At 45.6% G+C, this 132,979-nt stretch overlaps 1 protein-coding gene across 3 annotated transcripts; it reads left to right on the top strand.

Moving 5' to 3' along the window:
- The first annotated feature begins 10,941 nt into the window (after positions 1-10,941).
- Positions 10,942-121,301, top strand: LOC119178295 (uncharacterized). Of its 3 annotated transcripts, XM_075887038.1 has the most exons (6): positions 10,942-11,106; positions 11,386-11,537; positions 38,103-38,170; positions 42,578-42,661; positions 117,276-117,382; positions 119,560-121,301. In XM_075887038.1, the coding sequence occupies exons 1-5, from the start codon at positions 10,990-10,992 to the stop codon at positions 117,353-117,355; spliced, it is 501 nt and encodes a 166-aa protein (XP_075743153.1). In that variant the 5' UTR covers positions 10,942-10,989; the 3' UTR covers positions 117,356-117,382; positions 119,560-121,301. The 3 variants fall into 3 exon arrangements, with proteins under 3 accessions (XP_075743153.1, XP_075743158.1, XP_037285386.2); XM_075887043.1 differs by lacking the exons at positions 117,276-117,382; positions 119,560-121,301 and adding an exon at positions 62,991-64,427; XM_037429489.2 differs by lacking the exons at positions 117,276-117,382; positions 119,560-121,301 and adding an exon at positions 44,840-45,053.
- The last annotated feature ends 11,678 nt before the right edge of the window (positions 121,302-132,979 follow it).

Genomic DNA, 132,979 nt, shown 5'->3' on the forward strand with positions numbered 1-132,979 from the left:
TGCACCTGGCCAGGTAGAGGAAATACGTATAAATACCCGCAAGAACATCCTGTCGGCGGAGGTTACTTCAATGGTTATACTGGACACGCTAAATGCCATTGTCTAGTTGGGAAACATTCCAGTGAGCGCGTTTTCCGCGTACGACAAGGCAACTACCATAGGCGTCGTTTGTGATGTGAATGAAGAGATTAGAGACTTAAGCCTCGACAAATTTCTTTCTTCTAAAGCTCCTGTAATTGGTTTTGACCGCTTTGGACGGTCGCGTTGTGTGAAAGTAGTGTTCGAGTCCGAGTCGTTGTCTACTCACGTCCAGGTTGGATATGTGCGTGATCCGGTACGCCCTTATGTACCGAGGCGTCTACAGTGTCATAAATGTTTGAAATTTGGGCATGTCAGTGCAGTTTGTAAGGGTGTGGTAACTTGCAAACGATGTGGTGGACCTCATGACGATGGCAACTGCAACTCTGCCACAAATTGTCCTAACTGCACGGGCGCCCACGACGCAACCTCAAAGGACAGTCCTAAAATGAGGAACCAAATAACTATAATGAAGAAGGTGGTTAGGAACCACTCCACGCACAGAGAAGCTGCAAGGGCTGTCCGGCGCAGTATACGTCATTCACGACATCGACGCAAACGAGGGAGCAGTGCTAACTGAGTTGAAGAACTGACGTCAAACGTCCAGGCTTCACCTTCTCGTCGCTTGCGTTTACCGGCCAAAAATGAAGATGTCTGTGCTTCCGTACCTTTACAGCCGACGAATGGACGAGCCAACCAGTCACCGGCCCGTAATACTTCGCAGTGGCCTTTTTTACCATCAAGACCCACTCAGCAGCATTATGCCGCGCATAATTCTGCTGAACGCCGCGAGCAGGACGACAAGATGGATAATAATCACATCACGAGTTTGCTTAGAAATTTGATGAGTTCAATGCGCAAGATCCTTAGTGGTCTAAACACTCTGGCGGCTAAAGCTGCTGTCCAGTTACTTGAGGCGCTGGAGCCACTTCTTGTTGTTCTTCAGTAAGCGAACATAACCTCGATGTTCGAAGATCGCATGCGGCAGACGCTTGTTATGCAGTGGAATGCTCGTGGTTTACGGGCCGTCTCTCTGATTTCAGACAACGGGTGTTGAAATACCAGTTCCCAGTTATTGTCATCTGCGAACCAAACATGGATTCTACATTCCATTTATCTGGGTACGTCCACCTTTGGTCTCGCTGTGAACACCATGCAAGCAAGGCGCTAGTTTGTGTACGCCACGATATGACGTACGTACGACATGACATTATGTCGCATACAACGAAGGATTACGTTTGCTTGACTGTAAAGTATAAGAGGCGCACGTTGTCAGTTATTGGAGGATAGATCCATCCAAGTGCTAAGATGGACTGCTCCCACCTTGGGTCTGCGCTTCAAGCTGCTCAGAGCCTCCACATTGTCATTGGAGATTTCAGCGCTCATAATTTCCTCTAGGGTAGCACTGTAATGAACGGCCGTGGCAGAGATATGTGTGACTTCGTGTGTAATTTTGGACTAAGGGTGCTGAACGACGGATCGCCCACTTTCATTCGGGGTACTTCTTACAGCAGCTGCCTCGACATTACATTTGTATCCAGGAGTCTCCTGTCTTCTGCAGCATGGTCCACGGATGTAGAGACTCACGGTAGTGATCACTTGCCAGCTTATGTTCGGTTTAGGTGGTACCGCCGTTTAGCCACGCGCTGCATTCATCAGACAGACTGGCGTCTCTTCAAGTCATCTGTGAAAACCAGCTGCCAGCGCACTACTACACCATCCGAAGTAGAACACATCTTTTCTTCGTCCCTGCGTGACACAACAAGACAAGTTACCATTGCGTTGCAACGATCAGCTATCGACCTCTAATACGAGGTCCTTCGTGGTATGCGTCGCCGCGCAGGACGGCGATACAGAAGAAGAAGAAGATCACCGTCAGATCTCTCAACCTGTCGTCAAGCTCAACCACACGTTCTTCGGCATCTAGACAAGCTGGACAGGCAATGATGGCGGTCGTTCTGCTGTTTTTTGGACCCAAGACAGCCTCTCTCTAAAATCTGGCGGATACTAGGGAGTCTACAATCTTCTACACAACAAATTTGGTCATTCTGTGCGGTGGCTCTACATCAGGGTCGGAGAGAATTAGAGGTAGCCAAGGACTTATGTAGCCTGGTCGTTTCCACCGCTCACACTGTGACCCAAACTCTTACCAACACTGTGCCCCCGTGTTTCGACGAACGCCTTGAAGTGCTCTTTACAACGCAGGAGCTGGACGCTGCAATTTCACTTTCCCGAAGCTCATCGACACCCGGGCCGGACGGAATCGCGTACGCTACACTTCGCCATCTTGATACAGAAGCATGACAGATCCTGTTATCTTACTACAACACCTCCTAGGAGTCAGGAAATGGTCCAGATAAGTGGAAGTGCAGCCGCATAATCGCACTGCCTAAACCGGGGAAGTGCCCTAATGAGCTTTTATTTCACCGGCCGATCGCCTTAAGCAGCTGCGTTGGCAAAGCCACGGAAAGGATGATATTGTCGAGATTAGAGTGGCTCTTAGAGAGCAACAATCGCTTTCCTGCGTTCAAGAATGGCTTTAGGAGAGGCCGATCAGCCATTGATGGGGTCATCAACTTGGTCTCCGATGTTGAAGAGGAAAGATGTCGAGGCAGATCAATGGCTGCTGTTTTTCTTGACAACAAAGGCACCTAGGACAATGTCTTACATTATGTCATCCTTGATGCGCTTGAGGATCTAGAAATCGGTGGACGACCGTATGTATGGATCGTGAGCTACTTTAGCGACCGTACCGTGTATATGTCCACAAGCGATAGAGATACAGACCATTATAACATTCACCGTGGTGTTCCCCAAGGGAGTGTTCTCAGTCCGACACTTTTTAACATCACCTTGATTGGACTTGCTACTGAACTTCCTGACACGGGGAAGGTGAGCAGATATGCGGACGACATCTGCATCTTGGCTTTTGGAGCTACGCGCCCCCAACTGCGTGCTCGACTGTAACATGCAGTGACCTTCACAGCAAGGTACCTACGCCATCAGGGTCTCGCACTGTCAACTGAAAAATGCGCAGTGCTTGCATTTACGCTAAAACAAATGACAAGATACCCACTAACTCAGAATGACACAGAAATTCGTGCTGTTGCGCAACACAAATTACTGGGTGTTATCCTCGACCGGAACCTATCGTGGTCAAAACACGTCACAGCCTTGAAGTCAAAGCTCAAGAGTTTTGTCCATGTTTTTCGGGCCATGGCCGGTGCAAGATGGGTCCCTTCGGGGGCAGCTCTCCTGCAACTGTACCAATCTTTATTCGTAGGGTACGTACGATACAGCATGCCCGTGCTTTCAAGCATGAAGCCCAGTTGTGCGAGCACGCTAGAAAGCATCCAAGCTCGAGGGTTGCACACATGTTTGGGCTTACCTCAATGCACGTCAACCAAGGGAACTCTCGCCAACGCTCGGCTTGTCCAATCAAAGTATATGTGCTCTGCGAGACTCTTCGAGTCCACCTTCACCTGTTGGCTCGATACAGGCAACATCCCCTATCAGCGCCCTCTGCCAGCCACCGAGACTGCAGTTATTCAAGAGCTATATCGTGGCTCGAGAACATCATACCGCCAATATTCTCTTCCCCACGTGTTCCTGAGACACATCCGTGGCTCCTGCCTAGATCACTTGTCATACTTCAGATTCCTGGGATTATGAAGAAGTCCCTTGTATCATCGATCGGCCTAAAGCAACTTACACTGCTGCACAATTATACTATGTACGAAGGGGCGGCGCGCGTATATACTGATGGATCTACAACGTCGCTTACCTCCGCCGCAGCCTTTGTCATCCCGCAGATGAAGATAGCTCGACGTTTCAAGATAGATCACAATACCACATGAACAGCTGCGGAACTTGTTGCTATTCGGGAGGCAATACTTTTCATGTCGACAGAAGCCGCTCGTAAATGGGCGATACTGTGCGATGCCAAAGCTGCTCTTCAAGCCATCGGTGGCTTCATGAGACAAGGTCCATATCATACTTTATCGATTGAAATTGCAGAGCTTCTTGGCATTGCTACAAAAAATGAATATTGTCACGGGGTCGTGACGTGGCCGAAGACAGGAGACTTCGTGTTGGGATTTAACTGCTTATTTGGGCGAACCTGTGCCCGCTAAACGGAAAATCTAATTACAGCCGCAGTCTCGCACAGATAGCAGTCTCGGACTGTTAGCGGCGAACGGAGCGTTGGCCTTCGATCAACAACTGACAAGCGGCGAAGCGCGTCGGCATTTATAATCTTGCCGTCGAATGTTCTAGCGTTATCGCTGGCGGTGGCGTAGGTTCCAGAACAATCTGTACCGTTCGCGCAGTGGGTGTGATCTTATCGAAATGATCTACTGCAGTCCGGAACCTTCTCGAAAACTGCAGGCGCGGTTTGCGCTGAGAATCGTGTGGTGTTTTGGGACGATAACAAAAACTTGGGTAATGGAACGTGGCAATATCGTACAGCATTTCAATGGATAACTGCTCATTGTGGCATAATGGGCAATGAAGAGGCGGACGCTGAAGCTAAGAGAGCTTTAAATAGTGCCCCGGAAGTGTGCATCGCATTTTCTCGACAAGATACTAACATCTTACTTCGACGCGTAATGCGCAACTCCATCTTAGAGCACTGGCAGAAACCAGAACACCAGCACAAGCGGCTGCACAAGTGGGACCCGGAAATGAAGTTCCGTATGCCTCACAAGTTAAAGCGAAGCATCTCATGCATTATCTACCGCATTCGCCTTGGTGTGGCTTACAGCAGACGTTACGCCCACTGGATTGGCTGTAATGACACAGGTCCCAATCGTGGTCACTGTCGATTGCCAGAAACGCTCGAACATATATTTTGCGACTGTCCAGCATATGCAAGCGAACGTCAGCAACTGATATCTTCGATTGGCCGATATATAAGTTGACCAATAACCGATGAAGTTGTGTCAGGTCTTTGGCCTGACGCCAGCCCCACACATGTGGTTATACGAGCCGTCATCGCTTTCTTAGAAGCCACTGGACTGGATGGACGTCTGTAGAGTTACCAAGTCTAATAAGAACATATCATCTCTACCTTACCATCGTCATTCATCACTGTTTTATTCCCCAGTCACCCTTCCCCAGTGTAGAGTAGCAGGCCAGAGCAAAGTATAGCTCAGGCTGGCCTCTCTACCTTTCTGTAAATAAATTATCTCTCTCCCTGTCTCTCTCTCTCACAGTGGGTCGCAAATGTGGACGTGTTGTATATTCTTTATTGAAAGGCTTTGTTTCTGTGCGCTCTCATTCATGCATCTTCCCGTCTGACTGACACGCATCTTGCCGCAGGATAGCAGAAATTTCTTAGCACCAGTGCGACATTTTGCACACCATTTGGTGTGCTTTTTGCCACAGCCATTTTTGTTGCTCCCATTAGATAATATAGGTGGTCGTAGGTAAGACAGCTTCCCTGGCTCAGAAAAGACAATCACATGCTATATATGCTTGCAACCTTCTTTAGTTTATGTGCAGCACGGGGCATCTAAGTCATGAGATGATGCTCCATCTTTTTCTAGTTCTACCCAACCATGATGTTCACTTTTGAACTTCTGGAAGAACGACTTGGCGACAACAATAATGAGCATGTGAGGGGAGCCACTTGATTACAACCAATTCAATTGGTTTTGAAAAGATTTCTGTATACTGTTCGAGCATCACTTTTCAAGTGTAAATTGGAGGCGATGTTGAGCTGCACTCCTGTTTACAGTTGTTAAATGGGATGACTTGTATGGCAGCAATGTTTTTGTAGACCTAGGTAACGCAAACAGGTGTGCTGGCTCTGTAAGGTAATGCGTAAGGTTATAAATTTCCACAAGCCACAGCCCGTCAACTCTTGCATAAACACCAATTCTTCCCAGAGACAGCAAAATTCCCCTAAAACATTGTTAACAATGTGAAAAGTAGTGGAGGTTGGTTCCTCTACAATAAAGAAAAATGTCAACATAGCTCAAAACATTGAAATTTCCTACTATTAAAATGGTGGTGCAAGGCGCAGTCAATAGAAATAAAAACAAACCGCTCAGCATATGAGTGAAACAAATAGCCTAAACAGATGCTTTGTCATTGGACACGAGAATCTACATTATAACTGATAGACTTCTCTAAAAGCTCAAGAAGCTACAATCATGTCTACAGCATTCCCGAAGGCAACACCACCACTCTCGTCTAGGCAACTTCTTGCACAGGCAAACAGTTCATTGTATAGAGAATAAAATAGGTGCTCAACATTAACAGAAATGGGCGATATACGAGGAATGATCAGTCCGAAATGGGTTTTTCATGACAACAGCTGAGCCGCTTCATTATAAACTGACTAATCACAATCTACCGCACACCTTTTTCACTCACACTCGTCCTGAAAGGAACGACCTGCTTATGCGTCTTGGCCATGAAGCACAGAGAAAGGGCGTTGTTCTTGATAGCTGCAATAGATCGTGCAAGTTCTGCAGGTTCCATGTTCTTGCAGAGCGACCACCTTGCTTTTCGCTGTTGTTTCATGGGCTTTTATTTTGAGGTTCTTGTTGAATGCCCTTCGTGCCATGAAATTATATGAATCTGCATCTTTGCCACAAAGCCACTGCTTTGAAGCTCTAACAAATTTATTCGCTTGTACAATGACACGACAGCGTTTATAGGAACTTTGCGACATAAAGTGAAAGGTTTTATCTGGTTCTTGCTAATCTTTCCACACCTTCGTATAAGCAATGAGGCCTTACTTCCACATCAGCTTTTCTTGGAACTCATCGGTACAATGCCAGTAATTCACGAGCTGGCAAAGAGTTTTGGGCTAAGTTTTGGACCTTTGATGAGTACGCAGTTTATTGTTTCTGGAATGGCATCATTTCCTTGTACCACGACACCTTTTCAGGCGTTACCAGGGGGCCCTTGGGGATTAAGCAAAATGCTTAAAATTGTTCGCATTCCAGAAAATCTATGCCATGTACTCAAAAAAGGTCCAAAATTCAGCTAAAAATCTTCTATGATAGGTAAGAAATTACTTATCATAAACCAGTAGGTTGTTGAACAAGCCAATGTAGACATTAGGGACTACTTCATAAAATGGAGCATAAAAGTTCGATAACCGGAGAAAAACGTCGCATGCCGGATTGATTGAGACCTTGAAGAAAGCTTGGAAGGCATAGCACTTGAGACAATGAGACACGTTGATTATCTGGTTTCTTAATGAACAATTGCTTGTGTTCATAGTGAATGCCCTGAAATTTTTTAAAGAGAACGGAGCGGCTCTGAAATTCACTTTTGAGGTCCCAAAAGCAGACTGCAATAAGTTTTCCTCATTACGGACGTACTGGCAGTATTCGACTACGTCGATCCTTGATTCACATCCTTGATTTTCCTTTACTCAAACTTTGTGAAGTCATTCCAGCATCAAATGAGGGAGGATTTGGATGGCCAGCTCAGTAGGCTTAGGGTATCGAACTTTCCAGGTGGTACTTGCCTAAAGGTTATTACCGATGAACTCAAACAAGGAGGAAAGGACAGTAGTGACATGGTGGGCATTGATAAGGATTTGCCCTTCAAGTGCATTCCATATCTTCATGCTTTCTCCCACTGTACATATATTATAAAAAAGGTAGGAAACAGATTAGGTGTTAATAGAGTTTTTTTGTCCAGGAATAAGTTGGGCAGAGCCTGCGCATTGGTGCATAAAAAATTGCACGCAAAAAATTTGTGTAAAAGGTAAAATTATTCATCGGAAACTGGTGACTCATACTAGCCATGTGCTACGGGTGCACACAGTGTGTGCACACTTTAAGCAACAAGCGTGAGCAATAACATATCGAAAAAAATACAGTAGTGAATGCGGACAGGGTACGCTATATATTATCCCCTTGCCATATAGTAAGTGCTATATGAGCAATAACATTTCGAAAAAAATACAGTAGTGAATGCGGACAGGGTGCGCTATATATAATCCCCTTGCCATATGGTAAGTGCTATATCAGACAAATCTGGAGTTATTTAAATAACCGCTTAGTGAGCAGAGAACGTCGTTGAAGGCGCACCCTTTGTAAAATCTGTGCTTACATTGCATAGTTCGTAAGTGTCACCCTTCACTTCGCGAAACAAAGGTGTTGTCACTGCACACTGATGGCAAAAAGAAGGAAGTTGTTGAGGTTCTTATTTTCCCGAGTAAAGCAACACGTGTGCTGCGAGGGCTTCGGTCACACTTCAATAAACATAGGTACATTACCTGCCAACCTATATTTTTAAGTCGCTTTTTGCTATTTATATTTATATTTTTTTCAATAACGTTTCAGTTACTAGTCCACGCTTGTTCGTGTGCCTTCTGTGTTGTCGTTTCTTTTTTCGCGCAGTTTTTGTTAGCATCAATTATCAAATCGCCCAGCGTTCACTCCCCTTAAAGGGGCTCGCAACACTTTTTGAGCATGGTCAGAAAACGCACGCGATCGGCAGTAGAGCCTCCCGAGAACACACGAGCCAAATAATATAGCGCAGCATGTGGCCGGGAATTCACAAGAATTTATGAAATTAAGCTGAAAATTGCTTTCTCTTCTCTCAATAATTCATAGATTATGCTCAAAAATCACACGTAGCAAGCCCATCTATCAGCCGTTGGCTGATTTGAACATGGCGTGCTCGCTCTTTACAGGGATCACCGCGGGAGGCCGCTACTTGTCCACGCGTGCACACGTAATCACACTGAAAAAGCCGCGCATTCAAAGAAAAAAGAAAGAAGGGCTCAAGGTCACGAGGCACGCGTGACGTTTTTCTGTGGCCCTGCCAAGCCTCCCTGCCTAGCTTCCAGTGCTTTTGTCATGACAAGAGAAGAAAGAATTCAATTGTAGCATGTGACAAACCTTTGTAACTCCACTCATACTGAACGAATTCTTAAAAATTTTGCAGCGTTGAATTCGTGAGGCAACAAACTTTTCCAGAAAATTCATTCCAAGCTCACTTGAAACAGTGTTTCAGGACCCCTTTAAGTTCATATTTCTCATGTCCTGATAGTGACATGCTGTCTATAGCATCTAGGCCAACAAAAAGTCAGCCAGAGAAGAATTGATGGACATGAGGATAATGGAACTAGAGAACGCGAGAGAGCAACGGTGGGGTTATATAACAGGTCTTTTCATGTGGCAGAATACCGCCGTCAGTTACTGTGGCAGCTACTTGAAATTCTAATGTTTAGTTTGTCTGAACACAGCCCACGCTAGGTGCTAGACAATACCTCCACCACCACCTGAGCTTTATAATAGTCACTTGCACATCCTGCATGATGTCAGCGAAGTCCTTTGTGATACTTCTACATATTGATATATATGTTGGGCTTTAGCGTTCTAAAGCCACCATATGATTATGAGAGACGTTGTAGTGAAGGGTAACGGAAATTTCGACCACCTAGAGTTTTTTTACCACGCACTCTAATCTGAGCACACGGACCTAGAGCACTTAGGCCTCCATCGACCCTCCATCGAAAATGCAGCCGCCACAGCCAGAATTTGATCCCGCGACCTGCGTGTCAGCACCCGAGTACTTTAACAACTAGACCACCACAGTGGGGCCTATTTTAATTTTCGTTCACCCGGTTGTTACACTACAAGAAATCCTGGGCTGGTTTTATTTGCAATGAGACGTGGGAGACGCCTTCTACGCGCTGAGCGCGTCCTGAAGAAGTCAACTAAAGTTTTTTTCATTCCATTCCATAATTGTATTAGAAGAAATTCATGTGCTGGTTTGGACCATGAACTCTATAGTAACAAGACGAATATTCTAATGGCAGAGTGTGCACATAAGCAGCGAGAACATTTTCAAATCTATACTTGGCCAGAAACCAATGCTCGCAAAAATTGTAGGGCCAGTAATACCGCAAAAATTATTCTTAGATTCTTGCGTGAATTATGTTTTGTCGTTGTAAAAAAAGAGTTGCCAGGGTTCCCACAAGAAAGGGTGGAGCCGTTTGTATTGACAGGGTATATTGTTAGCAACGATTTTAAAATTAGTTTAACATTATGTTTTTAATATGTCGTCTTTTTGAGAGCATCGTAGATTGTTTGTAGTAGAAACCCTTAGTGCGCAAAATACCTAAACACCTAATGCTTTAACAAAGTATGATTGAAATATTCATGATTACACAGAACATTCGAGAAATCATATGTGCGTTTTTATTGCGCTATAAATGCAGTTACCCTAAAAAATGAAGGCCAATCCACTTTGAGTGTTGTTCCCGCTAGTACAACAGGGGACGTAATTTTGTATCGACTTGAACTCCATGCCATTGGTTTTTAATAATTTTGCTCTATACTTTTCATATTAGATAGGTGTGCAACGCTTTAGCGAATGTTGTTTGAGAAAAGCGTGTGCAACGCTTTTTACTAACGTTTTCTGACTCGTACAATTGTGGTTGGGCCCCCTGAGGCGCTCGAGAATGAAAACTGGGGGCAATGTCCACACAGCTGCAATATAGGCTGTACTGAATGAATGCGTCTACATCACCAATTTTATTGCAATCGATGTACTGCAGTGAACAAAAGGAAAATCAGACGCAGCAGCGTTTTTTACCCTTGTAGAATTACTAACGCTCAAATAATTATCTGTCATATCAAGAAACATTAGGCAATCAGACTGCTTGTCAGAACAGGGCCATGTATATGACAGAGCTGGGGTAACACAAAGCCAAACAAAATCTTGTGGCCAATGAGCATTGTCAAACTGACGGGAGTTGCATCCAAGCGGGGTTCATTTACCGGATATGACGATGAAGTAAAAAAAACAGTAGTGGATGTCTCCTGCATTTCCACGAGCAGAAAAATGCAGGGCTGGTTTTGTAGAAGACAATATAAAAGTTGGTAGCCACTGAAAGTACTTCGCAGTTAGCCCACGTTGCGGCAAGCCCTCAGCATGCGTGTTACACCGTCCGTAGGGACTATAACTCTTGCGCTGTGCGCCTTCTTTGTCGCGCCTACGGTAGGAAAGGCCACTCACAAGCTTCCCCGCAATGTGACAGATGCATTCGAGGTGGGTCAACCAGATAACGGTACTCGAGAAGTGTTCCGTGAAAGTATAAATAATTAAAAGTTTTGATACAAATCAGACAGAAGTGTAAAACAACTATGGTTTTGTTTTGTGCGGCGAAGCCTACAGCTTGTGGCACGAAGACCAGCATAGAGAGTGCATGTTGTTGTAGTAAGAAATTTTGGTGCAGTACTCAGCATACAGTGATCGGTGAAGTGTTTTTACCATTGCTCGTCAGATATAGCAAGTACAGCACAAATCAGTTTTCCCCCCTCATTTCAGTTGTTTGGAAGTTTCCCTTACGTCGTGCTGGAGTACACGTCCGGCGATGACCCGATATTTCAGTGCCTCACTAACAAACGAGTTCAGCTGGACATGAAGAAGCAGACGGCTACCTATGTGTGGATGTTCAAGGGGCATGGTGGCACTAAGAAGTAAGCATTCTCGTTCCTAAGTGTTGCTGCCACAGAAAACAGGTGACGCTCAATATGTGTGGTTATTGAGTTGCATATTTAGCTGTGGCAGCATTTCTGCCGGTTCTGTAACGCTCCTCTGGCTTTTCTAGGAGTCAAAACGGAGTATTTGCGTAGGCAGGGGGTGGTACACTGAACCGGCGCACACTTTTATCCTGAAATTTTTTTCTTACACGGAAGTCGGCTAACAAAACTACCCTCTAAAATACTGTCCTACTGAATCCTGTGCTCAGATTAAGGGACTCCTAAACCCCCCCCCCCCCCGGAACAAATTTTTGCCTATGCCACTACAACGGAAGTGCTAATCTCAGTAATTGACAAGTAATAACTATTACACGAAGCGAATGCAGAGATTGTTTAAAGTACTCCTGACGCCAAATTGGGAAACTCGATGTGTTGTGTTGTTTGAAAGTCTTTTATGTGGGGACACTTCTCAGCGATCATTAGTGGCGAGAGTTGCCCCTGATTTCTTTTCATTTGGTTTGAAAGCAAGGGTGCATGCTTGTCCTTGTATTATTCTCTGTGGTTTGACGTGGATAGGGGGTCTGCTCGGGACGTTGCAAATGTCAAGCAAGTATTGTTGGCGTCAGGGCACATTTGCGGGGCGCGCACTATACTCCGCCTGGCAGCCGGAGAGAACTACTGTTTGTCACACACCTATCGCAGGGTTATCGGGCTGGTGTTCAGGTGGTTTTGGCTGCTTTGGCCAGAAATGCTTTGCTTTTTTTGAGAGGAAGGTGCTTAAAGCATCCACATCAATTCATTGGATGCATGGATTGAATAGCTGTACCCTTTATATTGGGCGGCGGCTAACGCCACCTAGCCGTAATACTCAGTGAACAAAAACTACATTTATTATTATTATAAACAGTAAAGATAAAGAGTGTTAGTTTGCAGTGAAGGATTTAATTTTCACTCGTGCCTTAATTTTATTCACTAATAAGTAACCTCTTTCTAGTTATTTCTACACGCTTAAAGTCCATTTTGCCCACTGTGGCCCTAAACCCCAGTGCTTTGAAAACCTCTGCGCCATCCTCCTGAACTATAGGGTGAAACCCTTTACAGAAAATTATCAAGCGCTTGGCGGTTTCCTGCTCTTCTCCACACGCGCTTCATACTGTGGCCGCCCCTTCGTATTTGGCCCGATAAGTCTTGGTTCACATTACTCCTGTCCTGGCCTCAAACAGTAGAGAACTAACCCAAGAATTATCATGGATCCATTCCTTGGCAATTTCCTGCTTAAAAGTTTGATAGATCTCTAGTGCTGACTTCTCAATCATGCCTATTCTCCACGTGTCGGTCTTCATTTCCTTCACCTTCTTAACTGATAGTTGTTTTCGGTTTGTCCTCCTGCTGTTTTCCAAGTATTCACCTGTGAATTTTCTCGTTCACTTCCTTCATTTTGTACCGACATTCCTCATGTACAAATAGCTGAAAAACTTCCTAACCCAACGCTTCTCCCCCATTTCTCACAATCGCTTCTCAAGTTTTATCCTGCTACCAGTTTTCCTGCCCTCGAATTAATTCGATCTCTTATCACCTTGTACTCCCTCATTTGGTGTATTCCCGTGAGCTCCTAAAGCAAGCTTGCCTACTCCACGTTGAATAATTTCTAACCTTGCATGAACCTGTGATCTCATGCACAAGACTGCATTGCCAAACGTCAGACCAGGAACCATGACCCCTTTCCAAAGCCCTCTCATAACATCATACTTTTTGTAATTCCACATTGTCCTATTTTTTATCACCGCTGTATTCCTGTTACTTTTAGTCGTTGCATATATCTCGTGTTCCCTTAGGTACTCGGTCCTATTGCTTATCCATGCACCCTGATATTTGTGTTTATTCGTTATTTCTAGTGTGACCTCCTTTATTCTAAGCTCACTACCTTCATTATAATTGAAATTATGACTACTAAATTTTTCTTACTCAATCTCAAATGTAAGCAATCTCGCTCATTACCGCAAATGTCTCTCAGTCACTGCAAATCTTCGTTGTTGTCCGCAATTCCCCCTATATCATCCACGTACATCAAGGCTGGTAGTGTCTGCTTAATGAGTTTTCCTTGCTTGACAAAACAGACGTTGAATCCAAGTCCGATTCTCTCTGAATTGGCCTATAATCCGTGTATGTACGTCATGAATAACAACGGTGACAGAGGACACCCCTGCCTAAGCCCCCGTTTTACCTCTGTGAGCTTGGATACATGTTTTTCCCACTTTATAACTACGTTGTTACCGTTATAGATATCCTTTAAAAGATTAGCAACTCCATCTTCCACACCTAGTGTGTCCAGAATTCCCCACAAGTTCTCCTAAACCATGCTATCGTACGCTCCCTTGATATCCAAAAATGCTAGCTACAGGGGCTTGTGTCCCTTTTCTGCTTTTTTGATGCACTGCGTCAGTGACAACAGATTGTCTCCCAACCTTCGGTGTTTCCCAAACCCATTCTTCAGTTCCCCTAGCACCCATTCATCCTCTATGCTTGCAGTCTTTTCTTTTTATTCTGCATCACCAGCCAGTAAACCACCGATGTCACTTACATAGGACGGTAGTTATGTGAGCTCTGCTATAGATCACGCTCATATATAGATCACGCTCTATAGATCACGCTCATCCTGTTAAGTTTCCATTCACCAGAGACTTTACCATCGATGATTGTTTTGCTCACTGCCTCTCTCGAAGCCTGCCTATACTTGCGACCCAATTCCTTTATATGCATAATTAGGATGCCGTCAGGGCCTGTACATCTACTACTAGGAACCCTCTTCTCGCAACAAGGGCGTTTGTGCAAGCAGGCGTTTGCTGTGTAGCGACACCACGTACTCGAGCTATCGGGCGGCCTCGACCTCTCCCGCACCTAGCCATGCGTGGCTGAACCGTATCCGGGGAAAGGGGATCCTCGGGGTTGAGTCGACGCTTGGTGATTAAACCTTTAAGGCCCCTCAGCAGAGGCAACACACTTCTCCGGCCGCGGCTTCACGTAGACGGCACCGCTAAGCTTACCCACCCAGGGGAAATCGGCAGTCGCCTTTTCTTATCTCTTGTCCCTACAGCTTCTTTATCTCTCACTTTTAGTCTGTCCTGTCTACTTCTTTCTTCTGTTTATTTCCAATTTTCCTGGCGGCGAGGATTTACCCCGTGCAAGCAGCCTACTTTGGTCTAGGTGCATTGGGTTATGGCAGTGTTGTACGGCAAGTCTGCAAGCTTTCAGCATCCGCAAACTTACAGCGTCTTCTTGTTGGGCTGCGTGGTCGGGGGTCGCCGATGCTGCTGAATAAAAATAAGACCGGCATGCATAAAGCATTCCCCCTACTTACCGATCATAGCAGCTCAAAGCGGGTACGCACCAATGACATAAATTTTTTCAAACAGCCATTATAAACATTTTCTCACCTCCACGTCATTCACTGTGAGAAAACTGCAAAGCAAGCCTGGACCTTATCTCCTTATGCAGTTGCCAGGTGTCTTACAAAAACTCTAGGGGCTGGATACAAGGTAACCAAAATGGCTAGTGGAGACCTCCTCCTCGTTATTCGTGACAAAAAACAACTTGAAAAGCTGGACGGCTTCTCTAATATCGATGGCGTACGGATCACCGTAACACCACACAGCTAATTGAACATAACTCGCGGAGTGGTCTCTGACTCAGACTTACTTGACCTTACCGACACTGAACTTTTGGAAGGGTGGAAGAGCCAAAATGTGACTAATGTACAGAGTATTATCATGAGAAGAGATAACAAGGATACACCAACGAAGCACTTATTGCTCACGTTTGCTTCCAGTAAACTGCCAGAATCCATTCAAACAGGGCACACGAAGACCTCTCTCAAGCCATACATACGAAATCCACGTCGTTGCTTCTAATGCCAGAGGTATGGCCATGACTCTAAAGGTTGTGGTCGCCAGACTTGTGCACAATGTGGAGTCCTGGGCCGCATGTTTCAGAACTGCAAACAGCCACCACACTGTGTAAACTGTGTAGGAAACCATGCCGAATATTCACGCTCCTGCGCATAGTGGAAGAAACAAAAAGAGATAATTGCATTGAAGGTGAAGAAGAACATTTTTTTAAGGAAGTGCGGCAAAGAGTCTCACCATTCTATGGACTTACATATGCTGATGAGGCACGTGAGGAGGCACCGCCGCACCAGCTCTTGTCACTCCTTCGGCCCGCGCATAGCGAGCAGGTGGTTGTGGCACCTGCGCCTAAGGCGGCTGTAGTTCAGACTACTCCGCCTACTCGCGAGCAGAGACCAGAGACACCAGGGTACTCAGGTCTCAAGGCCTTGACTCACCAGGCGAGGCCCAGAATTTGAACTACCAGCTTGCACGTGTCAGCATCCTGTGCCTCCGGGGGGGGGCAATGAATACGTCGGCAGCCTTGGTTCCGAAAGAGCGGCGTGGCTCCTTGGAGCGCGCCAAGAAAACTAAAAAAGCAGATACCTGGGCCTAGTGACGGCCCTGTTACTTGAATTGAAACTCCCTGCCTGAACAGCCACTCACTTTTCGCACACATAGCACTACTTTACATTCACCATGAACACTCAAATTATACAATGGAACGTCAGGGGCATTCTCAGAAACCTTGACGACATCCAAGAACTTTTACACGAACACTCACCAAAAGTGCTGTGTGCACAAGAAACACACCTGAATTCAAAACACACCAACTGTCTCTGTAAATACGTTATTTCCCGAAAGTACCGTGATGATGCCATGACATAATCCGGAGGTGTAGCCATTATAGCAATTCAAGGGATTGCATGCACGTACTTTAAACTCCGATCATTTCTTAAGGCAGTGGTTGCTCGAGCTGTTCTTTTAAACATACTGATCACAATTTGTACTCTTTACGTACCTCTCAGCTATCACCTGCTAAAAAATGACTTCCAGTACTAAAAAAATGACTTCCAGTTCTTAATAGATGAAGTTCCGGAGCCTTATGTTCTTCTTGGAGACTTAAATGCGCATAGCAGGCTGTGGGGCCACTCTCGTTGTGACGCATGAGGTGGACTATTGAAAAGTTCCTTCTCTTGTCGAGTTCGTGTCTTCTGAATCGAAAAGAACCAACTTATTATGATCTCACTAACAATACCTACTCCTCTATAGACCTAATTATAGTATCTCCGTCTCTTGTGCCTCTACATCAGTGAAAAGTCATCAGTTCTCTCTACAAAATTGACAACTTTCCCGTAGTTTTGAGCACAACTACAGCACCTGAGTGTCAACTAAGGGTTACCAAATGGCTCATAAACATAGCCGACTGGGAACAGTTTTATACTATCCCTCGTTTAGGTTGCGGTGGCATATGATCTTTGAGCATGAATGCTGCTGTCAACTTCTTCACAGCGTTTTTGATTGATGCTGTAACAAAATGCACCCCACAAACGAATGGATACCCTGGAAAACGACGTGGGCCGTGGTGGAACGCTGAATGCCGAAACACGTGCAAACAGCAAAACAGAGCACGGAGGCTGCTTCAGAACTAACCGACAACCAAAAACCTTGACAACTTTAAGAAAATAAAGTCTTAAGGCAGAGAAGGCGTTGGCAGGCCAAAAGAGAAAGCTGGCAGGGGTTTTTGGGCGGGATCTGTTCATATACACAGGAGTCTAAAGTCTGCAACATGGTTGGTAGGGTAGTAGGAAGACAAGTACACACACTCCCAGTCGTAAACACGCAGGGTGGTACCTTGGAAGATCAGGCGAACTTCCTCGGTGCACACTTCGAATGGGTGTCCAGCTCGTCACACTATACTGACACTTTCCAAAAAATACGGAACAAGAATATAAAAGCAAAAACTGAAACTCAAATGTACGAGATTCGAGGCATATAACCAGGCTTTCAGCTTAGCTGAGCTCCAAACATCACTTAACTCCTGCAGTAAATCCGTCCCAGGTTCTGACCGTGCGGTTTATGAAATAAAAAAAAACCTACCAAAAGAAACACAAAAACTTTGCTTTGTACAATGCTATCTGGTTCTCTGGCGCTATTCCTACTTCCTGAAAGAGGCTATCGCTATTCCCATTTTGAAACAGGGCAAGGACTCTTCTTCAGTTTCGACTGATAGGCCCATTGCACTTACAAGCTGCCTGCGCAAATTTTTCAGAAGACTTATAAACTGCCGACTTGGACATTTCCTTGAAACAAGCAATTTGCTTGACCGATTCTAGGAGGGGTTTCGAGAGTGTAGATCCACCACCGACCACCTTGTTCATATCGAGGCACAGATCAGAAAAGCTTTCGTTCATAAGCAATACTTTCTTTCTGTGTTCCTCGATATCGTAAAGGCACATGATACACCATGGCGCCTTGGAATATTAAAAGACCTGTCCAGCCTTGGCGTGATTGGCAGAATTTTTACTATAACCAAAAGTTACTTGTCAAACTGGACATTCCCTGTTCAAGTGGGCAGCATTCTTTCCCAAACATTTGTCCAAGAAACAAGCGTGCCGCCAGATGGTGTATTTTTTGCACATTTTTATTATCAAAATTAATTTTTTGCGCTTGTCCAACGCTCCCAATGTGTTTTAATTTACATATGCCGATGACGTCCAGCTTCGCTTTAGATCTTGCAAATCTGGCCATGTGTGAGTGCCAGGTTAAGCTTGGTTTAAGCACATTCTCCAATTGGGCCGAAGAAAATGAGTTCCGACTGAATGCACATACAAGCACGTGTATCTTCAACACGATATATTCAAGTGCATGGGCAAGGTCTTTCTGTTCATATCGAACACAAAATTGCAGGCGTGATCTTTGACATCAAGCTAACCTTCATACTACATATCAAGTATTTAAATAACAACCGCATAATACCGATGAACGTTCTAAAAGTGTTGTCACGTACTACGCGGGGAAGTCACAAGAAGTGTCTAATGAATTTATATAAAATCCTCATACGTAACCACCTAGATGATGAGGCAATAGCATATCAATCTGCGACACAGAATGCCCTTACATTGCTTGATCCTGTTCCTCATCTAGGCATCCGCCTCTCTGCGGGTGCTTTTCGCACTAGCCCTGTGGAAAGCCTGTACTTGGAATCGAACGAATGGTCTGTCTAACTAAATATATGTTGCATGTCATTTAAATATTATCTTAATGCAAACACAGACAAGGATCACCCATCACATTCGACAATTAATGATACGTCAAGTTCTGGTGTGTTTGAAAAACGACCTTATATGAGACAGCCCTACTCACTCCGTGTGAAGGGCCTAGCGAAGGAAACTGGTGTGGCACTTGAACACTGTTTGATGGCTCCTGCAGCAGGCCTGCCACCGTGGCTGTGGCAGGCGATAGATTGCGACGTGTCTTTCTTGGAGGTTACAAAGCACGCGCCCATTGCACATATTCAGACATTCTTGCTGGAACTTCAACATAAATACGCATGTACTCAGTTCTTTACAGATACGTCAAAGTCCAACACTTCCGTATCGTACGCAGCCGTCGGCCCATCCTTTTCAGAAGCCGGCGTACTGCACTCCATAGAAGCATTTTCACTGGCGAAGCTTATGATATACTTACGGCCATCAAACACATTAAAAAATAAAACTACAGAAGGCCATATTATACACAGGTTCCCTAAGCGTAGTGGAGCTCTGAAAACTCTTAAAAAGCACAAAATTCCATCCTTGTCTCACTGTACTCATCCCTATGGACAGTGCACTCATCCAAACAGCATGTTGTAGTCTGCTGGGTGACGGGGCACCGCAAAAAACAAGGTAACGTTTTGGTGGACCAGCTAGCTGGATCTGACAATGAAGCCGCTACGAATATACATCGATATCAATTCCGGCACTGAACTTCAAGCTTTTCTAAAATGAAAGCGGAGGGATATTGGCAGAACACACACACACACACACACACACACACACACACACACACACACACACACACAGACACACACACACACGCACACGCACACACACACACACACACACACACAGAGAGAGAGAGAGAGAGAGAGAGAGAGAGGTAATAAACTGTATGTTATCAAGTCGCAACTTTGTCACTGGCTGCCAGTATCAAAATCACGCCTCACAGAAGTAATAATTACATCGTTAAGAACAGGACACACACTACACATTCATTTCTTTTGTCTGGTGGTGATCCACCTTTGTGTGGTAAATGTGGAGATGCACTCACCGTACTTCACATTCTAATCTAGTCTAAAGAATTAAACACCTTCAAAAGACAACACTTTCTATTACCTTACCGACAACAGATACCACTTCACCCTGCAATGTTGGTCGGTAGAGAACCATTTTTCACACATAAATCGTTGTTAGCTTTTTTGAGAGATGTCGGTACCTTTCACGTCATATAGCCGGGCATTACGTTGCACGACCTCTCCAGAAAGGTTCCCGCTGCGATGGCTACACTGAACAAACCACTTGCCTCGCGGCGCTTGGACGCAAGGGTGTGAACGGTGGAGGCACTTGTGCTAATGCCATACATGCCCACTATGGTTTTCATTATCACAAGCTTTCGACATCCATTGTAACCACACATATTTCACGACATAGTCATAATTTTATTACCTCTATGTTTTACCCGCCTTAGCGTGAGACACTTTAAGGCCCTTATAAAACTGCTTATCACAGTGATTGTCCACATCTCTAGTACCATGAATTGGCACTCATTAGCATGAAATGGCTCTTTCGCCACAAAACACCAAACATCATCAATACCAGGAACACTCTTTTCAGCCCTTTCTTACTCTCGTAGGGAAAATGGAGTCACTGGGCAACTTGATCCATAGTTGACTAATAGGCTGCATTAGGCACTTTTTGGTGAAAATTTTCTTTCGTCCTTGTTCCTAAATCTTCAATTGCTTCATCCCCTTCTAGCCCAACACCTTGAGCTGTAGTTACAAACCTCTGCTTTAGGCTTGTCTCATTACTCAGGAATTGTAGATGGTTCCAGTACTTTGAAGCTGCCTTTTCATTCTTTTATGTACTTCTGCCAGTCATTGAGCTCCCTTTCTTCTAATCTTCTCATGGATCAAAAGGGATGCTTCCCTTTACAGCTTAGAAGGACAACCTCTTTCCTTTTAATACATTCTGTCGGTTGACCGCTCTGCTTAGCATGGCTGTGTTCTCTAGAGGCTTCCTGACGTTTTGATATGACTCTCTTAACTTCCTCATCCCACTAACTCTTGGGTTTGTGTCTCCTTTTACGGGGTGGCTTGTCATGTGTCTTAGCAAGCGCTACCTCAAACAGTCGAATAATATTTGTATACGTCCACAATTTTATTATCCTCAGTGATTACTATATCAATTTGTTTAGTAGCTATTTCTATTGACCTTTGTGAATAAAAAATACCCTGTAGTTGCTCATTTTGTCTTCTTCCCACATTCATTGCTCTTCCAAAACTTAGCTTGATAAATTTGTGATCACTACCCAGATTTCTGGAGCCATATTTATCTATGTGCATTCTCCTGAGCCTATCAGACATTTTATGTGACACGAGTACATAATCTACGGTCGACTGCAGCCTTCATATCTCCTATATTATCTGCGCTTCACACTTCTGAGTACTGTTGCAAATGATTAAATCATACCTTTCACACATACCTATGATCATTTTGCCTGTTGGTTCAGTATAGCCATCTATATCTTCTGTGTGCTCAATAACATCTCTTGGTATAATTATCTCGCACTCTCCTCCTAATTCTTCAATGTAATTAATATACACTCCACCATTGCTTGATTTTCCTCTCTGGCCTTTGCTCCCGTCCACAAGTGCACCAAACGAAGGAGTGTCATCTTCCCTGCTACTTTCTCGTTTAACCATAAATGTTATCTGCATCTCTGATTGACTCTTTTCCATCCCATACTTTATATATATATATATATATATATATATATATATATATATATATATATATATATATATATATATATATATATATATATATATATATATATATATATATATATACCCCAATTCCAGCCTCCTTTTTGCTGCCTTCTGCTCGATTGCAGTATTCCCATACGTATTCCAGATTGCAAGGTGGTTGCTCTGTGTCCCGAAGATGTGTCTTCAAAACCCCGTATACCATCATCTCCTCCTGCCATAGCCGCTCTTCTATCTCTTACCACTTTAACCTATTACTGCCACCCTGCATGGTAATATACTCTATGCCTTATTTAGCTCAGCCCTTGCACTTAGGTCGATTTCTTCTCCCACGAACCCCTTGTGGCTTGAATAGCGGTGCCTATTCAGAATCGTCTTTGGATACACTGTGGACCTCAACCCTCTGAGTGTCCTAAAAAGCTATGGCTTGAAAAACCATCCTATTACAAAGCCTCCTACCCGTCACACCACTGTAATTAATACCATATTGTGCAAAGGGGCGAGCGTCGGGCTCGTACACGTAATGGTTCACCTCCATCTGAGCTGCCGACTCATACCGCTGATGGCACAGTTAGCATTCACTACCCTCCTTTCAATGCACGAGACTGGCCCCAGACTTCTGAGACTGTGCGTATCGTGACATGCACACTCCAAGAGGCCTCTCGTAATTTACGCATCCCACCCTCCAACTGTGTTTGAGGGTTCTCACCCTTGCCCTTCAGCACATCATTGAGACCGGCATGAATAATGACGAGATTTTCGCCCTTCATGCTGTCCTTCACTACCTACTAAGATTTGGCCAGTGCATCCACCATACACTTTCCTGACTGGGCCTCCACTCCCACCAACCTGTCTTCTTGTCGGGAAGACGCCATTCGTAACCCTGACCACGTTGGAGTCTCCCACCACTAGGACGCTTCTACGTTCCAATCGCTGGCTTGCTGTTTGTGATGGCGCCCTGTTTGCTCCATCTGTTTCTCCCTATACCATGAGTGCAGTGTTCCTGCCCTGCTCGAAGACTGCCGTGCCACAGAAAAGTATGTTCTCGGAGCCTCCATGCTGTTGCCAGACACTGCGGCCCCCCAATACCTCTTCCCGCATTTTCTTTCCCGCCTGTCGCCTTCTCTGCTACCCGCGCCTTCCACCTTACACCTCTCGTGGCCAGGGCAAAGCGCCATTATCTCCTCTACCCACTGCTCAATCTCGGCCTCCCCCCCCCCTTCCCGTTTTTTTCTAAGGTTGCGCTTCCTTCGCTCTAATAGGCTGGAGGTAGCTTCATCCCGCTCATGCGACGCTCCGAGCTGTTTTTAGAGCTCTATCCTCTGCTCCCGCTCCGCCCTAATCTCCCCTTTAAGCCCATCAATGCTAGCCTCCATGCGCTGTGCGGCCGCCTCAGTGCCTTGCACAGACAGCACGCGAAGCTCGCCTTCTCCGCGTCGGCCGAACTCCTGAATGCTGTCTAGTCCAGGTAGCACCATCGCTTGCATTTTTTCGCACTACATTTGCTCACTTTTGGCCATGGTTTTCCCAGCCTTCTTAGCCATCGCCCGCCCGACCATCAGACCGAGCGCCAGACAACCATAATCCCGCTATCCAGCTGTCTCCGCTAACTCTTCAACCACAACAACTGTTTGTCGCATCCGCCTACACCATACACACACCTATTCAACTTCGCTAGTAGCTTCTCACCAGGTCCACTTCGTGTTCCGGTCTTAGTTTACCAATTAAACGGGCACGCCGAACTTGTTAAAAACTGCCGCCAACCCCATTCACCACATGTACAACGTCCCTACAACGTTGCCCGTTGCCCACACTCACAGTACCCGCAACGCAAGTTAATTAAAGGTGCCCCGAAACACTTTTCCAAGTAACCATGAAATGAATTCACTAAAAGAGCTTATTGCCTTACAAAATTAATACCGCAAAAATGTTAAGAATCCATCCAGTGCCAGTGGAGTTACAAAGGTTTGTTGCATGCAGCAACTGCATTCTCTGTTCTCTCGTCCTGACGAAAGCGCTGGAAGCTAAGCAGGGAGGGATGGCAGAGCCACAGAAAAACGTCACGCGCGTTTCGCGACCTTGAGCACTTTTTTCTTTTGTTTTTCGTCGAATGCGCGGCTGTTTTAGTGTGATCGCACGTGCACGCGTGAACAAGTAACAGCCTCCCGCGGCGATCTCTGTAACTAGTTAGCTCGCCATGTTCAAATGAGCCAATGACTTGATAGATGAGTCGTTCACGTGTGATTTTTGGGCATATAACGTGATCTGTCGAGAAAAAAAGCAGTTTTTGTCTGACTTTGATAAATTATTGTGAATTCCAGGCTGCGTGCAGTGCTATAATATTTAGCTCACGTGTTGTCGGGAGCTTCTACTACCGATGGAATGGAAAAGAGTTTATTTCAGTCCTGCCGGAAGTGTTTTCTGACCATGCTCAAAGAGTGTTGAAGACCACTTTAAGATTGATTAGAAAAAAAAACAAAAATAATAGTGTTTATAAGTTGCCTCAACCTCTCTAACAACCAAGACGAGTGAAAACAAAACAAACATTGTGCACTGGTACTGTACCAGTAGACTGTAACAAATAGCTTCTTCACCACCCGCGGGTCCCCCAATTTTAAAACTGTGCGTTCAGCGTCACCGAAGCTTGAGCGCACAAATAGTCTCATGCACTGCCCCAATGTTTGGCGCTAGTTTCCTATAGTATCTTGGCGGGCGTTTTGAGATGACGCAAAATCATTCGGAAGGAACGACACTAGCAAACATTATATGACACATTACAGAATTTATGACTGTGTTTCCGCATTACCATACACAAAGCTACAAATAACAGTAAAAAAATGGAATCTAAAGATTCGTTCACAGGTGTCTTTTAAAGAAATTTGGTACTCATCTTTTATTGATGTGTGGGCTTTAACGTCCCAAAACCACCATATGATTGTGAGAGATGCCGTAGTGGAAGGCTCCGGCAATTTTGACCACCTGGGTTTTTTGACCAGGACGAAAATCTGAGCACACGGGCTCACAGCATTTTCGCCTCATCGGCAATGCAGGTGCTGCAGTCTGGGTTCAATCCAGTGACTTAGTGTTTATCGGAAGGTTAATTCACTAGACTTTTGAGAATAGTAAACTTTAGGTTCAAAACGCATTCAAAGTATTGATTTTGGTCGAATAGTTTGCAATTGAAATTGAAGTATAAGTATCACATAATATTAAAACATAATATTATTATTTATGTCAGAGTGAAAGCTCATTGTATGACAACATCTAAAGTTACAACATTATCAACAACAAGTTCCTACTTAGCGAGAAATAAAGGTAAGTTCACAATAACAGATGTGCCACAGTAGGACATTCTCAAAATGATTCCGTTGACATCAGACGAACCACCTACAGTTATTCACTAGTAAGCGATCTAGCTGCACTAAATAAAGAACCTTCCGTGTATCAAGAGATGCAACAGAATGCTGCTTGTTTGTTTGTGTTTGTTTCACAGAAAAAAAGCACCACCTGACGTTACTATTGGGAATGACAGGAGTGATTCAAAAACTCTATTTTTGCGTAGTTACACTGTACAGGTGGTGCCATCTAATGGGGCGCAGTTAAACCAAAAAACTTCTGCATTCTTGGAGCCCATAGCGAGAAATTGATCAATGGCGTTGTTGCTGCTGTGGGTCCCGCTGCTCTCTTTATGCTGCTAGAAGCGCAGTAAAGCCCGACAACGTTATGCGCGTCCACAGTGACGTGAGTTGGCCCGGCCAGTTTGCTTCTTAGGGCGAGTAATTTGAAGTGCGTTAAGCCAATGCACACCAATAATACGTAATATTATTTCAAAATAGACCCTTCCTTCGCACAAAAGTAACACTACGAGATTTTTGGACCTCTATTTCAGCCACCAACGTTGACTTGAAAGTTGCCTTTAGTTTCCCTTCAACTAATATGCACAGTTTTGTTTACTTGAATTAAGGTTGGTGCAGATGTCATTTTTTTTTAAAAGAAAGCGGAAACAACTTTAAGTAGTAGCAGGATTGAAGTTTTGGTTTAATGGAAGTGAAAATCTGTGAAATATTTTGACGGTTGAAAATTGGTACTTTTTAAAAGTTACCATACTAAGGGCATATAAGCCTGTATACAAAGCTTTTGGACCTAAAGAATGCTGAATGGATGTGAGGGTAATGTGTTCATGCAGGCACGAGGGGAGGCTTCGTGACACACAGTGCGGATTGTTGCTGAATTATTGTGTTGATGGCTTAGCAATTTCTTACTGCAGTGGAACCCCTTTTACAGAGATATAGAAGCGAATTATACACATTTGAATATGTGCTTTAGCAGCTTAGCAACACTATCCTCCACTGAAAGCACCGCTACAGAGGATGACATGCGGGCAAATATACACCTAATCGTTCATTTTGAATACTTCAGAACGTTGAATATTTGAAATTCAAATTGAAGCCCGTTCTAATAATCAAAGCATCGGAATATTTCCACATGTATATAATTCACTCATTGAATATTTGTAGTTACTCTGTTTGAAGGCATAGTTGAAAAATGGAGTGTTATCAAAAAAACTGAGAAAAATGTCGCCTGTAGAGACAACACAAGAATTTTGAATAACAATGCGCGTGCAGATAGTACTAGGCAACAAGTGCACAGCACCTCCTTCAGCATACGATGACGTCGGCGACTCACTGCTAGCTCCCCCCCCCAATAGGAATTATTTTATTCACACATCAACGTTGTCAGTGAATATAAGGCGTTTCTGAAAGTTTGCATCTTTCCATTGCTAAGAGTAGACAATTGGTTGGCTCACTTTTTATTTCTTTATTTTAACTTTCACATCTATGTAACAAAAAACTTCGCAAACACTTGTTTGGTCCCATAGCCTAACTGGCTAGTAGAGGGACCAATTGTGTGACATACCTACATACTTGCGCAAGCGGTTACACAGCGACAAAGGACATCAAACTGGACACAATGTTTAAAATAGACAAAAAAGCAAAAAAACACACGATTGAACTATACAAAGAAACATAGCGCAGAGCATAGCTACTTATAGCCCAGAATAATAATATTATTTTGTTTGGTGAATACTGTGAGCCTAAACAAACTCATAGAGGGATCAACAATGAATAGATAGATTGATTTTGAAATGGCATAAGAATAACATAGTTATCACGCTTCAGCAGCGTTATGCAGCTCATTCCTACACACTGATAAAAGAGTGAAACATCACAGAACAACATGTTTACATAACTCAGTGTGAAATACAAAAAAGCTCACAGTGTCATGGTGAATTTAGAAATGTAGTCACTCTCAGGGTTCACACGAACGAGAACTGCTAGATTTTAGCAGCAAACGCCTACGAGGATTAGACATTCATGCAAGCATCTGGAAGCCCCTTTCATTTTCCTATGAGAGATGGGAAAAAAGAACATTTGTAGGTGTCGTGGCGTGTTATATATAGTCTGATACACTTCGCATGATTTAGTCTGGAAGAGCACTGATAAGGTGGTTTGAGCTAGATGTTTTTACCAACAGCAAGCTTGTTGTTATGTAAGAAGTACACAAGCTTGAAACTGGCAACGCGCCAATGAATTTGAAGTTTTTTTATATAAGCGTGATAGCGCAGCAGCATCACACTGTCGTTCCTGAAGTATCTAGAATAGATGAAAGGAAGCTCCTCGCTTTGGAATCGTCACTAACTTGTTCGTAATGTGGCCCATGTGTTTACAACTGCGGCTGGTTGATATTTCGGGTCTGTATTTGTTCACTTGTTCTTGGCTTCTGTCCTTATGAGTGGGAATGATCTTTGCACGCAGCCATTCTGGTTGAACGCTAGCAGTTTTTAAAGATTCTCTGAAAATTTCATAAATAAAAGGAGTCGCTTGCACTGCGCAGCGTCTAACAAACTTGTTTTACATACTCTCAGATCTTGTTGGCTTTTTGACATCCATTTTCAAGGGAACGTGTAGGAATCCCTGCCTTGAAAGTTCTACTGGCGCCATTGTTGATTCGTAGACTCGCACTTCAACGTGTCCTGGAGGCCCTGTAGTACGAGTGAAAACAGACTGAAAATAATTTCTGAACGCGTTTGTGATAGCGGCAGCATCATAATCACTTATGCTATCGATTATTACCTGCCAGACGCCGTATTCAGTCCTGGAAAGACATGGCCAGAATTAGCTTGGTTCATCTGTCATGAAAGTCATAAGTGTGGTGCCGAAGAAGTTGTTACGCGCAGAGCTAATTTGTTGCTTAACTCTATGCTCGACGGTTACTGTACGTACTTCTTCAGAACAGCTTTTGCTTTTGCGCAAACGCTTTAATTTTCCTTTTTGGGAATAATGCTCCGTATTATTCAGTAGCAATTCTTCTTGCTTTACCCAGCTCTTTGGTGCTGCATAATTATAGCCAAATGCATAATCTCTTTCTAAACGTGAAACACTATGTATTTAATACACACCTACATAAAATGAGTGAATGATTACCTGCCAAGAGTTTTTTATTTATTTTTTATTTGTGGAATACTGCAGGCCAAAAAGGCCGAAGCAGGAGGGGTACAAACACAAACACAAGATCAGTACTTGAGTGACACAGCTTCACTAAAATACATCTGTGTAAGAGGAGAGCAGTAGAAGAGAAACATCAAAACAAAGAAAGCACGCGATCAGTACATGAGTAACACAGCTTGACTAAAATACATCTGTGTAAGAGAAGAACGAGTAGAAGAGAAACATCAAAACAAAAAAAAAATCAAGCGATATTGGGAGGGGGGGTCAAGATTCACAGAATTAAGCATTGGGTTCATCAAGATCGAAGGTTTGAAGGAAATCAGAAGGCAAGCTATTCCATTCTGTTACAGTTCTTGGAAAAAAGAAAAAACTTAAATAAATCTGTTCGCGCAAAATACGGAGTTAAAGATCAGACATGAGAATGACGAGTTTGCATGGTCGAAACTGGGGTAACGTATTGTGATGGGTCTAGCCCAAGTTTATTGTTAATTAGTGAGTCCAAGAATTTTAGACGGAGTAGCTGGCGCCGCAATTGTAGCGTCTGGAGTTCGTTATCTCGCATTAGTTCAGTAACTGATGTACCACGACCATACTTCGAGTAAATAAAATACACTGCTCGTATTTGAATCTTTTCGAGGGAATGTATGTTAGACTTAGTATGCGGATCCCATACAATACAAGCGTATTTGAGCTTTGGACGTAATAAAGTGTTATAAGCTAATAGTTTCACTTGTGACGGGGCGTCTCTGAGTTTGGGCCTTAAAAGACACAGTTTACGGAAAGCCGATGACGAAACATCGGCAATTTGTGCATTCCAGGACAACTTATTCGTTATCGTTATGCCTAGGTATTTGTATTGACTGACTTCTTTTAAGGGTTGGCTTTTGGAGGAATAGGAAAACTGAAGGGAATTTTTCTTGTTAGAAATGCGAAGGCAAACAGATTTATTGAAATTGAGCACCATGCCCCATTTGTTACACCACGAAAGAATATTGTTAAGGGCAGTGTCGAGAGCGACCTGGTCATCTGGTGAGTGTACATCTGTGAAAATAATGCAGTCGTCTGCATAAAGTCTTATTTTAACCGGATCAGTAATAGCATTAACAATATCATTGCAATAAATTATAAACAGCAGCGGACCTAGAACACTACCCTGCGGTACGCCGGAATCTACTGGGAGATGAGGTGATGTCTGTCCACAGACGTCGACATACTGTTTCCGGCCGTTCAGGTAAGCAGACACCCAGGATTCTAAGTAGTTTAGAAGCCATATAGTCTGCAATTTCTCGATGAGCTTGTTATGGGGAACACGTTCGAAGGCTTTACTGAAATCTAAAAACAGTACATCGACCTGACCAGCTTTGTCTAAAATAGAAGCAATGTGATGAATAACTGAGACCAACTGGGTGACTGTGGAAAACCGTTTTCTGAATCCATGCTGAAAGGGAGATAAAATGTGGTTATCATCTAAGAAGCTGTTTATACGACTGGCAATCATATGTTCTGGCATTCTGCAACATGCGGAAGTCATAGAAATTGGACGGTAGTTTGATATGCACTCTGGGTCCCCCTTTTTCACAAAGGGCAGAACACGTGCCGATTTCCAATCTATGGGTAAAGTTGCTGAACTTATTGAGGCTCAGAAGATCACAACAATGTACTTGGCTAATATTTCGGCATTTTGCCGGAGAAATGCATTGGGTATGTTGTCTGGCCCAGGGGTTGATTTAACTTTTAATCACAGCAGTAAATTTAGGACGCCATCGAATGAAATGAGGTTAGAATCTGAATCAGAAGCGTCAATGCTGATTGAGACAGGCAGGGTAGAAGTTGAAAAAACGCTATGAAAATAGTCGTTGAAATTTTTCGCGATCGTTTGGGGATTGTCAATTATAGTGCCGTTAAACTTGATTCGGTTTTAGGAGCTTTTACGGTCCTTAATAAAATACCAGAATTTTTTAGCGTCCTCTTTGATGAAGTTTTGTAACTTGACAGTAAAATAAAAATTCTTGGCACTTTTAATAGCTTCGGAAAGGGAGTTACGAATTCCCCTGAGAATGTTAGCGGGAGCACCTTTTTTCCGATAGCGCTTGGCTTTACGCTTCATTTGTATTATTGGCCTTGTGATCTATGGTGTGAATTTTGGGGTTTTTTTGTTTTGTTTGGTACAAACCGTTCAATGCAGTGGAAGCATAGTTTCGTAAACTTATCCCAGAGAACAGCAGCGTCGTCGCCATTAAAATTCACCAATTCAAATTCAAGATAATCTTGAATGCTCGTATCGTTAGCACGGGAAAAATTTTTGACCTGTTTAGAGTTAGGTGGGCTATTGGAGCGATTACAATGGAAGGGAAAAGAAACTGTGACCAGGTCGTGATCAGATCAGCTGGGTTCAACACAAACACAGCAATCAAGAATAGTGCGATGCATGAACACAAGATCTAGCAACGTGGACGAAGCATTACGAACACGTGTCGGTTGCTGAACAATTTGGGCGAGATTGTGGGAAAGCAATATATCGAACAGTACATTTGCATTATTCTAATCTGATGTCGACTGCATTTGGTTCCAGTAATTATTAGGCAGATTGAAGTCGCCGATGACAATTAGCTTTTGATTACTGTAATTTTCCATATGGGTTTTCAAGTTAAACAAATAATCCGGCAGCGAATTCGGCGGCCTGCACACTGCATACAACACAAAAGACTTATTGAAGAGTGAAGGCCTCAGGCATATGCTTTCTGTACTTTCAACGTCAGGTAAACGGGTGACAGTAATTCCTGTTTTAACAAGTACTGCAACTCCACCACCTCTTGAGGCCCTATCTCTGCGGTACATTTCATAAGCTGGAGGCACTAAGTCTTGGTCACACATTTCGCTGTGGAGCCACGTTTCCGTTATTACCACTACATGAGGGTTGTATGCTATGAGTACAGCCTCAAGTTGCTCGGTTTTATTTCCGATACTTCGAGCATTCATATTAATCAGTCTAACTCGCTTCTGCGCAGCTAGTCAACACTTGGTACCCGTACTTTCGTTATGGGGTGCACTGCCGATAGACTGAGGCGATGCCGTGGCACTCCGACAGCTTCCAATTAATTGACGTTTGTTCGTTACGTCATTCCAAATAAACAGATAATCACCTACACGCAACTTATCATGCACCAAAAATGCCTTCTTGCCTTGTTCTTTGTTGGCTTTTGCACTTTCCCACAGTAATTTACGTTTTGCCAACGTCTGCTTTGAGTAGTCGTTCTGAACAAAGATGTTAGTTTCCTTTAGGTTGCTCGCCTTTTTCAGCACAGCTAGCTTTTTGGTGAAGTCTTGAAGATACAAAATAATCGGCCTATTCGAGCCTGATCTTCCAAGCCTATGAATCCGGGCAACAGAAGTGCATTTAACGCCGAGCTTGCTGTGAAACGTTTCAGAGATGACTTTCTTTTTAAGATCAGATTCAGTTTTTTCCGGCTGTTCTAGGATACCAAAAACAATCAAGTTTGAATGTCTGCCTCGATCTTCAAGATCCGTTAGCTTTCGGGCCTGGAAATTCATTGAGTTTGTGTAGACCTTAAAAGGATGTCCAGGTCATCTAATTTTGAATTTTTAGTTTTCATTTTAGCCACTTTGGTCTCGATTTCTGAAAGATGCCGTGTAAGCTTTGCTAACATGTTTTCCGTTTTAGTTGTAAGGTCTGCTACCTCAATACGGAGAGCTTTTTGTCCCTCTAAAAGCTTAGCCAGAATGTCTTGGTTGGTAGGTCCGGGGTTTTGTTCGACATCGTATGCAATCGATGCAATTCACGTATGCAATCGTATGCAATTTCGTATGCAATTTCACGACACTGCCGTGGGCATGGCATAACAACCAAACAGCGGCAATCGCTTCGAAATGAGCTGTACGCCCTACTAACCTGCACAAGGCAGAGGAAACGTTTAGCCATGTTTCCACGGATTTCGCCGTGCCCACTGAGAGAGGGGGGTTCCCGGTGTCTTTAAGTAGTCGATGATCGGATGACGTCACAGACCAAGCACTGCCAGGCGGCAGCAGCTTCGGGATGACGTCACATGGTTCCACGTGCGGCGGCTGTGACTTGCAGAAAGGAAAGTGGTGCGAATGTGGCGAGTACCCACTGGTGGCCATTGTAGATCCAGGAGATACGTTGGGGACGCAGAGCAGCAAGCCCTGCACAAGGCAGAGGAAACGTTTAGCCATGTTTCCACGGATTTCGCCGCGCCCACTGAGGTAGGGGGGTTCCAGGTGTCTTTAAGTAGCCGATGATCGGATGACGTCAGAGACCAAGCACTGCCAGGCGGCAGCAGCTTTGGGATGACGTCACATGGTTCCACGTGAGGCGGCTGTGACTTGCAGAAAGGAAAGTGGTGCGAATGCGGCGAGTACCCAGTGGTGGCCGTTGTAGATCCAGGAGATACGTTGGGGACGCAGAGAAGCAAGCCCTGCACAAGGCAGAGGAAACGTTTAGCCATGTTTCCACGGATTTCGCCGTGCCCACTCCAACAGACGAAGTAAAACAGACGGAATAAAACAGATGGAATAAAATTTGCCAACAGACTGAATAAAATTTAAGGTTAGTAGTAGTAGCAGTACTAGACTTTTATTTTAGCCACAAATGGAAGGCCGACCAGTTCTAACATCTCTGTTAAGAGTCGACGCTGTTCTTCTTTCCCGTCCGCGCCGATCTAGTTGAACCGTGTGGTGATAACACTTTTGACATGAATCTGTTTGGACGGGTCAAATAAGGGTAGTTTTGAAAACTGCAAGCTGAAAACTATTCTTGGCTTGAGAGTCTTGCTATTTTGTGAATATTATGTATAAGAAAGTACATCACTTTATTTGCGAGTAATGCATAGTTTATGGAGCCGCGCAAAAATATTGCACCTGCTGCGCTTTGTCAAAATGAAGATTACACGCACAATTCCCTTTGGGAGCTGCCTTAGGAACAAGTACGTGTGTATTTATATTGCAACCAGCTATATGGTAGCGGCCTTCATAGAAACGTTGTTTTTGGCCGTCACCGGCCGATTTTTTTTTGGCCGTCACCGGCGTGATTTTTTTTATCAATCCGGCATTTCTTAGTGGCTGAAACGGCCTCTTGAAACGCGCATGCTTGTACCACCGAAATGGAAGTTTGGAATCACTTTTGTGACGTACGATTTATGCTGTTGTATACAACATTCCATGTTGGCTCTGCACGTTCTGACTTGGCGTGCTTTTTTCCTCCATCACAGAATATTTCAGCGAAGCATTTACAGTGTTCTAGTTTTGCACTTCTTTTGTACCATCGGTACATCCTTTTGTCTAGATTAAATTGTTCTTAGGCAATAATGGATGTTTAGTCCGATTCTGAAGTCACTCGACTTCAAAGTGTCGTGACCTAGACTATCAGCCCAGCACCACCATAAATATTTATTTTTCTGAAGTATTTTTCAGCACTCAAACTTGACAGAGGGTTCCATGGAGGTTGTCTTACCGTCGAGTGACCATAGGCAAGCCGTCGCGGTTACACCTTGCTGCTTGATCAGGTTTTTAGATCCTTCAGTAGGAAGTATTTGCAATTGACCCAAAAGAATAAGTTATTAGAAATTGAGAACTCACGTCATAGCTCTTATCAATTTTGGTTATTTTTACGGCACCTCAATACCTGATTAAATGTGAAATTATGATTCCAAGATGACATATTATACGTCTTTAAGATAGTCTATTGAGCAAACCTTGCCATTGGGCGTGTTGCCTAACATCAAAGGGGTTCAGAAAGCAAAAACTTGTGGCAGAAATTTGGCAGCACACGCAGAAAATTTATCGGAGGAGTTTTTACTTTCTTCTATTGCTGCTTTGACTGTTTGTTTCTTGTTCACACCATAAAAGTTTCCTAAATACATTGTTAAAACACCTAATACATACTTTAATAAAGAGCTGTGACAGTCGGAACTGTTATTTGAAACTAGGTAGCAGTTCTCGGAGCTTCGCAAAAGCACGGTCGCAGGCTGGAGACCACGCAGATGGATTGCGGTCTCCCTTAAGTAGTTCTGTCAGAGGTGCTATGATCGAGGCGAAATCCGGGACAAAGCGGCGGAAGTATGAGCAAAGCCCAATTAAACTACGCAGCTCCTTGAGAGACTCGGGCCTTGGGAACTCGCTAACAGCACGTAGCTTAGCGGGGTCAGGGAAAACGCCATCCTTCGACACGACGTGGCCGAGAATGGTCAGCTTGCGTGCTCCAAAGTGACACTACTTCAAGTTTAGTGGGAGGCCAGCTGCAAAAAGACAGCGTAGAACCTGTTCCAAGCGACGAAGGTGCGTGGGAAAATCGGGCGAGAATACCACCACATCACCTAAGTAGCACAAACACGTGTTCCATTTGAGGCCTTGGAAGATAGTGTCCATCATGCGCTCAAATGTTGCCGGCGCATTGCATAGGCCGAATGGCATCATGTTAAATTCGTATAAGCCGTCTGGTGTAATAAAGGCAGTTTTTGATTTATCTTCCGGATTCATGGGCACTTGCCAATAACCAGAGCGTAGATCAAGGGAGGAAAAGAACTCTGCGCCTTGAAAAAGAGTCGAGGGCGTCATTGATCCGAGGCAAAGGATACACATCCTTTCGTGTTATTTTGTTTAGGCGACGATAATCTGCGCAAAAGCATATTGTGCCATCCTTCTTTTTAACTAAAACAACCGGCGACGCCCAAGGACTGTTTGATAGTTGAACACCGCCGCGCTTTAGCATGTCACCTACTTGGTCATCGATGGCACGGCGTTCAGTCGGTGAAACACGGTACGGTCGCTGCCGTAGTGGTGGATGATTACCTGTGTGAATCTGGTGGCATACAGTAGATGTTCGACCTAAGGTAGCGCTGTGGCTGTCAAAAAATGGCCGAAACTTGTCAAGGATGCTCAAAAGCTCACACTTCTGTTGTGGGTTTAGGTCTTCGTCGATTATACGGTTGAGAAAGTCGGCAGTGGAAGGGCCATTCCCGGAACTACAGGAGATGGCGCTGGCTTCCGATTATTCATCAGGAACGTCAAGTGTAGCGATGGTTTCGAATGATTCGATTGAGCCGATACATTTGACCTGAAGCAGCGTAATCGTGAATGGGAAAGGATTCACCAATGGCACGTTGGTCGCACCACTTTGAAGAGTAACAAGAGCGGTGGGGAGCGGTAATAGGTGGCGACGAACGAAAGCAGCGGAAGGCGTGAAGAATGCGGTAGCATCCATGACGGTGGAACACGACACAGGTGCGAAGACAGTAGTGCGCGGAGGGATCCGAGTGTCGCCACTAATGACCAACTTCGCGTAGGGAGGGCGATCATCCGCAGGTAAAGCGTCACCAAGAGGACAAAAGACAACTTCGGCATGGGCAGAATCAACGATGGCTTGGCGATGAGAGAGAAAATCTCAGCCTAAAAAGATGTCGTGAGAACAGCGCGGGAGTACTACGTGTAAGGCACTCCTTGAATTACAAATCTGGCAGTGGACTCTGCCACAGGCTGCACAGGCTGTGAAGTGGCAGTATGAAAAAACGAGCCCACGTAAGGCGTTGTCACTTTTCGAATTGCACGGCAAACTTTTCTGGAAATGACAGAAATGGCAGCACCAGTATCAATAAGGGCAAGTACAGGTACACCTTCAAGAACAGCATTAATCACATTCGGCGGCGAACGAAGAGGGCTTGTGCTCGGCGACGAGGACGCAGTTCTTGCCTCGGGAATTGTGTCATTTAGTTTTCGGCTTCGATTTTCGGGGGGCGTCTGCGCATCGGGGAGGGCGAGCGACGACGTGAAGAAGGAGATCGGCGATCAGAAGGTGGTCGTTGGCTTGGCCGAGGAGGGTGCAATTCCGGGTCTGGAGTGTAGGGAAACGTGCGGTCGTACTCATATGAACGCGGGTTTTCACGTGAATGGAGCGGGCGGCGGCGACAAAGACGTGCGACATGTCCGGGTAGAGCACACGAAAAGCAGATCGGTCGGATGTCAGCAGTGCGCCATGGATTAGGCACTCGGTAGACTGGAGGTCGTGGCAGCGGGGTGGTATAAACAGGAGCAGGCAGTGGAGGCGGTGCTTGGAACGTGTGTGGTCGTGGTCGTGCTGCTGCTTCGGCAAACGTCAATGGCGCACTGTCTGGTGGCACCAGCTGTGGACGAAGGGCCTCAGACACTTGGTCTTGTATAATAGTCCGCAGTGTAGGGCTAAGTGGTGCACTGCGCTCCGGTAGGCCGGAAATGAGCGACAGTTGGCGGGCAACTTATTCGCGTACAAAATCTTTTATCTGCGAGAGGAGGACGGAATCTTGTGAGAGAGTCAAGCCAGACATCGATTCCTGATTGAAGCAGCACAGCGGGTGACGAGACGTTGCCAGCGAAGCTCATCATAGCTTTGGCAGAGCTCGGTAACTTGAGCGACAGTAGCCGGGCTTTTTGAAATGAGCATCTGGAATGCATTCTCGTCGATACCCTTGAAAATGTGCTTGATGCGGTCCACCTCTGTCATGTTCGCATCGACACGTTTGCACAAGTCAATGATGTCTTCTATGTAAGTGGTGAAATTCCCACCAGGCAGTTAAGATCTTGACTGAAGGCGCTGCTCCGCACGAAGTTTGCAAACAGCAGGACGACCGCATACTTCACTGAACTTTGTTTTGAATTCTGTCCAAGTTGAAACGTCAGTTTCATGGTTCCGAAGCCACAAGTGGACAATGCCACTGAGCTAAATGCCGGCGTCGGCCAGTCTCGTGGCTTCGTCCCAATTGTTCAGGACACTCACGAGTTCATAGATAGCCAGCCAGTCATCGACGTCGTGATCGTCCGTGCCGCTGAATATGGGAGGGTCCCGCTGTCGGACCGCACCGGAGCACACGATGGCCTGGAGAGCCATAGGCGGAGGGCTTGTGGCAGATGCAGTGGTCATAGCGGCAGGTCGAGTCCGGCTTGGTAACTTCAGCATTGCGGGGAGACCCAGTAAACTCCACCAAATATAATAAAGAACTGTGACAGTCAGAACTGTTATTTGAAACTAGGTAGAAGCGTAGGCCTAGCCAGCGAAAGCAGCGATAACGTCCGGCGCGAGAGTCTCGTGCTTAGCACTGACGATGTGTTTTCCGAGCGATGCATGACCCACTACATTCATCATTACAATACCTTATTGTTCTGAGTACGTCATATATGGAGTGCTTTGCTGCATCTCTGATTGAATGACGTGATTATATATTATACCACATCAAGCACTGAAGGTAGGCATTTGTCGATTTGGTCATGTCTTGTTATTGAGTCGTGAGCTTGAGGGAACTTCCGGGAGAGACTTTGCGGATATAGAGCTTGCCAAGCAGCGTTGAAGTCAACCTTTGGGCCAAGGCAGTTCGCTCACTAGGTGCATAAAACTTTGGGGATGTAACCGGTGCCAGTGTGACTAAATAATGTCTTGGGTTAACCGGTGCCAGTGTGATGAAATATAGTCGTGTGCTATTTCTCATGCTCAAAAATTCTTCTTGGGTGTCGGTGAACTGTCTGCCAAATAGAAATCCCCTCTCACCTCTCGTAACAGGCATTCTGGGCCAAAGTTTTGTATGCGTTATGACTACTAATCTAATGCGCGTTTGTTTTCCTTATTTATTGGTTTTCCTCTGCAGTACTTCCAATTAGTTATTTCACTTTCCATGCTCTGTCACTCAAGCCTCCGATGGCATAGTGTGGCTTAATCACATGTGCTGTTTTATTTATATGAATTAAGAAGCAGTATTTTTTCTGTCATCATTATAATATTGTGGCACGAAATTGGAACATACGTGTCAAATAATGGCGCTTTTGATACACCCCTTGTACAGTGCTGTATTTTGTGTAGTCATGCTACAAGTGTCTCGAACATATCCCTGAGGTGCTCAATATGATGAATCGGGCTGCTCTATAGTACAGTGCTTTCTCCCCTCTACCGGATCACCACTAGTGATGCTGTGGTAAAGAAAGCTCTAAGCACTGAATCATGCATGTCAAAAGGTTAAAAAAGTTGTGCTATTTAGCTTGAATTTTGATTACAGTGCTTTACAAAGATATCACTTTAACCAGAACCACACAATTTAATAGCTGCGCTAGAACTGCAGGATCGCCCATTTAGCTCGCACTGGTCACTTTTCAGGAAGGATATCGCTCTGCACCTGAGAGCTGGTGATGCGCCGGACAAGGTCATTTTCACATTAGACGATGGTAAGTGGGGTCGCTTCTTGCTTTCGCTATTTGAGCACGTGACGGGGTCAGCGCAGTCGAAAGGACAATGTCCTTTTCGAATGTGAGACTCCTATGCGAGGAGAAAATCAGCCAATAAACAATTGTATTGGGCCTTGTGGTATGAATCCATCTTGGTAGGAATCGCAGCCACTATTACACAGAAGACACAACAAAAGCGCTTGTGTTGTACGTTCTGTGTAATAGTGGCTATGCTTCCTACCAAGCTGAAAATCAGCCGTCAAGTACTTTCTTTTTCTCACTGCTGCGGAATGTTGAAGCCTGACCAACGCGATGCTTTTGGTTTCAACTTTAACATAATTATAAACGCGAAGCGAAAGCAGTAGCGGAAGCGAAAAATCGAAATAAAAAAGACATTCACTTAGATGCGTTATGGAACGCGTAAAGAAAGCAATCGGCGGTCTTTAAAGTAACAGGCAGAGATGATATATTATGATATAAAGTGGGCCTTGAATAACCGTTGCGCAAAGGGCATCAAAAATTAGCTGCCCTTTAACGAAAAGATCTAACTGCAGATAGAGGCAATTTATATCACTCGCAAAGGTTTTCACTGCGAAAGTTATTTTGAGATCACAACTATTTTTCGGTGTCGTAAATGACGCTGCTCCCACTGTCACTTGAGTTCGTAACTGCTGTCGAGGTAATAAGGAAAAAAAATATCAAAACAATAACACATTTATGGATAGATTGGATTAGAGTACGAGCCTTCAGCATGGCAGTCGTATAATAACCCAGAGAGTCAGGCCGCTCCTTCAGAGTACTTTGCAAAAACAAAAACAAAAATTCTTCACGTCTGGGAAGAAATTGCATTACCATATGAAATATAGCGTTTTATAACTGTAAGAAAAACGAACAGACGTATTGAGTGCGTCAATTGCATATTGAGTGCAACATTTACACCAAAGCACTGCGAACGACCTATTGCAAAGGGTCGTTAAATTCATTGCAAAGTCTCGGTCAAAGCTAAGAAATCTTTTGAACTCACGAGAAAAGCTTAGCAATAGTTATTCAACGTCTTAGGACACATAAAAAATATTAGCCGCGTATCGGCGAGCTTCGCGGCTAATGCCGTCAAAAGACGATGGTCTTCCGCTGGCCAACAGGCCATTTATATTTTTCCTTGACTCAAACAGTGCCTGTAAATTGAATCGGCCGAATGTGGCTGGTATTGATAAAATGAAGGAGGCGCTGCGTAATATACGTAGACCATCTGGCAATGTCATCGGGAAACATGAGCTTGTGCTAAACCTAGGGATATTGCCAGGTGGCAGCACCATATCATAAGCATAGCGCTTTTCCATGCAGAGCGTTGCAGTTCAGCGTAGCGTAATAAACAGCATGGCCTTCAGAATTACATATTTATGTTTTTTATAGTAAAGAAACACACTACTTATTACATGCGTATTGATCAAGCGATTCAGATATGTGTAATACTTGCTTTTTTATCGTCGATGTTCACAAGCATGAAGGCAGCAAGCAGTTCAAAAGGGCAGGGCGTTCACGAAGTGCTTGAAGTTTGGCTCGTAGCTGAATGGTGTGACAGACAGACAGACAGACAGACAGACAGACAGACAGACAGACAGACAGACCAAGGTTTCTGCATTCAAGTATCCCAATCAAAACTATCGTCTTAAAAAGTGCACAGTTTCAATTTGTAATTGCTGGTGAAGGGAATGCCGCTTGTAAAGTCTTTGCCAATTTTTCCTTGGTAACACAACAAATACAGAACATTGTGTCTTAACTGGTTGTAGTTGGTATCAGGTTTTTTTGCAGTCACATGGCAAAGTGGATGCTTTCCTCAACAGAAAAAAATGCCAGATCCCACGTACAGAGTGAATCGATGATATGCGAAGCACGAATGAGGAATGTTGATATGCCACTTTAAAATCATCACAACGTTACGAAGTTGAGGTAAATTATGCCGTACACGACATCCGTGTCATGATTATCATGTTTGGATGTGTCGTTTACCTTCGTCATCTATTCATATCACGAGATGGCAAATTTAGTGTATGTGAAGCTAGCAAAAGGGCCACGAGCACGCTATGAACGTAGTATTCCGTCATGTTCTTGCATGACACGCGTGTCATGATTATCATGTTTGCACTGCTCATATACTCTCGTCATCTTTTGATGTCACGTAACACCAAATTTTGTATATGTGGAGCTAGCAAAACGGCCGCGAGTTCATTCATTATGAAGGGCCCAATATAACCTAACGTGACGTGGAAGTGTGGCAGCTTGGGCTAGTTGGTATGGCATGATGATAGTTATAGCGCGAGAACAAAACGATGACACAGAGACACAGAGTCTTTCGTGTCCTTCTTGTCTCTGTGTCGTCGTTTTGTTCTCGCGCTATAACTATCATCGTGACGTGGACGCGCGCGCACGCGGGGTACAACGATGCTATACGTTAGCAAAACGCGAGAACTCTATAGTCTCACGCCAGGCGCGACCGGCGCGACCAGCATCGATCGGCGCGGCCCGATGGCAACCGGTGAGAAATGCGACTTGCTGCATTTTTTCGCCGATGCATTTCCCAGACAGCACTACGTCTGCCTCTTTTCGGGACGGAGGGAGACTGGACGCGCTGAAACACGCATGCGTCAAAGCAACGCAGCGCGGCGCGCGCCCACGAGTATACGGCAGGACCGGCACCTTGCGTGGCCACCCCAGCGTGACGCGACGAAACGAGCGCCAGCGTGAATGCGCGCCGTGTCCCATCGAAGTGTATTGGCGCCTAGACTGTGGCATGTAGCCATGTTGTTCGTTACATAACATGCATCTTATGTTTATAATGTTTGCACCAGACTCACACCTTCGTCATCCTTCACGTCCTGCAATACCGAGTTTGGCACATGTGAAGCTAGCGAAATGGGTGCCAGCGCATTATTAGCGTGGCATGTAGTCATGTTGTTGCATGACACGCATCTCGTGATTATAAAGTTTGCACCAGTTACATACCTTCGTCATCCATTCACGTACCGTAATACCAAATTTTGTATATGTGACGCTAGCGAAATGGCCGCGAGCGCATCATGAGCATGACAGGTAGTCATGTTGTTACATGACACGTATATCATAATTTTCATGTTAGGGTCTGTCGCTTCTGTTTGCCATGCAATCATGTCATACTATACCAGTTTCGCTACATGTCATGTAAACGACACCATTACAAGAGCAGCAAGTCCAATAAATGTAAATCATGACACTAATGACATACATGTCATGATTTTTATGTTACGACTAGTCAAATATGCTCGTCAGTCATGTAATACCATACCAAGTTTGGTAGTGATACCATTATCCAAACGGCTAGGAGAGCTAAAAGTCATAGGTGGCAAGATAGATAGATAGATAGATAGATAGATAGATAGATAGATAGATAGATAGATAGATAGATACGCTCAAAGTCGCCGAAGTTCACTAAGAAATGCTTCACATTTGAAATGCGGATTTATAACGTAGTGAGTACCTCATAAGTGTGCTTACAGTAATTACCAAAGGTTCGCAATAACACAGTAGAGGCAGGGCATCGTGGTAGGACTAATAAATAATGACAGAGCGTCAAGTAATATATATGATCTAACTAGGGAATGGTTAAAAGCTTTCAAACCACCACAAAGGGCTCAGCCATAATTCTTAGTCAAGAGTTGTCGCAATAACAAACTGCGCCTAATGCCTTACAGATGTGTTGTGGCTGTCTAGCTTATCCGCAGAATCAGAAGATTGGTCGCACATAAGGTGCCTCCCTACTTCAGAAAGATCATACGATTTATGATGTTTTTGGTTCCATGCGCGGGTACTTGTGTTTGGCCCAAGGGGTGAACTAGGGACTCTGAAATTCTACTCTTTCAGCTCTCGCTGGTATTTTGTTGATCGTTTTACACAGAATCGTCATTGTGTTTTCTGTTTACAGAAGCCTCTATTCACCAAGTTGTCGAAATTTGTGAATTTCTGATGCAATGTGTATTTCAGGGCGCTCTAGGAGAAAAAAGTACCGCAAGAAAAAGGACTTCTGTTATGAATGCGTAGCGACGTAATGAAGGAAGTCGTGCAATATGCTGATTCTGGAATTGGCTCAGTTTGCAGTCCCTCACATAATTTAGAAAATGTCTTTTGGCTTTGTTGCCTAACCACACAAATACCGTATGTGATGGTTCGTGAGCAAAGGAACAAAAAATGCGATAATCAACGGCCAACTTCACCTTACGTTTGCGTTAGCAAACTTCAAGATCTGCTCGTTTCTACCATGTACTTTGCCTTACACCGAGAGTTCTGTAAATAACTCAATAATGCGTTACAACATTTCATAGTTACCCAGCTCGTCCTTCGTAAAGCACGTCATGTAACACTCTTTGTTTGCAGACGCTGACAACTTCTACCCGGCCCACTTTGTGTACACGGACTACAGGTCATGCGTGATCGTGAATATTGATTACCAAGGAATGCGTAAGTTTCAAAAGATCTTAAAACTGTAAAACATAAGTTGTTTTATGTGAGAGAGAAAATTAGCGATATTGTTTGATTATTTTCACCTCTGTCGTAAAATCCATAGCTATTATTCGAACTAACAGATAAGAAAGCCGAGGAAAATATAGGGCACTTCAGAGTTTCAAATATAATATCGCCGTGTATATAATGTATACGCAAAGCGGCAGCCTCAATGCAGTTATGTATGCAAACTTACTTGCGCCTTCGTATTTTGGTATGCTCTTCAAAATACGGATATGTGCTGTGAGTTCCTATTTTAGTTGTCAGGTGCTTTTTGCCCTTATTACCGTATTCCTGCGCACTGAATGCGTACAATATTATGCGGCGCGAACATTTATGTCGTCGGTGTTCCTTGAGCTGGCAAGTTCTGAATTATGCTGCGGCATATATCTCATCGCCCAGCCTTAGAAATGTTTTTAAATCTTTATTCCACAACAGAAACAGAGAAAAGAATGCTCGTTTCACAATAGGAGCGTAAGAAACATCGCCCAAATATTAGCGGATGGCGAGGAATATCAGTGTTGCCTGAACGAATCGAAGAAAATCCTTAAATTTTCTGTGGCGACGGGTGCTGCATTGTCTCAATCTGCATTGTCTCTATCGCTGGCTTCCATTGGCAATTTACATACACCGAAATTCTTAAGTGACGTGACTGTGGAATGACCACCTGGCAGTGCAATAGGAAGTGCACTGGACATGTTATCCGGATGCTGTGGATTTGTACCCTGCGTGTGAGTGGTTTCTTCGCGACATATTTACTACGCCTAACTAAGCGATCAGAAATCAAGCCCCATGAAACGCCAACTAAACAGGCCGCTTCATCGATTTCCGTTGTTCGGTTAATGCAATGACACAAGTTATTGGCAGGCACGGATACTGCGCATTGCGAAATAATCTCGACTGCAGGGAGGGTATATATGGAATTCTGACTATAGCACTAATAGGTCTGGTACGCAGATGAATTTCTGGGTGCATCAATTTGCTGTAATCATTTCGTGATGATCATTTCCTTCTGTTTTCTCCTTTTCACTAACCAATATATTGAAACAAAATGCTCTTGATGTGACCTCAAAGGTTTAGGCTCTTTCGTAGCATCATGCCGAACTAACAATGTAATAAAGGCTGAATTACTAGAGACATTGAGAATCCCTTATTCAGACTGCGTAAAACGTGTGTAGTTTCACATAGCTCTTCTATTAGTTTTTCAATACGGTTGTCTAAACGCAATTATTGTGATTGATAGGTTCGCCTCTTCGCTAGGCGTGTGACGCGAGGAAGATGGAAACAACGCGGAACCGAAAAGGAAGCTGTATTCAACGAGAGGCACACATTACAAGTACAGTAACTGGACGTCATGACAACCGGTTCGCCGGTATAACAAAAGAATTCGGCTTTTACTTTCTTACGGCTTGCGCTTCGTATAACAAAAGAAGCAGGCAGCCTCACAAGTCTGTGCCATGGCCCATTGCTTTAAGGTGGAACCCATCGCATGCTCCTGGTGCAGCGGTCACTTGGGTACACAGGTCAGCGTCCCACAGCAGAAGGCATTGGCAAGCCTATAGCGGTAGCTGCACACAATCAGCGAAGTCGGCACGCTGCGCGTGGTCAGCAGCTTCGGGATCTCGAGGACGCTCGCCATGTCTGTGATGTCCACAGTATTCTTCGTGTATGGCAGAACTCGTGCCTGGTCACGCCCTGTTCCAAGGGCATCAACGACTCGAAGACAGGAGCCCGGCTTTTTGAGCCTCGCGTGTAGTTGCGGGTACGCCCCAGGCTCTTCCACTTCGTCTTGTCGGCGTTCCAATGGCTCCGTTCTCCGCGACCACCTTCTCTTTTTTTCTGACGCGGGAGCTTTTAATGTTCTTTTATTTTCATCATCCTCTAGGGGATGCAGCGGTGTCGTCTGCAACAGTCGTGTTTTTTTCAAGTTCCTGCATCAAATAGATATAACAGAAAAAGTCAATACTTTTTTTTCTCTGTTTCACAACGTTATCTCGTTCGAACATAATGTGGTGAGACCAATTATTTTCTACAATATGTTTCACCATTAAACCCTCAAACTCGTTAAGAAAATATAGTATTGTGAACAAAGTTATCAAATAAAGCTGTTACCGTATTCTCTTTTCATGTTCACAGAGTGTCAACTATGGGTTGCCGCAAAATACAAGTACGATATCTCTCAGCATTGCCTGGAGCAACTAGAAGATATATGCGACGTTGCTGTGGAGGCGTATTCGCCAGAATTATGCAAAGATGACAAGGATAGTTTGTAACTTGTTTTCAAGTGATTAAATGAAACTAGAAAACAGTGTCCTTAAAAGCACCTCAGAATAAAACATGCAACCTTGTTTTCGAGTGACTAAATGAAACTGGAAAAAAGTGTACATAAGAGAACCTCAGAATAAAACATGCAATGCCTACTTCCACACTATTTACAGTTTCGCCAGGCTTCCACATTTCAAAAACAGGGGAAAAGGGTATCCGACATGGCTATGAATGATGGCGACCAAAGTTAGCACTTCATTGAAGCAAGGGTGAATTTTTAGAAATAGTTCACGCTTGTTTCCTTTGCACGGAAGCTAACAGTTGTAAAAAAATGGCAGCATATCCACGGAGTGAATGACGGAGAGTGGGGCGAAGCATTCGTTCGTCCAATCGTTCTTGCTTCCGTCCGTTCATGCGTCCGTCTGTGTGACCGTCCATGCGTCCATCCGCCCGTCCATGCATGCGTCTGTTCGTGCGTCCGTCCCTGCGTTCTTCCATGCATCCTCCCTTGCATCCGTTCATGCGTCCATCCATGCATCTGTCTGTGTGTCCGTTCGTCCATCTATTCAACACTCGAAGTACCACAATCTCGCATCTTTTCATCCTATATTGAATGGATGGATGGATGGAAATGCCAGTACCCTTTAGATCGGGCCTTGGCTAGCGCCACGAAGCCATAATACTTCATGAACCAAAACCTAGATTTATTTTTTCCCCTTAAAAAGTGAGGTTGAGGATTCGTACTTTCCAGTGAAGGATTTAATTTTCACTCGTGCCTTGACTTAAGCCACCAATCAGGTAACCTCCTTCTAGTTAATTCTACCCGTTTAAAGTCTATTTTGCCCTCCCTGTCCCTAAACCCCAATGCTTTGAAAAACTCTGCGCCATCATCCTGAACTATAGAGTGAAGCCCTTTACAGAACAATATCAAGTGTTCGGCAGTTTCGTATTCCTCTCCACACGCACTGCATACTATGTCTACCCATTTGTACTTGGCCCGATATGTCTTGGTTCGCAATACTCCTGTCCTGGCCTCAAACAGTAGAGAACTACACCGAGTATTATCATAAATCCTTTCCTTGGCAATTTCCTGCTTAAAAGTTCAATAGATCTCTTGTGCGGAATTCTTAATCATGCCGATTCTCCACATATCGGTATCAGCTTCCTTCACCTTCTTCTTAACCGATAATTCTTTTTGGTTTGGCCCCTTGCTGTTTTTGAAGTAATTACCAGTCAGTTTTCTGGTTCGCTTCCTCCATTTTATATCGACATTCTTCTTGTACGAGAAGCTGAATACCTTCCTAGCCCAACGCTCCTCCCCCATTTTTCTCAATCGCTTCTCAAATTTTATCTTGCTGCTAGCTCCCCTGCCCTCAAATGATGTCCATCCCATACCACCTTGTATTCTCTGATTTGGTGTATTCCCGTGAGCTCCTAAGGCAAGCCTACCTATTCCACGTTGCTTAACTTCTAATCTTGCTTGTACTTCTGATCTCATGCACAAGACCGCATTGCCGAACGTCAGACAAGGAACCATGACCCCTTTCCATATTCTTCTCACAACATCCTACCTATTGTATTTCCACAGTGCCCTGTTTTTCATTACCGCTGCATTCCTGTTACCTTTAGTCAACACGTATATTTCGTGTTCCCTTAGGTACTCGGCCCCATTGCTTAACCATACGCCCAGATATTTTATTTATCTGTTATCTCTAGCGTGACCTCCTGTATTCTAAGCTAACTACCTTCATTGTCATTAAAAATCATGACTGCTGATTTGTCCTTACTGACTCTGAAATCTAACCTATCTCCCTCGTTACCGCAGATGTCCACCAATCTCTGGCAATCTTCCTTGTTGACGGCCATCAGCACTATATCATCTGCGTACATCAATGCTGGTAGTGCCTGTTCAATTAGTTTTCCTTGTTTGACGAAAGAGAGGTTGAAGCCCAGTCCACTTCCTTCTAATTTGGCCTCTAATCCTTGTAGGTATATCATGGATAATAAGGGTGACAGAGGACACCCCTGCCTAAGCCGCCGTTTTACCTCTGCAGGCTTGGATACCTGTTTTTCTCACTTAATAATTACCATGTTATTTTTAGAGATATCATATAAAATATTAGTGACTTCATCTTTCACGCCTAGTGCGTCCAGTATTCCGCACAATTCCTCTTGAACCACGCTATCGTACGCTCCCTTGATATTCAAAAGTGCTAGCCACAGGGGCCTGGGTTCTTTTTCTGCTATTTCGATGCACTGCGTCAGTGAAAACAGATTGTCTTCCAAACTCCTGTGTTTCCGAAACCCATTCTGAAGTTCCCCCCGAACCCCCTCATCCTCTATCCATGCCTGCAGTCTTTCCTTTATAATCTGCATTGCCAGCCTGTAGACCACTGATGTCACTGTTATAGGACGGTAGTTGTTTATGTCAGCTTTGTCCCCCTTTCCTTTATAGATCATGCTCATCCTGCTAAGCTTCAATCCATCGGGAACTTCTCCATCGATTATTATTTTGCTCACTGCCTCTCACAAAGCCTGCTTAGACTGCGGACCTAAGGTCTTTATCAGCATAATTGGGATGCCATCTGGGCTTGTTGATGTACTACTTGGAACCCCTTTCTCGGCCCTTTCCCACTCTTGTTGTGAAAATGGAGCCATTGCTTCACTTGATTCATCCTTGTCTATTGTGGTGCATAAAGCACTTCTTTGTTGAAATTTTTCTGCCACCCTTGTTCTTATATATTCAATAGCTTCGTCCCCTTCTAGCCTAGCACCTTGAGCTGTTGTTATAAACCTCTGCTCTAGGCTCGTCTCAGTTCTTAGGGAGTTTAAATGGTTCCAAAATTTCGCAGCTGCCTTTATATCTTTTTTATGTACTTCTCCCAGCCACTGAGCTTCCTTTCTTCTAATCTAATCTTTTTATTGATCAGAAGGAATGCATCCCTTCTACACCTTAGAAAGATTTCCAATTTTTTTTCCAACATCCTCTGTCAGTTCACCCCGCCGGCCAGCATGTCTGTGTTCCCTAGAGGCTTCCTGAAGTTTTGCTATGGCTCTCTTAACTTCCTCATCCCACCAACTTTTGGATTTGTGTCTTCTTTTCCGGGGTGGCTTGTCACGTGCCTTAGCAAGCTCTATCTCAAACAGTATTATTAGATTCGTGTATGTTCACACTGTTTTATTATCCTCAGTGATTACTTTCTCAATTTGTTTAGTGACTATTTAAATTTGCCTTTCCGTATAAATTTTTTCCTGTAGTTGCTCATCTTGTCTCCTTCCAACTTTCACTGCTTTTTCAAAACTTAGCTTGATACGTTTGTGATCACTACCCAGACTTCTCGAGCCACCTTCATCTACGTGCATTCCCCTGAGCTTACCATACACCCTTCGTGACATCAGTGCGTAATCTATCGTCGACTGCAGCCTTCCTACCTCCCATGTTATTTGCCATTCACACTTTTCGGTACTGTTGTAAATGATCAAATCAAGCCTTTCACACATATCCATGATCATTTTGTCTATCGGGTCGGTATACCCATCTAGATCTTCAATGTGCGCATTCATATATCTTAGTATAGTTATCTCGCGCTCTTCTCCAAACTCCTGATTGTCATTTGATATACACTCTACCATTGCCTGGTTTTCCTCTCTGGCCTTTGCTGCCGTCCACAAGGTCCTTTTTAGCCGTAAATGTTTCTTGCACTCCTGCTTGACCCTCTGCCAGTCTGTACTTTTATGAATGAATGCCCCAATACCACTGCCCTTTCTGCTGCCTTCTGTTCTATTACAATATTCCCACACGAAGCCCGCATTGTAAGGAGGTTGTTCCATATCCCTGAGATGTGTTTCTACAAAACCGTATACCATCGCCCTCTTCTCCCTTAGCTGTTTTTCTATCTCTTCCCACTTCAGCCTGTTCCTACTACCCTGCATGGTAATATGCCCTATGTATGAATTTGCTCGGCGCTTGTGGCTATGTCTATTTCTGCCCCGGACTCTACCTATCTTAGATACTGGTGCCACTTTGGAATCATATCTGCCCATACCACCTGTCAAAGAGTCTCCCTGGTTGTTTTCCTCGTTACTAGCTATCGTGCACCCCAAAGGGCCCGTTTGCCCCCCAAAAAAGCTAATGCGCGTCCTTCAAGTCGCCGACCCACGTCATGGCCTAGCCGCCCATCGAAGTGAATTCTGCCTCGTTGAAAACCACCCCACCTATGCACCTCTCTGTTTATTTCTACCACCTCAAAGCCTTTCTCTCGACTCATCCGCCATATCTCTTGGTTTGCGTTGACAACCGCTCTTTGAAGGTTGCTATCACGCATCGGTACCTCCGGTATCGTGCATATCGCTACTTGTACCTGAGGAGAAGTGGCGCGCATGTCATCGACGCCTTTCGCCAGTGTTGTTGCTAGTCCTGCTGTATCTTCATTTAGGACATCGTTTAAACCGCCTGAAATTATCACGAGGTTTCGTCTATCAGCTGTAGTTTTGAGTTTTGCGCTCACTTGCCTCATGACTGCTTCCAGCTTGCGTCCTGAGAACGCGCCTACAGCAGCCCTCTTTTCACCTCTTACCCTCTCTTTGATGGCTTCTGATCATCGATTTCAATTCGAGTCCCCAGCGATTATCACATGCTGTGGCTTTTCAGCTGGAGTGTCCTGCACCTGGGGGTTACTTGCACCCTATATTACTTGCACCCTATATTCCCCATATAGAAGCACCACCATCCAGCGGGCATTCCAAGGACTAAACGAGAGGTGGCACACGCACGCTTTCTCATGGCTTGCGCGTCGGGTCTACTTCCCACCTTTAACCACCTCGAGTTCATGGTATATACTAGTTTACTGTATTCATGGCACTGCAGCCAACCGCTCGCTAAACCTATCTAAAACCAAGGAGGTTACGCCCAGCGAATATAACGTAGTAACCTTTTCCTGTCAGATAGTGCTCAGTGTACATGCCAATGGCTGCTAATGGGAAATGAGAGACAGGAGTATTCGGCTTTTACTTTTTTATGACTGGCGCTTCGTATCTACTTCCCACCTTTAACCACCTCGAGTGCATTAATGGTATATACTAGTTACTTGTATTCATGGCACTGCAGGTCAACGCTCGCTAAACCTTTCTAGAACTAAAAAGGTTACATCCAGCGAGTATAACGTAGCAACCCTTTCTTGTCAGATTGTGCTCAATGTACATGCCAATGGCTGCTAATGAGGATTGCAGCGTGCGCGTTAACTAAAAGCCGAATGCTCCTGTCTCTCATTCCTCAATAGCAGCCATTGGCATGTACATTGAGCACTATTTTTTTATTGTTCAACAACGCAGAGAAGAAATCTCTCACCGGCACCAGCTTGGAAGTCAAAATGTTATACTTGTTACATACTACAACGACTACGAGGGATGAACGGGTGCCGTTGTAAGGAGCTTCACCCCTAAAATTTTTTATTGTTTATTCATGCACAGGAGAAATCTCACCAGGCACTACCTTGGAGGTAAACAATGGCTGCTACAGGGAATGAGAGACAGCAGAAGTCGGATTTTAACACTTTTACTTCTACTGACGTTTCCTACTGGACCATGCCAAAGGCTGCTAATGGGGAATGAGAGCCAGGAGCATTCGGCTTTTAGTTACCGCGCATGCCGCGAACTTTTTGTTGTTCAACAAAGCACAGGAGAAATATCTCACCGGCACCACCTTGCAGGTCAAAATGTAACACTTGTTACACACTATGACCACGACTACGAGGAACGAATGGGTGCCGCTTTACGGAGCTTCCCCCCCCCCCCCCCCCCTAAAAAAATGAGAATCAAAATCCTCGGCATGGGTGTGTGGCAGTGGCGCTTGTAATTCAACTTTCATGTGCTCGTGGGTTGACATTGCCTTTAGCTGCACTTCTGAAAGAGATCTCGAAGGCTGTAGTAGATTTTAGTCCAAACTCGGAATATGGTTTGGCTGAGGCTCTTGGTGGCGAAGCGATGCCGGGTTCGTTACTTCGCGGGGATGATCACCGCCGTCTTCATGACTTTTCCTCGGACGAAGACGCCTTCACCGCTGAACGTTTTACAAGTAGAACTTCATTTTTACAAATGGAACAAAACTATTTGCAATGCAGAGATGTCAGCAAAAGTATGGCGCGCAGTGGGACCTAAGGCGGTCGTGCTGCTGTCTAGCCGGCAAACTCTCCTAGCAGCAAAAAGACCTCACGCCTTTTCCCGGGTGCTCCTATTATCCCCCCGGTGTCCTTGCCCGTGGCCCTCGTCGACGCCGGCGAGGCAGTTTCATGGAAGTATCAGGATAGGCAGAGAAAGCTGCATGCAAGGCGCCGTCTCTTGGGAATGTGCCGGGCAAGTGAAGAAGGGGTTGCCACGCTGAGCCAGTACCATTTATCAGGAAGACGTGTTACCAAGGAGGATGGGGGCGGGGGATGTCACGCCGAGCGCGACCTTCCACCTTCCACCCAAGATTCGGTTATTGATGTGAGAATGTATCTACATAGACAAAAAAGTGTTCTTGCCGAAAACTGCACCATCTAAAGGCAAAAAAATGTCCGCGCGCTCAAACGGCCGTGAGGCAGCACACACATTCAGTTTGAGATCACGTGATGGCGGTCGGTCCGCTGGGCAAAAGATAACATTGCAACACACCACCTGCACGAAAGGGCCAGGGAACCCTCCCTGTTTAAAGACCGTAGGACCCCGGTGGTGTCTTGGCTGGTGCCTCACCCCACTAACGTGTCAGCTTTACGTCTTGGAACATGCTGCATGTAAGGTGTGAGCGGGTAGTGATTGGCGATGACGGTTAACCAAGCTCTAAAACCACATGCCTGAAATTCCTTCAAGGCCCGGATTATTCCAGATGTTTCCCGTTCAGTGGTAGCCGATGGCATCTGCGTTAGTGTAGACTGATCTTTACCGATGGCAATCGCCTCGGAGCCATCATCTTGGATTCGGGCCAAGCACGCACTTACAGCTACACTGGATGCGTCGGTGGAGAGCACGTACGGTGTTTGAAGGCTTGGAGTGGCCAGGGATGTCACCACGTAGTGACTCCCGCATTTCGCCCGGCATTACACATCCTTTCTTCACCGGCTTTTTGCTGGGCACGTGCATGGACACGTGTACCCTCTGCTCTCCTTGCGAGGGCCGCGCAACTGTTTCCATGCATCAGCAAATATTAAGCAGTCCATGTGTACCCATCTGTTCGTAAGTGCACACAATAACGGTGTTGTGGTGTCAATATTTTGGGTAGGGGTAACTGAGCTCTGGAATATGAGAGGGACTATAGCGAGGTCCATCTCCACCTTTTCACCGAAGGCCGATACTAACTCTACCGTACCGAGTGGCTTAACGAGGTGCTCTGGTGTGCTGCTTTCTTGCACAACCATCTGAGCCTGTGTCCACAATCGCGTCCAACCATTTCTCTTCGCCGTTCAGTTGTACCACCTGGAGCACTGAAAGAGGCCCATCACTGCTAATTGAAACGCGTGTCATTACCATCTTTGTCCATAGCTGCTAATTGAAACGCGTTCCATTACCATCTTTGTACAAATTTCACATTCGGGGTAGTTTGTGTTGTCAGCATTGAATGGACAGCTGTTTCCATGATACAGCCAGCTACCGCAGCTGGGGTACCTTTGCGAGCGTGACTGGTTCTTGCCTCCCCAGGAAGGCTTACGCCTTTTCTACCTTCGCGCCTGTGTCTCAGCGCGTTGGGGAAACTTTTGTTTGCCCAACCTCTCGAACCTTTGACAGATCGGTTCTTCTCTGTTCACGTCTCCCACTTTTTTGCAGGCCCGCTACCTTCCCCGGTAGCCTCCTCGAACGTCTGAAGTAAACGAGCTAGCTCAGTGGCTGTCAGCCAGGCTTCTTCTTCTCGCAGTTTAACATATTTCAGCGCTTCGTCGGTTAGAACGGCTTTTATTTGGTCCATGACTGAAAGTGGACTGAAAGTGGAGGCGCCACGGGCCTCTAGGTAGAAGTTCAAATACCTCTCTACGCGAGTTACGAAATCCCTCCATGTCTCTCAGCGGCGTTTAGTGACCATGAGGAATCACCTATGGTATTCGGCTGCTGGCAGTTTCAACTCCTCAAGTATGACGTTTTTGAGGGTGCCGTAATCCCGATGATGCTCGGGTGTGAGTCGCGTCAAAAAGGTATGGCACGCGTTGGGCGATCAGTGGAAAATGATCCGATCTCAGAATTCCCTCGGCACGCTGTGAGCCTCCAATGAGCTCTCCTCCGACTCGAACCAGTAGGGCACTTCCACGTCGAGAGAAAGATTTGGGAATACCCCTGACAACATTTGTGCACAGTGCCCGAGGAGCTTCATTTCATCGCCCCGGTAGGTCGAGTAGCCCCCGACGTCTTGCGTCCACGGTGGGCTATCGCTTTGAAGTCGGGCGATCTGCAATTTAATCTCAAGCAATCGCGTTCTTCGGCGAGCTCTAGCCTGTACTGCATTTCCTTCTCGGAAATTGAGGAGGTGGGTGTGTCATGGCTTTCGTCACCACCACCGTTCCCGCTCATTCCCCCGCATGCTTTCATGGCGCTTTTGGGGTTTGAATGCCCGTATCTAGTGAAGGTATAAGCAGGCCAGCCCAAACAACAAAGGGCTCATCAAGAATTTTGCAGGAAGGGCTAACCCTGGCACTCTGTTGTCGGTAGTATCCGCCGCAGTGTAAGACTTGGATCACCGATGCTCTCGGCCCTGGTGTCCTGGCCGGATAGCTGGCAGGCGTCGCGTCGGTGATCAGTGCTTGGATGTCCGCCCGGAAAGCCTCTCGTCGTGGTCCTGGCGGGGACAGCTGCTCCCGGCGCGATAAAATGCGCTGCAGGTGAGGCTTGTTGATCGCCGCCGCTGCTGCTCCAGTGCTTGCCGCTACTTCGTTGGGATGTCTTTGGATCGCCTTGTCCCAAAGGCTTGTCCAGTGTTCGTTCAGGGAGCCGTGATCCTGTGCGACTGCACCTGTAAATTTTCGTCTGAACGCGGAATACGGTTAGGACCACCGTTTTGATGGCGAAGATGATCGCGAGGATGATCACCACCATCTTCGTGACTTTTCCACAGAAGAAGACGCCTTCATCGCTGGACGTTTTACAAATAGAACTTTATTTACAAAACCATTTTAATGCACAGATGTCAGGCATGACCCGCAGTGGGGCCGAAGGCGGTCGTGCCAGTGTCTAGCCGGCAAGCTCTCCTAGCAGCAAAGAGACCTCGCGCTTTTGCCCGGGCGCTCCTTTTATTCTCAAAGCCTCGTTGCCCGCAGCCCTCATCGACACCGGACAGGCAGTTTCATGGAAAGAGCAGGATAGGCAGAAGAAGCTGCATGAAAGGTGCCGTTTCTCGGGAAGGGAATGCGCCGGGCAAGCGAAGAAGGGGTTGCCACGCTGAGCCGATTCTGTTTTTCGGGAAGACGTGTTGGCAAAAAAGAAGAGGGCGGGAGATGCGAAGCCGAGTTCGGCCTTAACGACGTGTACTAGGAAACTTATGATTTGGACCTGCTTTGCCAGATGCCACAGCGTACCCGACCACCCAAAAGGAAACAGTTCGCACTTTCAACTACCTGATTCAATGATATTTCCATTCATTATCCTGACTGTACCCTTAAGCTGCAAACTTGTGCTCAGATGTGATACGTATTCAATCATATCTATCTATCTTAAACACAGCAAAACAGCATTTTATCCCAGATTGATAAATATGTGGGGATAACGTCCCAAAACCACCATATGATTATAAGAGATGCCGTAGTGGAGGGCTCCAGAAATTTCGACCACCTGGTGTTTTTTAACGTGCACCCAAATCTGAGCACACGGGCCTACAACATTTCCGCCTCCATCGGAAATGCAGCCGCCGCAGCCGGGATTTGATTCCGCGACCTGCGGGTCAGCAGCCGAGTACTTTAGCCACTAGACCACCGCGGCGGGCAGCAATGGATCCCTGCAGAAGCAAAGCGGTATTGTATGTATAGCGCGCACCTACGCATTCTTAGAGGCGCTTATGTCTCTAAAAAAACATTTCCATAGAATGATAGAAAGCACTAAATCAACTTCCTTCACATGACGTACATGCATTGTTGTAACCCCACGTGGTCACCAACTTCAGGGAGACGGTGCTCAGTACACTCATCGAGCAGAGCTTTTCATTTCTATGTTCCTTGACATTAGCAACATGAATAACATGATGTCCGACGCTATCTAAAAAATGACGAATAAAAAAAATCGGGAGGCTTTTAAGATTCACCTTTAAGAGTTGAACGTGATAGCAATATTGTGTTCTTGTGCGCACCTAAAAGTTAGTGTTTAAAATCTTACGAAATCGGTATGCACACACTACGTTTCGTTAAGGGTGCAGTCACGTGTGGACCTTTTGTAGTCAGTGGCGCCGCACTTTAAGCGATGAAGACTTCATAATAATCTCAACTTCTGACGCCCACTGACAATGTACGCTTGTATCATGCATTATTACAGCAATATTTCAAGTTGTATTGTGAAGGGTGTATACAGGACGCGTGTGTTTGTAAAGAATGAAAGTTACTTTCATTGCATTTCCAAGCAGAGAGTTATTTTCACTGTATTCACAAGCAGAGGCATTGCTGTACTATCAATAAAGAAAAAAATAACAGAGAGGCGTGGCTGTGTGGCAGAACAGCCGCTAGTCATGCAATCGACCCGGGTTCGAACCCCACTCAGACCCAAAATCTTTCATTGCTTGTTTTATTTGTTTCTTTCTCGATTTTCGATCACGCTAGGATGATGATTTTTCGCTCTCAACCAAGGACGTCGACACTGAAATTTCTGTGAAACAAGCTTGTTAACACTATCGCGTTCATATAAGTGGTATTTATCGTCATCCATTAGCCTTTCTTCTCCCTTTTCCCCTCCCCCAGTGTAGAGAAGCAGGCTAAAGCAGGCAATCGCCCAGGCTGACCTTTCTGCCTTTCTGTAAATAAACTGCTTATTTGCAATATTTCGTGTTGGTGGACTGAAGGTGATTTGCTTGGCAACCCACATGATCGATATCAGGCACCGCGATTCGGAAAAGTTCCGACTTCGAATATATATATATATATATATTTATGGGTTTAGGGCGGCAGCTGGCTGCGAACCTTTTAGATCAGAGACCGAGGTAGAAAGAGGCATGGCTTTACTCGTCCGAACTTCGGCCACGGCGGCCTTTCAGTGGCCATTGAGCGCGAACTGAGAGCACTCCATCGTTCATCGTTTTCTTCTACGTTTGGTGCGCCCGCAGCTGCCGTTCCCATAACATGTGTCAACAGCCTTCTAAAACCCACCATGCATGGTGGCCACACCAACTTCAGCGACATGGTGGTCTGTACTGACTGAGTACAGCTCTCTCTTTCTATATTCCTTTGCATCAGCTACTCATACGGCGTTCTCTGCTGCACTATCAACATAATGACAGCCTATACTTTTACATCCACAAAAATATCTTGGGTCCACCTTCTAGCGCGCTTTGAGTACTACAGTAGCTGGAAGAATGCAAACGGTACACGTTACATTGAAACCCAAACGAAGTAGCGTAGCCTCTGTCAGATTGCCGAAAGCTTTGATATATGGGCCATTTAAAATCATACACGCAGAGCTGACGTGTTTGAAGCGGGAAAAATTTCTCCGGGTTAATCCATGAAAAATGGGGTGTCAGTCTGTCCGTGCTTCCGTCCATGCATTCCTTCTTTTATTTATTATCTATTTATTAGTGCAACCTACATCGCCCTAGTTGGCATTATTGTAGGGGGGTGAGTGGAAAAAAAGCAGCATTACAGTCGAACAAGGCGCACGTTTGCACCGTCCAAAATGGCCTACATCTGCGCAGCAGCTCCTGCGCATTCACAAAAAGCACGCATCTTGTAGTGACGAACAAAAAGCATCGAATTGTAGATCAAAACACACGCATCCAAATTATTCTATTCGCGAATGGTGAAAGGAAAAAAAAAAGAATTTGCAAATGCACCAGTGCGACAGCTGACCTCGCGGATTTTTTTAGTGATCATTTCTATATGATACGTGGGGTGGGCTCATCATATATAAAGTCTTGTTATTGCTGATTTAATCGCAGAATATAGAATGGAAAAACCTTATTGTAAAAATTTCCTGCGCTACTCAGGAGGCTTCCATCCTAAGTGATTCCTAATGCATGTAACACTGGAGTTGAAATTGTATTTATTACTCACAGAATGCGCTGCGCGGTTTTGTATGCGTTCAAGTTTACAGATTAGAGTTTGACCATTAGGATTCACATTGTACAGGCATATTCAAGGATAGGTTAATTCAAAAATAGTTCTTGGTCACATGACGATACATACGATGCCCATGCCCATTGAGTGACGATATACTTGATATCCGTGAAGGCGACTCTCAAATCCAGTGCGTCGGAACACGGCTGACAGCGATGAAGCACCGGGCACTTTTCGGTGTAGCATGCTCCGTTGATTCACGAGGGCGTGATTTGCGCATCGCCCGAGACGACTAGCGCCTGAAAAAGCTGAAGAGCTGTAAGTACCCTGTCCTCATGACAGCACCGGAGCCCCTTGGCTTGCGTCTGTTCATGCGTCCATTAGACCATCCGCGCGACCGTCCATGCGTCCTTCCGTGTGTCTGTCCGTCCATGCGCCCGACCGTGTGTCCGTTCATCCATACGTTCGTACATGCGTTCTTCCGTGCGTTCATCCGGCTGTCCCAGCGTTCGTCCGTGCGTCCGCCTGTTTGTCTGTGCATCCGTTAATGTGTCCGGGCATCCACCCGTCCGTGCATCTGTCTTTCCGTCCATCCATCCGTCCGTCTGCTTGTCTGTGTGTGCGTCCGTGCGTGCGTCTGTCCGTCTTACTAGTGAACACTGAAAGTACCACCATCTCGCATCTTTTCATCAAATATTCATCATAAAGAAGTACCGCCAGTAAGCGGACATTCCAAGGACTAAACAAGAAACAGCTACATACTACAACGACAACTACCACTACACCTACTACTATTACTACCACTAGTACTGCTACATACATTTGGATTATGTGAATATCTGAGCGCTTCGAATATTCGAACGAATATTAGAGTATTCGAATTCGCTTCGACCCGAATTTAAAATTTCCGATATTTTGAAGTATTTGGGGTGAACGAATTTCAAATCTGCGTTCAAGTTCTATCAGGAGTTTTGGTTTTGTTTGGCAAGCCGCTGTGCCATTGACATCAGGCCTACATCTCGACTACATCTGGAGCCAAGACAAGCTAAGCCACATTCAGAGCGTTGTAGCCATCTTACACGCGCACGTTCGTCAAGGCTCCTGTTTCATTGTTTGGTTACCGTGTGGCACGCGTGCAGTGAGCAGCTGTTGATCGCACTCCACGCTTGAAATTCATTGTGCATCAGTTACTTCGGTCAAGAGACATGGCCAATGCATCCACGCGTTCCAACTCGATATGAAACCTTTTTGTAAAGGCCCCACCTGACCAAGAAGCCCAGTGTCTGAAGTGCCACTCCATTCTGAAGACGCCAACGGAGACTACAACGACTCTGGCGACGCATTTAAACAGGCACCCGGATGTTTTCGTGTTTCCTCTATACAAAAAAAGAGCCCAAAATGATTTATTCCCATCCTACCCCATCAACTGACTCTCTGTATAAAAGTCTGAACGTACCACCATTCTCAGAGTTATATCAGATTTCTTTGGCAGCAATGATTTTCCGCGAATTCAAACGTGATCGCACCATGTTCTCAAGCAAATATCTAAATAGACAAGTGGCATATGACCTTCGCACTATTTCATCGACGGGATCAAGACCAAGAACTAATTATGGTACTAACACCATAGATTATAAGATTATTTCATTGCTGTATGCATACCCATCCCTAATCGAATTGGCTAATCCGAACTCAAGTATGTCTCGTTTAAAAAAAAAAACAGGTAAAGCTACTTTTCCTGCCTCCTTGAAATTACAATTATTTTGCTTTGAACACAAAAATATGTAATTTTGTATATTTATGTAACTTTATAAAACTGTTAAACCTGAACAATGTAAACTTTGCATAATTTTTGTCCTAATGTGTTTTTTACTCTTCGTTTCTTGTTTATATAAGTTGTGCAATGAGCACTGTACTTATTTTCTCTGATTTTGCTTCTGGCTGTCCGACGTGTAAGTCCGGGGTGAAGGCCTCGTCAGGAGACATACGAGTCCCCTTTTGCCTTGCCTCGTGGACATATTTCATGTCATGTAATTATGTCTGAAATAAACTGAAACTGAAACACACGAAAAGGAACGTTGTGCGCAGCAAAGCGCGAAGTATACTGCTAAGCCTCACGTGCAGCAGCCCTCAGTTGCTGACCAGTTCAAACCAAAGCTGTAACTTACGGCGCCAAAAGCACAGCAAATGACAAATGCCATTGCCGGATTCAGAGTGGGCGGGATACATTGCTACAGTGTTGTTGAGGAGCCGGGCTTTTTGGCCGTTATGAACGCTGCTATGCCCGAGTACGTTGTGCCGTCACGGGCAACGTTTTCCCGAGCAATAATCAGGAGCTCTATGCTTCGAAGATGCAAAACTTGATGAACAGCCTTCAGGCGGTCATTGACGGTGAAGTCGAGGCCATTTCAATAACAACGGACAGTTGGACATCGCGTGCTAATGAAAGCTACTTGTCGGTAACATGCCACTTCATGGACAGCTCATTTCAACTTCATGTGCACGCACTGGCATGTACAGAAATGGCAGACGCTCACACAGCCGAAAACTTGGTGCTGTTTCTAAAAAGTGTGATGGAGGAGTGGGCACTTCGCGATCCAGGTACTGTACCAGTGTACGCAGTTACAGATAATGGATGAAATATCACTTCAGCAATTACACAGTCACCTTGGATAGGCATAAAATGTTTTGGGCACACGCTGCAGTTGTGCGTGACTGATGTCAAGCGGGATCTGTGCACGGAGGCCAACTGTGCACGAAGGCCAGGGCCATAGTTGGCCGCTATAAAAAAAGCTCAAAGGGTCGGGCGCGCCTTGTTTAAGTACAAAGGCAAATGCAGCTGAATGCCCTGGAAGGGGTGCAAGATGTTCCGACGCGTTGGAATAGCGAGCATCACATGATGACTAGGCTGCTCAAGCTTCGCAAACTAATCACCGTGGAGCTTTCAGAGTGCGATGTGGTTGATATCCTCACTGCACCTGAATGGAAGCTATTGATTGCCACTGTGAAAGTACGATCCACTTGCTCAAGCCACAATAGACAATCTGGGGACAAATATCCCACGTTGTGCCACGTAATTGCATTGCTGTAGTGCACTGGCATTGTACTTGCTTGACACAGCTTGGTGGGCTTGGTGGCTGTGCCACAATGATGACCACTAATCCTTTCGTCGTCGCCGCACAGGTGATCGTTCCCGTAATCACCCAGATCATCTTGTCATCTCTTGGAAATGCATGTCTGACCCGCATTACGAGTCCGCTACTGCGCACTGGACGCGACACAGCATTCTGCTCCTCGGCATTTGGCCTCCCGGTGGCGCTGTCTTAGGCATCCATCCTTCGGTCCTGCTTGGGAGGTGCCATCTTCATCAACACTCATCGTTCAGTCACCTGTAAAAGAACGCCACCCACGCTCAACATTTTGTGGGCTTGGTGGCTGTGCCACAATGATGACCACTAATCATTTCGTCTTCGCCGCACATGTGTGTAATCAATACTCCCTATTTACTAAACGAACGAGCAATTACTTTTTAGTTCAGCTACCGAGCCCACGGTGTTGTCTTGCTCTTGCTGTTGAAATCACTCATGCAATTCGACGTTTACTGTTACTTGCTGGAGATATCAAGTCTAATCCTGGTCCTGGTACATCTGCCGTATTGTCTGAATTGCATAAACTAACCCCCGGACAGTCTCAACTAATCTTGCAGGTAAAAAATCTCAAAGATCAGCTATTATCTACCGAACAAGCAATAAGTAGTGTAAGCCAACGCCTAACTGACTTGGCAAGCCACTACCAAAGCCTCCTTTCAATCAGGACCGACATTGATAGCTTGAGGGCTGACTGTACGCAAACAGCTGGCTTAGTTGGCAATGATGAAGCCCGTCTGGATGAAGCGGAAGATAATTCGCGCCGAAATAACCTAACTTTTTATCGTATTCCTGAAACAATCACAAAAGAAAGCTTCACCCAGTCGGAGCAACTAATTATTGACATCTGTCGCAATCAATTAGGTGCTAGTGTAGACCCAGAGGGAATCGACCGTGAACACCGTCTAGGTAAATTCAGCGAAAACTGACGTCGTCCTCTATAAGTTAAGTTTACCTTTTACAAGACTAAATCCGCAATCCTCTCCTGTGGCCGCAATGTCAAGGGCACAGAATACAGCGTGAGAGAGGATTTTTCTGCTGCAGTCCGTACTGCGCGAAAACACCCTCTTGCGTTTGCTAAATCTAAAGCAGCTCCCTCTTCTCTTCGGTACAAAACGCTATATATCGGGCCGCACCGTTACATTTTTTACTCATCTTGCGAAATGGTAAAAGAATCCACTATCTAGCTTTCACCTCGTCAACAGAAAACGCACTGTCATGCAAAAACCACCCCTTCAAATCATCTGTCCTTTTCTATCATTTTCACAAACATACGTAGCTTTTTACCAAAAAAAGAGGCCATATCAAACTTTGTATCGTCTTCCGCTAGTAACCTGCTGGTACTCACAGAGACCTGGCTGTCTAATGATGTCAACGACGTCGAACTTCTCACTGACTTGCCAAATTTTGATAATTTCCGGAAAGACCGCAAGGGCTCCCGAGGGGGAGGCGTGCTCATTGCTGCTAGTCGAAAGCTCTCATGCTTCGTTATTAATGTCGTGACTGACGCAGAAATATTATGGCTTTTATGTCGGGCTAGATAAGAAACAGTCTTACTTGGCGTATGTTACAGACCACCTCAAAACAGCCCATACTTTCCAGAGAAACTGAATGATATACTAAGCCAGCCAGCTTCTTACAACACACAGTGACGCCAGGGTCGTACTTCTCGGCGAATTTAACTATCCAAGTATTGACTGGTGTAATCAAGTCTCCACTATCAACAACTCCGAACCATTCAAATTTATTGACATTTGCCTTAATTTCAATCTTACACAATTGATCTCTGAACCAACCCGCATCACGCAAGAATCGGCAAACACTTTGGATTTAATGCAAACAAACAGTCCCGAATGCTTATCATCCATTACTTACCTCAAAGAAATTAGTGACCGTAAGGTAATCCAAGCCATATTTTAGTTTGCGTTAGTTCCACGCCACATATATTAAAGACCATTCGCCTTTATGATAAAGCTAACTATCAAGCAATAAATGACAATTTAATCAAGTTTTAATCTCTGTTTGAAGTGGACTTTCAAAGCAGAAGCATTGAGGAAAACTGAACCGTCTACAAAGCTAAAATAGATGAACTTGTATATAAGTACATACCTAAAGTCACTTTCCACTCTAGCTCTCAAAAACCATGGTTCACAAGATCGCTCAAAAGACTAGAAAACAAAAATAAGCGGCTTTATTGTGCTGCTAAACTCGTAAACAGTGCAAACGCGTGGAAAAAATACTATGCAGCTGAAAATTCCTATTTGAAAGAAAATTGAACCGCTAAATATCTCTTTTTTCGTGTTGAACTTCCCAAACTATTAGAAAATATTCCTAAGATTTTTTTGGAAAGTAATTAACCCTCGTAGTGCTCATACAGTAAGCCTTACGAATGAGCTCGATGAAGGTTTGTCTGATGCTGAGTGTTCTCATCAATTTAATTGCAGTTTTTCATCTGTTTATACCATAGAGAATGATACGTCTTTTTCTTATTCAGTTCCCTCCGGCCTCATTCAATCAAAATCCCACCTGTTGTTCTTTCTGTCTGTGGTATAGCTTCTCGGATTGAAAACATAACTCTCCTCCTCTGCGGGCATTGATGAAATGATGTCGAAGTTTCTTTAAAATACTAAATGTATCTCTTCTGCCTATCTACGTTTGTTATTTTCGCAGTCTCTTGCCAGTGCCACTTTACCCGAGGATTGGAAAGTGGGCAAGGTCCTTCCAATCTACAAAGCTGGTAACAAAAACTCTCCACTTGACTACCGACCCATTTATTTAACCAGTGTACCTCGCAAGATCATGGAAAATGTCATATACTCTCACCTCATGATTCATCTAGACTCGTTCCGGTTCCTTCACCCTTCACAGCATGGTTTGCTTCATGCATGCTTCACCCAACTAGCCATCTTTCTTCATGATTTACACACTAACCTGGACCTCAACGCTCAGACTGACGCCATCTTTTTAGATTATGCCAAAGCATTTGACAAAATAGCCCATAATAGTTTTATACTAGAACTTGGTCAGTTAAACATACACCTCAATATTCTCGAAGGGATAAAGTCTTTTATAACAAAGCGCTCTCAAGGTGTTCTTACAAATAGCGCGACATATTACCCACTCCCAGTAACTTTAGGCGTGCCTCAAGGATCCGTCCTTGGACCCTTTCGATTCCTAATTTATATTAATGATTTGCCTTCAACAGTAACATCAGAATGTTCGCAGACTGCGTCATTTATTTCACTCTAAATAACCCTCTCGACCAACATTCTTTACAGACTGATCTCAACCACGTCATATACTGGTGCCAGAAATGGCTAATGACTCTAAATGCTAGTAAATGTAAATCTGTAACCTTCTCTCGACGTTCTGCTCCCCTTTCTTTTCTGTATTCAATTTCTGGACTTCGCATCGAAGCCGTTAATTCGTTTAAATATTTAGAAGGGACCTTATGCAATGACCTATCTTGGCGCACTCATATTACAAATATCGTTGCTTCTGCCAACGAAACACTGGGATTCCTGAAAGGCAATCTTCATCATGCCCCTACGCAAGCAAAACTACGAGCCTACAAATCACTCATCAGACTGAAACTGGAATAAGCATGCGCTATCTAGAGCCCACACCAGTCCTACCTCGCATCTGCCCTGGAAGCTGTCCAAAACCGTGCTGCTAGATTGATTCATTCCACTTATTATTACCGAGCTAGCGTATCATTTCTGAAAACGGAATCTGGTTCATCTTATCTCTGTCTTCGTCGTCGTATTGCCAGGCTATTATTATTCCACAAATTTTATTACAGTGATCTCTGTCATCCGCCTTACATCGTTCACCTTACGTGCATACATCATTGACGCGGACATGAACGGCAAGTGTCACTCCCACGTGCTCGCACCCTCACATTTTTCCTATTTTCCACCGAGCAGCAACAAATTGGAATGGCCTTTTCCACATCATTGCATCCATTACTAATCCATCAAGCTTCTTGGACGAAGTAACAAACTTTCTTACCGAAGGAAGTCACCTGTCTACACTGTATACCCACCCCTTATGTAATACCCCCTTGAGGGGTCTTTAAGGAAATAAAGTGATGTGATGTGATGTGAATTAGATGAGTCATCGGCAATTGCTTCAAGTCTGGCACTCAGCATCAAGGCAAGGTTTCCTGGTGTCAAGACATCTGAGGATACAGCCCTAGCGATGTTGCTAGACCCAAGGTTTACGGATGCCTGCTATACGGAAAGGGCAGAGAAGAAGTGGGCCTGTGCTATCCTTACCAAAGCAGCAGAGGGAACAGTGCAAGTTTCAGGCTGCGAAGCATCAACTGAGAGTGATACAGGTTCAGATAGCTCCCAAGATGCTTCTGTGTGGTGGGCCTTTGCTAGTATTGCATCAGATGGTTCTAAGGTAACTGGTCCTTCCATTCGGATATCCGAACGGTCTGTGGTGCTTAGAACTGAATCTTGGTTAAATGATGAAATACGTGATGACGAGGTGATTTCGGTAGACTATACGTGCTACCGCAAAGATAGGAATGGTCATGGTGGTGGCGTATTTATTTTAGTTAAAAGTGACATAGTGTCTTGGAACATTGACGTTGTCGTCGGAACATGTGAAGCTATCTGGTGTCAACGCGAGCTGGCTGATAAGAAGCTAGTAACTGTGTGTAGTTGTTATCGTTTACCTGATTCTCCTATAGACCTGATGTCACAGCTTGCAAATGCCATTGATGAGGTGCATTCGAACTTCATGATTATCGGGGAGGGGGGGATTTTAACTTGCCAAACAGTCACTGGCATGAGAACTCCACCACGATATCGTCATCTGGGGCATCTGCTCAAGAGATGAATATTATCGCGAATCTGCATGCACTACACCAAATGGCCCACACGGGAAAATAATATCCTTGATTTAATTTTTCCAAACCAACCCAGTTTCATAACTGCTACTAAACGGTTGAGATGTTACCCTACTTTTTGTGATACCCCGACCGATATCAATAAGTTACGACTTGAAAATGTAACACTTGAAGTTAAGGCGTGCACCTTTAAAGTAAAATGTGATTACCCTAAATCTTTGCAATCCCTTCTCGTAGATAAACCAAGAGAATTCTGGAAACATGTAAAAAATGGTAAAGACAATGTGTCGATACCAACGTTTATTTTAGGTAATGACGTCTTCCATGACGGCATTGAGAAAGCTGACTGCCTCAATCGTTATTTCAGTTTTGTTTTGACGCCGCTGATAGCACCCGGAGGTGGTGATCACCACTTAAATCACATACGAACTGATAGTATGGAGGATATTTACATCAGCACGCACGGCATACAAGTGTTCTTTCTAAGATCAGGCAGCTCAAAAGCGTACGGTTCAGATGGCCTCACAAATGCGTTTCTTAAGCTTTGTGCGCCAACACTAACGCAGCTTTTAAAGGTACTATTTGATAAATCACTCCCAAATGCCAGCCTTTCTTCAGATTGGAAAAAAGCAATGATTGTCCCAATACATAAGTCTGGTCCACGGAGGGACGTCTCTAATTACCGACCTATATCGCTGACTAGTGTGGCATGTAAAATACTTGAGTACCTAATATATACCTCCATTGTTGAACACATGAATAAGTATTCACGACTTAAGCCACAGCAACACGTGTTTCGATGAGGTTTTTCTTGTACTACCCAATTGACAGAATTTACGCACGACATAGCTTACGCGTTAGACAAAAGAAAAACAATTGACTGCATTTTTTAGACTTTAAGAAGGCCTTTGATACTGTACCACACCATTTACTTCTTGAGAAAATGACTATGTATGGCATTTTTTCACAGGTCATCGCATGCGTCGCTGTATATTTGACATTAAGCCAGCAGACTGTAATCGTTAATGGTGCCAGTTCGTGTGCATCGCAGGTAACATCGGGCGTCCCCCAAGGGTCGGTACTGGGACCACTTTTATTTCTGATTTACGTCAACGACATAACTTAGGGCGTAGAATCCCACATGCGGTTGTTCGCAGACGACTGTGTTTGCATAGGGAAATTACGGATTCGCGGGACGAAGCGTTCAATCACAGAGACGTGACCAAAATCAGTGATTGGTGTACACGATGACACATGCAGTTGAACTTGAATAAAACAGTTTACATGGAGTTTACTCGAAGGAAATTAAAGTCTCAGACATCGTACACGATTAACAATGTCATTAGAAGTAAGGTTAATGAATACAAATATTTACGAGTGTACCTACCGTCTAATTTAAATTGGCAGCGACGTGTTGACAATGTAACAGGCTAGGCCGGGAAAGCGCTTGGGTTCCTTCGCCGTAACGCGAAGAACTTTATTATGTCGACTAAAGAATTGCTTTATAAAACATATGTGCGTTCCGTTCTTGACTATTCGTGTGTCGTTTCGGACCCCTCAACAGTATGCGACACAGAATAACTTGAAAGGGTGCAGAACTTGGCCACTCGATTTGTTTGTGGACGTTACGACAGAGAGTTCAGTCCTACGCACGCGAAAGAATTATTACAATGGTATACACTAGATTGTCGAAGACGCAGACTTCGCTTGAAGTTTTTCCACAACATCTTTCATTCAAAAGTTGGCATTGATAGGCATCTTTACATAAAGGCACGTAATTTCTATTCCCATAGGGTTGACCATAAGAATAAGGTTATAGAATTTCCCTGCAGAACACACTCCTAGAACAATATGGGACTGAAATCAATTAGAGAAATCTGTCACAACTATATCGTCCAATGACATACTTTTTTCACTGCTCAAATAATTTTTCTTGTATTAGAGTTGCTGTTCACTCATGTTACTGCTAGTGATGACTGCTATATGCTTGTCATTGTACTTTCCTTTATTGTGCATTCTTGTTCATGTAATTGTGCTTTTATCACTATAATACACTTCATTCTCAAATTAAATATTGTATGCTTGTTTACTTGCAGTATTGTTTTTTATTTTTGCACAATGATTCACTATGGTGCACGTCAGTGTACACTCGTGATCTTCTTCTATATGTATTTGTTTTCCTGATGCTGCTAGCGATTGTTACCAACTGTAAGCTTTGAATTTTTCTTTGCTCCCCCCCCCCCCCTATGTAATGCCATGCGGCGCTGTGTGTATGGCATAAATAAATGAAATAAACAGAGATGATGTTCAGAACTACCTGAGAGCTCCTCTCCTTTCTCGCTGTGAGGACCCACTCGATTGGTGCAAGAGCAAAGGCAGCCACTGAGAGGTATCTGCGGGCTACCCTTGTTAGGGTAGCCCGCAGGTACCTCTCAGTGCTAGCAACCCAGACAACAAGCGAAAAGTTATTTTCGACAGCGGGTGCCATTGTGACCTGCAGACGGGAGCACCTTCTTCTCCAGCATGTGGAGCAACTAGTTTTTCTCCGTGATAAATTTTGACTATCATTTTGTTAACTGTAGAAGGCAACACCTTTTACTTGCATGTAGAGGTGTGATATTTTTTACTGAAACACGTTATCAAACGGTCTTTTTTCTGTGTGATGTAGCATTTTAACTAGTAGAAGGTGGCATCTTTTTCACGGCTGTGGAGCTGCTAGTCTAAATGCGATTATTGTTTTACTTGAAATATATTACCAAATGGATTTCTGTGATGTTTTATGTATGTGTGTGGATTGTAGGTTTGTTATCTGTGTAGAAGGAAGCGTCTTCTACAACTAGTCTATATACATACAATTTTGACAGGTTAAGATATGTTAAACAAAATTATCTGTGATTCCTTTGTACGTTGCAACCTCAAAAATAATGAATTTATGCATAATCCAACTTTGAACTGCTCAGTTTTGCTCTTCAGACTTTATTCGAACTCGCTTCGAAAGTATTCGATCCCTAGGACTAATCACTTCGAGCTTGCTTCGAAAAAAATATTACTATTCACATGCCTAACATACATACATCCTGGACGCAAGACCCGTGGCATAAAGAGCTTCGCCCCTAAAAATGCAGAAAAGGTGGTTACCAGGGGTGACCACCCACTGGAAAGAGCATCAGGAAAAAATAGTGTCTCGGCTGTGTGACGATATACGTAGCATTCGCTATGGTTCAGCTGATTATTCACAGTTTCTGTTGTTGTCTATAAATGTGTTATCATGCTTACTGTTGGACAGACAGACAGACAGACAGACAGACGGATCGATGGACTGATGAATGGATGAATTGCTGTTGTTTAGTGGAGGTTAGACAGAGAGACAGACAGACAAACAGACAGACAGAAAAACAGACAGACAGACAGACAGACAGACAGACAGACAGACGGATGGACGGGCAGAGGGACGGAGGAACAGACGGATGAATGGATTGTTGTTGTTTAGTGGAGGTTAGTTGCGCAACGGCCATGCGTGGCGAAAGAGCGCCATGTTTTGTATTTTATGTTAGCGATGACCATTGGTTGCGATAACGGTGTAAATTGTGGCTGTATAGAGGCCTAAAATTACGTGTTTAATACAATCATATAAGGGTGTGTATAATTAAAAAAATTATGGCATTGATATCTGTGGTGATTTATGGGTGTGGGATGAATTCCAAATAACAATGATACCTACAATTGAGCGATCGATAAAAAAGAACGAATGCCTCCCCAAGGCCTTTGTTACCAAAGACTATACAAAGAAGCAGGTGCTCCTGCCAGTAACTACCGCGGAAACAGCCTCTGAGGAGAGGCCGCCCTACGGATTTCCTTGATATACGACATGAAAGCTTTATTACCATTTAAAAATGCAAACAATGACACATATTTAAAAATTGGTTCTTTACCTATCAGCATTTGAGGATGCAGAGAAACTTGTTTGCGGTAAGCTAATGAAAAGTGCTTTTTTTCTAATGGTGTCGAACTCAGTGCATTGAATGATGATGTGAATGACAGTGAGTGCTTCACCACACTTATCACACAAAGGTCGATCACCACCAGACAAAAAGGAATGAGTGTGTACTGTGTGTGTGTTCTGTCCCTCATCTTGTGAGTGTAACTTTTGTGTGGCGTGATATCGAAACTGACAGCCAGTTCCATAGATGTGGCTGTATGAGATGAAGTTTGTTCTGCGTTTGTCTGTCCCTTAGCCGCTGCCAATAATCCCTCCCCTTTGGTTTAAGATATGGTTTGAAGTCAAGTGCAGGAATAACTATGGCAGCATTGGCAGCGCTTTTCTGGGCAGATGCTGCTAGCTGATACGCCAACAGGTTTCATGGATCTCGCGGTGCCTTGGCACCTAGCGCACCACGATGTGCTGTCTAAGCGGGTAAACTCGCATAATATTGTGTATAGTGAGACAAGGACAGGGTTTTTGTGTTTTTTCGTTGTTTTTAACGCCTTTTTCACACTCGGGGAATCGGTGTATATTACTGCATACTGTAGTTTTATTCTTTAATGTGATCACGGCCACAAAAATCGCATAGGCTTCTGCTGTGAAAATGCCTGCATTTGAGTGCAGAACGCCGACATCTGAAAAAGATGGACCGACAGCTGCGTATGACACAGAAGTGTGAGATTTAGAAGCATCTGTAAAGAACTCAAGACAGGCGTACTTGTGCTGCAGTTCAAGAAAGCATTTTCAGATGTGTTGAAAAGGAGCATGTTTCGTGACTTCTATGAACGACGCATCACAATCTATTAATGGTCCCGGCAGCGGTGGGAGATTTGCCGTGGGGGCTGCCAGATGCAGCTCGAGAAGTGGCACATTCATTTCTTCCGCAGGTTCCTCCCACGCAGTGCGTAGGACTGTCGTAGCGAAGGGTGGTTGTGAAAAAGAGTTGAGGAGGACACGTCATTGACTATGGGGGGTGAGGGGTGATCCTTGTTTGGGTTCACCTTCAGGAAATATACAAATGATATGCAGTATCTCTTCAGATGGAGGGACCACTCATTCGACTCAACGTAGAAGCTTTCTATAAGACTAGTGTGAAAAGCACCCGTAGATAGCGAATACGTTGGTGATGGACAGGATCAAGCATTAGTAGAGCGCTTTGTGTTGCATATTGATAGATTATTGCCCCGTAGTCTAAGCGGGTGCATATGAGGCTTTTGTACTTTAAGCACTACCTCACGTGGTGCGGGACAATATTTTTAAAGCAATCATTGCTTTTAAGCATTTATTTTTGAAATACTTAATGTGTGATATGAATGGCAGCTTGCTATCTAGAATTAAGCCTAAAAAGTTGTGGTCCGTCTTCATGTAGAGGTGATGATCATGAAGGGGGATATCTGGGTGAGCACAAAGGCCTCGCTTTCGAGAGAACAGGGCGCAAGTACTTTTTAGATCGCTAAAGCTGAAACCATTCTCAACTGACCATGTTGTGATTTGTTCAGAACTAATTGCACCCGTAACTCAAACATTGCAAGATTGCATGACTTAAAAACTACTTGCACATCGTCGACATATGCGCAATAGAATATATTTTCATGGGATACAAAGACGCGAAAAATTCTTCTTGATAATAAAAAAGTGCAACTAAGCACACCACCCTGTGGCACACCTGTCTCAAGAATAAATGTTTGAGACAACACATTGCCCTCACTCTACACGGATTGTCCGGTTGGACAAGTAACTTTCGATTATGGTGAACATTCTACCGTGCACACCAAGGTGATGCAGGTCCCTTATTATACCAAAGCGCCATGTCGTGTCGTAAGCTTTTTTCCACATCGAGGAAGACTGATAGAAAGTATTTATTGTAGACAAAAGCGCCTTTGATCTCTGCCTCGATATGTACCAGGTGGTCAATGGTGGATCTGCCTTTTCGAAACCCGCGCTGGTTCGGGTCAAATAGCCTGTTTGTTTCAAGAAAATGTATCAGGCACCTGTTTATCATCTTCTAAAAAGTTTACATACGCAACTTGTGAATGCGATGAACCTGCAACTCGCTATGCTGGATGGGTCCTTGCACTGTTTTAAAACGGGTATAACAATTGTCTCTTTCCAGGAAGTAAGTAGCTCGCCCAAAAACCATACAGCATTGTAGAGGCAAAGTAGGGTGTTTTGTGTTTCAGCAGGTAGGTTTCTTAACACTTCATATTGTCACGTTTTCCACGACAAAAAAACGACGTTTTTCACGGCACATGAAAGGTGAAAAAAAGACGATCTATCTAAGCAGCTGCTTGGCTAGTCGACTCAACTAGCTCATTATATCAAGTTTGTCGTGAGAAACGTGACAATATAATACACGATGAGAACCGGGGGCCGACTTGTTGCAGCAGCTTAGAGATAGCAATAGCTGAGGCAAACAAAACGGTTCATTATATGCTTCGTGTTTTGTACATTTCCGCTCTAGTTTCCGGTTTTCTATTCTTGTTTTGTAGCATTGCAAAGCCTCAGATTAATTCGACGAGCTGGACACGTGTTGGAAGTGCTAAACCAGACAGTTTACCTGATTTTCCAAACTCTTGCCCTGAGATCACCAGTGGGAGCAAATATGCTTGTCTTCCGATTATCAAACTGACCCTGTTCCCGAATTTACGCTCGGGTGTATAGGAAGTGATACCCGCCACAAACTTTTCTAACTTTCTCGTCTCGCCTGTCCCTGCGTCCTCCTACTCTCAGACTTTATGGTATGAAAGTTAGTGGGGTTGTCTGCTGTTGGAGAGTCCCGCAGTGGCCTCCAGGCTTTGTTTTGTTTCTTGCACGCGTTTCGACAATCGTTATTCAAACGTGGCACACGTCGTTTTTCATACTGTCCATTTGATTGAGGAATGCATTGTGTTGAAGCGTCGATATGAAAAGCTGTAATGTAGTCAACAGGAGCTTCTGTCTTTAAGGTACACAGGTCAGTTCAACTTAACAGAGTTAGGTTCCTAAACTGTTTCCAATCGGCTGCACCCGTCTGCCATTTAGGAACTGGTGGAGGACATACATTTGCTATTGGTGCGCTTAGAATTATGGAGAAGTGGTCCCTTTCATAAGAATTTCAGATAAATTCCCAGTTAAGGAGGGAAAGAAGAGACGGAGACGCAATGCTGAGATCTATAGAAGGGAGTGTTCTATTTGCGAAGTTGTAAGATGTTGGGACTTTTGGATTCAGAAGACACGTGCTGTAAGAAAAAAGAAATTGTTCAATCAGGTGACCTTGTGCATCGCAACGACAGTCACCCCAGAGACTGCTATGTGCGTTGAAGTCCCCAAGGACTTGATAAGGTTATTGTAGCTGGTTTATTAGAGACTGCAATTCATATTTTTGCAAATTGTGGTGCGGAAGTATGTAGGCAGAGCGAATTCTGGTGAGTTTATTGAAGATAACGGCTCGACCATGCCACAGCCTCAAGGGAAGTTTGAAGAGTCACATGCGTGGATGCTATTCCTTGGTTAGCAATAATAGCTACACTACCCAATGATACCATTGCATCATTTCGATCCCTTCTAAAAACGACACAATTCCGTAAAAAGTTTTTATGTGTGCTTTGAAGTGGGTCCATTGTGCAGATAGCACTTGTAGATTGAATTTGTGGAGCAGTTCGTGTAGGTCATGGAGGTTTCAGAGAAGACCTCGGATTTTCCACTGCAGTATTTGTGTCTGCATGATAAGCATAAAATGGTGCTGTATATATTTTAATAGGATCAGTGTACATTAGGGTTAAAGCAGCAGGACTATCATCCGGCCCCGTTATTGGCTTTTTTTGTTTTCTTGCCATGGTTCAGAGAACCACGCTAGTGTTTCGGCCCCAGAGCTACCAGTGCTGTTTCCATTGCCTCCTGAGAGGCACTGGAAGACCCCACATGTGGGTCTTTAGTTCGAGTTTGGGGCCTCGCTTGCTGTGACAAGGCCTTCAAAACCGACGGCCCTAGAGTCACCTGTTCCTGTTCACAAGTTAGCGGAGTATACTTAACTACTGCCGCTTTAAGGCAGCTGCCACAGCCATCGGCTGACTCTGCGTGAGCCAGGCAAGTGGTTGAGGCTGGTGCGGCGCTGTACTTTATCGCTGCACATCATTGTAGGTTGTGCCGCTAAATGGTGAGCATTTCCTCCTAGCCTGCACAAAAAGGATGTTTCCCATCACGTTCAATGTAATTTTGTCTTTTTACTTCTTCCATGCTGGACACGATCGGGAGTATGCTGGGTGGTCACCCCCACAGTTCGCACAGTGACCTGGAGAATTGCACTTGTCAGAGATGTGGTCCTTGATGCACATTTGGCACATGTGAATTGTCCCCGGCAATCAAGGAAGCCATGAACCCATACCGTTGACACTTGAAGAACCTTTGCAAATTCAGTACGTACGGTCGCACTGGGAATTTACTGTAGCCTGTTTCAATGTGTTCGGGCAGTTAACTACATTCAAATGTAGGTATAATGTGTTTTGTTTGCTTTCCTGTGTTGTCTTGTCTGAATTTCATTCTTTGAACTTTTACAACATTTTGCTCTTTCTATCCGTCAAGAAGCTCAGCTTCAGTTAGGTTCAGGAAGTCGTCATCAGAGACAACACCTCGAACAATATTTATAGACCTATGTAGACTGACTGTGATAGGGATATTTCCAGTTAATGTCTAATTCTGACGGACCTAATATTGCTTCCTGTCTCGCAGTTCAAGCAGCGCATCGCCGCTATACATCTTAGAGGCCTTATAGCCAGTTCCTAGTTTCTCTTTAGGTTTCTTGCTACTAAGAATGAAGAGATGGCTCTGAATTTTCCACCATACTGTTCACTATGTATTACACGGTACTTTGGAAAGTGTCCGTTGGTCCTTGAAAAGAATGTGGTTACTGCTTCGGTGCGCAGCCTTTTCAGGTTACGATTAGCTTTGAAAGAGAATGAACCTAACACAACAGGTCGTTTACGTTCAGCAGCGGTGCCAGCCGCCCACCACCAAGCCCTACCAGGGTGTGGCAAGAGAAGCTGGGCAAGTCGTGTGGACGCCAGCTGTACAGCACTGCTATAACCTAATATGGCATAGCAAAGACTTGGCATCCACACAAGGTTAACTTGTCGCCAGTAAATTTGCAAGTAAACGGAAAAGAGAAGATCACAGGATAGATAAAAAGTGTGAGAGCTAGACCAAGACGTCGGAAGGGAGAGACAGGAAAAGGCCACTGCCGATTTCCTCTGGTTGGGTCAGGCCAGGGGTGCCATCTACGTGAAGCCGGGGCCAAAGGGGTGTGTTGCCTCTGCCGGTGGGCCATAAAGGTTGAATTACCCGGCGTCCACTTGATCCCAAGGATCCCCTTTTCCCAGGAGATGGCAAGGCCACGCACGGCTAGGCGGGAGAGAGAGTCGAAACCACACCGTTAGCTGGGGTCCGTGGTGTCACTACATACCAAACGCCTCCTTAAGCAGCGCCCCTGCGGGTCGGATGGACGGGTTGAAGGATGGAAGGACAGATAGGCTATGGAGTGAGTTCGCACGAGTTATGCCCTAACCCATTAGTGACACGTCATATCAAGAGCTTCCAGACCTTCACCGTGTGACCTCTCTGCTTTTCACCTGTGCGAGGCACTGCTCAGGTTAAGCTATGCGAAGCTCAACTTCGGCTCCTCAACTTCGGCCACTGTAGCTTACGCTATAAAGCCGACATTAGCAGCATTGAACTGATGAATTCGAACAATATAGCCAGGAGTCTAGCAACACTTGATTCCAGGCATTCTGCATAGCCATCTGGTATTGTACCACAGATACACGCTAGGTCTTGATATTGCTATTGAAGAAGTCCTTTGCAGCCGTAACGACGTAACATCAGTACAATGTAATAAACGTTACGCATTATAAACACTCCCATGGTACAGGCATCATGTCGTTTTAACCTGAATTGTGTCTGCAGTGTTACATCCACTTTTGTAGCAGTATCATGAGTATTACATTTGTATTTGTATGATTTGACAAGCTACGTTGAAACGTTTCTCTATGAACCACAAACACTGTAACAAAAATTACGAAAATTACCCCCCCACCCCTTTGTCGACCTGCGTGGAATTCACCACGTCTCCGCAACCGGAGCCGCTTCCGCCTGACAACTTCCCGCTCTTTCAATTCAGCCGCTTCCCTTGGCCACAACGCCGTTTTTCCCGCTCGCCCCCATCTCATCGATCGCCGTCTTCATGCTTCTTCCAGCGCTCATCTCCGGAAAACTGATGGGAGCAGCTCTTGGAGGTGATGCTGTAACACCGACCCGATGCCGAAATCCTCTACTGACTCTGCTCGCACATTGGAACCTTATCAATGTTGACGTGGACGGTTTACCAGCTACTGTACCCAATGACACTGGTGCACACCCGTCTATCATGAACGCTGACCTTAGCACACGGATCGAAGAAAGTCCTTACGCCTGGTACAACTCCTGTGGTTCAAGCTGCCGATGGCGGAACAGTCACCGTGATTGGTGTGTGCTCAGCTCGCGTCAGCGTCGGCGGACATCATACATCAGTCCTGTTTTATGTTGCAGAACATTGCCCTTACGACATAATCTTGGGTGACGAACTTTTGTCGAAAAATTCAGCCTTGATAGACTGTTTTGTCGGTACAGTGCAACTCTCTCTAGCTACTGTTGTTGTTCCGCCCAGTTGCCCTCCAAGTCGGCTCTGTTGCGCAGAACACCTGCGTCCCCCTCAATCAACAGTTGCCTACATAGGCATCTCCCCTATTCCACCTGTCCCAGAGGGTGTTCATATCGTGAGCCTCAATGTTGACGTACTGCTTTCGCACAACGTTGCGTTTCCTCACGCCGTCATTGCTAGAACAGCGAACGCATCCTGCCAAGCACTAGTGAATTTTGGCTTATGTACACAGGTTCTCCCTCATGGTATATCTCTCGCTGACAGCATGCCGGTGACAAAGTGCCATATTTGCACTCTATGTTATGACAGTGTCCCGAGTGCAGAGAAAACTTTGTCTACTCCCCTATCAGACCAAAGTGTTTTAACCAAGATGATTGCGCCCGACTTACCAACCGAACATACTAACGACCTGTGCTCCCTCCTTGCATCTTTTTTGGACATCTTCGCCATTGGCGACCGCCCCCTCGGCCGGACGTCTGTTGTTAAGCACCGGATTTATCAGGCGATACGAGTCCCATCAATCGACGACCTTACCGCGATGCCCATGCTGAGCGGTGCATCGTCCAACAGGAGGTCAACAAAATGCTTTCTTGGAATACCATCGAGCCTGCCTGCAGTCTATGGGCGTCCCATGTTCTACTTTGCAAGAAGGACAATAGCTGGATATTTTGTGTCAATTATTGGCATTTACACAAGACCACGATAAATGACGTCTATTCTTTGCCACGCAAATACAATGCCCTGGATTCCCTTCATGGTGCAAAATATTTTTCTTCAATTGACATTCTTTTCGGGTATTGACAAATTGCCGTTGATGACATGGACCATACGAAGACGGCATTTATCACTCCCGACGGCCTTTACCTGTTTAAAGTGATGCCATTCGGTTTATGCAATGTGGCCGCCACGCTCGAATGTAGGATCGACGCCCTCTTGCACAGCTTCAAGTGGTCTATCTGCCTGTGCTACCGGAACAGCGTCATCGTTTTTTCTCCTTCTTTTCCGACGCACCATGAAAAGCTATTGAAAATCTTATCTGTATTTCGTGCAGTGGAACTGCAGCTGAATTCAGCAAAGTGCCACTTCGGCTGCCGTGAAATATCTGTGCTCGGGCATCTCGTTGATTCTGTAGGGATACGACCTGATTAAGATGAACTACGGGCAGTAAAAGATTTCCCTGTACCAATCTGTACCAAAGACGTTCGCAGCTTTTAGGCCCCTGTTCTTACTTCCACGGCTTTGTTAACAACTTCGCCGACGTCGCACACCCTGTCACTTAACTCCTCAAAGAAGACTCTGGCTTCATCTTGGGCACTGAGCGGGCAGATCCGTTCCGAAATCTAGTGTGGCTGCTTACTTCTCCTCCTATCCTCGCTCACTTTGACGTTTCAGCTCCAACAGAAGTTCCTACCGACTCGAGTGGCTAGGGCGTCGGTGCAGTCCTGACCCAGAAACAACAAGGACACGACTGTGTTGTTGCCTATGCCAGCCACCTACTATCACCTCCTGAGAGAAAGTATTCAAGTACTGGACGCGAATGTTTGGCACTTGTTTGGTAGTCGGGAAATGTCGTACCTAATTGTATGGTCGGCCATTTCTAGTCATCTCTAATACCCACGCCTTCTGTTGGCTTTCGCCCCTGAAAGACCCTTCAGGCCGTCTTGGCCATTGGGCGCTGCGCCTTCAGGAAGTTGACTACTCAGTCCTGTAAAAAACTGGCTGCTTGCATCAAGATGCCGACTGCTTGTCCCGATATCCTGTGGACCCGCCAGACAGTGACTCCTCTACACTTTTTGCTGCCGACGTTCTCTGACTGCTTTTCCCGACATTGGAATCGAGCAGTGACAGGATACCTTCTTGGATGGTATTATCCGAATGGTAACGTCTTTGACGCCCGACCCTTCTTTTCGAATGTTTGAGTTACATGATGGTGTATTGTACCGTTGCAATATGCGTCCTGACAGTCCCGAAAGACTACTCTCCATCCCCCTTTCATTGCGTCAGGCTGTTCTCACCCAGCTTCATGATGCACCGATAGCCAGTCACCTCGGCGTGTCACGGACCTACGACAGAGTTGGCCGGTGCTTCTTCTGGCCTGGCATGTACCGCGACGTCTGCTGTTATGCTGGAGCCTGCGACCCTTGTCAACGACGAACAAAAACCAAATACCCCTCCTGCCGGATGCCTTCAGCCACTGGATATCCCAAGAGACCCATTCAACCGTGTTGGCGTGGACCTGCTTGACCCTTTTCCTGCGTCAGCTGCGGGCAATTGGTGGATTGAAGCAGCAAACGATTAGGCAACCCGATACACGATCACACGGGCGCTTCCAACCAGCTGTGGCCAATTTTGTTTTGGAGGACGTCATCCTACATTACGGCGCCTCTCGGCAACTCCTTACCGACCGGCGCAGCTACATCCTTTCCAAAGTAGTTAATGACCACCTCCTCTCCTGTGCCACAGCACACAAGCTCTCGACTGCTACGCCATCCACAAACAAATGTTCTAACGAAGCGCTTCGATCGCACCCTTACTGACATGCTCACCGTGTATGTCTCCACAGACCACCGTGACGGGGACACTGCGTTACCGTTTGTTACATTCGCCTACAATTCTTCTAGACACGACACCAGTGAGCTCTCTCCTTTTTTTCTGTTGTTTGGCCGTGACCCTGTGCTACCTTTTGACACGCTTATTCCGACCGGACTAAATTACACGGGTGAGTAGGCTCGGGATGCAATAACGAAGGCCTATGCGGCGCGCCAAGTTGCGCGACGATGACTACTGAACTCCCTGGACGATTCGGAGAGCGTATATGACACTCGTGATCGCGACATCTACTCCCCACCCCACTATCTCATTCTGCTTTGGTTTGCCTCGCGCCACATTGCACTTCCGGAAACGTTGCTCCTGTAGCGGGTCATAATGCCGGTGATCGCGATAACTTTATTTGTGTGCACATACCAATTCGTATGACGAGGCGCACTGCGCAGACGCGGCCAACATGCCTCACGTTATCTCCGGAGGGCTGTGGAAGATACGCAGCCACGCCCCTTTTTGGTTGTCGCTTTCGAAGCCTGTTTTTATTGGAAACTAAACTAGTCTTGTCTCAAACTTCAAGGAGTGTAGGTGCCTTCTTTTCGCGCCTCCGTGGGGCGAGTACGCTAAAAAGTGGTGATCCGGACGTATGGAAAAACAGCAGCCATGTCAGACGAGGAAGGCACTTTAAGATCACCCACAACCAATGCCTCGGAGTTAAAGCTTCCTCATTTCTGGCCCAAAAACCCCAGGGTGTGGTTCAGCCAAATCTAGGCCCGCTTAAAGCTTAGACGCATCACATCGCAGCAGTCGAAATACCTGCACGTCGTTCCAGCCCTGCCACCTGACATCGCTCACGCCGTAGACGATGTGCTCGCCTCCACTCCGTAGGAGACGCCCTACGACAAACTAAAAAGCACCGTCCTGAAACGTCTTGAAGTGTCCGAACAGAGCAGGCTGCAACAACTCCTGTCTCATGAAGAGCTCGGTGACCAGCGTCCTTCACAACTACTCCACCGAATGCGTCAGCTACTGGGCCAACAAGCGTCAGAGGAGCATCAACATCCATTTCTTCGCGAGCTGTTTTTGCAGAGACTGCCAAAGTCAACACAGATGACACCCGCTGGCTTGGATGACGTGACTCTCAAACGCCTGGCTCAACTCGCCGACCGCATCACCGACTGTACTGAGTCATTAAAAATGTCTACTGCTGCAACGGGAAGCCCCGAACATGCAGACTGGTTAGGTCGCTTAGAGGGCAGAGTTGACCGACTGGCTGCAGCAGTTGAAAACCTCGCCCTGTCCAACAAACACCGGCCTGCACGGCATCGTTCGCCGTCCCGTGCTTGAAGCCCGCAGCACCATGGACACTCAAGTGAGGCAGAGGAGAACATCTGCTGGTACCACCGTCGTTTCAGAAAGCAAGCCACTCGCTGCACCCACCCATGCTCGTGGACGGGAAACGCACCGGCCAGTCGCTAACGGCGGAAAGCGACACGGGCCATAGTTCAAGCCATCTCTTCTTCGTTGTTGACCGCATCACCAGCACACGCCTCCTTGTCGATATTGGAGCGGAGCTATCTAACCTACCAGCAGCAGCTCAACATCGCCGCGGCGGCAAGCCCATTTCGAGCCCAATTGCAGTCAATAATACTGCTATTGCATCATATGGAGTCCAGTCAATGACGATAGGCATCAGACTCAGGCGTACATATTGATGGCTCTTCGTTGTGGCCGACATCAGAATTGCCATCTTGGCAGCGGACTTTCTGAGCCACTTCAATCTTGACGTCAACGTTCGCGATCGTCGTCTCAAGGATAACGTCACTTCGCTCGCTGTTATCGGACTGAAGTCTGACCTGTCCTCATGCGGCATTTGTGCTTTCAACCCAGAGTCAAACTTTCAAAAGATTCTGGCTGAATTCTCTCAAATCACCATACCTCGGAACACCGAACTGCCAATAAAACACAAGTTGACGCATCACATTGTCACCATCGGACTGCCCGTCACCGCTAGACCTAGGAGACTCGCTGGACAAAGACACGAAATTGCCCGCCGTGAGTTCAACCACATGCTCCAACACGGCATTATTCGACCTTCTTCCAGCAACTGGTCTTCCGCGCTGCACATGGTGCCAAAACAAGAGTCTGGTGACTGGCGGCCTTGTGGTGATTATCGGGCACTGTATGCTGTGACAACGGCAGACCAATACCCTCTCCCCACATCCATGACTTCAGCGCTTGCCTCGCGGGAACGACTATCTTCACTAACCTGGATCTGATGGCCGCTTATCACCAGATTCCAGTAGAACCAAGCGACATCCCAAAGACAGCCCTGACAACGCCTTTCAGCCTCTTTGAGTTTGTTTGTATGCCGTACAGACTGAAGAACGCGGCACAAACTTTCCAGCGTTTCATGAATGAGGTCACTTGCTGACTGCTCTTTTTTGTCTACTTAGACGACATTTTTGTCGCAAGCCAAACGCCGGAGGAGCATGAAAATCCCCTGCGCCTCCTCTTCAAGCGTCTTGACGAGCACGGTCTGGTTTTGAAACCTCAAAAGTGCATCTTTGGTGTTGAAGCACTAGATTTCCTAGGTCATCGAATCAGCCCGCAAGGCATCTTGCCGCTCGAGTCACCGGTGCAAGCAGTCAGGGATTTCCCCACGCCTACCTCTTTCCGCAAGTTGCGCGAGTTTCTCGGGCTCATAAACTTTCATAGGCGCTTCATCTCATCCTGTGCATACATTCTACAACCGATAGCTGACTTGCTGCGCCGGAACGGCAAAAAAACGCCCGAGTTTCACTGGTCAGCGGAGCACGAAAAAGCCTTCCAGGACGCAAAAACTCAGCTTGCCTTCACAACACTTCTGATGCACCCACTTTCTGACGCGCCAACGCGGCTCATGGTTGACGCTTCAACGACGGCAGTGGGACCAGTGTTGCAACAATTCGACGGCAAGGACTGGAAACCGATAGGTTTTTTTTCCAAACCTCTAAAAACAGGTTTAAGTGCGCTACAGCACCTTTGAAAGCGAGATGCTGGCCATTTATTCCTCCGTAAAGCATTTTCGTTTTTTCCCAGAAGGCCGCATTTTTCACATTTTAACGGACCACAAGTCGCTGACGTATGCGTTCAAGAACAACAGTTCCTCATATTCGGAAAGAGAACTGCGCCAACTTTCTTTCATTTCCGAATTTTCCACTGACATCCGCCACATAGCGGGGAGCGAAAACCAAGCAGCCGTGAACTGAAGGCATCTTTAACGGCCAAATTGGATAGAGAGCACTGGGTGGAGAAGCTCCCTCTCGTTCTTCTGGGCCTGCGTACGGCGATAAAAGAAGACCTCGGATTCTGTGCTGCAGAAATGCTGTACGGCTCTAGAATCCGACTACCGGGAGAATTCTTCGGTGAGAAACCAAACGCTACGCCGACGCCTTCAGAACATATGGAAAGGCTACATTCCTGGCTGGAGCACCTGCAACCCAGCGCGCCACGCGTCAGCCGCAACCAAAGAGTGTTTTATTTCCCAGACTTGAATGAGGCAACCCATGTGTTCGTGCGACATGACACAGTGAAAGCGCCGTTCACTCCGGCGTACGACGGGCCCTTCCGTGCGCTTTCGCGGTCGCACAAAACTGTGACCATTCGGGTTCGCGACACAGAGGACGTCGTTTCTCTCGATCGCGTGAAACCAGATCACCTCATAGACTAACTCGCACATTTGCTCGTTTTTTTCCCAGGCTCCGCGGTCTAGGGGGGGACCCCTTGTAGCGGGCGATAACGCCGGTGATCGCGATAATTTTATTTGTGGGCGCATACCAATTCGTGTGACGAGGCGCACGGCGCAGACGCGGCCAACATGCCTCACGTTATCTCCGGAGGGCTGCGGAAGATATGCAGCCACGCCCCTTTTGGTTGTCGCTTTCGAAGCCTGTTTTTCTTGGAAAATAAACTAGTCTTGTCCCAAACTTCAAGGAGTGTAGGTGCCTTTTTTTCGCGCCTCCGTGGGGCGAGTGCGCTACATTCCCTTGCTACTCAGGTCCCTATGACATCTTAGGCCAAGTAACTGACACAATTTACGAAATCACCCCTACGGGCCCCGCCATTACTCAACCTCACACTGACATAGTACATGTTACGCGACTCAAGAGTTATAACTCAGGTACCTCTTGATTAGCACCTCGTCAGTGCTCCAGCCACAGGAAAATTATGTAACGGTCGGACAAGAACGATGAAGAGGACAGGAAGACAGACAATGTGGACAGACTCACTGAAAAACTGAAAAACTGAAAAAAAGAGAGGGGGGGAGAAAAAAAAGAAAAAGAAAGAAAAGAAAGAAAGTAAAAAAGAGGAAGAACCACTGTCAACACTGAGAACGAAACCAACTGTCCGTGTACGTCCACATACGTTTCTTATCACGTGCTGTTCAGTTCTCGACGTGTGTCGGGCCACCCAAGATTGTCGCCGCGGTGCCGGGAGGGTCCGTGACGGCGTGCGTGAAGAAAGGGTTTCCCCGTAATGGGTCGATCGGCATACGGCGTGCGTAAAGGAAGGGTCTCCCGTTAATGGGTCGGTCGGCTCTTTTTACCTTTAATCTTCGTCCATTTCCCTTCAATGGTCAAGTGGTAGGCGAACGAAAACACTTTGTATGTGCATGTGGAAAAAGGAAGAAAAGAAAAAAATGACTGAAGAAAAAACGAAAACGAAAAACGAATATATATATATATATATATATATATATATATATATATATATATATATATATATATATATATATATATATATATTATATATATGTGACGCTATGATGAATGGGAGACGTGGCCTGGCTCATACCCTATGTTTATTCCGTTCTGACTTCTTCGTTCTCTATGTCTACTAACCATCACTTGATACGTCACACGATTCCCCCTCCCCCTGAAAGATGGCACCGTTTATAACCTACAAAAAATTGAAGAAGCCACTAAACAGACAATGTCCAAATTTGCAGTATTACGTCCCGACGGAGTTCCACAGTCTCATTAAATCTTCAAGCCCGAGGGAGCAGTCCGGTGAACTCCATAACAACTCTGGTGGGCAAGGCTGACTGTTGCGTTCCGGACAGAGCGGGATACACGTGGATACTGACAGTACTGCTAGAACTCTTGTTCGGGCTGACCAAGGTTGAAACGCCTTGTTGCATCGGCAGCTCGGATGTCGTCGGAATTGTATTTTTTGCCGTGAATGGTGCAATCCCGATGCTTCTTGCTTGCGTGCTTCTCGGCAGACTGTGATGGAGTGCCTGAGTGCTTGCGGTTTGCAAGCAGTGTTTCCGCGTTTTTCTCGGCGCTTCCTGTGGTGTCGCAGTCGGCGGAATAGCAGGCGCTGGGAGCGTTTCTGGTGACTTTTCTTTGTCCGAAAGTGTCTGACGTCTCGTTGGTTTGGAGATCTTATTTTTCGATGTTCTTCAACTGGTGAACGCGCTTCCATTGAATTTGGCGTTCGCCAATGCCCTCGTTGCAGTCTTTCTCGTTGTTTTCTGAGTTTGTAAACTTCGTTTTGCTTGCTTTGCTGGTGCTGCTCAGGAGATGGCTGTAGTGGCACCCGTTTTGGAATGGGGCATTCATTTCGTTCGGTGTTTGACGCGTCCTGTAGACAGCTGATGAATGGTGAACTGGTGTCTTGCTTGTCGAGCATAGTTGGCAATGCGTCATCATTGCTAGCATGCTCTTCAGAGGCTTCGGGGACGGGGTTCATTAAGGGCGCTTCCGAAAGACAACTGTGTACAAGGTTTGATGTATCATGCACTTCTGAATTTGTTCGATTCTTGGATTGGTGACCACTGCATGAGGGTACCACATGTGACGTCGCATCACCAGGCTGAAAATGCAAATTTTGGCAAGTCTGCGGTGCCGTGGAAATGAACTCTTGCAACAAAAAACATTCATAGTTGACAGATAGTTCATCAGGGGCTTCTTCTTCGCGGCTCACTATGAGTGGTTCTTGCGCCTGGCAGCATGCGACGTTAGATGCGTCTGAGCCTTCTGTGTTTGGAGTTTCTGGTGGCTGCGGAGTGGACGGCAACATTGCAACAGGGGTAGTTCGGTAAGGTTTGAGTTCTGAATGGCCCTCTTTCTTTGCAACTAACGATGCGAGCTGTTCGGGCGCATGAATCTGTGTGGTAAGACCAAGGCTTGGCGTAGCATCGTCCGAACTCCGCAGCTCTGTCACGACCATTGTGAGCGTGCTAGATGTGAGATTGACATTGTGAGTCACGAAAGAGCCAAGCGATGAAAAACCAGGAGGCGGGCCAAGTCTGCAAGATGGGGAGTAAGCTGCTCCAATGCGTGAAGACTGATTTTCACTCTTTGAGTCATCTTGGCGTTGTTTGTTATTTTCCACATGTGTCAGCTGGTCTACCATGAACAAGGCGTCCTTATGACACGAATAGTGACCGTTAGGAGCCTTTGAAGAGCTGCGTCGTAGAAAACCAGGTGGTGGACCATGTAAGCGAGACGAAGCATGAAAGGCATCAGTAGGGTGAGCGACGTCTCGTATCGTATGTTGAAGCGATGACTTCGAAAATGCTGACTTTCGCGCAGAAGGTATGCGCGCTTGACGGTTAGGTTTTTCCCAATATACGCATGGCCTTCTGTAGGTAAACTCATGTGCCACTTCGTCTTGAGGTAGTTGTCGACTCGCGTTGGGCTTTCGAATGCTTGAGGACTGCTTAGGGAATTGACGATAGTGTGCGGTTTTCTCCAGATGGTCGGCAATAAGTAGGTCTTGTTCATGGTCGTTAAAACGAGTGAACATCTCTTCTTTGATATTTTGCCATGACTCGTCATTTTCAAAGACGTGGGTGAGGTAAAACTTAAATGCCTCACCGGAGATGTAGTCAGTGAAGTTGATGATCATCTCCTGTTCCGACCAAGATGCAGCGGTAGCGTGGAGCTCGAACAGGTCGAACCAGTCCAGTACAGGTCCATCGTCCGCTGCTCCCGTGTACTTGGGGATGGGAAGGTCAGTCGGTGATTCCGTCATGATGGTGGCAACGGTGTCCAGTGGCATGGCACTTCTATGGTCCGCGTTCGGTCACTGCGTCTCGCTGAGGTCTTCGATAATGATGGCCGGTCGATGAAGTGGCTGCCAGGTCTTCATCCTGTCGACTTGTGTGACGCTATGATGAATGGGAGACGTGGCCTGGCTCATACCCCATGTTTATTCCGTTCTGACTTCTTCCTTCTCTATTTCTACTAACCATCACTTGATACGTCACATATATATATAATGCATGCGATGGAGCTGTGGGCTGCGAATCACGTCCTCACTTCGTTATGCAGGCTCAGTAATTCATATCTGTAGTTCCCGAGAAGCTGTTCATGAAAACACGGTTCAAAAGATTTCAGTAATGGCTTTCTAAAATTGCATTACACTAAATCTTATTAAACTGTCTTTCAATGATGGTTTTTTGCTGTGTGCTGCCAGGTTTGAGTTTGATATTCAGTCATCACGTTTTTTTTCCATGGCAATTTTGTAATGTCACAATGCCGCGTCTTACAGTTCGTATAATATAAATATCGCCACGTACCAGTGGGATCTGGTAGACTACATATCCTTGATTGCGTGTGCGCGCACGTTAATATTGTGCTCAATAAACTTTCAGCTGTAAGTCTCCACTGTATGTGTGCTCGCCGTGCGAGTTGTATTTTGCACTACACACGTTAATTATAGACGACAAAAACCACCTAAATTTTGGAATAGTAGTTTAGGTAGTTTTCAGTCACAAAAATTATACCAATCTGAGTTGCATTAGCTATTATCGTCAAGTTTGTATTTATTTTCTCACAAAGGATAAGCTGGTATCATCTCCTTGTATTGTAAACTTAGCGTTGTTGTCATCGCTTCGCTCGCACCTATGCCAATTTTAACGAGAAAAGTTCCCAAAACGCTTCTTCAGCGCCTGCCACATATAGAACCTTTTTGGACTGACCATTATATCTGCAAACTAGACCCTGAGTTCAACAATTGTAAATAGGATGGCTACGGAGAATGGCTTACATCTAGATTGCCCAAGGCCTTAAATTCTCACTTTTAAACGAATCCTGTAGTTGACATAGCTAAATATTTGGGAGAAATCTTGAAAATAATCCTTGTGATAATTTTAACTGTAAGAGCCTACTAGTAGAGCAAAAGTTTGTAATTAGGTGCATGTTAGTTTGAAAATTTGAATGATTCATACGTGTCGGCAGTGTATGTATTGTTTAATGGCACCAGAACTTTCGTTGATTTGGTGAACTGTGGACGAAACCCTGTTATTTCAGATACTCCTCGGAGCGCACCGAGCTCGAAGCATGCAAATACGCGACGCAAAGGTAGAAAAACGAGTTTCACGGACAGCTGTAATTGGCACGCTTTTTAGAAAGCCATGGTCACCCCCCGCAATCATATTGTTGGTACGTAACATGGTATTGAATCAGAGGGCACTACGGATTGAAATACGGGGGTCTTGAGCCATGTTGAAATTGTAAACGAGGTCTCAAGCTACGCTTATTGTGGCTTTTGCAATGTTCTTATGCAGCAACAACAAAAAAGCAACTTCGCAGGTTTACTAGTGCCAAGCATGAAGAAAGTGCGGACCTGAGTTGCCTTGTTTGTATCTTTCATTCTCTCTTTGTTTTTCTGTTTTCTATTTTTTCGGTTGTTTTTGTTTATTTATTCCTTTAATTCTATTTTTCTTTCATCAATCTCTAATTTTATTCCTACTTTTTTTATTTCTCTCTGTAGTTCATGCTTGCTTAACTGCTGACACAACAATCCATTGCCGCATGAAGGATAGGTTAGTATGTGAAATTGCATAAGTGCAACCCACTCACGAAGCAAGTAATTCTTGCGTCGCGAAACCCTCGGTCACGTTACTTGCCACATATTTGGACTTCTCAGAGGCGTCCTTGAGCTCTTCGTTTATTCGTGGCTTTTTGACCCGTTTTCACTTCAACAAACATATACTTGTTTTGTAAATAGATTCTGCATTCATTGTTTTTGCCTTGTGTGCGTTATTTTCTCGCGTGTTATTGTTCTTTTGGGCACCGCCCCACCAAGCTGATTGTTCACTAATAGCAAAAACCCTGCAGGGGCGTCTGCGCAAGCAGGCGTTTGGTGCGTAGCGACGCCACAGACCCCAGCTAACGAGGGGGTATCGACTCCTTCCCAAGCCTCGCCGTGCGTGGCTGTGCCGTGTTCGGGGTAAAGGGGATTGTGGGGGTTGAGACGATGCCAGGTGGTTCGACCTTTAAGCCCCCCCCCCCCCCCCCAGTGAAGGCAACACACCCCTTTGTCCTCGGCTTCACGTACGCGCACCCCTGAGCTGACCCACACAGGGGAAATTGGCAGTCGCCTTTTCCTATCTGTCTCTCTCTCTCTCTCTTCCTACATCTTCGTCTTTCTCACTTTTTATCTTTCCTGTCTACTTCTCCCTTCTGTATACTTCCAACTTTCCCGGCGGCAAGGGTTAACCCCGTGCAAATAGCCTACCTTGGCCTAGGCGCATTGGGTTATGGAAGTGTTGTACGGATGACGTCTCCAAGCTTTCAGCATCCGCAAACTTGCAGCGTCCCCTTCGTTGGGCTCCGTCGTGGGTGGCTGCCAACGCTGCTGAACAACGTACAATCAGCATGCATAAGCACTCCCTTCGCTTAGTGATTGCGCATCCTCAAAGCGGGTACGCACCAAAGACATCAATTTTTCAACCGACCAAGACAAATCTTCCCTCACTTCTATGCTATACACTGCGAAAAAAGTAACAAGCAATCCAGAACTATGCCCCCCTTCGTAGTTTCTAGGTGCTTAACCAAAATTCTCGGGGCGGGCTACAAGGTTACCAAAATGGCCAGCGGAGATGTACTCCTTGACATATGACAGAAAGACCAATTCAAAAAGCTCCACTCTCTCACAACGTTTGGCGACACACCATCAGTATTACACTGCACAGTTCTATGAACGAGGCTCGCGGGGTAGCATCGAAGGCAGATTTGCTTGACCTGACCGAAGCTGAACTTCTGGAAAGATAAAAAAAGCCAGAACGTGACCAACGTACAGCGAATTAAGATAAGAAGAGAACAAAAGGAAACACCAAATAAACACTTAATACTGGTCTTTGCTTCGAGCGATCTGCTGAAAACCATTGAAACCGGGTATACGAAGACTTCAATGAGGTCGTATATTTCTAACCAACGCCGTTGCTTCCAATGTCAGAAATATGGCCATGGCTCACGAAGCCTTGGGCCAAGCGTCCGACAACTGCGAAGAACAGGCACACTGTGTGAACTGTGGCCGAAATCATGCCGCATACTCACGGTCCTGTTCATTTAAAAAAAGAGAAAAAGATCATCACATTGAAAGTAAAAGAAAACATTATATTTTAAGAAGCAAGAAGAAGAGTCTCGCCATTTTATGGCCACACATGTGCTGATGCGGCGCGTCTGGGGGCTGCGCTGCACAAGCCCTCGCCACTCTTTCGGCCAGCGCGGAGCAAGTCATCGGCTGTGGCACCTGCCCCCGAGGCGGCAGTAGTTGAGTCTACTCCGCCTACTAGTGAACTGAGACCGGAGACTCCAGGGTCCTCAGGTCTCAAGGCCTCGCCTGGTAGGGCGAGGCCTTGAGATCTGAGGACCCTGAGGTTAGGCCTCGCCCTACCAGGCGAGGCCTAACCTTCGAACAACCAGCTCACATGTGCGGGCATCCAGTGCCTCCGAGGAGGCAATAGATACAGCGGCACCTCTGGTGCTTAAAGAGCGGCACGATCTCTGAAGTGCGCCAAGAGAACTAAAAAGCTCATAACAGGGCCTGATGACAGCCTGTTACTTGAGCTCAAACTTTCAGCGTAAACAAGTCACTCCCTTAACGTACACAAAACACTGCTTTACTTCCACCCCGCAGGGGCGCCTGCGCAGGTAGGCGTTTGGTGTGTAGTGACACCACGGACCCGAGCTAACGGGGGAGTTTTCTACTCCCTCCCACGCCTAGCCGTGCGTGGCTTTGCCGTGTCCGGGGAAAAGGGGATCCTGGGGGTTGAGCTGACGCTGGGTGATTGGACCTTTAAGGCCCCCTGGCGGAGGCAACACACCCCTTTGGCCCCGGCTTCACGTAGACGGCACCCCTGGGCTGACCCACCCAGGGGAAATCGGCAGTCGCCTTTTCCTATCTCTCTCTGCCTACATCTTCGTCTTTATCTCTCACTATCTATCTGTCCTGTCTTCTACTCTCTTCTGTTTACTTCCAATTTTCCTGGCGGCAAGGGTTAACCCTGTGCAAATAGCCTACCTTGGTCTAGGCGCATTGGGTTATGGCAGTGTTGTACGGCTGACGTCGGCAAGCTTTCAGCACCTGTAAACTTGCAGCGTCCCCTTGTTGGGCTCCGTGGTGGGTGGCTGCCAACGCTGCTGAACAAAAATAAGACCGGCATGCATGGCGCATTCCCTCTACTATCTGATCGTACCGGCCTAAAGCGGGTACGCACCGACGGCATAAATCTCTTCAACCAGCCAACAGAAACTTTTCCCCATTTCCACGTCATTCACTGTGAAAAAACTGAAAAGCAAGCCAGGACGTCTCTTCTTTCCTAGTCTCTAGATGTCTTACCGAAACTCTTGGCACAGGATACAAGGTAACCAAAATGGCAAGTGGAGACCTTCTCCTCGAAATCCGTGACAAAGAACAATTTAAAAAGCTAGACCATCTCTCAGATTTCGGTGGCATACCAATAACCGTAACACCACATTGATCAATGAACACAACTCGCGGAGTGGTATCCGACATGGACTTACTTGACTTGACTGAGACTGAACTTTTGGAGGGGGGAAGAGCCAAAATGTCACTAATGCACAGAGAATCATCATCAGAAGAGACAATAAGGAAACACCGACAAAACACTTAATACTTACATTTGCATCCAGTAAACTACCGGAATCAATTCAAACAGGGTACACAAAGACATCTATCAGGCCGTACATACCAAACCCTCGTCGTTGCTTCCAATGCCAGAGGTATGGCCATGGCTCTAAAACCTGTCGTGGTCGCCAGACTTGTGCGCAATGTGGAGTCCTAGGCCACGTGTCTGAGAACTGCAAACAACCGCCACACTGTGTAAACTGCGAAGGAAACCATGCCGCATATTCACGCTCCTGCACATACTGGAAAAAAGAAAAAGAAATAATTACGTTGAAGGTGAAGGAGAATATTACATTTAAGGACGCACGGCGAAGAGTCGCTCCATTCTATGGACCTACATACGCTGATGCGGCGCGTCAGGGGGCACCACCGCACCAGCCCTCGCCACCCCTCAGGCCCGCGCATACCGAGCCGGCGGTTGTGGCACCTGCCCCCAAGGCGGCTGTAGCCCAGGCTACACCGCCTACTCCCAAACAGAGACCGGAGACTCCAGAGTCTTCGGGTCTCAAGGCCTCCCCTCACCAGGCGAGGTCCAAAATTCGAACTAACAGCCCGCATGTGCGGGCATCCAGTGCCTCCGAGGAGGCAATGAATACGTCGGCACCCTTGGTGCCGAAAGAGCGGCGTGGCTCCTTGGAGCGCGCCAAGAAAACAAAAAAGCAAATAACAGGGCCTGGTGATGGCCCTGTTAAGTGAACTCAAACTCCCCGTCTAAACAGCCACTCGCTTTTCGTACACACAGCACTATTTCACATTCACCATGAACACTCAAATTATACAATGGAACGTCAGGGGCCTTCTCAGAAACCTTGACGAAATCCAAGAACTCTTACATGAACACTCGCCAAAAGTGCTGTGTGTACAAGAAACACACCTTAATTTAAAACACACAAATTTTCTTCGTAAATATGTTATTTTCGGAAAAGACCATGTTGATGCTATGACATCATCCGGAGGTGTTGCCATCAGAGTGAATCAAGGAATAGCCTGCACACACTTACAACTCCAAACACCCCTTCAGGCAGTGGCTGTTAGAGTGGTTCTTTTTGATAAACTGATCACAATCTGCAGTATTTACATTCCTCCTAGCTATCAGCTCCAAAAGCGCGATTTACACTCTCTAATTGATGAACTTCCGGAGCCTTATCTTCTCCTTGGAGACTTTAATGCGCATAGCAGGCTATGGGGAGACTCTCGGTATGACGCGCGAGGTCGACTGATCGAACAGTTCCTTCTCTCGTCGAGCGCGTGTCTCCTAAACCGAAAAGAACCAACCTATTATAATCTCGCCAATAACACCTACTCCTCCATAGACCTGAGCATAGTATCTCCATCTCTTGTGCCTCTACTCCAGTGGAAAGTCGTCAGTAATCCGTACGGAAGTGACCACTGCCCCGTAGTTTTGAGCACGACAGTAACTGAGTGTCCATCACGTGTTCCCAAGTGGCTCATAAACAGAGCCGACTGGGAACAGTTTTATACTATTGCTAGTCTAGGTTGGAATCACATCCGTACTTTGAACATTGATGTTGCGGTGAACTACTTCACAGCGTTTTTGATCGATGCTGCAACAAAATGCATCCCACAAACAAATGGACACCCTGGAAAACGACGTGTGCCATGGTGGAACTCTGAATGCCGAAACGCGCGCAAACAGCAAAACAGAGCTTGGAGGCTGCTTCGGAACTCGCCGACAGCCGAAAATCTTGAAACCTTCAAGAAAATAAAGTCTCAAGGCAGGAGAACGCGTCGGCAGGCCAGAAGAGAAAGCTGGCAGAAGTTTTTATCAGGGGTTAATTCATACACACAGGAGGCTAAAGTCTGGGACATGGTCCATAGGATAGCAGGAAAACAAGTACACACACTTCCACTCGTAAACACTCAGGGTGATACCTTGGAAGATCAGGCAAACTTCCTCGGTGCACACTTCGAACAGGTATCCAGCTCGTCCCACTATACTGACACTTTCCAAAAATACAGAACAAGAATTGAAAAGCAGAAACTTGAACACAAATCCACTAGATACGAGGGATATAACCAAGCTTTCAGTCTTGCTGAGCTCCGAACATCTCTGAACTCCTGCAGTACTTCTGCCCCAGGTTCTGACCGTGTGGTGTATGAAATGTTAAAAAACCTACCAAACGAAACCCGAAAAACCTTACTTTGTTTGTACAATGCTATTTGGTCTTCTGGCACTATTCCTACCTCCTGGAAAGAGGCTATTGTTATTCCCATTTTGAAAGAGGGCAGGGACCCTTCTTTAGCTTCGAGTTATAGGCCTATTGCACTTACAAGCTGCTTGTGCAAAGTCTTCGAAAAAATGATAAACTGCCGACTTGTACACTTTCTTGAAACAAACAATTTGCTCGACCCATTTCAGTGCGGGTTTCGAGAGAGTAGATCCACGACAGACCACCTTGTTCGTATCGAGGCACAGATCAGAGACGCCTTCGTCCATAAACAATATTTTCTCTCCGTGTTCCTCGATATCGAAAAGGCTTATGATACAACATGGCGTTTTGGAATTCTAAGAGACCTATCCAACCTTGGCGTGCGCGGAAGAATGTTTCATATAATCGAAAGTTACCTGTCAAACCGGACATTTCGTGTCCATCTGGGCAGTGTGCTCTCCCAAACATTTGTCCAGGAAACAGGCGTGCCATAAGGTGGCGTGCTTAGTTGCACACTTTTTATTATCAAAATGAATTCTTTGCACTTGTCCATTCCTCGCAATATGTTCTATTGTACATATGTCGACGACGTTCAGCTTGGCTTCAAGTCATGCAACTTGGCCATGTGTGAGCGGCAGGTTCAGCTTGGTTTAAATAAGGTCTCCAAATGGGCAGATGAAAACGGATTTCGACTTAACCCATAAAAAAGCACGTGTGTCCTGTTCTCTAGAAAGAGAGGCATGCACTCGGAACCCGACATTGAACTGAACGGTCAGCGTCTGTCTGTTAATACGGAGCATAAATTCCTAGGATTAATCTTGGACAACAAGTTGACCTTCGTACCGCACAATATGTATTTAAAAACAAAATGTTTAAAAGCCATGAATGTTTTAAAAGTGTTGTCACGTACTAGGTGGGGTAGTGACAGGCAATGTCTCATGAACCTATATAGAAGCCTCATTCGCACCCGCTTAGATTATGGGGCTGTTGTTTATCAGTCTGCGACTCAAAGTGCTTTGAAGATGCTGGACCCCGTGCACCATTTGGGCATCCGCCTTTCTACGGGTGCTTTTCGCACCAGCCCCGTAGAAAGCCTTTATGTTGAGTCAAATGAGTGGTCGCTTCATCTGCAGAGAACTTACATGTCCTTTGTTTATTACCTTAAGGTGAAAGCAGACAAGAAGCACCCCTCATACTCTACTATTAATGATTTGTCGAGCTCAATTTTGTTTCAAAACAGGCCTTCGATGAGGCAGCTCTTCTCTATTCGCCTGAAGAGTCTAGCTGAGGAAACTGGAATCTCACTAGAACACAGTTTAATGGCTCCTGTAGCATATCCGCCACCGTGGCAGTGGCAGACTATAGACTGCGATGTGTCTTTCCTAGAAGTTACAAAACATGCGCCTATTGCCCATATTCGAACATACTTCTTGGAACTTCAACACAAATACACACGTCCTGAGTTTTTTACAGATGCCTCTAAGTCTAACTCCTCTGTGTCCTACGCTGCTGTTGGCCCTTCCTTTTCGGATGCTGGCCCTCTACATCCAGGCACAAGTATCTTCACAGCGGAAGCTTACGCGATACTTGTGGCAGCTAAACACATCAAACAATCACAAATACAAAAAGCAGTAATTTATACAGACTCCCTCAGTGTGGTAACGGCTCTGCACAGTCTTAAAAAACAAAAAAACCCTGTCCTAGTTTCACTTTACTCCATTTTATGCACCCTCCACACACACAACAGACATGTTGTTGTGTGCTGGGTGCCAGGGCACCGTGAGATTCGAGGCAACGTGATGGCGGATCAGCTTGCTGCATCCGCCCACGAAAGCACCGCCATTACACCGACATCAATCTCGGCCCTTGATCTTAAGCCGTCTCTCAAACGAAAACTCAGGGACTACTGGCAGAGCAAGTGGGATACACACACACAAAACAAACTACACGTTATCAAGCCACACCTTGGCCATTGGCCACCAGTATCAAAATCACGTCTAACAGAGGTAACACTAACAAGACTCAGGATAAGACACATATACACGACACACACGCATCTTTTGTCCGGTGGTGATCCACCATTGTGTGACAGATGTGGAGAGGCATTGACAGTCCTTCACATATTAATCCAGTGCAAACACTTAGAAACTCTAAGAAAACGACATTTTCCATTACCCTACCGACAGCATATACCTTTACACCCTACAATGTTCGTCGGTAGGGAACCGCTTTTTAGTCATAAATCATTGTTAGCGTTTTTAAAAGAAATTAATAATTTTCATATCATACACCCGGGCATTCCGTAGCACGACCTCTTTAGAGAGGTTTTCGCTGCGGCGGTTACACAAGAAAGCACTTGCCTCACGGCCCTTGGACGCAAGGGCATGAACGAGTGAGGCACTTGTGCTAATGCCATTCATATCCACCATCGCTTTTATAATCACCAACTCTTGTCATCTATCCTCACCACACACACCCTTCACGGCATGGTCATGATTTTATTATTTGTATGTTTTTACCCGCCTTACCGCGAGGAATTTTATGGCCTTTATACAGCCGCTTATCACAATCATTGTCCATATTCTTAGTAACATGCACTGGCGCTCTTTGGCCGTGAAACGGCCCTTGCGCCACAAAACTTCAAACATCAATCAATCAAGCTTTCAGTCTAGCTGAGCTGCGAACGTCTCTAAACTCCTGCAGTACTTCTGCCCCAGGTTCTGACGGTGTGGTGTATGAAATGTTAAAAAACCTACCAAACGAAACCCGAAAAACCTTACTTTGTTTGTACAATGCTATTTGGTCTTCTGGCACTATTCCTACCTCCTGGAAAGAGGCTATTGTTATTCCCATTTTGAAAGAGGGCAAGGACCCTTCTTTACCCTCGAGCTATAGGCCTATAGCACTTACAAGCTGCTTGTGCAAAGTCTTTGAAAAAATGATAAACTGCCGACTAGTACATTTTCTTGAAACAAATAATTTGCTCGACCCATTTCAGTGCGGGTTTCGAGAAAGTAGATCCACCACAGACCACCTTGTTCGTATCGAGGCACAGATCAGAGACGCGTTCGTCCATAAACAATATTTTCTCTCTGTGTTCCTCGATATCGAAAAGGCTTATGATACTACATGGAGTTACAGAATTCTAAGAGACTTGTCCCACCTTGGTGTGCGCGCAAGAATGTTTCATATAATCGAAAGTTACCTGTCAAACCGGACATTTCGTGTCCGTCTGGGCAGTGTGCTCTCCCAAACATTTGTCCAGGAAACAGGCGTGCCATAAGGTGGCGTGCTTAGTTGCACACTTTTTATTATCAAAATGAATTCTTTGCACTTGTCCATTCCTCGCAATATGTTCTATTGTACATATGTCGACGACGTTCAGCTTGGCTTCAAGTCATGCAACTTGGCCATGTGTGAGCGGCAGGTTCAGCTTGGTTTAAATAAGGTCTCCAAATGGGCAGATGAAAACGGATTTCGACTTAACCCATAAAAAAGCACGTGTGTCTTGTTCTCTCGAAAGAGAGGCATGCACTCGGAACCCGACATTCGACTGAACGGGCAACGTCTGTCCGTCAAAGCCGAGCATAAATTCTTAGGCTTAATCTTGGACAACAAGTTGACCTTCGTACCCCACAATATGTATTTAAAAACAAATTGTTTAAAAGCCATGAATGTTATAAAAGTGCTGTCACGTACTACGTGGGGTAGTGACAGGAACTGCCTCATGAACCTGTATAGAAGCCTTATTAGCACCCGCTTAGATTATGGGGCCATTGTTTATCAGTCAGCGACTCAAAGGGCTTTGAAGATGCTGGATCCCGTGCACCATTCGGGCATCCGCCTTTCTACGGGTGCTTTTCGCACCAGCCCCGTAGAAAGCCTTTACGTTGAGTCAAATGAGTGGTCGCTTCATCTGCAAAGAACCTACATGTCCTTTGTATATTTCCTTAAGGTGAAAGCAGACAAGAGGCACCCCTCATACTCTACTATTAATGACTTGTCGAGCTCAATTTTGTTTCAAAACAGGCCTTCGATGAGGCAGCTCTTCTCTATTCGCCTGAAGAGTCTAGCTGAGGAAACTGGAATCTCACTAGAACACAGTTTAATGGCTCCTGTAGCATATCCGCCACCGTGGCAGTGGCAGACTATAGACTGCGATGTGTCTTTCCTAGAAGTTACAAAACATGCGCCTATTGCCCATATTCGAACATACTTCTTGGAACTTCAACACAAATACACACGTCCTGAGTTTTTTACAGATGCCTCTAAGTCTAACTCCTCTGTGTCCTACGCTGCTGTTGGCCCTTCCTTTTCGGATGCTGGCCCTCTACATCCAGGCACAAGTATCTTCACAGCGGAAGCTTACGCGATACTTGTGGCAGCTAAACACATCATACAATCACAAATACAAAAAGCAGTAATTTATACAGACTCCCTCAGTGTGGTAACGGCTCTGCACAGTCTTAAAAAACAAAAAAACCCTGTCCTAGTTTCACTTTACTCCATTTTATGCACCCTCCACACACACAACAGACATGTTGTTGTGTGCTGGGTGCCAGGGCACCGTGAGATTCGAGGCAACGTGATGGCGGATCAGCTTGCTGCATCCGCCCACGAAAGCACCGCCATTACACCGACATCAATCTCGGCCCTTGATCTTAAGCCGTCTCTCAAACGAAAACTCAGGGACTACTGGCAGAGCAAGTGGGATACACACACACAAAACAAACTACACGTTATCAAGCCACACCTTGGCCATTGGCCACCAGTATCAAAATCACGTCTAACAGAGGTAACACTAACAAGACTCAGGATAAGACACATATACACGACACACACACATCTTTTGTCCGGTGGTGATCCACCATTGTGTGATAAATGTGGTGAGGCATTAACAGTTCTTCACGCTTTAATTCAATGTAAACATTTAGACACTTTAAGAAGACAACACTTCCCACTATCCTACCGACAACATATACCTTTACACCCTGCAATGTTCGTCGGTAGGGAACCACTTTTTAGTCACAAATCATTATTAGCGTTTTTAAAGGAAATTCATAATTTTCATATCATATACCCGGGCATACCATAGCACGACCTCTCTAGAGAGGTTTTTGCTGCGGTGGCTACACAGAAAAGCACTTGTCTCACGGCCCTTGCACGCAAGGGTACTAACGTGTGAGGTACTTGTGCTAATGCCATACATGTCCACCATTGTTTTTCATTATCACCAACTTTTGTCACCTATTCACACCACACACACCTTTCACGGCATGGTCATGATTTTATTACTTGTATGTTTTTACCCGCTTTACTGCGAGGAATTTTATGGCCCTTATACAGCCGCTAATCACAACCATTGTCCACATTCCTGTCTCATGAACTGGCGCTCTTTGACCATCAAATGGCCCTTGCGCTAAGAACACCCTATATCATCATCATCATGTATTACTTCCAATATGGAGATAAATTATACGCTGGAACGTCAGAGGACTGCTTAAAAACCTCGACGATGTCCAAGAGCTTTTACACAAATTCGCACCAAACGTCCTGTGTGAACAGGAAACACGCCAAATTACAGGAAACACGCCATACAAATTATGTACGTGCTTACGTCATAATCCGAAAGGACCGAGATGAAGCTATGGCGTCATCTGGTTGCGTGGCCCATACGGTTAATCAAGGATAGCGTGTACACATTTACCACTCCAGACATCTCTTGAGGTGATGGCTGGCCGAGCAGTTCTTCTGAACTAACTTGTCACATTCTGCTCTCTGTACATACCTCCACAGCACCGTATTGAAACGCGTGAATTCCAGTCTTTAATAAACGAACTACCTGAACCTTATCTGCTTCTTGGAGACCTAAATGCACATAGTGGTATGTGGGGCAACTCTCGCTGTGATGCACGAGGTCGTCTCACTTAACAGTTGGTCTTCTCTTCTGGTGTCTGTCGGTTGAACAGAAAAGAGCCAACGTACTATAATATCGCCAACAAAACTTACTCGTTTATAGACCTCCGTATCATATCTCCTTCACTTCTACTCCTACAGAAATGGAATATCATGAATGATCCATATAGAAGTGACCATTTTCCTGTAACATTGAGTAAAACATCATAGAAATGTCCTCCACGTGTTCCCAAATGGCTGGTAAACAAAACGAACTGAGAACAGTATAAAAACACTACTCGTTTAAGCTGGACTGACATATGTAGGTTAAGCATGGATGAAGATGTGCAGTACTTCACAGCTTTTGTTAATGACGCAACCACCTAGTGCATACAGGAAACATTTGGAATACCTGGCAAGCGACGTGTACCATGGTGGAACACTGAGTGTTATAATGCGCGAAAGGAGCAAAACAGGGTATAGAGGTTGTTTCGGAACTCAACGACAGCCGAGAATTTTGACAGCTTTAAGAAAAATAAGTCTCAAGGCAGGAGAACGCGTCGGCAGGCCAGAATAGAAATATGGCAGTCCTTATCAAGGATTAATTTATATACACCGGAGGATAAAGTCAGGAACATGGTTGGTAGAATAGCAGGAAGACAAGTACACTCACTCCCACTCGTAAACACACAGAGTGACAGCTTGGAAGATCAGGCGAACTTCTTCGGCGCACACTTCGAACGGGTGTCCAGCTCGTCACTCTATACTGACGCTTTCCAAAATATACGGAACAAGAATATAAAAGCAAAAACTGAAACTCAAGTGTACTAGATTTAGGCATATAAGCAAGCTTTCAGCTTAGCTGAGCTCCAAACATCACTAAGCTCCTGCAGTAATGCCGCCCCAAGTTCTGACCATGTGGAGTAAGATATGTTGAAAAACCTACCAATCGAAGGACACAAACCTTACTTCGTACAATGCTATTTGATTTTCTGGCGTTACTCACACTTCTTGGAAAAACGCTATTCTTATTCCCATTTTGAGACAGGGCAAATAGCCTTCTTCAGTTTCGAGTTATAGGCCTATTGCACTTACAAGCTGGCTGTGCAAACTTTTGGAAAAAGATGATAAACCACCGACTTGTGCAATTCCTTGATACAAAGGATTTATTCAACTAATTCCAGTGCGGGTTTCGAGAGGGCAGATCCACCACCGACCACCTTGTTCGCATCAAGGCACAGATCAGAAACGCTTTCGTTCATAAGGAATACTTTCTCTCTGTGTTCCTCGATATCGAAAATTCATATAATACAGCATGGCGGTTTGAAATATTCAGAGACCTATCCCACCTTAGCGTGCATGGTGGAATGTTTAATATAATAGGAAGTTACTTGTTGAAGCGGACATTCTGTGTTAGAATTGGCAGCGTTCTTTCCTGAACATTTCTCCAAGAAACACGCGTGCTGCAAGGTGGTGTGCTTAGTTGCACACTTTTTATTATCAAAATGAATTCTTTGCGCTTGTACATCTCTCGCAATATGTTTTATTGAACTTAGGTCGACGACGTTCAGCTTGGCTTGATATCTTGCAATCTAACCATGTGTGAGCAGCAGGTTCAGCTTGGTCTGAACAGTCTCCAAATGGGCAGAAGAAAATGGTTTCCGACTGAATTCACACAAAAGCATGTGTGTCTTGTTCTTCAGGAAGAGAGGCGTTTATTTTGAACCCGATATTCAACTGCATGGCCAACTTCTTTCTGTTAATACTGAACAGGAATTATTAGGCCTAATCTTGGACACCAAGCTAACCTTTACACCACACCTCAAGTATTTAAAAAACAAGTGCGTACACGTGCCATGAACGTTCAAACAAGTGCCATGAACGTTCTAAAAGTGTTGTCACACACAACGTGGGAAAGTGACAAGCTTTGTCGGATGAATTTATATAAAAGCCCCACACGTAGCCGCCTACACTATGACACAATAGGATAGAAGTCTGCGACACCGATTGCCCTTAAAATGTTTGATCCTGTTCATCATCTAGGCATCCGCCTCTCTACGGGTGCTTTTCACACTAGCCCTGTGGAAAGCCTGTACTTGGAATTGAACGAATGATCTCTCTACCTACATAGATGTTTCATGTCTTCTAAATATTATCTTAATGTAAACGCAGACAAGAATCACCCTTCACATTCGACAATTAATGACACGTCAAGTCTTGCTGTGTTTGAGAAACGGCTTTCTATGAGATAGCCCTACTCAATCCGTATGAGGAGCCTAGCGAAGGAAACCGGTATGTCACTTGAACAACGTTTGATGGCTCCCGTACCATGCCTGCCAACATGACAGTGGCAGGCGATAGATTGCGACGTGTCTTTCTTGGAGGTTACAAAGCACGCGCCCATGGCACATATTCACACATTCCTCCCGGAATTACAACATAAATTCACATTCACTAAGTTCTGTAAAGATGCCCTAAAGTCCAACACTTTCGTGTCGTACGCAGCCGTCAGCCGGTCCTTTTCAGAAGCCGGCGTACTGCACTCCAAATACAGGCATTTTCACTGGCGAAGCTTACGCGATTCTTGCGGCCGTTATACACATTAAACAAACAAAACTACAGAAGGCCATAATATCCACGATCCCCTAAGCGTTGTAAAAGCTCTCAAAACTCTTAAAGAGCACAAAACCACACCTTTGTCTCAGTTTAGACACTTTTATGCACAGTCTACTTGTCGAAACAGTATGTGCACCCAGTTTGCTGGGTGCCAGGGCACCACGAAACACAAGGTAACGTTTTGGTGGACCAGCTAGCTGGATATGGCAACGAAGCAACGCAATACTTCGCAATGTCCTCTGTAATGTCCAAGTGCATTGTCTGTGGCCCGCAATGCAGAAAGCATACAGCTCATGGTCGCGAGACCCGAAAAAAAAAAACCTTCTCCGCGGAAAACTGGCAAAATTTGTTACGAAATCAATACCTATTCCTACACTTGACTATAAACCTTTTCTAAAATGAAAACTGAGATTTCATTGTCAGAGCGCATGGGACACACACACACTGGGAATAAACTGCATGTTATCAAGCCGCAACTTGATCACTGGCCGCCAGTATCGAAATCATGCCACACAGAAGTAATACTTCCAAAGTTAAGAACATACCATGAATACACTACACATTCATTTTTATTGTCTAATGGTGATCAACCTTTGTGTGACAGATGTAGAGAAGTACTCACCGTACTTCACAATCTAATCCAGTGTAAAGAATTAGGCACGCTGAGCAGACAACACTTTCCATTACCCTACCGAAAACAGATACCACTTCGCCCTGCAATGTTCGTTGGTAGTGAACCATTTTTCACACATAGAGCGTTGTTGGCTTTTTTGAGAGACGTCCGTACCTTTCGCGTCATATACCCGGACCTTCCGTATCACGACCTCTCCAGAGAGGTTTCCGCTGCGGTGGCTACCCTGAACAAATCACTTGCCTCGCAGCCCTTGGACGCAAGTGTGTGAACGATCGAGGCACTTGTGCTAATGCCAAACATGCCCACTGTCGTTTTCATTAACACAAACTTACGTCATTCATTGACACCACATATATTTAAAGACATAGTTATGGTTTTATTACTTTTATGTTTTTACCCACTTGAGCAGGAGGAAGTTTAAGGCCCTTATACAGCCGCTTATCATAATCATTGTGCGCATCTATAGCCTAATGAGCTGGCGCTCTTCGGCCATGACGTGACCTTTGCGCCACTGAACTCCAAACATCATCATCACTAATAGCGAAAAAAAAGTTTGTATTTCGTGAAATTTTCTACATGATAAGCAATGTTACAAATCTGCGAAAACTTGTTGCGTTAAAATTACGCGTGCACATTATTCAGTGCATTATTGTGCACGGGGAAGCTTTTTCGGAATGTTCGAACAGGGTCTCCGTCGGAGTGTAATTCATTAGAGATTATTTTTTAAACTTTAAATGTTACTTAACATATTGAATAGAGAATTACAATACAATGAAAAAAAAGAATATAATACAAAAGTAGGTCCCAAATTCAAAACTGTCAAGGTACCTCCTGTTAGAACAAGTAGAAATAACATAATCCAAGACTCACAACTGAGAAACCGCAAGAAACTATTTCAACATAAGAAACTAGCACATACGCAATTACTTCGCAAGTGATATACACACATAGTAAACCAATACACATATAACTCAGGTGATGTGTGTGATTAGTAAAGGTTGCTTTAGTGGACGCCAGAAAATGTAATAAAGGGCTTGATTTATCACTTTATTGAAGTGAATTTGACAATTAATTTTAGTAAACAACGCTGTCATTTTACTATAGTTAGCGTTTACTTTCGGTAGCAGAATGTTACTATTTTCAGAAAACCACGTGTTATTATTATTGTGAAGATGTGTTAAAGAAAGTATGTCAGTTGGAATCAGCCCGGTGATCAATCTGGTGGTGGCTTTTATTGCAGTGGGTCACATGAATTCCTGTGATTTTATTAAATACTCTCAGTTGTAATGTATCCATAATGAGCCGTTTTTGCGCATGTACAACTATTTCTGAACTATTTGTGGATAGGGAGAAATAAGCATGATTAGAAAGCGGTGAAAATCTCCTCATTTGGGAAGTCTGCTTATTCCAGAAAACTGTGGACTATCTCCCTGTTAAGGTCGATCAAATCACGGAGAAGCCTCAAAGCAAGGCTTGCCTCTTTGCCCGTGTCGAATGCTTTGCATTGCTGCAAGCCAACACTGGCTAACCTCCCTTTCCTTCCTCATTGAGCCCTCCTCTTCCTACACCACGATTGTTTCAACGTATAGTACAGTATAATTTAGGTGACGGTGGTGAATTGGAAATTCTAGTAGAATTCATTTTCAGCTCTGCCGACTCGGGCCCCTTCTACGCACTCGTTGACACATGGCAGACACGATTCAGTTCGTTTTATAAAAAAAACATAATAAAACTTTCAACGTGGAAACAGCACTCAATTGGTCCACGAAGCGTTTCCTAATTGGTTCTCGCCTGCATCTGCTTCACCACCTGTGATGTAAATTTCACGCCAAGAAAATCGCAAAATAGGCATGACACAGTGGTTTAATGTTCAACAGTACCTGCTGAGTGGTAGCTTCCTCAGCAATGTCCGAGGACAATGTCTGTGACCCGCAATGCAGAAAGCATACAGTTCATGTTCACGAGACACAGAAAGAAACCTTCTCAGCAGAAAACTGGAAAACATTTCTTATGAAATCTTATTATATTTAATTCTGTTGCTCCTGCACTGAATGAAAATTTTCCTTCAATTTGTTTTTCAGCGGCAACCGACAATCGCCACTACCAAAACTAAGGGGGGGGGGCTCAGTTCTTCTACTATTCTCATGAGGGGGGCCATCGCCCCCCTTGCCCTCCCCCCCCGGGAGATACGCCTATGATCATACCATAATGTGCGTTGCATTGCGGTACTACTGATGTCTTTGCTTTAACGTGAGTAGTGTTGCGTTGTTCAATAAGTTACCCTTTAAACACGAGTGTCATCGACTTAGCTGCGAAGCTTAAGTAGTGCGCACAACTACCAGACTTACAAAATCATTTAGATCCACATCTTAACGCTCGGAAGAAGGCTTTAAATGCAGCACATACAACTACTCGACCACCGATTTCAACAACGCGTGGGATACACCAATTTTTTTTTATAGGGAAGAGTTACTGAGTATGCCTTGGCGTCAGACCATAGGCTCAGTGATATGTGGCGTTTTACGTCGCAAAACCACTATATGGTTATGAGAGACGCCGTAGTGGAGGGCTCCGGAAATTTCGACCACCTGGGGTTCTTTAACGTGCACCCAAATCTGAGCACATGGGCGTGCAACATTTCCGCCTCCATCGGAAACACAGCGGCCGCAGCCGGGATCTGATCCCGCGACTTGTGGGTCAGCAGCCGAGTACCTTAGCCACTAGACCACCGTGGCGGGGCCCATAGGCTCAGTGAAGACGTAGTTTGTCAGCATGCGTACATGCGTGCCAGGGACTATCACGGGGGCCTAATAAAAATACTGATTATGAAAATTTCATTTTTTAAATTCCAACACAACTGAAACAATGACTATTGGCCGGGGTCTGAATAACGTGGCCCACTGCCGTTTGAATTGCAATCCACGGACCAGAATTTACTGTCCTCTATAGCTCCTTGTTGTACCTAAATTTTATTTTTTTCTTGTAATATTCTGACAAGTCTATTCTGAAGCATATCTTTCGAGAGGCATATCCTGATGGTATTATGTGTAAACTACGAATTTCAGAACTGGGAAAATAGATTTCTGGAGTACTGACGCCAAATAATCTTCAGAGGAATAGGGAGAGGAGATCCGCGAGAGACGTCATTTTGAATAGCAGCGTTAGCTGGCATACCGTTCAAGCTGCCACCCATACCTCCCCTAAATCACCGCTTCAGTGTGCTTAGCTGTCACGTCCCTCAGGGGAATAGATTTCGTCTCTTCGGTATGCGGGTGGAGGTCAGGTTCAGACTCATCTTTGTGGAGGCACTGTTTCATTCCACGTTTTCAGCAACTTCTGTAAAAGAAGGAAACGTCATAATTTTTCACCGAGATTTATCTTTCAAACGCTCCATGGTGGAGTGAAGGAGCTGTCAGTATACGATAACTACCATGTGGAGGCCACGGAAAAGATACATCAATAAAAATAATCTATGGAAATATGTTGAGGATAATTTCTACGCACTTTTAATGTTGATTTCAAGTACATTCGCATTCGTGAGGTTCGCGTGACTAGAAAAAACAAAAACAACAAAACAAGACAGATATGACCACATCGTGAGCTCGTTACTTGCACCATTTCGGCGCGAAGAATATCAAGCACAAGATGGCTTGCACAAAAAAAAATCAATAAAGAGACGTACGGGGGGGGGGGAGGTGCTTCAAAAGTTCTCAGACCACTATCTCGTGTATTTATATGGAAGCATGATGGCCTACGCACTTTTCATGAACGCTGTACCGTGGCAGTGCCTTATCAGTTTGCTTGAACGCATAAGCTTAGAGGCACGTGCTATACAAAGCAATTGCGTACAAGCAGAACCTTCTTGAGAAAGAATACACAAGTATTTCAGCCGCTCATGGAAAACACAAGACGTGAAATACCTCTTACAACTTGGTTGTCTTACAGCGGTTCTACCTCAGAAAGCATTGATAGACAAAACGTAACGACATGTCTGCAGATGTGTCGTTACTGTACTGGTTCTGGAAATTAGAAGTAAAAAACTAAAAACGGTTAATCACCACCTGCCGCAATGCCGAGCTTCCACAACGATTCACAGATAGATAACGTATTATATGTTTCCCTATTCTGAAACTAGAAAGTGGGTTGTCATTTTAAAATTTTCGTTGCTGGGTAAAAGTTAGTGTCGGTTGATTAGTTCACATATATAGGAGTTCCTAGAAGACATGGTTCTTGGTATTTTGATTATAGAGAGTTTACCTATTTCTGGCGTAATAATAATCAAATCGGGGCAGTCTCCCAGACAGGCATAAAACAAAAGTGCCTGTCTGTAAATAACGAGGTAAAAAGATGAAACTGATATTTGCTGAAAATATATGACCGAGAAACTGCATGCCTTAACTTTAGAAAGTTAGTGAACGACCCTAACTAACTGGTCAGCTTCACAGGTTTCTGAGGTGTAAGGCAAACACCGGCTGAATATTTAACCAAAACACAAGCTGCTTCAGTTATTCTCTTCTTACTATCCTCTTGCATGTAGAAAACGGAACGAATTATAGAAAACTGCCATATATACCAAGACAATAAAAATATTTATGGAACATTTGTTTCATACATAGCTTGAATCTTTTTAAAGACAATTTACAGTTGTCTTTGGACACACAGAAAAAGGCCCACAAGGTGCTTGAGTAGGCTACGTCACCCAGACAGCAGCTTAAGCAGTGCAAACTTTGTCGTACACAATTCACATAACAACAAAAACAAATGTACTGTAAAATACACGACCAATAAAAAAAGCTACTCTTTTTTACTTTCTGAGAAAAAAAAGAACACATATATGAAAAGGCACAAACAGGCGTACACATTTCACTATGTTTGCCCCGCCGCGGTGGTCTAGTGGCTAAGGTACTCGGCTGCTGACCCGCAGGTCGCGGGTTGGAATCCCGGCTGCGGCGGCTGCATTTCCGATGGAGGCGGAAATGTTGTAGGCCTGTGTGCTCAGATTTGGGTGCACGTTAAAGAACCCCAGGTGGTCGAAATTTCCGGAGCCCTCCACTACGGCGTCTTTTATATTCATATGGTGGTTTTGGGACGTTAAACCCCACAAATCAATCAATCGCTATGTTTAAAAAACATTTTAGATATGCAGTATATAGCACTTAACAACACATCAATACCTGATTTAACAGAAAACCTGAAACACCGGCAATAATAACATTGTAGTTGCTTTTTGTGTTGCGTTGGGGCATACTAAGTTATGGCAGGATTAATATACCTGCGTATTTGTTTTGCATCATTGCAAAAAGCGCTGATGTATTTGTTGCTATTTTCGCAGCATGGCTCAGACGCAGTGCAGAGGTTTGGCCGAGACGTAGGTGAATTTGGTCGTATTTTACCTGGTGTATTACTCATAGAGCCTATAGGTAACCAAATTAGCTATAAATTACTGGAAAGAAAATTACACTTTAAATTGAACAGTTACTGGCGAGACAGTATATATGTGACTGTTCATTTTTATTTTTGTTTTATTTCAACGGGAATCCGAGTGTTCGTCGTTGTACTCTACTTATATTATTAAGCCCAATTGTATCGGCTGCGACTGAATAAGTTTTACAGCGAAAGCTGCTTCGAGATCCCAACAGAGACGGATTTTGGCGCTCTAGCAGCCCGCTGCCGCCACGGGTTTCGGTAACCGCTATCGTACAAAGCGGACAAAAAAAGCTAAACGTAAAGAAAATACCGTGAACATAATAATAATCGAACGAGGGTCCTTCATCTGACAGCCCCCTACTCCACAATAGCGCTACGCTGGCGCTTAAAACTTCTGTGAGAGTGGAGTGTACTGATTTTTAGGGCAGGCCTCTCGAAGCTCCATAAACTTAGTCACCATGTCCAAGCCTAGAAGGCGCTGGTTAGAGGTGTTAATGGAGAATTCGAGGGCCCACTTCACAATTTTGGGAGGGATGGCTTTAAGTACATCTTCGTCTTGTTTCCGCAGGTGGAGGTATGGGTAGAATATAATATTCTACTGGTTACAAATGCATGTGCCAGTCGCAAGGCAGTCCTGCACTGGAGCCCCCCCCCCCCCCTTCCAGTTATTATTCGCTCAGCGGACCATTCGGCCCACCTGATCACCTACCTTACGGTGTTTGGCTGGTGTTTTACTGTCTGTTTTCAATAATATAAAATCACACGGAAACTCGAAATAAAATATCCATGGAAAGAATGAGGATGAGTGGGGCGAAGCGTCTGTCAATCCGTCCGTCATTGCGTCTGTATGTGCGCCCGTTTGTGCGTAAGTTCATGCGTCCGTCTGTGCATCCCTTCATCTGGTACGTGTGTCTCTCTGTCCGTCTGTCAGTCTGATTGTCTGTCCATCCGTGCGTGCGCCCGTTCATCTAGTAAGCACTTCAAGTACCACGATCTCGCTTCTTTTTTCGTATATTCATCATATACGAGTACCACCATTCAGCGGACAACCGAAAGACTAAAAGAATGTTTGTACAACATTTCTGTTGTCAGTGCTTTGTTAACACAGATATCGTGATAACGACGCCGTTCTACGTTTTTCGTAACATGTAAACTGGGGATATGAGCCCCAAGATAGGTATGTGTCTCTGGTATGCGGATATGTGACACAGGTTGAGCACTACATCAACGGGAGACGCACAAGCCCCGCCATAAGGAACTTCACCCCTAAAAGTCCCTGTACCCGGCCTTCTTTTTAATCAGAGATTTATCTGTCTCCAGTGAGGGTTCAATTTTGGCCGTGCACTTGGGCAAGGGGGACATATGCGCAAATTCCGATTAGGATGGTAAGCACTAGCTATAGCTATGCTCGACAGCAAACGGGAACTCATCTACAGCGACTCCACACCGGCCATCGAAGCCTTCGAACGCGGAGTCATCTTTGACCAGGCGTTACGTATCCTGCGCAGAGCGGTCCCGAGTGCCCTGAAGCACCACACTGTCATCTAGTTCCCCGTGCATCTCGGCCAAGTGCCGGGTGCCCTATCTAACCTCAACGAGATCGCCCATGATGCAGCGCGCGCACTTACCGACTGCACCACCACAGGGCGACCCCTTCTTGTGGAGTTAGAGACCAATCGGGATGCTCCCATTACGTACAAAGACATAGCAAAGTACTTTTACCTTGAACGCCGCATTTTTCAACCCCCGCATCCGAAACTTAATGGATGGCAGGCATTAATCCTACGTCTATTACAGACACACACGTACCCAAACCTTGCCACGCTTCACGTTTATTATCCTGATGCACACCCCTGCGACACATGCCCATCATAAAGACACACGGAGACACTCGCACACATACTTTGGGAGTGTAGAAAAACTCCTCCCGACTCTACCTCAAACAAGTAGGAGAGATCCTTCAGGAGCTCACTTCTCGCCGACCAGCAATGAACCGTCCAGCAGGCCCACGAATCGGCCGCCAGGTACTCGCTGTCGGTTCCTACGTGGGAGACTCCCGCTACGCGCTAAGCGCGTCCTGCAGGACTGAAATAAAGTTTTGTAACGTTAGCTACACTGGCCTCGCTGAGCCGATTTCGCGTGGCACTGGTCTGCGCATGCGCAATGATACTCCGCCGCGCGCGGCTCGTAGCCGGTGTGCGCGCAATTCGATGCGCTGCGCAGACGATCAGTGGTGTCACGCACCGGAGCCGCACCTCCTTCGGACTCAGCCGCGGCCGCGCGCGACTCGCTGCCACCGGTGTGCGCTTTCCAGAGGAGTGCCGTCATAGCCTTGGTAGACACATGGACGCCGACGCGCGCGCCTTCCCTGTGCACGACCTGACACTGCGCTGGAGCCGCTTGACAGCGCTTCTGACTGGCGTTTTTCACTGTGGTATAGCCATGGAGAAGGAGAGTACAAATGCCGCTCAACGGTGCAGTAGAGCGGAGAAGCTTAACTCATCGAATCCCTAAGTAGTTGCCCGGCAAAATAAATATACATGTACCACATAATACGTATACCGTATGTGTGTCATTGCAACAGCTGTAAGCATGATAATGAAGCTAATTCTAGACAATCAGGAACGCTTTCCACAGGAGTGGCGTCATGGCCTTGACAGACATATTGGCGCCAGCGCGGGCGCTGCTATGCGATGCGCAGACGATCTGTGGTGTCACGAACCGGAGCCGGCACCTCCCACGACTCGCCGCCGCCACCGGTATGCGCTTTCTGGAGGAGTGATGTCGTAGTCAGGGCAGCCGTAATGGCGCCGGCGCGCTCACAGCTATCTGACACTCGTTGTCTTACACTGCTCTGGAGAAGCTTGATAGCGCCTCTGACTGGCGTTTGCCAGTGTAGTATAGCCATTGAGGAGAGCGCAGATGCTGCTCAACAACGCACAAGAGTAGAGAAGCTTAACCCCTGGCAGTTAGCGGTTGAGCATAGGAGGAAAGAACAGAAGAAGGCTAAACATGCTGCGGAGACACTGGAGCAAAGGGAGAAACGTCTAGCAAAGCGGCGTCACCAGGTGGCTGAGCGACGTGCCCGACCATCTTCGTAGCAGCAACAACAAGACGCCGTCGATGACGTGAAGGCTTGCCGATCGACTGACTATACTGTGAAACTTAGCGAAAGCGCCAGTGCGACTCGGACCTTCGAGACGGAGTTCGTAAACAATCCGTTTGGATATGTGTGCGACGTGTGTGAAAGACTATGGCACATGAAAGACTTGACGCCGCTAAGTAGTGCCATGCGTGAAACGTTGAGTTTAGCGGCGGCGCCTGAGTGGGGTGAAACCGTAGCGTGCGTTTTTACAACGTGCAAGAACTTTCTCGTTAAGCAGAAAATTCCACTCTTTGATGTTACCAATGGGTATTGTTACCCGGCCATGCCGCCAGGTCTACCGGTTCGGAACAATGTGGCCGAGTGTTTACTTTCGCCACGCATTCCTTTCGTTCAGATCCGTTGTCTTATGAACTGGAGAAACGGTCAGTTTGGCATTAAGGACCCGTGGTGAACGTGCTGGTAGACACGGACGAGATGCTAAAGCAGTTGCCTCGTGGCTTGGCAGATGCTAAGTACAAAGTAGGGAACATAGAGAGGAGAATGTTTGCCAAGACTACCTATCTGTCGAACATAGTTTCTCGCAATGTGCTGGGACCATGGGTTGAGGTACTGAGAGTTCCGCCGCTGTAGGAGCACTACGGCATAAACATTTCAGTGAAGGCCTATCAGGCCTTCACTGAAATGCTTCAACATCATGGCATACGTGACTTTGACGAGTATGAGGAGGTAATTGGCAGTGGTCTGGCCAGGCCTACGCTGCTGCCTAAAAGGGATATGAATCAGACGAATCTCAACCCCTTTCACTCTTGGATAGCCTCAGTGCTGAAGTCTAACATGTACCTCGAAGTAATTCTTGATGTTTATGCCTGTGTATTTTACGTGGTGGAGTACGTGAACAAGCTAATCGTGGCGTATCCAACTTGGGCAGAACCATTAAAGCTTTTATCGAACAGGACCCATCGGCCCAGCTGTCGTTTGGAAACGCTATGCCACAGCTAGGGGTGAATATGCTGAATGCAATTGAGATGTCGGCCCATGAGGCTGCCTGGTTTCTCCGGCGATTTGACATCTGTTGCACTAGCCGAGATGTAATTTACGTTAACACCCATTGGCCAGAGGAGCGCCATCGGAGCCGCAAGACGAAGGCCGAGTTGGAGGAACAGGGAGTGCTGCCTACGAGTCGTGACATTTGGCACATAACACCGCTTGAGTGGTATGAACACCGTCCCGCTGAAATGGAGAGCGTGACGTTTGCCGAATTTATGGTCGAGTACAATCGCAGTAGCTTGAGGAAGCGTCAGAAGCCAGCCATGCTTAGGTGCCGAAACTACAGCATTGACGACGTGGTAAACTATAAGAGGGAACATCTCATGCTGTACGTGCCGTTTTGTAAGGAATTGGACATTCTGGATGGCAAGGCCTTTGAGAAAATGTTCGACAATAACAAAGAAGCCATTATGGGAATCAAACAGAGGTACTATGTTGGTGTAACTGTTTCGGAGTTGATTTCGGCTTGCGAGGCGGTTGGCCGTTCGGAAGCAAATCACACAGAGGAAGTGGAACAACCGGAAGAGAGGCCGTCTGCGGTGCCGACCTTGGTGGACATGAATGATAATTCAGTCTTGGTCCCCAAGAAAGTGACGACGAAGACGCAACAGAAGGTGGTTGCAGCCACGTGCCCTGGAGTGCGCCGTAGAGACGACGTTATGCCGTTAAGCAATTTCTACGCGTGCATGAGGCTGCTTAACGAACAGCTTGCATCGTTGATACGGGAAGTGATACACCGCGTTACTGACCGCACGACTAAACCGCTGATCTTCTTTACCGGGCCTGCTGGCTGTGGTAAGACCACGTTGCGCCTCATCATGGACGTTTACAACCGCTACTGTCGTAACCGTACCATCTCGTCTGGGGATGGTCAGGAAAACAGTACGGTCAATGCGTACGTGGCCTGTGCAACAACCGGTAAAGCTGCCGTTGCTTTGAACGGCGCAACTGTACATTCGGCATTCAAGATCATTATGACCAACAGGAGGGAGGAGCGGGGACTTACATCAAGCGAATTGAATACGTTTCGGATGCTGTTTAGTGACGTGAAGTGCATCATTTTGGATGAGGTCAGCATGCTGTCGTCGGACCTTCTCAGACAAGTGGACTTACGCTTGAGAGAACTCAGGGCTTCAAAGATGACGGAGCCGTTCGGAGGGTTCGACGTAATCTTCTGCAGGGACCTTAGGCAGCTCCCTCCGGTGCGAGCAAGTGAGGTATAAAAGAGACCACGGAGTGGCGGAAGCGTCTACAGTTCGTCCGTGGTCCCGTGGCACCACCTCTCATACTTCCCTTTAACCGAAGTGGTTAGACAGAGTGATGCAAGCTTCTCGGGTCTCCTCATCAAGATAGGCGACGGAAAGGAGTTGAACGGCGACGAGATTCGTGTGCTTACCGATCGTTTCGTCACCCGTGAACAGGCTGCTATACAGTATCCCATGGCAGTCTATCTCTTTTTTAGTAACAACGACGTCGACAGTTATAATAGGATGGTTGCTGAGTCTTGTGAATACAAGCATGACAGTGTCGCCATACACGTGGTGACTGACCATTGGAGCAGACAAGAGAAACGTGAGGCCCCCACGAGAATTCAAGACCTCATTCGGCGGAGAGTGGCAACCTGCTACCTGTGGTGACGTTCTGTAGGAAACGGCCGTATATGCTGCTGAAGCAGATTGATGTGACAGATGGCTTGGTGAACGGCATGGTTGGTACGCTAATGGAAGTTGAGCTTAACGTTGACAATATGTTGTCACACCGGTCCCGTTAATTAGGGAGGCGATCGCCGGGCTAATTCCAAGGGTCGAAGTATTGGCCCCCCGAACCGCATCACGAAAGCGTGGACAATTTAGAAGTGGTCCTTTTCGGCGCGCCAGCGGACGCAGGCTGTGGCCCAAAGACGAAGTCAGAGCCGAGAGTTGATAAACAAAACAAATATTATATTCTCAAAAATGGCAGATCGAAAACAATACACAAGAATGCACACTCCACAATAGTTACATACAATACGTCACCAAACAAACAACGTACTACACAGTACAATCAACCACAATTGGAACAACGGACACAGACAACAATACGCACTACGATGCAGTCGCATGCATTGAACAACCAAGACACTTAAAGACTAAAGAGATAGAAAACCTATTCAGTCCAAAGTTCTTGGAACCAAAGTCTAGATGATACTCTTCCGAGAATCACTCACTCAATGTCCAGCGTTGTTGTCGTTCCGCAGCCCTCGAAGTTTCTCTTCCAGGAAACCTCGCCGAAGTTTCTCTGCCAGGAAACCTCCCGTCTTCAATAGGCCACTCTCCAAGCTTCAAACTTCTTCGCCCGAACACGTCGGCTTCACACACGCAGCTGTTGCCACGCGTCCTCGCTCGATAGCGGTAGACACAGGCTCTTGCCTGTAGCTCGAGCCTTCACCCCTCAGGTGGAAATCCTCTTCATCTCCTGCTTCGTCCCTACGGACAAAACCTTCGCCGACTACACGGCGGGATCCCTACGCACTCTGGCGCTAAATTCCGTCTTCTCCTGATCTCTCATCACGGCTGCTCGGTTAAATACCTCCCGCACGGCATTCCAGAAAGTTCTCGTAATTTCGTCGGCGCGATACGCAGCGAAGGCTGGGGAGAGGTGAGACGGTTGGAATGCCCTCCGCGGCCGATGACTCAACTCGGTATGACCACGCCCCCTTCGTTCTAGAACTTTCGCGGGCTATCTCGGCCGCCGATGTGGGGTGAGGAGGTTCGTCGGCGAAGCCACGCTTCCCAGAGGAGAGCACGCGCCCGGGGAGCCTTGGATGTTTGTTTTCTTTTTTTTCTTTTGACCTCCTGGCGTCTCTTCCGCGCGTTACCGCAAGAATTTGGCGGCGCGCCCATTTTTAGCGCTCGTTCTGTGACATATGCGAAAGGGAGTTTGGCTGCAATGTCCCAGTGATGTGGGAACGTTAACCAAGGCCAAAGTGAGCTGCCGTTTTGGCGTGAGGCGCTGTGCACAATGAGTTCCGATCGAGCCCGTAACCATGTCTTCTTCCATGAAGGGAAAAGCCTTGAGGCATGTATCGATGCGCAGAACCCAGTTTCCTCTTGCAACAGCAAGCGCCATGACAATACACAAGTCGCAGGGTGGTACCTTCGACACTGTGGTATACGACTACGCTAAGGCTCACCCTCAAAAGCTGGTCTACGTTGCCCTTAGCCGTGTCACTACTTTCCAGGGCTTGTATCTGACCAACGTGCAGTACGATCACACATTCTACCACCATCTTAGCAATACGGATAACGCTTTGGTATCAGAGTATGAGCGTTTAAACAAGCATGGCTTGGACACAGCATAGGCTCGCTGTAGAGCGCTGACGACAAACCCTGCCACGGTCTACACAGTCGCCCTGCTCAATGTCCAATCGTTGATTTGCCATATCGCAGACGTTCGTGGTGACCGCCTTTTGACCACTGGTGATGTTCTCCTCTTTACAGAGGTTGGTGTTGCCACGCGATCACAAGCTGTCACAATCGCCGAGTTTAGCATAGTTACTTTTGCCAGTCGTGTTGACGCTACCAGAAGCTCGGGAGTCTGCATCTATGTCAGGAATGGAATTGCTGCCAATGAACTGCCAAACGTAGCGGTGCCCAAGGGTGAAGCCTGTGCCGTTAAGCTTGACGAAAGTGGTGTGATAACCGAAGCCGTGTTTTTGTCACCAAACGATTCGCTTAAGGACACAATACACGTAGTGGGTACGTCTATACCTAGTCGTGCGGCAAGTGAACTGTGTGTGGTGGCCGGAGACTTCAATCGTGCTCCAGACTCTCTTTGTGTTCTTTTGAAGGACACGTTTAAGCTCGACTTAGCCAGTGTTCAAACTGCACAGACGACCCAATGGGGAAGCGCCATTGATCTTGTCTATCACAGAAAAATAGGCAATTCCAAATACCGTGTTGGGACCATAGAGACGGCAGCGTGTTAAGGTTGGTGCACACCGGCGACTACCCGCGGTTGCGCGACCATTTGCGACTGGCGACCAAAATGCGAACGACGTTCACACCGGCAAGGCTTCATGCCAGTGACCGGAAGTCGCAAACCCGGAGAGTCACGTACAGATCTCGTTATCAACGAGAACTTGGGCGACCGGTGACGATCAGCTGATCAGATACCGAGCCCGCTGAGCGCAATGCGTTTGTTTTTGACGGCTGTGTTTGCGTAGCGTTCTCCCGGCAGCATCATAGACTTCGAGTCGAGTGATGAAGAAGAGGTTGTGGCGGTGCTGATGTGCTCAGCCAACGTGTCAGCGCTGGCAGCACGAAAGCCTTCAAAGCAAGCAAGGTGATGGCGGGTGAGACCGTCCCTTCGCTCGCGAGAAGTGCCTGGCCACACAGGGCGTTTGCTTGCCGACTTGCGCTCGCACGACGAGGAGTATTTCCGAGAGTAAGTTTATGGTTGTTTTACGTGCTTATATATAGTGCATAATATGTTATCTCATTCTTTTTTTGGTGGTTAGCTTCATGCGGATGCCGCCACGAACGTTCGATTCTTTGCTCGAACTGCTGCGCCCCGCAATATCCAAGCAGGACACAAACCACCGGCCTACAATTTCGGCGCACGACTGCCTGGCCATGATCATTAGTTAAGAGCGTATGGTTTGAAGGTTAATATGCTGTGGCTTGCGGCTGCGCTTCGCTTGTAAGGAAGTTTTGCTTGGGCGGATAGAACGAATTGCATTTATGACGTATGCGGGCTCGATGGTGCAGTCGTTACTGCGGTCGGCAGTTTACGCGAAGGTGACGGGTTTGATTACGGCCGCATCAATCGCCTTTAGGTGGAGGCGAAATGCACTTAAGTTGGCGCGTTTGTTGCGCACGTACGTTAAGAATCTCAGGTGGTGAATATTTCAAAGCCATCTGTTGTGGCTTATTGCGTAATCAGTACGTGGTTTCCGCTTGTAAAATCCCAGAAAATGGGATTCTGCGCTACACAATAACATTACATTGTGGAAGTGTCAGTTCCCGTTTTCTGTTATCCTGATGCACAAATACTATATAGAGCGCAATTATTAATGATGTTATAAAATAAGTGAAACACAATCCTAAGCCTTGCGAGTACAATTATGCACAAATTGTTAGGACAAATTGATGTGCTGTTCAAGGCACTCAAAGAGTATTCATGCCAAAAATATTTTTCAGTATCGGGGAGGGAGGAGGTTCAACCAACCACCCTTTATATATCTGCATGCACGACGGTGTGTGTTTGCACAAGTACACATGCGAAATTTCTCACAAACGTGGGCAGCATTTAACCCCTGCACCTTGCTACAAATATACCTATGTTCTGTTAAAATGACAGTGACCCAGTACACTGTGGACAGTAGCACACTGGCAAAACGTATTGTGGACGGTAGCACATTGTGTGAAAGCAATTTAAACAATAGACTTGAGTGATGTACGTTTTGCGAGATAGGTTCTCCTTGAAATTACAGCTTTTCAGAAATCCATGCTAAGCAAATTGCTACAGGTACGTTTAGGTTGCCCTTCTTCAACCTGAGTGATATGAGCACGTACGCTCTTCCATGAAAAAGTTGATGCATGCTTATGATTCGCCAAAATATGTAGGCACAGAAATATTCACTGCATATACGACAGCTTGAGGAGTGCACAAGCAGTGCGACCGTTCGCGACCAGTCGCAAATGGTCGCGCGACCGCTCCTAGTCGCCGGTGTGCACCAGCCCTAATTAGGTTTAACTGTACAGGGCAATCGTTCTCTCAAAAGTGTACAATGGTTTTGTTCAAATGCGAGCAGTTGCTGACCTTGGCTGTCACGAAACTTGACATATCGAAATTTCTAAAGTTAGTCAGTAAATATGCATTCTATCAGAAGCTGTGATGATGCCGTAGAAAATAGACAGCAGAGGTAGCGCTCATTAACACATAAAAATGAGGAACACTTTGGCAATGTAGCGTCACGACTACGACACTCAAATGCAACTATGCGTGAGATTTTCAAGCTCAGCATGCTCCTTTTACAGTGTGTGTCTTCCAACATGGCTGTGCCGACAGAAATTTCACGTGGCACTTATGCGTTGTAGGTATGCCAAGGAAGTGCAAGATAAATTGGCGCACTACTTCGTCACAGACGGTTAAGTGCCTTGGCAGGACAAAGTGGTGAACAGCACTTGAGGCGTACAAGGTGAAGGTGGGTTGTAAATGCATTTTATTGCTTACAGAACTTATGTACATAGCATCTTCTTAAGCTAAACAAACAAGAGAAAAATCACCCGTGACACAACAGATACATTACAGGGAAAACTGTCATGTCCAAATATAACCATGAAAACACAAAAATAAATAATTCATGTTAAAATATTTGATTATTGCATGATTATCACTACAATTATCACAGAAATAAGTTGCCCTAAAGGGGTCACGACACCCAATTTTCAACCATAATGTGTGTTGTATGAGCTGATTCTTGTATGTTCACATACAAGCTGGCAAAATTCGAGCAACTTGGTCAAGCTGCTAATTTTTAATCGCATATTTTTATAAACCAGCTAGTCACCTGACAGTTGGGCAATACTGACGTACTCACTATCCATGACATCACGAACCGCTTGCTCGACAAGCTGCTACACAGTGTGCATTCTGGCAGACGGTCGTGTTCCGTCATCAACTGCGCTTGCAATCACATTTTTTGCATTGTTGAACTCTCCACTAGAGCTAAATGACTTCCAGGGGTTGAAACTTGGCTACTGTGTCAGCAATGTAGCGCTGGTACTTGCAGCAAATGATTTCGGATGTCAAAACGGGTCCTGTGAATGTGCAATGCGTATACCATTTGCCATTGCTTCTTTGGCTTGTGACGTCTCGCATGCCATGACAAAATGGCGGTCACTTGTGGTAGGTCGAGTTTTAGGAGCCGAGCACTTCTATGGTATATTTTTGACTAAAATAATCTCTTGAGGCCCCTTTTCACACGTGTACTAGCACATTTTACTCTGTAGTTTTGTTATTGCTGACAATCGTCAACTGTTGAGTGACCAGTCATGACCCCTTTAAGTTGGGACTAGAAAAGTGAACACAAGATAAAAAAAGGTGGGTGTCACTGACATTACATAAACACTTCAATTCGCTTCACTGCTCTGCTGCAATTTCACCTCTGCTTCATACAGCATAAGTTCTACTGCATGCATTACCCCTTGTGCAATGTGCACTGGTAGCTCTCTGAGGCGTGCATCGCTACGTAGAGCGAAGAAACCAATGTTATCTTTTTTGATGACCCCCTTGTTCGCTCTGATGTGTTCAAGGTGCTCCGTGCACGCTTGCGCCACAGCTTCATGGCTTGTGCCCTATCCTGCATTGCTGCAAAGCAAGTGTGATCTGCGATTCATGCATATGAATGCTTTAAGGTTGCATTGTTACTTCATAAAGCACCATTCAGCAAAAAAAAAACAGTGTGAGAACGACAAGGTAGAAACAGAAGAAAAAAGACAGAGCACTGACTTTCAACTGATGTTTGTGATTTTCGGCACTAAGACAGAAAAAAATATAGAGCAACTGAAGCAAATTAAATAGCACACTAAAAAGATAAATGTGTCAATAGGGCGTCTACCTCTCTGTGAGAAATAAATGCGCTTTTGATCTTTGAAACGGACACTCGTGTTTTTTTGGACAAGGTGCTGATGTTCTGATATTAACGTCTAAATAATACGGTGGTTACATGGGTTCTGTCTGCCTTAGTATAAATGTGCCCACAATGAAAACATCAGTTTAAAGTCAGTGCTCTGTCCTGTTTCTTCTGTTTCAACCTTGTCGTTCTCACACTCTTTTTTGTTACCATGTCTGTGTACCAACTTGACCAAGCGTTAATCTTATAAAGTTTTGTATTTTGTAGCATGCGCAGGATTGTTAAAAAAAATCTGCAAGTTTATCCTCTAAGAGTTAGCGGTATATCTCACCTAGCGCCCTCGGAGGTCCGTTGTCGTCTTGACGAGCGTGACCTGCAGTGAATTATACATATTGCTTAAATGTACAGAAAGAGATTCTTTTCGAAAAATTGTGATTGTGATCTCTTGCCAGGAGTACCTAAAATAATTTTTTCGTTCACACACCGTTTTGATAGTGGCTGCTCTCTTGAGGTGGTTGCTGAACCATCACTGCAGAAGGAGGCAGTATTACTATACAACTTATAAAGTGTTACAATTGCATGCAGCAGAATCTGGTGTGAAAACATTAGGCACATTCTCCAAATGTGCTAGAACATGAAGAAGGTTACAAAACATGTTTTTAAGATTTAATAGATTGGCTATCTATGCATGCCCTTCATTTGTCATTACTTAGGTGGATTCATAAAGGTTTTACTCATTGCTGCAGGTGTCGACACCAGTCTCCTCGGCCGTATCAGGGGTACGTTCCGGTTCCGCTGCATGGCTTGGCCGAGGCGGTGATCTGCAGTGATGAAAATTTCTCTCTATGTATTTGATGATGCCACTAGTACATGAACAGTTTTAGGCATTCTTTGGGAGTTGAAATTCCATTATGATTTCACTCAACACGAGGTTTATTTTACACTAGCGTTACCTCTTGATTGAGCACTGCTGTATGGAAGGTGTGCATACAGAAGTTTAATGTGCCTATTACGTTAATGAAATGCTATGTAGGCTGCGCATCTAAATGGGAACAAGAGATATTGTCACGGAGATGAAGTAAAGGTAGAAGAAGAACTCAAGCAGCTGATAAGCACGCGAGGGTGTTAATCAGCCATTGTGAATCTTGCCTGTGGGTTTTCCCCTGTAAACGCATTTTGTACAAGAGTCTCTAACCCCGTAACAATATCTCACTGGCTATGTGAATGAAATTTATGCAGTCAATCCTAAATGGCTGTGCAAACGATGTGTCTGATGAAACTGTGCCTGCTCTCATTATGTTTCTTGAACACATGCTGCATACGACTTTTGCAGCATCTTTTTACAGCTACGAATGAGTGAATGCTTCACATTATTCAGCTCACTTGTATTGCTATCAGCGCTGGGCACTTGTTCATAACGAATTGACATGAATGTGTTGCCAGTGTGTGCAGATAATGCATTAGTTTGCTTAATTGCAGATTGTCGCTGATGAATACTTTGCTTTTTCAGAAATATTTGACGTTGTACAATGACCACATTCACACAGAAACAATGCTTGTGCCCTCATGTATTCCTGTGTGCTTTTGTTCAGTGTTGAGTGCTGAATGTATTTAAAAAAATGCAGTGGTTTGGGCAAGCTAACGACCTGAACACCGCCTTTCAAGCACGCTTGTATTTTTCATAACTTTGCAAAGTACAATCACCTAGTAATAAAAAATGTTTCTAGGTTCAAGTCCATGCGTGTACAGCTTCAATGCATGCACATGGTACCGAAAATTTTTGTTCATGCTCACCTCTCCTTAGCCTCTTCTGCTGTGATGTGGCTGCTGCAAGAGAACATGTAATATGTGATTCTGTCAGTGCTATTGTGTGCATCTTTAGAGCATTTTCACTGTTTTGCTAAAATATAAGTGCTTATGCTGCATTCTTGTAATGAATATGTGCAATGCTTGTCTATGAACGGCCTCATGACACATGCAATAAGCGATCTCTTTAGATTTTTAGATTTTGTATTAAGCCTTCCTTCTTTTGGTAAATGAGAGCCGAGAATGACACGGAAGTACACTCAATTCTCTCATTCTTACTGTTCTGTCTTCAATATTCTGTTTTGTGAAGCTGTCCACGTGCCACTTATACGGTATGCTATATTTTTTGCGATGTGCTGATGCATTGTGCTATGCTAACCAAAACATTTCATTTTCTGTTCAATGAAGGGTAAGTATTATTCATTACCTTTGGTCAATGGCACTCATGTTGCACAGTACTCTGAAAGAATGATGCACAGAGTTATTCTTCGTAGCTGTAGCCACAATTATTCGGCATCAAAATAGCCCATTGCCACCATGTTCATGATCACATGCATTCCAACTGTGAATTACCTTTTGGGACTTCTATGTTTATGTGCAGTGTACTTATGCGTATTGATATGTGTGTATTTATGTGTATGTATAACAGTCATGTGAATTAAATCTTTTCTTTTGTTTGGTACTCAATAGTTAGCTAATATTGAACTTATGCCACAGGCTGACACTCTCCTTCCATTAATTCAAGCATGGCCTCAAAATGGGGCTAGTTTATTGTTGGAATGTCGGCTGCTCCGGCTCCACTTCTTTGTTTTTCACGTATGTCTTCTTGTTTCCTTTTGAAGATATCACGCAGGTTCTTAAATCGTTTCTCAACAAGGACACCTGAAAACGAAACCCTTGCTGTAAGAATGTATTGTGCAGACTGTATCGCTGATAAATTTTCTACTTTATTTCAGCATAATAGTGAGCTGTCTTTATTTTTTTGCCCAGATCATTTCGGCTGCAGCACCCTAGAAATCTGAATATTGGGCATCAAAATGAATCGCATGCCATCTAAACTTAAGTATTGGTAGGGGCTTAAACATTGCAAAACCACGACATGATTGAGGGAACCTGCAGCCGAGGGTTCCAGAAATGCTACCCACCTAGTGTTTTGGACCATCCACCTACATGTGCACGACATCACAGCTGACACAATGTTTAGTTCCGCAAAGAGTTGTGTACACTGTTTCTTGAAGGTAAGCATGTCTGCCAAGCTATTGTAACAAAGAGGATGTTTATACTGTTGGTAATTGGAGTTCACTTGCAAAAAGTCTATTTCATGAACCAGCACATGATGTCTTAATCACCTTCACAGTGAAGCTTTCTAAGCATTACTGCATTGTGCAAAACTCCACAGGTGAGTATATACCATTGGTATCGGCCAAGCGCAACTGTCGTGTACAGCGGGAGCGATTGTCAAACAAAGCAAACTTGGTAAATAACTTGAAAAGAAGGATGAAACTAACTAGAGCAAGATGACAATTTTTGAGAGAAAGAAATGCAACAAACATAGTATATGACTCAAAGTGTAACATAGAGAGAGTGAGAGGAAGGAAAATATAAGAAAATAAAGGGACCAAAACATGAAAACATACCAACACATAGAAGCAGACATGAAAAATTGACTTTAAAATATAGGAACGAAGAAAACAAACAAAAACGAGAAACAGTTGAAAGCGGAGACATATAACCTCTGGGAATAAAATATAAAGGCACCAGTAGACAAAAACACAAGAGAGGAAAGGAACAGTTGTGAAGAAATGAGGATTAGATATGGGTCACATTACAGAGGAATAAATTCCCCCATCTGTGCTTTCCTTCAGTGTTCGCCCAGCCACTAGAACACTACCATATCTTTTTTTTACGATTGCATGTCATTTGGCATCAACAGTATGTCTGACTCCCAAATCCGGACATTTGAGAGTGCTGCTAAACATGTTTTGTATATTTTAATTACACGCTCCTCTATGGAGTTCACAAAATGCGCTCAAAGCAGAAGCTACTTTGCTTTCTTTTTTAAAACAGCACAACTGCAATGCATAGGCAGAATTAAAGCGTAACACCCTCCCCCCTCCCTCACCGCGCACTAGATGATATGCATTGCAAATGCCGCACGTTCACAAAAGCACACATTCCCTTGGCCAGACGATGACGTACAAACACAGCAAGGAGCATGCGCTAGGTGAGTTGGCAACTGCGAGCAGTATTTCGAACGTCTGAGCTTTATTATCAGCTATACAATGTTCTGTCACGTCGATTTCGATGTTAAACTCGGAAAGTCGCGAGAACAAACATGCACACAACTGCGCTCGCATACATCACAGTCAATACATCTCATGCAAACTAACCATGTAACCTTGCAGTAGAAATACCAATATTTTCATTGTTCATTCTATGGCAACGCCGGCCATGCAGTACACACCTATTCTTGCTTATATAGCTACTCAAACAAAAAATCTCGGTACTTACTCGACATGCCAAACATGCTTCCGATCTCTGCCCAAGCCCGGTCCTTCTTTGTCCGATCTTTAAAAGAAGGGTGCCGCTTGTCATACAGATATGGGTACATTTTAATCGCGTCGATGAGGAGCTCGCCCGAGTACCCAAAGCTGGCCGTGGTGGCATTCGCCTGATGCGAGGAAAAATCCATGGAGGAACGTACGTGTCGTTCGTACCTCACGCCAGTAGGCAAGCGCAACGAGAAAAAAAATAACATACGAGGAGGCCGGATGTAAACAAAGGCTGACGTCACTTCTGGTCTTCGCTGATTGGTCAAACTGTTTTGCGACTGCAGTCACGCGACCAAAAAATCGGTCAGGAAGCGACTGGCCAAAACAGTCGCTTTGCGACCGTTTGCGACCGTTCGCGACTGCTTGCGACAAGTCGCAAATGGTCGCGCGACCGTGGCTAGTCGCCGGTGTGCACCAGCCTTTACTTCACTGACCACCGAGCCGTATTTGTGGCAGCAGAGAAGCTACCTGGACGTTGAGCAGAAAATATACATGTGCCACATAATACGTATGCCGTGTGTGTGTGTCATTGCAGGAACAGTAAGCATGATAATCAAGCTAATCCTAGACACTCTGGAAAGCTAAGAATAATCAGCTGCAACTTTGCTAACGCTACGTATGTCCTGGCATAGCTAAGCTAAGCCACTGCCATTTTTTTCATTCCATTCCACTGAAAGCCCTGATGGCGGGCATAGCAGTCGACAATGCTCACGGCTTCTGCAGGTTTCTACAATGTCTCCGAGTGTGCCATACGTGGCCCGCATGGTGATGCCATCAGCATGAAACACATGTTCTACACCGGGGACACAGCCAGCTGAGCTGGCAGGTGCATCACGGCTAGATTGAATAATAAAGACAGCACTGCACCTTGTGGTGTACCTCTAGTTTCCTAAGGGAAAAGGTCGTGTTTGTTGTCCTATATGTGACTGTAGGGCTGTCTGTCAGCTAACCACTTCTAGATATTTTCGTATGCTTTAAGCCCCAGCTGGTTTGTCAAACAGACAGACAGACAGACAGACAGACAGACAGACAGACAGACAGACAGACAGAGAGACAGACAGACAGACAGACAGACAGACAGACAGACAGACAAACAGATAGACAGACAGACAGACAGACCTCTTTATTGTGGCCCTGAGGTACTGCGTTGTGACGCCCCTTACTGGGGGAATCCGTAGCAGTCGCGGGCCACTCCCACGTAGGGACAGAAAGACAATGTCCCTTTGCCCTCTCGCAGGCCCTCTGGACAGCCCAAAAGTGAACCGGGAGGTCTCCGCTGTTTAGGGCTTCCTTCCAGCCCTCTTTGTTAATCTCGGTGTCACGTAACGCATGACATTGCCAGAACATGTGAGATATTGAGCAATGAGCCTCTCCGCACTCGGGGCTGTGCTGTGCTATGGTGGGCGAGAAACGACTGAACCTGCCCCGCGAAGGGAAAGGCCCCGCTTGGAGAATCCTGAATACGGACGATTGCGGCCTGGTAAGATGTAGATGAGAAAGTGGCAGAGCCCTCCGAGAGAGATGACAATGGGTCATAACCTCATCGAAAGAGAGTAGCGAGCCCCTGTACCATCCAGCGTACCCGCCGGTGAATTCACTGCAACAGCCGCGGTGTGCGATATTTCACGCGCGGTCATTGGCAAACTAATTGGTGTTGGGGACATCAGGGTGTACGATGGCCGCCATGTGGGCCAGGAAGCATGTTAGGGTGTGAAATTAGGCAGCTCCCTCGCAGCCGAGAATGGCCCCTGCCACCATCGAGATTGAACCCAAGGTGAAAGCCCTAGGTGCAGAACGCGAGTCTGTAAAAACGTTTGGACGAGATGGGTTCACAATCGCTATGGCGATGGCGATTTGGTCAGTCACCGTTGCTGAAACCTGCCTAATTGAGGCGCAGCACAGCAGAGTGCCACTGTGATTGACTGACACCATGGCAAAGTGATCAGAAGGCCCGTACTGAAATGCATCGACAAATGTCGCGAGATCCTGGCGACTCTGTGCAATCTTCAATAAAAAACGTGCCAGAGCTATGTGGTGCCCTACATTGTATTGTGGGTGGACGTGTCTAGGAAGTGGAGCTACGCAAACGTACCTCTCAAGGAGGGTGGTAGAGTGACTTCATGCTGGTTAATTTCCATAGTAACGCAGCTTATGGATTCTAGGTTGCGCCTATCAGCCCGCCTTGACGATAATCGCACGACCTGAGCCATCTGCTGGGCCTCGATTACATCCACGAGGGACTTGTGCATGCCCAGTTGAAGGAGCCTCTCGGTGCTTGTGGGCACAGGAGGCCTAAAACTCTCTTTATGCTTTTGTGCATTAGAGCGCCAATTTTGCCTTCTTTCATTTTGGACCAGCTCAACGCCGAAGCAACATATATATAAGTATTGTGGCTCATGAGAAATGCATGATAGAGTTGAAGTAAATCCCTCTCGCTCTGCCCGCCTCTGCGTCTCAAGACCCCGAGTATGAGTTTAAGCATGTTCTCCGTGTTGGAGGTGATGGGGGCTATAGTCCGTGAGTTGCAGCCTTTAGACTCCAGGTGGAGCCTGAGAACACTGATCCAGTGCACCCTGAGAATTTTCTCCCATCTCGTATGTATATAGATATTGAAATATCCTCTAAAGGAGTCACGTTCGTCATACATTTTCGGGCGGGTCTGTAGAGTAACAGCTCAGATTAGACCGATGACAGACTCAAGCCCGAACCAACCAGAAAGTTCTCTGTTATGGTTCGTGCGGTTTGAAGCGCCTGCTCTACCGAAGCATCAGAGCCTCCCATGCACCACACGGTGACATCGTACGCGTAGAGAGTATGGTTAAGCCTGCGCACTTTAGCGAGGTGCTCCGATGGGCCTTTCATAGCAATATTGAAAAGTAGAGGAGAAATAACTGCCCCCTGTGGGGTTTCTCTCACTCCTGAGATAAATTTCTAGGATTTAATTTCACCGATATTGATGGTGACCCTGTGATCCCTGATAAAGGAGCTAACGTAGGCGTGAAAACGTTGTCCAAGACCCATGTGAAAAATCACCTCAAGCACAAACTTGTGCGAAATACTATCGAGAGATTTGACAGGTATATGTACCTGTAGTGTCCCTGGTGTTGTTGTCAATAACTTCTAGTTTGATAAGGAGCACGGCGTCCTGTGTGGATAGTGCAGGTTTGAATTCTACTATATTGTGTGGAAACATCTTTTTTCTTTCGATGTATTGGGATGCCCGACGGTGAATCAAATGTTTGGCCACTTTGCCCACGCAGGACGTAAGCGAGATGGGGCGCATGCTGTCTGGCGCTAGACGTTTGCCTGGCTTCGGGATGAGGACGACTGAAGAGTCTTCTAGGATTCGGGGACGAGCCCCGTCTCCCTGGTTATGTTGACTTTTTCGGTTAGTTTTTCAATGAATTTGCCGTGAAAGTTACGTAAAAGCTTATTTGAGATTCTATCCGGGCCTGGTGCAAAGCGCCCGTGGAGTCCGTGTAGGACCTCACAAATTTATGGCTCGATGAAAGGCGCATCCAGCTCCTCCACCGTTCTACCGCGATAACGCGGATAGTCCGTATCTCTGGAAGGGCGCAGCGGAAGGTAGCGTCCCACTAATGTCTGCAGGAGGGACATTTTTGTCTGCAGGAGGGACCTGTTTCGCCAATTGCCTGTGAACGAATCTGTCTATGGCCATTCTCTGATTTTCCTCGGACTGTGACTCATCAAGCAATTGTTTGAGCAGATTTCATTTGCCCCCTACTCTCATCTGTCCATAAAGCGAAGAGCATACTTCATTCCGCTGCTGTTCGGACAGTTTAATACTGTAGGATTGAGCTCCACGATTTTCTCACGAAGTCTGTGGTTCAGTCTTTGCGTCCTCCATCAAGCTAGGGTGGAATTTTTCGCCTCTAAAGAATGCGCGAGACGAACATCTAACCAATCAACTGTCAGATCTGTTTTGACAACCTTGGTCGTAACATAGCATCCTCCTTGAGCCTCGCAAAGAGACTGTCTAAGCTGTCGTATTCATCTTGGTCCTCCTTTCGTAATTTACGAAAGCTATCCCAGTCTGTTACTTTTGATTCTCTGAGAGAAACTGCATTGACTGTTAGGGTAAATGTCACTATGAACTGGTTGCTACCTAGATCCTCTTGCAAGTTCTGTCATTTTGCTCCGGTGACGTTCTTCACAAGTTCCCAGTCCCGAATTATGTTTCGAGTCACTGATGTGCCCATTCTCGTTGGGTATTCTGGATCGGTAATCAATTCCAGAAAACAGCCCAATACACCTTCTAGGAGGTTGTTGCCCTTGGGAAACTGCCTAGAGTAGCCTCAAGCGTCGTGAGGAGCATTAGAGTGTCCCGCAACCATGATGGGGCCCCTTTGGCCCAAGACGCTGCTTTCGCCATTATCGAAGCGAACGCCTGCTGGTTGTTCGATGGCGAACTGTAAACATTCAGGAGAAATACGCTCTTTTCAAACCAGCCGTTGGGAATGATTTCGATCATAATAACCTCAAACTTAGTTTTGCCAAGCTGTAGTTTGCCTTCATGAAAGGAGCATTATTTAGCGACCAATGTTGCCAGGCTTCGTTTCCCCTCCTCACGTATCAAGACGACTGGATAGCCCTGAAAAGTTTGCGCATCACTGAGAGTTTGCTGTAGCATAATTATGTGTGCTTTGACCACCTGAGAAGCACCAAAGTACAGCAGTGGGGCCCTGCGTCTTTTGAAACTGCCATGATTCCACTGCCTCACAACCAGCTTATTAGTGTTGCCCGCCATGATTACCGCTCTGGGTTTGCCAATCTCTTGTCTGGTCGGCGCTTGCTACGCCTGCAGGCGACTGTGCCCTGTGCCGGCGTGTCGAAGGTAAGCTACCCGTGGATAGCGCTGCCTGCGAACTTTCAAGAGCTGACACCCTTTTTAGTAGAGTGGGCATGCTATAAGACAGTTGTTTGATCAATTGCTGCACACTTTCTAAAGCCTTATTATTGAACTCGGTTTCCATAGCATTGCACTCCGCTTCGGCAGGTGAGGCCCTACGCTTACCCGAATGTGCCTGCGCGTCCCCGGCTGGGGGAATCTGCTTTGTGTCAGAATGTGAATAGCAACACTTGCGAAAGGATTCGGGGTCAGCCCGCATGTGCAGGAGCTTTAACTTAAGGTCAGAGTTCTCTTTTATCAACTTAGCTACCCTGGGGTCTTCCCTATGCTCTGGCAATGGTGCCCGAGATACCTCTGGTGGCAGTGCCACTGGCTTTGGCGTTGCTCGATCGGCCTAGGTAGCCCCGCCGCGGTGGTCTAGGGGCTAAGGTACTCGGCTGCTGACCCGCAGAGCGCGGGTTCGAATCCCGGCTGCGGCGGCTGCATTTCCGATGGAGGCGGAAATGTCGTAGGCCCGTGTGCTCAGATTTGGGGGCACGTTAAAGAACCCCAGATGGTAAATTTCCGAAGCCCTCCACTACGGCGTCTCTCATAATCATATAGTGGTTTTGGGACGTTAAACTCCACATATCAATTAATCAAATTAATCGATCGGCCCAGGTAGGCTCTTTCTGGATCCGCACCCGGGATTGAGGGCGGTCCCTGGAGCGGCTGCTCTGGCGGCCAGCTGGTATGACGAAACGCCCCCTCCTGAGACCACTTTACATGCTGGAATCCCATGACCAGCTCTCCTGGGCCAACTTTTATTGAGTCTTTCTGGGGCGCGTTTGGCTTCATTGTCTTGACCGTCACACGACGTAAGGAACTTGAAAGCTTTCTTTACACGTTTTATTCGCCGTAAGATGTAGTGGTCCTCCACAAAGGGCACATTTTCGCAAACACTGGTGATCGTCGGGTGGAGAGACGAGCCCACTGCTTCTGCACACCTTCTTTTTGGTGTTGGGAAGACGTCGGCCCTGTGTTCAAAGCGTCCACATTCATAACACACGTCATTTTGGCGCTTGTAAAGCGTGCGGCGTAGCAAGCTGAATCGACAAATGGCGTAGTTGGGCAGCTTCAATCCATCGAAAAGCACTACCGCCATGGTGATTTTGTTGATCCCTTTAGCTTCTAGGGCCTTTGGATATTGCTGGTTGACAGTAATTTGTTGAAGCTAGGCCGTGCTAATGTCTGCGTCCACTGCTCGAATGACTCCTTTACAAGTGTTATCAGGAGCTGCCATATATGCCGCGATATCGTACATTCCTTCACTTATCTGGATTTGCTGGATACCTGCGTAGGCGTTCGCGTTCTTCTGCTCCTATGCGGAAGCGGCGAGAATGTTCTGGGCGTTGTTTGGGGTAAACGATATCACCCTCGATCTCTGTCGGGCTAGGGAAGCCGCCATGACAATAGCCTGTGAAAGCCTTATTTGGCTTCCTTTTCTGACGTCTAGTCCGTCTCTCGGCCTAATTCGTATGTGGTCCATTGGCAACCGGGAGAGCGTCATACAGCTGCAAGACGCTTCATCACACCTTGCGGGGATGCCGCGTGGCGGCCTTCTTTCGAGCCAACATGTGATGTGTTGCCCTGCGAAACTAGGCGTTTCTACAAGATAGTTCTTGTTCCTGCCCAGTACTCTCGTCCGACCCGGGCAATTTGCTTCTTCGTGAAAGATTTGCTCTCCTTTCACCATCTCTACCTTTGGCATTTTGCTCCTCTTCTTCTCCTCGTGCAGATGCTAGACTTAGCCCTGTAGGGCTGGCCAAGCAACGGCGCGTTCCACGAGAAAAGTTTCAATAACTCGGCAAAGGGATCACTCACCAAAAGAAGGTCAGTATCGACGTGATTTTCAAATAAACTGCGTCGAATGAAACAACGCTTGACCACATGAAGCACAAAATCACGAGCGATAACATCCACAAAATCGAGAGCCGATCATCTCGCGTCAGCACTGGTAGGCGCCCCCGGGGTCTTCTTGGGTTTGTGAAAGGTGTGTTAAAATTAACTCATGGGCTTCATTGTCAAATGCCCCTTTCAAGTCGAAGGAAATTCTGAGCTTGTTGTTGTGAAGGTATTAGACAGGACGACGAAGGGTAACACGTAACCTGGGGATGACTGGGGGATCGGGGTACAACTATAGTGCCGTTATAACTGGGAGTGACAGCAGCCATTAGGGCCAGAAAAATAAAAAAATAGCACCAGAAGTGTGAACACATGTTTGCTTTACTCCAAAATGTGTGCATGCGACCACTGAGACTATTATTTCTACCTTATTCCTGTGCAAAAGTAAATAATATACAAATACATCGTACACGGTTTTATGTAGCCTCGACACGATACGACATACTTCTTTCGAAAACTGCTGCTTCGGTAAGTAACACCTTAGTGTCGTTCAGGAAACACTTTCCTGAACGACACAACGGTTAGCCTACAGTCACTTGCCCACTCTCTCCCCTAGGTGTCCCTCCAAGTGGTGTTTACACCCGTATTGTGCATGCCCGTGCCCTTATCCTTTCTTCTCCTACGCTCCTCCTCTCTCGCCTCAGATTCGCCGACGCAGGCAACGTCCGCTAGCGAGTTCCTTGGCTGAAAATTGGCAGGTCCCACGTATAGTGGGAATCGATGGTATTCGAAGCACAACGCTACGAAATGGACGTAAATTATCTCGTACATCACCTCCATGCCATAATTGTCATATTTAGACGTGTCATTTACCACCGTCATCGATTCACGCCACGTGATACGAAATCAGGTATATGTAGAACTAGCGAAATGGCCACGAGCACGTTATCAGTGCAGCATGTAGTCACATTTTACGACATGCATATCATGATTATCAAATTTGGACGTGTCATTTAATTTCATCCTCTATTCACGTCACGTGATACTAAATTTGGTATATGTCGAGCAAGCAAAACGTCACACGTGCGCTATGAGCGTAGCATGTAATCCCGTTTTACATGACACGCATTTCATGATTATCGCGTCATAACCTTCATTGTTATTCACGTAACGTGATACTAAATTTGGTATATGTGGGCCTACCGAAACGGCCGCGATTGTGCTATGAGCGTAGCATGTAGTCATGTTTTACACGGCACGCATGCCATGGCTATCGTGTTTGGACGTGTCATGTACCTTCGTCATCCGATCACGTCATGTAATACCGAATATGGTATATTTGAAACAAGCGAAACGGCCGCGAGCAAATCATGAGTGTGGCATGTAGTTATGTTCCTACATGGCAGGCATCTCATGATTATTAGGTTTGCATCAATCGCATACCTTTATTATCTATTTACGTCCCGTAATACCAAATTTGTATATATCAAGCTAGCGAAACCATCGTCAGCACACCATGAGCGCGGCGTGTAGTGATGACCTTCATGACAAGCATATCATGATTTCCACGTTAGGGTCAGTCACTTATGTTCGTCATGCTGTCATGTCTTACGATACTAGCTTTGCAATGCGTCCTGTGAACGAAATCACCGCAGGAGCAGCAAGACGAAGAAATGTAAATCATGACATTCATGGCGCACATGTCATTAATTTCATGTTATGGCTAATCATTTCTGCTTGCCATACGGTCGTGATATGCCACACCAATTGTGGTATTGATACGATTATCTAAACGGCCAGGCGAGCTAATGGTCATAGGTGGCCAGTTAGATAGATAGATAGATAGATAGATAGATAGATAGATAGATAGATAGATAAATAGAGAGATAGACAGATAGATAGATAGATACGCTCAAAGTCGCCGAAGCTCATTAAGAAATGTTTCGCATTTAAAAAGATACTCTCGCGCTGCACAACCTTTCACTGATCACCCCGTATATATAGGCACTGGATCTTGACCTCCTCGGTAGTGCCAGTAGGAGATTTCACGTGTTTGTTGTTGAATAATGAATAACCGCAGCGTGCGCGTTAACTAAAAGCGGACTGTGGGTCTCTGTGTCCAACGGGAGTCTTCTCTCTCTCAAAGCCCATTGGCAGCGTTTGGAATGTCCCAGTAGGACACACCGGTCTATCACTGCGCCATCACTGCTTGCTTTGCACCTCCGAAGGTTTTTCTCCTGCGCAACGTTACGATGAGTACCAGCGTCAACGCCACCGCCACTGTAAGCGTTGCTTCGTAGCCCGTTGCTTCGTATCTACACATGGTTCTCTTCTGCGGGAGATGTAATATTTATTGGGGTTTGATAACTGAATGGTTGACATTTTTGCCTTATTTATTAAGCGGCACTGTTGGTGTTGTACATTGGCTGGTAACAGTATTTCATTGTTGCCGTCTTTACAGGATAAGTGTATCAATATATCCTGTAGTTATGGAATGATGCGTTTTTGTTTCCTCTCATGTACGATTACTGTACCCATATTTTATGTTCACTAGTTATGATGGCCCTTTGTTGCCAATGTATAATGGTGGTATGAATGTGTTTTGGCTGGCTGGAATCAACCATCGTTGGTATTCTCATAGGCTGACTTCACGAACACTTTCTTTCTATTGCCTAACTGGGCCTTCACTGGGTAATTGTTTGCCGACGTGTAAACAATAACAGGCTATTGTGTTATGCTGCTTTGCACAGGACTACTCAAATGGCGCTGCTCGTTCAGAGCAAAAAATTGCAGGCTTTCATTGCCATAAACCATGCTGTGGGTACACATGTTGACTGTTTGAAGGCATTTGACCCGATAAGCCAATATATATTAATTTTTCCTCACAACCAATATAGAAGAGCGTGAATAGCAAGTGATCTGCTGGCAGCATACATTAGTTAAAGAGATCAATCAATTGATATCAACAACCACAGATCATCTCTATAGTCCAGGGGTCTCAAATTTATCTCAGACTCAGTGCTTAATTTAGTGGCAAACTTGTCAGCAAATGTT

This window comes from Rhipicephalus microplus, chromosome 1 (genome assembly GCF_043290135.1).
Source record: "Rhipicephalus microplus isolate Deutch F79 chromosome 1, USDA_Rmic, whole genome shotgun sequence".
Lineage (NCBI taxonomy): Eukaryota > Metazoa > Arthropoda > Arachnida > Ixodida > Ixodidae > Rhipicephalus > Rhipicephalus microplus.

What these genes read in the sequence shown, in the direction of transcription:
- LOC119178295 (XM_037429489.2), top strand. Translation starts at nt 10,990, where the DNA reads ATGCGTGTTACACCGTCCGTAGGGACTATAACTCTTGCGCTGTGCGCC. An exon ending in CATTTTCACATTAGACGATG is followed by an intron (nt 38,171 to 42,577) that starts GTAAGTGGGGTC and finishes CTTTGTTTGCAG; the next exon opens with ACGCTGACAACTTCTACCCG. An exon ending in TATTGATTACCAAGGAATGC is followed by an intron (nt 42,662 to 44,839) that starts GTAAGTTTCAAA and finishes TCATGTTCACAG; the next exon opens with AGTGTCAACTATGGGTTGCC.